General features: G+C 41.6%; 2 protein-coding genes across 2 annotated transcripts in view; one reads left to right on the forward strand and one right to left on the reverse strand.

Moving 5' to 3' along the window:
* Nucleotides 1-30,050: 30,050 nt before the first annotated feature.
* SLC28A1 (solute carrier family 28 member 1) lies at nucleotides 30,051-112,141 on the forward strand. Its single transcript, XM_073619179.1, has 18 exons — nucleotides 30,051-30,306; nucleotides 61,442-61,494; nucleotides 66,249-66,319; nucleotides 67,430-67,521; nucleotides 70,108-70,297; nucleotides 77,398-77,539; nucleotides 84,179-84,292; nucleotides 84,431-84,508; nucleotides 87,792-87,872; nucleotides 88,152-88,232; nucleotides 88,411-88,536; nucleotides 95,224-95,354; nucleotides 100,754-100,922; nucleotides 104,382-104,579; nucleotides 107,914-107,995; nucleotides 108,119-108,217; nucleotides 109,205-109,316; nucleotides 109,513-112,141. Exons 2-18 carry the CDS (start codon nucleotides 61,444-61,446, stop codon nucleotides 109,616-109,618), a joined length of 1,923 nt encoding a protein of 640 aa, XP_073475280.1. The 5' UTR covers nucleotides 30,051-30,306; nucleotides 61,442-61,443; the 3' UTR covers nucleotides 109,619-112,141.
* Nucleotides 112,142-138,938: 26,797 nt separating this feature from the next.
* Nucleotides 138,939-144,179, reverse strand: part of ALPK3 (alpha kinase 3) — a 162,102-nt gene continuing 156,861 nt past the window's right edge. The window contains exon 15 of the mRNA XM_073619180.1: nucleotides 138,939-142,053. Coding sequence (XP_073475281.1) covers nucleotides 141,711-142,053 — 343 coding nt within the window. The 3' untranslated portion in view covers nucleotides 138,939-141,710. The remainder of the gene's footprint in view (nucleotides 142,054-144,179) is intronic.

Genomic DNA, 144,179 nt, shown 5'->3' on the forward strand with positions numbered 1-144,179 from the left:
AAATCATACCTGGAGTCTATACTTTAATATTTCTGGGATGCATGGATGGGAGAAAGTTTGGGGAATGTAGAGTTGTTATTTTGAAGTGTTTTTGTGCACTTTATTTAACTTCAAGACAATGCAGTGTGATACTGTGAGAAAGAAGCCCACAAACGATATTAATAAACTGTTTTGCCAGTTTGTATGAGGTTTTGACCTTTTTTTTATTATTAAGAGGAAACTTTCCTCTAGCTTTTTAAATAAAAAAAGAGGGAGCCCCTCTAAGAGTAGCTGGTAAAATAAGTGATGAGGAAAGAAAGAAAACTTCTCAATTATTTGTGTGGCTGTTGCACACAAAGGGCTCAATTCACAACATGGTATCTACCACTTTAAAGGGATTGTAAAGTCAGAAGGTTTTTTATCTTAATGCATTCTATACATTAAGATAAAAAGCCTTATGTGTGCAGCAGTCCCCCTCAGCCCCCCTAATACTTACCTGAGGTCCCTCTAGATCCAGAGATGTCCATGAGTGTCTCAGCCATCCGAGATTCTCCCTCCTGATTGGCTGAGACACAGCAGCTGCGCCATTGGCTCCCGCTGCTGTCAATCAAAGTCAGCTAGCCAATTAGGAGAGAGAGGGGCAGGGCCGGGGCGGGGCTCTGTTTCTGAATGGACAACAGGAGCTGTGACTCAGCTCGGGTGCCCCCATAGCAAGCTGCTTGCTGTGGGGGCACTCAACAGGAGGGAGGGGCCAGGATCACAGAAGAGGCACCCGAGAGGCACCCGAGAAGAGAAGGATCCAGGATGATCTGTGCAAATCCACTGCAACAGAGCAGGTAAGTATAACATGTTTGGTATTTTTATAGGAAAGAAAACATGACTTTACAATCACTTTAAGATCAACAGTAAAATTGCTCATAGCGTTTTTTTAAAATGTTTTTGCAATTCACTAAAAAACACTACTAAACTTCCGCATGCGCTTTTTCTTGAAGTGATGCAGTATTTTAGTAGTGAAAACTTGCATTTTAATGCTGGCAGCCATTGGTGTCTTTAGCAACCAGAGAATGGCTGGTTGTTCAGGAGCTGGCATGCGCCGGTATCCTTGATAGACAATGAAAAGTTGGTTGTTAAGGAGCCGGCACAAGCTGGCATGTTTAATAGCCAGTGAATAGCTGCTTGTTAAGAAACTGGCACCCGCAGCATCCCTAACAATTATGAATCACCATTACGAATCTCCCACTGACAGCAGAATGTAAACAAAAGAAAATAAAAAAAAAAAAAAAAACATGTGCGGTCCCCTTCAAAATCCATACCGGACCCTTATCCGACCATGCAGCCCCTCCTCCAAAGCACCTTGTCCCTATGATGTTTTCACTATTGCATGCGATATTTAGGAAAAATGTGTTACGTGACTCAAATATTGCATGTGATATGCTTGCGTGAATAAAGTCAATATGTAGAACAGCATTCAGGGCAAGAGCAGTGTATACATTGGTGTCTGAGTGGTTTGTAAGCCCGGTATTCAGTGTGGCTCTTTTTACTGCACAGCATTCAAGGCAAAGGCGGTGTGAGCATTGGTGTCAGAGTTGGCTTTGAATCCAAGTATCCGATGCACAGCCCATGCTGTGTGTGTGACTGTTGCAGTACTTGGAAAGGCTAACTGCTGGCTCCAGTTCAGAATCCTCTTGGATGTAACTGCTAGTTACAGATATAAATGGCAGTCATAGGGCCAGATAGTAAAGTCCTAAAGGGCTGGTAATATACTTTATGTCAAAGTGTCGTGGAACAGTAACTCCGCTCCTTCATCAGGCATAAAATAAAAATTAAAACCATCATCAACTGTCACATCAGATTACAACAGTATGAATATATTCCACCAGAAATAGTTTGTAGTAGTATAACTAAAGGCAAAACTTTTTTTTTAGTTTTGGACAGAGTGCAAAGTAATAAGGACACATGTCAGGTTTTTATTGCTGTTTGTGCCCCCATTAGGGAGATCCACCCTTCCTATTTGTCCTATTTACTGTTATCATAGAAAGTGAAAAAAATCCAAAATTTTGGGTTGTCCCCAGATCAGTAATAGAGGGGATATCTTCCAATTGGGAAACTAGATCTGTTGACCCTGGTGACAACCAGAAATTCTCACTTTGGTGGGATTTCCACTCCATTCCTGCTTTGGTATGGGACAGGAAGTGAAGAAAAATTTCTTCAATGGGACACAGATGACAAAAGAAAATAGTTCTACTTAAACTCAAATCTTGCTGGAAATAAATTAAAAATGAAATCATTCATAAATAAATCCTAAATTAACAATCTATAAATATCAGCAGCCCTTACGGGGGTGTATATATATATATATATATATATATATATATATATATATATATATATATATATATATATATATATATATATATATATATATGGCATATACAGTGGGGCAAAAAAGTATTTAGTCAGCCACCAATTGTGCAAGTTCTCCCACTTAAAAAGATGAGAGAGGCCTGTAATTGTCATCATAAGTATACCTCAACTATGAGAGACAAAATGTGGAAACAAATCCAGACAATCACATTGTTTGATTTTTGAAATGATTTATTTGCAAATTATGGTGGAAAATAAGTATTTGGTCACCTACAAAACAAGCAAGATTTCTGGCTCTCACAGACCTGTATCTTCTTCTTTAAGAGGCTCCTCTGTCCTTCACTCATTACCTGTATTATTAATGGCACATGTTTGAACTTGTTATTAGTATAAAAGACACCTGTCCACAACTTCAAACAGTCATGCCCCGTACACACGATCGGACATTGATCGGACATTCCGACAACAAAATCCATTGATTTTTTCAGACGGATGTTGGCTCAAACTTGTTTTGCGTACACACGGTCGCACAAAGTTGTCGGAATTTCCGATTGCCAAGAACGCGGTGACGTACACCACGTACGACAAGACTAGAAAAGGGCAGTTCAGAACCAAGCGTGGCACCCTTTGGGCTCATTTTGCTAATCTCATGTTAGTAAAAGTTTGGTGAGAGACGATTCGCGCTTTTTCAGACTCGTGGTTTTCATCATTTTCTGCTGTTCAGTTTGTGCTTGTGGGTTTGTATCTGCTCTTCAGTGCGTGCAAGCAAGTGACGCGTGACTCTTGTCATTCTGTTCTTGTTCGTTCGTTACTGTTTTTCAGGTCGCTCTTCACAGACCTTGCTGTTCTTCAGTGCGTTCTGTTACTTAGTTCTGAGCAGCCGACCGTTTTCTAGCCATGTTGCGTATACGTACTCCTCGTACGGGGTTTGGTGTTGGGGTCCTGCCCTTGACACAAGTCCAGTCCATGAACAGGATGGGGAGGAGTTGATGGACCAAGAATTGGTTGCTTCAGCATGACCAGTTCTGTCATATGCCTTTGCTCCGTGAGATCTGTGAGAATAATCCTGATGATTTCAGGAACTTTCTGACGGACCCCGTATTTCACCGTTTGTTGTCTTTGCTGACCCCTTATATTAGCAGGCAGAATACCTGCATGAGGCAAGCCATCACTCCGGAGCAGAGGCTCGTCGCCACCCTGCGGTACTTGGCGACGGGGAGAAGCCTGCAGGACTTAAAGTTCTCGACAGGCATCTCCCCCCAGGCTCTGGGGATCATTATCCCAGAGACCTGTTCTGCCATCATTCAGGTCCTGCAGAAGGAGTATATGAAGGTAAGATTTTTATCCTTTAAACATTTTATTGTATTTAATGTTTGCTAATGTATTGTATTTCTTTCCTCATTCCCTAATTACCATGATTGTAATATGCTGTGAATGTCCCCTTTGTCCTCATGTATGCTGGATTTTTAGTTAATTTTTTTTTATCCTTCATACATATTTGCCTTCACTTACCTCCCCAGCATGCTCTCCTGGCCCTAAATTCACCTCATGTAGTCACTTAACAATGTATTTTATCAGCTCCATAGTAGCAGGGGCGGATCCGGGGGGGGGGGGGGGGGGCAACAGGGCAATTGCCCCCCCCCCCGAAATAATAGCACTGATATATGTCATTGTCTCACACTCATTAGCTTGTTCTGCGCTGCCGCCCGAGTCTCTCTCTCACACGAGCCGATCAGCGGCGCCGAGAGAGAGACTCGCTTCTAATGTGGTTACGGCAGTCACTCACTGACTGACAAGGATACCAGGAGGAGTTGGGTGGAACGAGTGACATCAGTCACAGTGAGTCACGTTGGACTTGAGTCTCTCAGTGCCGACCGACGTGACAGTGTGACAGGAGATGCTGGAGCCTCAAATAGGGCAGTTGCAGTTGAGACTGTGTTCCACTTCCGTTCTTCCCCATTTACGTACAGTAACTACTGCACAGTGCACTAACATGTCCAGCCAGTGGTGAGTGAACAATAATGCTGGTCGGCTGGGTGTGTGACTGAGCGAGGCGAGCAGGCAGGTGTTGTCAGGAAGCCGCTCCCCTTCTGAATATGTGAAGGGACGTTGTGTCGCGGCCATCTTGGTACTCCGGCACTCGTCCACAGTAAGCCTAGTGTTATAAGTCGGCAAGCGGACATCTTTATACACCCACCAGAGTCTTGCTTTTCACAGTTATTTCTAACAGTAAACTCAACTGATATTTCACTAAATAAGCTGAGTTTACTGTTAAAAATAACTGAAAAGCAAGACTCCGGTGGGTGTATAAAGATGTCCGCTTGCCGATTTCTAACTCTAGGCTTACTGCTGACAAGTGGGGGTGTACCAAGATGGCCGCAATGCAACATCACTTTGGTTGCATATTCTGATGAGTAGCGGCTTTCTGATATCATCTCTCATCCTGCATCACCATCACCACAGCTCAGCTTCTGACAGAACACCGCCATCACTGTGCAGGCGTGGGCAGCAAAGAGATAACATTATATCTGACTGCCCGCCCTGACTCTTGGACACAGCCACTGGCAAGTGACAATCCGCATCTTGTGGCAGGCGACATTGGCAAGTGACAATCCGCATCTTGTGGCAGGCGACATTGGCAAGTGACAATCCGCATCTTGTGGCAGGCGACATTGGCAAGTGACAAATCTCATCTGGTGGCAGGGGATGTGGCAAGTGACATGGCAAGTGACAATCCGCATTTGGTGGCAGCCGACAGTGGCAAGTGACACGCTGCATCTGGTGGCAGGCGACGGTAGCAAGTGATACACTCAGGGCTCCCACTGATTCTGCATTATGGTGAAAATAAATAATATAATGGTATCCCGTGCAGTGGAAATGGAGAAAAAGTAACTAAAGTAAACTTTAAATAAACTGTAACTGCTGCCCCCCAGAATGCAGTCACCACTGGCGGTGAGAGCAATTGAAACAAAAATAAAATACAAGTGTGGGTATGGCGCTGTCCCTATTTAACTATAAATGATCCGTGATGTCTTACCTCTATTAGGGTGAAAAAAGCTTATAATAGTGGTGAAGTAAACCAAACTGAACCACATTTGTGTATTTAGCTATAAATGATCTGTGGTGTCTTTGCTCTATTAGGGTGAAAAAAAACAACAATAGTGGTGAAGTAAACCAAACGGAGCCACATTAGTGTAGCTCATGCAATTAGTGCAATATGTGCTAGTAATCAGGTAGGGTGGAGGAGGGGAAGGTGGTGGAAGGGGGGAAGGGAATCAAAGGATATGTAGATGAACAGCATTAAATAAACAGCATTAATTATTCAGTAAAAGTGCGCATGTGCAAAAAATAACATAAAAGTCCTTTCATCACAATGTTCATTTTTTTAAATCCTTGGTGATAGTGTCCTTGATATCATTAGTGAAAGTGCTTTATATATCTTTGTGCTCTTAATGTGCGAACACTCACCAGCTATCTTCACCCCTACTGGGGTATCAGGCAGCCACAGTCTGTGCCACTGTGCGGCAATTCCTGGCAGTCTCAGGATCGTGGTGGCGTTTCACATAAAAAGAGAGGGGATGTCCATAGCATAAAATCGTTTTAAAAGCATTTATTTAAAGGTAGACAGAGCGGTACTCACAATTTACTAGTATACAAAATGCAAGAAAGAAATCTCAGGTTAACCATCAGCAGTCTTGTGTTGTTTTGGGAGACACAGATTAGGCCACGCCCTACGCGTTTCATCATGGGACATCTACGGGAGCGTGACCTATGCTGTACCTCCCACCCTTAAATAGTGTGCGGTCTCAATTTATCACCTGTGTAATTGGCATCCAGTTTTCCTATGTTTTTGCGGACCGGAGCCCTCTGGCGGCCATTTTGTCTGTGCTTATACAGACTGAAGACATTATGGTGAGTTGAACTATTTAATTTTATATTACAATGTAATAATAAAAATAATGCGCTTCAATCATCCTGACACCATATCAACCATGGCGCTGTGATGATTGAAGCGCCAACAGCAGCCATTGCCCCGACAAATTGCCCGCAAAATTTTCTGGCAGTGCCGCTCCCGAGATTAGGCTCTGGATCCACCGCTGTATAGTAGTGCTTTACCCCAAACACCCCCTAAAATGTTTTAAAATGTGATTTGTGCTTTAAATTCCGGTAGCTTGCCAGAGGCTTTTTTTGGGGGGTCCCCAAATCATTTTTAACCCTCCCTCCCCCCAACTGCTAAATCAGCTGATACCAATTCTCTATCTATCCTCAATCATCTATCTGCTGACTTTGCCAAACCCATACACACTATACCCATCTCTTTATTGGTCAGATTTATGGATGAATTCCCCAAAGCATGTAGTGCAAGGGCCTGCCTGTATACTTTCAAATGGTACTGTTTCAAGTTTCTGTATACTATTATTATCTTGATAGGTAATAGCAGAATGTCCAAATGTGCTCAAATGTGTACAATGTGTATTAATATCTTTGTATTATGACACTTCTTACCTGTCCAGTGGGCTGCCAATAGTGTAACTAAGGAGGGGCTGTTCAAAGTAATACCCATTATTTAGGCATTCATCTCTCAATGAAGTGGAGAGGGTTACCTGTCCAAGAGTCCCCCCCCCTATAATCTTAGAAATGGCCCATGAGAGGGGGGAGGATCTGATAGGTGTACCTTATACTTTGGTCTTTAAAAACTCCCTCAAATAAATGTTATCTTGATGTTGGCCAAGAATGTTTGTGTCTAATCTGCTTTCCCTGTTTATGTGCAAAATGACTACATTTTTTTTTGTTTGACTCCACAGTTTCCTTCCACGCCACAGGAATGGCAGACTGTGGCCTCCCACTTTGCCCAGCGGTGGGACTTTCCTAACTGCGGAGGGGCAATTGATGGGAAACACGTCCACATCGTCCCACCACCCAACTCGGGGTCGTACTGTTATAATTATAAGGGGTTCAATAGTATTGTGATGTTGGCGGTGGTGTCGGCTACTTATGAGTTCCTGTATGTGGACGTGGGGAAGAATGGTCGGATGTCCAATGGTGGAGTCATCGCCCAGACGGAGTTCTACAGGCGTCTCCAGAAGACAATGTGGAAGGACTCTCTTCGTTGCGGATGAAGCATTTGCGCTGGGGGACCATCTTATGCGGCCATTCCCAATGAGGACCCTCACCCCCGACCAGAGGGTTTTTAATTACCGGCTGGCCAGAGCCAGAAGAGTGGTAGAGAACACGTTTGGAATCATGGCCAGCCGGTTCCGCCTATTTCTTACACCCATACATATGGCGGAGTATAAACTGAATCATATAATCCTGGCGTGCTTTGTTCTACACAACTTTTTACGGCAACATTCTGCCAACTATGCTGGCTCAGTTGGGCCTGAGGCTGGACTTCAAAATGAAACAACCCTGACAGCGCTTGAAAGTGGCCATCCTGGCTTGCCCCCCCTGAGTGCCCGTGATGTCCGGCTAAGATACCTTGAATACTTTGCGGGTAGGGGGGCTATCAATATGCCAGACAATGTCTGAAAACTTTTTCAAATAAAAATAACTACTCAAATCTTTGGTGACATTTACTGCTTGTGTTTGTTTTAGCTGACCCTGACAGAAATGTGATGAGTCCTGAAAATGGTGTGATTGTGTAACCTTACAAAGCCCTGGTGGGTGTTATTTACTAAAGGCAAAGACACTTTGCACTACAAGTGCACTTGAAACTGCACTGAAACTGCACTTGTAGTGCAAAGTGGATTTGCCCTTAGGAAATAACACCCATTGTCACAGAAAACACCAATTAGAGCATGACAAAAGTGTTGTAGCTTTGAGACAATAATCCACACATTCTTGATTAACAATCTTTTTAATACCAGCACAATCACATGTGCATTTAGAAAAGGTTTTTAAAACAAACCAACATGTTTGTTGTATAACAATTTTTGGGGTCACATTAGAAAAAGTAGAAATGTCCATTTAAGATAAAACAGGCATGTTTAAAACCAACAAGAAAGACACAAACCTTGAACTTACAAAGTTCACTTTTGGTAGAACTTGAAGGCAATATCAGACATGAGTATTTACAAACTGTGTTTGATATTGCACTCAGATGGGGTGAAGTCACCCCAGGAAAAGCCAAATTTTGAAGATGCACACAAATTTATGAATGTCAACATGTGCTACCTGCCATCACGGGGGATCAAGGGACATGTTTTGGGGGTGCAACCCCTTCCTCACAGCTACTTTATTATTGAGGAAGGGGTTGACCCCCAAAATGCGTCCATTGATCTCCCGTGATGGCAGACATGTTGACACACTGTGTGCCTCTTCAAAATTTGTCTTTTCTCAAATTTGTCAAAAAATGTAAAAAATTTGTAGCACACAAAAAAACAAAGGGATTTGAAGGGGTTTTAAACTCTCCCTAAAACATCAATGATGTTCTTCATTTTTTGAAGAACATCATTGATGTTTTTCTTGATGTTTTCCAAGTCCTTATTACACCCCATGATCTCCCCGATCAGGATCTGTGCACTTTCCGAGGTGAAAGGATCTGGATCCACAACATCACGATCACCTAAAAAGATAGAAACCAAAAAACACCATGTATTATAAATATGCCTGAGCCTATGGTCGCAGACACTCACCTGTTGTGGTGCCAATTTCCACCACATCTTCCTCCTCCTGCTCTGCTTGTCTTGGGTGGATTTCCCCTTCTTCCAGAGGTGGGGGGTCTCTGGTCTCCTCGGATGAGGGGTATCCTCCAAGTCTTTTCTCCCCTATGTAAAAAAAAATAGGTCTACTTATATGAAATATGAAACATTGCTTGGAAGTGGGGTACAATTGTCTGTTTTGGCAGAGTTCCAAGATGTTGCATTTTTCTTGTCCTTTGTGAAGCTTCAATACTTACCTGTTTTGTACAAGCTTCACAGATGGAGTCACCCCTATAGTATACACTGGAGCATCTGTGTGGGTCCCCTAATAAAAAGGGTGTTCTTGTGTCCCACACTAGTGCTGTAGCGTCCAGATATGTAAACAGCTGCTGAGTGTCCTCTCCTTACACAGAATCTAGTTTGCATTTCATTCTAGTAACAAACCCATCTACACAACCAAATTAGTTTCACACAAGTAGGCCCTAAAAAATGTAGGCAAATGCATATGGCCAAAACAATGGTGTTTTATAGGCCGAAAGAAAAATGTTTGATACGAAAGAATAATGTGCCCATGAACATGAAAGTTGACATTTTAAACTGGATAACAGTTAAGAAAAGCACATGGAGCAGCACGAACGTAATAAACATAAAAAGTATAGGAACACAGCACAACTACTTACTTTTTTGCAGCACTCTCCGGATCTTTCTGTACTGCTCGTGCTCTCTTAAGTTTAGGTCCGAGCACCGCTTCCTGAGCTGATCTTTCGATCGACGTACTCCGAAATTTCAGTGCAGACTTTTGACCACTTTCACCATGATCTTGGCCTTTTGGACATTGGGGTTGGGGTAAGGTCCATACTTTCTATCATAGTCGGCCTTCTTCAGGATGTCGACCATCTCCACCATCTTCCCAAAGGACATATTTGATGCCTTAAATCGTCTTCTTCTGGATCGGGATGTTTCTGCCTCCGGGCTTTCCTCCTCCTTGTTGCTGTAATTAGCACACACCTGCTCTGACTCCGCCATTTGCTCTTCCCCACTGCGACGAACGAGAAGGGGCGGGGAATAGACTAGAAAGAACGTCAGGGGTGGGCGGAGTTTCATGCATGCGCAGTGTTTATAAAGCGTAACACGCGTGCGTAGTACGTACGATCTGTGAGCGGAGGAAGGAGTAACGGAGGCACCGATCGTGATTGCGAAGGTAAGATTTAACATTGGGCCTATACTGCTTCTAGATTGAGGCCTGTATTTGCACAAGTTTAGAAGACTTTAGGCTGACATTAGGGTTTGTCTTGTGTTGTGTCTCGCAGTGAAAATGGATATCTTGAAAGATAAGGACTTTATGCCAATCTTCATTGATATGTTCAGGGAGCTGCCCTGTCTATGGGAGATAAACCACCCTGAATATAAGAACCAAACAAAGAGGAAGGTAGTGCTGGATAATTTGTTGGAATTTGTGAAGACAGTGATCCCCACGGCAGACATCACCTATTTGAAGATCCTAATTGGTGGCCTGAGGAGCACTTATCTAAGGGAGCGCAAGAAGGTCCAGGATTCCCAGAAATCCACAGCTGCAGATGACATCTATGTCCCCAGGCTGTGGTACTATGACAGGCTGCATTTTCTGGCAGGTCAGACTGAACCCAGGTCATCACTCTCCACTTCCTTCCACACTTCCTTCCCCCCAGCTGAGGCTTCTGACGCCCAACCTGGGCCTTCCAGGCAGCAACATGTGGAGGAGCCGAGCTTGAGCCAGGTATAGCATTCCTCTAAATCTTCATGGTTGTCCAATCAATGATGTTAAATAGATGTTAGTTTGGAGTACTATTTTATGATTGTGATTGATGATGCAAAAACTAAAACCATGTCCCTTTTTCATACACAGGGAAGTCTCAGCCAGGAGGTGGCGGGGCCATGCAGGCTGCCTGATATCCAGGTCCCTCCCCTACACCTTCAAAGACAAAGTGACAGGAAGAGGAGTAACCTGGAGGAGGCTGCCATAGGCCTCTTTTGGAAGGCTACAGAGGCCCTGAGAATCCCCCACAGTGTGGAGGAGGACTTTGCTGGCATAACTGCCTGCAAAATGATGCAGATGGAGGAGGGCCAACGACTCCTGTGTGAGTCCTTAATTTTGGGAGCTCTCAATAAGGGGTTGAGGGGCCAAATAACATGTGCTACCCACATTTGTAACCTCACACATAGTCCTCCTCCTCCTCCAGGTCCTACTACTTCTCCTCCTCCTCCTCCAGGTCCTACTCCTCCTCCTGCCACATCTCCAACACCAGAGCCACAGCCGGGAAGAAAGCGTGGAAAGAAGACCAGAGAGTGATGACCCTGGGTCCAGTCTGGTCTGGCAAAAGATGCAGGCTCTTGTAGTACCACAGCCTAGGGACATAGATGTCATCCGCTGCTTTCCAGATCTCTGGGACTTCTGGACCAGACTGCACTCCCTTAGATATGGACTCCTCAGGCCACCAATTTTGCAGTAAAAGAATTGATGTCTGCCCTGGGGATCCAAGGCTTCGCCAATTTATGATGTTTATCCAACGTTGCTTCCCTCTTTGTTTGGTTCTGAGCCCTTAATAAAGGAATTTTGGTTTCAATATAATTTCAATATAGTTTCAAAATACTCGCCTATGTGTGTTTTCCTTCAAAAAGGACAGTTTGTTTGTGAGGATTCAGGTACAGTTCAAAAATTCAATGTGAAATTAACAAGGGACACCAACACCAAACAATCTCCTTGAGATTAAATAATACAAGATATCAATGGTGTTGTGGTAACTTGACACACAAAACACACACAAAAATATTATGGAGTAAAACTAAAAATAAAATAAAACAAAGATCAGCCTTGAAAAAAATACAAACCCAAAAAAAAAAAAAAAAACAGCCTTGGAAAAAAAAAAAAATAAATAAAATAAAACAACAAAAAAGAAATTTGGTCAGATGTGACAAATCAAAATATATTGAGGGAATCACAATAAATAATAAAGAAAGAAGTTTGTGAGAAGTCTGTGTGAATATCAGCAGCAAAACTACTTCATTCTTCTCTCATTATAAAGGAGAAGAGGTGCGCTGTATTAAACCATTTTTTACATTGCAGCGTGACGAAAGTGCTGTATCCATTCCGAACGCTAATTTTACCAGACCGAGCTGTTCCGTCTCGGAATTTCTTCTGAGCATGCGTGGCACTTTGTGCGTCGGAATTGTCCACACACGGTCGGAATTGACGCGATCGGATTTTGTTGTCGGAAAATTTTATAGCCTGCTCTCAAACTTTGTGTGTCAGGAAAATCGAATGGAAATTGTCCGATGGAGCCCACACACGGTCGGAATTTCTGACAACACGCTCCGATCTCACATTTTCCGACCGTGTGTACGGGGCATTACACTCCAAACTCCACTATGGTGAAGACCAAAGAGCTGTCGAAGGACACCAGAATCAAAATTGTAAACCTGCACCAGGCTGGGAAGTCTGAATCTGCAATAGGCAAGCAGCTTGGTGTGAAGAAATCAATTGTGGGAGCAATAATTAGAAAATGGAAGACATACAAGACCACTGATAATCTCCCTCGATCTGGGGCTCCATGCAAGATCTCACCCCGTGGGGTCAAAAAGATCACAAAAACGGTGAGCCAAAATCCCAGAACCACACGGGGGGGACCTAGTGAATGACCTGCAGAGAGCTGGGACCAACGTAACAAAGGTTACCATCAGTAACACACTACGCCGCCAGGGACTCAGATCCTGCAGTGCCAGACGTATCCCCCTGCTTAAGCCAGTACATGTCCATCTGAGGTTTGCTAGAGAGCATTTGGATGATCCAGAAGAGGATTGGGAGAATGTTATATGGTCAGATGAAACCAAAGTAGAACTGTTTGGTAGAAACACAACTCGTCATGTTTGGAGGAGAGAAAATGCTGAGTTGCAACCAAAGAACACCATACCTACTGTGAAGCATGGGGGTGGCAACATCATGCTTTGGGGCTGTTTCTCTGCAAAGGGAACATGACGACTGATCCGTGTACATGAAAGAATGAATGGGGCCATGTATCGTGAGATTTTGAATGCAAACCTCCTCCCATCAGCAAGGGCATTGAAGATGAAACGTGGCTGGGTCTTTCAGCATGACAATGATCCCAAACACACCACCCGGGCAACGAAGGAGTGGCTTCGTAAGAAGCATTGCAAGGTCCTGGAGTGGCCTAGCCAGTCTCCAGATCTCAACCCCATAGAAAACCTTTGGAGGGAGTTGAAAGTCCGTGTTGCCCAGTGACAGCCCCAAAACATCACTGCTCTAGAGGAGATCTGCATGGAGGAATGGGCCAACATACCAGCAATCAACTGCAGTGTGTGACAACCTTGTGAAGACTTACAGAAAACTTTGACCTCTGTCATTGCCAACTAAGGATATATAACAAAGTATTAAGATGAACTTTTGATACTGACCAAATACTTATTTACCACCATAGTTTGCAAATAAATAATTTCAAAAATTAGACAAAGTGATTGTCTGGATTTGTTTCCACATTTTGTCTCTCATAGTTGAGGTATACCTATGATGACAATTACAGGCCTCTCTCATCATTTTAAGTGGGAGAACTTGCACAATTGGTGGCTGACTAAATACGTTTTTGCCCCACTATATTATTATACAGGATGTATATAGCGCCAACAGTTTGCGCAGTGCTTCGCAACATGAGGGCAGACAGTACAGTTACAATACTGTTCAATACAGGAGGAATCAGAGGGCCTTTCTCATTAGAGTTTACAAGCTAAGAGGGAGGGTCAAGTGATATAAAAGGTAATAGCTGTGGTGATGATCTGATGTAGAAAATAAAAGTACATTTGTTAGGTGTGGTCCAGATAGGCTTCTCTGAAAGGATGGGGCTTTCAGGAATCGTCTAAAAGCAGGAGATAGAAGATAAACAGACAAACTGGGGTAGGGAGTTCCATAGGAGGGGTAAGGCTTGGGAAAAGTCCTGGAGGTGAGCATGGGAGGAGGTGACGAGAGAGCTAGAGAGCAGGAGGTCTTGGGGGGAGCAAAGAGAATGATTAGGTTGGTATTTAGAGACCAGGTTAGTGATGTAGCTGGGGGCAGAGTTGTGGATGGCCTTGTAAGTTGATGTTAGTATTTTGAATTTAATTTGTTGGGTGAATGGAATCCAATGGAGGAATTGACAGAGAGGAGTAGCAGACACTGAGCGGTTGGTAAGATGGATGAGCCTGGCAGTAGCATTCATAATGGAAAAAAGCAGGCTACTAAATAATGTTAGAGATAATATTATGAGCAGCCAGCACAATTTGTTGATCAGCAAAACATAAAAAATATAAAAGTCCACATGCGGTGCTAAATGAGAATAAATCCAAGAAGGGAGAGTTGATAAACCCGTCACCAGTTTTAATGTGTGTAAGAAAGCACGCCGCACCACGTGGAAATCCAATCTGCTTACCAGACAGCTGAAAAAAGCAGGCATGTAATAAACAGACCAAGGTTCTTGTTCTGTTCTTTAACTTTAAGTGGAATCCCAAACAGGATTGCGGCTAATCATCAGCCATTTTCATACAACAAAGACTTCTTTGAGCTCTCATATGGGATGTGTAACATTCACCCAGGCGGCAAGCGATACCCAATGAAAAGATAATGCAGCCAATAGTAAAGTAGTATAAATAATTGTATTCATAGTAACTTACAGTTCAGTACAGGAACAAGTGCATCATGATGTTCAAATGGCCGCGGCTCTCAGCGTGCTAGTATCAGCCTGCCTGTTTCATCCAACAGGATTTCTTCAGAGGCGTGGCTATTAGACACTAGCACGCCCTTTTTTCCAAATAACCAATGATGTCCGTCCCGGAAGAATGAACCCCCGGGATGACGCGTAAGCTGGAAGTAAGGTCAATGGAACGCAACACGCACCGCTCTTGTGCTCCACCGCCATAACGCCATTTTAACTAAATGGCTAATGATGCTCATCACGGAAGGACAAACTTCTGTGGTGACGCATCGGCCAGAAGTGATGTCAGTGGAGCACAATGCAAACCGCGCTTGCGTTCCACTGTCAAGCAATCTCATATAAATGACAACACTCCAAAGAGGCACAGACTGGGTATGATAAGTGACCGGACGGCGCTAAATGAGCATCATATTTATGAGCAAACATTTTAAAAAACTGAATAAAATACAGGCATTGAACAAACATAAAACAAACTTAATTATGTCTTTAAAGGTAGATAATATTAATATAGGAGGCTACCTAGGGAACAATCAGTAAAAACAATATTTAAAATAATGTTTAAACAAATACTAGTAAGAGGGCCATCTAGTGGCGGACCAGAGAAACTGCTAATGTAGATAAACCCAGATAGCTCTGATAAGGAACAGAGAAATATTACTATTGACTGGATCAGCAATTATTAATAAAACTGTTCACATCCCAGTCCATGTTTTACCCAAAGGGAGTATAACATTTGAGGTCATAGATCCAGCGAGTTTCCAACCAAGAGATCTCTCTCTTTATCAAACTTCCTCGCCAATGAGGTGTGAATCGATCTATGGCTATGAAAGTGGTTCCTACTGGATTTTTGTTATGACATTCCAAGTAGTGTCAGGAAACAGTGTGTTTGGGGAACCCTTTGCTGATATTTGCCAGATGTTCCTTAATCCTAACATCCATGGCTCACATAGTGCAGCTTACATATTGAAGGCCGCATGGACAAATCAATAAATAAACCCCGTTTTTAGACATACAGGTTATAAAAGTATTGATAGCATACACTTTAGCAGTGATGTGAGACTTGAATTGACAGATTTTTCTATCTTTGTTTTTGTTAACATAACAAACGGCACATTTTTGACAAGGAAAAAAGCCTTTAGAGTTTTGGAAAAAAGAAACCTTATTGGGGACATACTTGAAGCTTTAAAAGTGGTACTCCCCTAAAGATAACTTGTGGGCGTTCAGGTAAGACAGGGCCCAAAATGTTATCATTCTTGAGCACTGCCCAATGTTTGTTCATAATCTTTCTAATATTGTAATGTTGTTGCAAATATGTAATAATCATAGAGAAATTAGGCTTCTAGGGACCATCTGGTCATCTAAATATTTCTCTAAGAATGCCACGTCCAAGTTCCCATCAACCTCTGCTATTATAAGGTTTTTCAATCTCATGAATAGTTCTCCTATATCCAGATTCTATTGGTCCTCTGTATTATTAAAAACATCTTTAAGATCTATAGAGCATGAAGTTCTAAAATCAAAAACATCCATCCTATTGTATTACAATCAACAAGAAAGCATTGGATAAAAAATCAAATTAAAACAGTACAAAGCAGATCAGTATACATGCTACTAAATAATATTAGAGATAATATTATTAGCAGCCAGCACATGTTGTTTAGCAAATCATAAAAAATATAAAAGTCCACATGAGGCGCTAAATGAGAAGTAAATCCAAGAAGGGAGAGTTGATAAACCTGTCATCAGCTTCAACGTGTGTAAGAAAGCACGTCGCACCATGTGGAAATCCAATCTGCTTACCAGACAGCTGAAAAAAGCAGACATGTAATAAACAGACCAAGATCACAGCTCCATTATTCAGCTTTAAGTGGAATCCCAACCAGGATTGCAGCTAATCGTCAGCCATTTTCATACAGCAAAAACGTCTTTGAGCTCTCATATGGGACGTGTAACATTGCAGCCATTGTGCTATATGCTGGATGTTCAGTGTGCCCCTGTACCTTTAAGAAGGGGTGGCTCCCCTTCAGTCCACCTCCTCTCACCTATCCATCAGATTGCATGTGCCTCCACTGTGGGGACACTTAGTGTTAGGTACCACAGACACCAGGGTGCCTTGACGAGGTTCTGTGGCTTACGCATGCATTTGCAAATGTGTGCAGACTAAACCCCTACTTTTAATGCACACTGTTAGACAGGTTATTTGGTTGTCTGCAGGTTGGTGGTAAGTTGAGCTTGGTTTATCCCTTGGATTTATCCTTGGCCTTGTTTGTACCTGTTGTTAGTCTTCCAATGCTTCTTACTGCGATAGCCAGCTATAGATGGGAGCAAGTGGCGTCTTTTTTGTATCACTGATGTGTAACATTCACCCAGGCGGCCAGCGATACCCAATGAAAAGATAATGCAGCCAATGGTGAAGCCCGTAAAGTAGTATAAAAATTTTGATTTGTAGTAACTTACAGTTTAGTACAGGAACAAGTGCATCACGATGTTCAAATGGCCGCGGCTCTCAGCGTGCTAGTGTCAGCCATAATGGACTGAAGGGAGGATAGCCTATCTAAAGGTAATCTAATGAGAAGGGAGTTGCAGTAGTCGAGGTGAGAGATGACCAGGGAGTGAATTAGGAGCTTTGTGGTGTGTCATTGGTAAGGAAGGGGCATATCTTGGAGATGTTGTGGAGGTTGAGGCGGAAAGATTTGGACAGTGATTGGATGTGGGGCAAAAGGATAGTTCAGACTCCAGGATTACACCTAGAATCTTGGCATGCGGGGATGGGCTGATAGTTGTGCCATCAATCTTGACGGAGAGATCAGGGGAAGGGGCATGTGGGGGGAGTAAATATTAAGAGCTCAGTTTTGGATAGATTGAGTTTGAGGAAGTGGTGTGACATCCAGGCTGATATGTCTGTTAGTAAATTAGTGATATGTGAGGAGACTGAAGGAGTGAGCTGAGGGGTAGAGAAATAAATGTGGGTGTCGTCGGCATAGAGATGGTATCGGAAACAATGGGAGGCTATTAACTGGCCCAGGGAGGAGTTGTAGATCGAGAATAGAAGACGTGCAGAAACAGAACTTTGGGGGACCGCCAACAGAGAAGGGAAGAGGAGAGGAGGAAGTAGAATTGTGGCACTGAAGGTGCGGTTGGATAAGTAGGAAAAGAACCAGCGAAGAGTACAGTTACGGAGACCAAAGGAATACAGTTTTTTGAGGAGGAGGGGGTGGTCAACCGTATCAAAGGCAGCTGAAAGGTCCAGGAGCAGGAGTGCAGATATAACCAATAAGGCATTACAATAAATTAGTATATCTACGTTTGATTTGCTGCTAGCTTTGGTTTTTGCAAACTTAAAACAGAACTCCACTAATCTAACCCAACTATATCAAACTATCCCTAAGCAATACAGCTTCCTAGGTCAGTGTACTGCTTAATGAACAAAGGTTATGATGATTATTCATTGTACAAATGAGGAATATTAAAAATGTGAAATGTGAACATTACTATTAGAAACATACATTTGGTTGTGCAGTGTGGAAAATGTGTGTAACTTAAAAGATTGGATGTACAGAATTAGAAATCCTTTTGCAAGTAGAACAGAACACATGAATATATTTTAATAATGAATAGATTTTAATATTTTAATAGTGCATTTAGGTGTTTGTTGGAAGATTTGCTGTGATTAGGATTGTGATTAGGCATTTAAAAAAAATAATAACTCCTTTAATTCTTTATGGAAATCAACCTATGCTTCCTATACATACCTAACTTGGTTACTCTCCTCGTTTTAGGTGGAGTATTATACACATACAGTACATAGTACCTGGTAATACAGGGTACTGGTGCTGTAAATTGTACTGTATATAACAATGGCTCATATCCCCCACTTTTTCATTTTCAATAGATTTTTGTAGAAAATTTAAGGTACAAAACATAGCGTAAGAAAACTTTTTGTAATTGCCAAGAAAATGTTAGCCAGCCGGAACGTAGCTGTCGAGAATAAAAAAACATCCAACAGTATAAATAGCATATTCATAAACAAAACCTGCAGTCTGCAGGTTAGAGTAGGTATCCATATCCCCCACTTTTTCTTTTCAGCTACTCCCAGTGTCATTTTTTTCTAACATTGAGAGAAGACCTTGCCACGATTCAGTTTGCTGATATTGGATATAACATTAGTCTATTATTAGAATTAAGTGACCCCTTGATTTCCATCATGGCAGGACCAATACATCGATTGAGAGGATTTTTTAGCCAGCCACTGGTCTGGGTTTAGTCTAATCTATAATATTTTATATCCCCTCAACTGCTCTTGATACTATGCCCCTGTGCTTGCCCTCCGTTTTACCTTGAGTTTATAGGGTACAATACAGTGAGTAGTTCCATCTATGTTTACATCGTAAACAGGGGCGGCTCCAGAAAAAGTTTTAGGAATCCTCTTGAAAAATGAATCTCTGATGTAACAGGTCGAGGAAGTAATGTTACATGCCGTGCTGGATCTATAAGTGTGGTATCCTCTATCTTTGTTTATGCCTACTTGCATGCACATTGAAGCTATGTTGTTTTTTTACTTCTGTAAGCAGGATTCTTTTAGAATAAGGTTTTCCTAAGAATATACTACACTATAAGCTTTTGCCTTCTCTATATTACCCATGCTTTAAGATGCCAGAAATACTTTGCAACCAATAAACTCTTTGCTATTAAATATTTAATGAACAACAAAGCATATCGATTTTAGCGGTCGGGACTGTAAGGTACAACACCATATTAATAATACAATCAGGGCTGGACTTACTATTGGGCTTGACTGGGCTCAAGCCCATGGGCCCCAGCCAATAGGGGGCCCCGCCTGTTTTGAAAGCTGCTTAGAGCGGCCAAAAGCCGCTGAAAGCCACCGGGATACACAGGACATCCAGCTCTGTATCTCGGCGGCGCCATTTTTAAGCTGAAAGGCTGCAATGACAAGGCAGCAATGACACTGGAGCAAGGTTACACTGACAAGTCTGCAAATGACACTGGGGCAAGGCTACACTGACACTGACAAGGCTACAGACACTGACAAGGCTGTAATGACACTGACAAGGCTGCAGATGGACACTGATAAGGCTGCATTGATGGGAATTTAAATGTAAGTTTTTTTCCTTAAACTTCCCTCCTAAAAGTTTTTTTCCTTAAACTTCCTTCCTAAAAGTTTTTTTCCCTGAAAATTCCCTCCTAAACTTGGGGTGCGTGTTATACGCCGGTGCGTGTTATACGCCGATAAATACGGTAATTATCATTTTATCCATTTTTATTGCTTTTATTAATCATGGACCAAGGACGAATACCAGTACAGTATCCCCCACTTATACGCTTATATATTATCTACTTTTGTGAGTAGCCATTTGGCTGTTTTGTCCTGTCCAATTAAACAGAAGTTCTTTAATACTGCACTGAGTCTGGCACACCTTGTCCTTTTCTATTTCTGTTTTATAGAGCTGTGCATATGTATAGAAGGTAGGGCCCAAAAGTGACTCAAGCCCAGGGGCGCCCACCACCCTAGGTCCTGCCCTCAATACAATGCTCAGGACTAACTAACATACACAGCACAACACTTTGGTCTATGTAACAAACAAAATAGAATATGGAGTGATCGGTACTATCTAATGTACAACATATTGTGTCATATCTAATGCTATTGTCAGAACATTGTAACATACAAAATATCATATACGGTGCAATGATCAGGACTACGTAACATACAACAGTGTATAGCAGGCAGGACTATGTGATCAGTGTGCCCCCTTCATTGTGTACCATACAGCATAGTGTATAGAATGATTTGGTCAGGACTGTACAACATTATTTGCTCAGTGTGTCCCCTTACATTGATGGTCAGTGCTACCTCTTACAATGGTGGTCAATTCTCAATGTAACCACTTACGTTGGTGGTTAGTGCTTAGTGTGGCCCTTTACATTTGTGGTCAGTGCTCCCTCCTACATTGGTGGTCAGTGTGCCCTTTTGGGGCTTGTTCATATGGGTGGTCAGGGGGCAGTAAAAGTATGCGGTTGCAGACATGAAACAGCTTAGGGCTGTACATGTGCCATGGCTGTCATGTTTGCTTTGCAGCCGCTACAAAAATTACCGTAAATGCCATGTTACATTCAGTGGGTGGTACCCACAGTATGCTGCTGCATCACAAACATTACAATATGCTGCTCCACAAAACATCACAGTATTCTCCACCACAAACATTACAATATGCTGTTCCACTAAAAACATTACCTGTATACTGCTCCTCCACAAATATCACAGTAAGCTCCACCACAATTATCACAGTATGCTCCACCACAAATATCACAGTATGCTCCACCACAATTATCACAGTATGCTCCACCACAAACATTACAGTATGCTTACAATGTAACTTGGCAGTGACCAGGCAGGCTGATGTAGAGCATGGCTAAAGAAGATGTCTGTTTACTGCTTGAGCGAGCACATGTACACATAGGGGGGAGATTGGTGACAGGAGGCCACTCACATCATGAAGCCGGGTTTGTCTGCAGTCATAATGACAAGCAGGTGACCCAAAGCTTCAATTTGTGAACCGAGCTGCCCAGGGTGGCTGCTGATTGGGGTGCTATGGGGGTGCTTTTGCATTTTAGGGAGGTGCTAAAGCATACCCAATATTCTCTGATGCCACCCCTGACTGTAAAATTGGAGTTATTATGTATAACAAACATATTGTATTAGGGTTGTTTTTACTCAAACTGGATCGTGCAAAATCTGGTGCAGCTGTGCATGGCAGCCATTAAGCTTCTAACTTCAGCTTGTTCAATTAACCTTTGACAAAACAGCAGATTTGTTTCTATGCAGAGCTGCACCAGACTATTGCATCAGGCTATTGCAGTCTAAAACCTCATACACATGATCGGATTTTCCGCAGACAAAGCCTCAGACTTTTGTCCAAAGGGTGTTGGCCAAAAACTTGTCTTGCATACAAACGGCAAGCAATTGTCGGCCTACAAACACGAACGTAGTGACATACTAGACATACTACGAAATGATAAAGAGGAAGTTCAATTGTGATGCGCCACCCTTTGGGCTCCTTCTGCTAATTTCATGTTAGTAGGAGTTTGGTGAGTGTTGATTCGCGCTTTTCATTTCACGCTTTTCAGTTCACGCTTTTCAGTTTAGTTTCTGAACGTCTGAATGTCAACCAGCCATGTTGCAGAATCAGAGGAGATAACGTGTTATTTATTATTGGCCTTGGAGTTATTGCTTTGACCCAAGTCCAGTCCAGGAACAGGAGGAGGAGGATTCCAAAAATTGGTTGCTTTATTAATCGTGACCAATTATGTCATATGCCTTTGCTGCGGGAGCTCCAGGGGAAAAATCCGGATGATTTTCGGAATTATCTCCGGATGACGGACCCCTGCTTTCACCAACTCTTGGCATTGTTGACCCCTTATATTAAGAAGCAGGACACATGCATGAGGCTTTCATTTTATTTTTTGGTTGAATAATGATTTGATTTGGTATATTTTCTATATTTTTGGATGCACGGAATGCACTTTTTGGTTAAGTTCTGTTGGCAGATAGCATGTCTAATTTTATTTGTTTTCTTTTTTTAATGCACAATAAAAAAATTATGTAGAATAATACTTGGCTATGTGTTTTACTTCAAATGACAGTTTGAGACTAGGCAGTTACATTTAAAAAAATACAATGTAAAATTAATAAGGGACACCAACATAGTTGTATCTTTGATCTTTAAAACTACGGGATAATGGTGTTGTGGTAACCTGCCCAAAAAAAAAAAAAAAAGTACCAAGCATAATAATATTATTCTTGATGTCACTAGAAAAAAAAGCCTTTGAAAATACGTTTTGCAGAACTCCATCAGTATCACCAGCAAAGCAGCGGCATTATTATCACATTAAAGAAGAAGAGAATGTGCGCTGCATTTCTAGATTTAATAATTTGCCGCATCACGAATGTTAATTCTCCATTACGAGCGCTAGTTTACAAGACCGACCGCTTCCGGCTTGTCCTTGCTTCTGAGCATGCGTGTTTATACTTTGGACTTTTGTCTGACGCACTTGAGTACACACGATCGGAAAATCCGACAACAGACATTTGTCTGATGAAAATTTATAAGACTGCCATCCAACATTTGTCCGCGGAAAATCTGACAACAATTGTCCGATGGAGCGTACAAACGGTTGGATTTTCCGCCAACAGCCTGTCATCACACAATTCCCGATCGTGTGTACGAGGCTGTATAACCCGTACACACGGTCGGATTTTCCGATGGAAAATGTCTGATCGGAGCGTGTTGTCGGAAATTCCGACCGTGTGTGGGCTCCATCGGACATTTTCCATCGGATTTTCCGACACACAAAGTTGGAGAGCAGGAGATAAAATTTTCTGACAACAAAATCCGTTGTCGGAAATTCCGATCGTGTGTACACAAATCCGACGGACAAAGTGCCACGCATGCTCAGAGTAAATAAAGAGATGAAAGCTATTGGCCACTGCCCCGTTTATAGTCCCGACGTACGTGTTTTACGTCACCGCATTCAGAACGATCGGATTTTCCGACAACTTTGTGTGACCATGTGTATGCAAGACAAGTTTGAGCCAACATCCGTCTGAAAAAATCCTAGGATTTTGTTGTCGGAATGTCCGAACAAAGTCCGACCGTGTGTACGCCCTATTCGTGTAAAGTGTTTTTCATTACATGTATATGGGATTTTCCTTACATAGTTACATAGTAGGTGAGGTTGAAAAAAGACACAAGTTCATCAAGTCCAACCTATGTGTATGATTATACGTCAGTATTACAGTGTATATTCCTGTATGTCGCGGTCTCGTTACCACAAGAAAGCAATAATAACTGTATCACAACTCTTTTTATGTGTTATTTTTAAAAATTCTGTTTTTAATACAAAGTGTAATAAAACTGTATATATTTTAAAACAATTTAGCCTGTGATCCCTGGTCACTTTGAAAGTCCACTAAAATGCCTTCAGCCAGAAGTACCTGGAGCAGACGCCAATTCCCCCAGCTACACCCAGCCAGGTTATTCTGACTGGCAAAGCTCCAAAATCACCTGGTAGTATCAAAGCCTGTCCTTCTCGAGTTTTTATTGACTCATCACTATGATGGACTGCCTACTAGCCAATAGGAGTGTACACAGGGTAAGAAGGGATGGGTAAGCTTTAATTCAGAGCTATAGAGCCTCTACGAGCAAATGGAGTGAAATGCATTAAAGCATTTGTCATCCCAAAACTTCAAATTCCAGATATGTGCCTACTGTACCATGTTCTTGTATGAGAAAGTATCCTGTTCTCTCTGTATTGCTTCCTTTATGTGAAATCCCTGGTGTTCCTGCCAGTCCCTCTGCTTTCCTAATAAAAACTGACCACACTAAGCAGGAGAACACACCATGGTCAGTTCTCTAGCTACGCTGGGAACTCAGTGTGCTCTCCTCGAATGATCAGACTTGTCTTGACACGCCCCCGCTGCATTCACTGGGAAGCTCAGTGTACTGCTGCTTCTTCTCCCCCAGCTCTTATGCAGCTAAGAACAGAGGGGATGTGATAATTTATAAAAAAAATGGGGAAAGGGTATTTATAATGTATTTTTCTATCTATACAAAAATGTTTTGCCTTTCATTTCTATTTTAAATGGAATGGTTTGTTTTGCAAGGTGATCATTTACAATTACTTTAAGGTTTATGTGAACCAGGTGGAATAGCCTGTACAATAAAATTGAACAAGGCTTTTGAGCACCTTCCCTTCTTCGAGAGTCATGGCAAATATATTCCTTTCAGTTGATACATTGAAGTGCATTGTCTAGCCTACTACTACTAGTTCAGTCAATGGTTAAACAGATGTTACTTGAAACAAAAAAATAAGAGACTGATAATATGTTACTCTTTGTTTGTAATGACCTAACAACATAAGTCATTACATGAATTAATACTATTGGTTACAGCTAACATAAGTTTTTGTTTAACAGGGGTTGGGACACTAAGACGAATGCCCTGTACACGTGATCGGAATTTCTGTCGGAAAAACCTTGGATGGTTTTTCTGACGGAATTCCGCTCAAGCTTGCCTTGCATACACACAGTCACACAAAAGTTCTCTGAACTTTCGACCGTCAAGAATGCAGTGACGTACAACACTACGACAAGCCGAGAAAATGAAGTTCAATGCTTCCGAGCATGCGTCGAATTGTTTCCGAGCATGCGTAGGAATTTTGCGCGTCGGAATTGCTAAAGACGATTGGAATTTCCGATAGAAACTTTTTCCGTCTGAAAAAATAGAGAACCTGGTCTCAATCTTTTGCGGGCGGAAATTCCACCAGCAAAAGTTCGATGGAGCATACACACGGTCGGAATTTCCAACCAAAAGCTCACATCGGACTTTTGCTGGAGGAATTTCCGATCATGTGTACAGGGCATTAGACACCAAACACTAATGCCCTGTACACACAATCGGATTTTCAGACAACAAATGGATGTGAGCTTGTTGGCGGAAAGTCCAACCGTGTGTATGCTCCATCGAACATTTGCTGTCGGACTTTCCGCCAACAAATGTTTGCTAGCAGGTTCTCAAATTTTCCGCCAACAAAACTTTGTTGTCAGAAAGTCAGATCGTGTGTACACAAGTCCATCGCACAAAAGTTCATGCATGCTCGGAATCAAGCAGAAGGAGCCGCACTGGCTATTGGACTTCCTTTTTCTCGGCTCATCATACATCTTGTACGTCACCGCGTTCCCACGTTAGAATTGTTGGCCAACATTTGTGTGACCGTGTGTATGCATGACAAGTTTGAGCCAACATCCTTCGAACAAACATCCACGGTTTTGTTGGCAGAAAGTCCGATCGTGTGTACGGGGCATAAGACAAAAGTCATAACTATCAAATCTAACTGGAGTCAAGAGAATTTTAATCAGAGTACCAGTTATACTAATGTCAAGACACTAGTGGAAGTGCACATGCGCCAACGTGCAGGCAGGGGATTCCTGCCAGTAACCTGCACACACATCTACACATCTGCACACACCAGTGCACGTTTGTGCACTGATGCATGCCTGCACGTGCCCAGGAATGATCACTATTAATTGCTATATGATCTTAAGGTACCCGTGATACTTGTTCCCATGTTTCCTGGTTTTTCTTCTGTCTGACTACCCGTTGCTGACACAACTTGTCCCTGGATATCCCCTTGATTCTCTCCTGATCATGACCTCAGCTTGCTGCTTGACCCTGCTCCTGTCTGATCTCCCATGTTTGACGTGGCTTATCTCCAGACTTTATGTCACATACATAGTCAGGGCCTAGTTGACGAGAGGGCTGCCCTTACACCTCTCCTTCTGTTTCCCCCAGAGATGATGACAGGGTATAACAGGGCACAGAGGGCACGGGTGCCTGTAGGAGATTTGGTAGCAGATGCAGAGCCAAGCAAGCAAGCTGGCAGCAGGCAGATGCAGGATCTCAAATGCGTAGTCAGATGGGCAGAGGAGGGGAAAAACAATGTAGCAGGAGTACAGGGTCAGGAACCAGGAAAAGAGTCAAAGCCAGGCCAAGGTCAGTATCAAGCGAGTACAGAAATTACTGGAACGGTAGGAAGGAAGCAAGGTCAGGTCACAAGCCACGAGTCAGCAACAGAGGTTCAGGAACAAGCAGGGTCAACAAGCAGGATCAAGATATGGATGTACATAGGATCAGGTCGCAAGTAGTGGGGGCTGAGGACCATTCAGCAATGATCCTGAGTCCTGTAGGGCTTTAAATAGGCCACTAGTTCATCATGAATGCATGCTCATGCTCATGAGCACAAGCAGTACGCTAATGCTCATGTGCATGCGCACATGCTTGTGTAGATGCACTCAAGGTCCTAATCCTGTGCACAGTTCTTTGGACCATTCTATGTGCATGCACATTACTTTAAGCACAGTCATTCCTTTGAGCATGGGTTTGCGAGCATTTTTCCTGACATCCTACTTCCGACATCAGCTTCTTACCTGTGCATGACCCGGCTCTCCCTGGACCATTCCTCTGCTACCGACTACCTACCTGTGTGTAACCCTAGCCTGGCTCATGACCACCTCTCCTCTTCCAGTAGTCTAACCATGTAAATCCTTGGCTCAGCTTCCAGTCTATGTCTGCCTACCTACAAATACCAGGCCCTGACTTCCCTGCCTACCAGGTCTACCCTCTGGGTCCTATTCTGCACTTCCACACTACTAGTGCATGGGCTGCCTACCACAGTTGATCCTGGGATGTCCTTCTGCTGCATCAGTCACCATTTCAGCCATCTCTACAGACTATTGCCTGTCGTCTATGACCTCTGCATTTGCAAAAGCACATCCCCAGTATCCATGTAGACATGAAAACATGTTATTAGCTGTTGTTGCTACGTCGCATATCTCTTTAGGTTAATTTATCTAGGGGATGGTAGTTTTACTGAAAAATTTACTCTGCTTTCCTAGTGGCCTGTTAGGCCGCCCACAACATTCTCTGGCAAATGGAAAAGCACAGGCTACAAGAAGGAGCAGGCTATATGGTGGTATGTTTCCAATTTAAGCTGTACAGCATCCTGTGATTAGTTGCTCCAGGGATGTACTGCAAAAAAGCAGTACCCATGCAAGAACAGGGTGGTGCCTGCATTCCTGAAAAGCTGCAGGTATAACATGAAAGAAGGTGTTAGTGCCCCATTTAGACCACTTTTCTGGGTGATGCTAGTTTGTGGAGCACTGTACCCTGTATATCCTGGTGTGGTGGGGACCTGGGCAGGGAGCTGGCTTCTCCTGCATTACAGTATGTAGGTTTGTAGCCTAGAGAACAGTAGGCCTTCTGGGCAGTGGTGTATTTAGGTTTTGTGCTGCCCTAGGCCTGACTAAACTCACGCACCCCTAATTTAAATATGACCCACCCCTTCCTGTCAAGACCACACCCCTTTCCTGTTTAGGACCCACCCTGCCATCTGTAAACCACACCCCTTCCTCTTTAGGCTCCACCTTTTCCTCTTAGAGCGCCACCTCTCTGTACATTAGTGCAGCCCCATCAGTGCCCACCAGTGGAGCCTCACCATGGGCCACCAGTGCGGCTTCATCAGGGGCCACCATTGCAGCATATCAGTGCCCATCAGTGCGGCAGATCAGTGCTGCCTTATCAGTGCAGTTTAAGAGTGCCGCCTCATTAGTGGGCATCAGTGCCCATCAGTACAGTCCCATCAGTGCAGCCTATCAGTGCCCATATCAGTGCAGCCCCATCAGTGCGGCCTCATCAGGGGCCACCATTGCAGCATATCAGTGCCCATCAGTGCTGCCTTATCAGTGCAGCTTAAGAGTGCTGCCTCATTAGTGGGCATCAGTGCCTATCAGTGCCAAACAGTGCAGCCTATCATTGCCCATCAGGGCAGCCCTATCAGTGCAGGTTAAGAGTGCCACCTCATCAGGTTTAAATATCACAGCTTATTAGTGTGTGTATATTTTTTTATAGCACAGAGCACTTTGCAGTACATGCATTTTCACTGAGCCCATTTTCACACTAGTGCAATCAGTTGTATGGCTGAACTCGCATTAGATTCGGAGGAAAAAAAAAGCACAGGGACTTTTGTTCCCCGCACTGAAATTGGATCGCATGGGTGTTCTCATCTATGCGATCCGATTCCTGTGCGAGTTCACAGTTTTCACTGCGATCTGTGGGTGTCATTAACATTGTATTGACACCCGCAATGGTTCGCAGAGGGCAGTGTGAACTGCCTGAGGGAGAGATGCGATGTGGGAACTGGTTCCCGCATCGCACAGGTGTGAACCCAGGCTTAATGTGTACTGTTTAATGAGTTTGCATTGCTTTCACCATAAAGCACTTTGCACATGCACAAATCAATACAAACTCATTAAACAGTCCACATTTAGTGAAAATTCATGTACTGCAAAGTTTGCATTGATTTCAGCATGGAACACTGCAGTTCATGAACTTTCACTTAATGTGGACTGTTTAATGAGTTTGTAGCATGGATCGCTGTTTTGCGATATGATCTGTCAATGACAGATCATATTGCAATACAGTGATCCATGCTACAAATTTAACAGACTAACATGACATAAGTAGGGTATTCATTGTACTTGCTGTCCTGGCCACCACCTGGGGGTTCCCCTCGTCTTCCTTTCTCTGTCCCCTATCGTCACTAACAGGCCCCACCCCTGGCCGGGGAAAAGATGCAATGGCCGCGCGGAGGAGGGTAGGCGGAGCCTCCGATGGTGGAAAACCGTGTAGCCAGTCACCGGCCGCATTATGGGGGCGCCAGGCGCCCCCCCTTACGGTCATGTACGCTCCCATACCAACAACAAGTTCCAGCCGTCGTGGAAAATATAAGTGCAGGAGGCAGCTGTGAGAGCTTGGGAGGATGGGTAGGGGGGCTTTTTTTTGTGCCAGGGCGGCTTTGTTTCCGCCCCCGCAAAGTGCCGCCCTAGGCCTGGGCCTTGTCCGCCTAGGCCAAAACACAGTACTGCTTCTGGGCGAGACTCCATGTGAGGACCCATTACTTGGGGACTTATGAAAGAGCATATGGGAAGTTGGCTGGGCTTTAAGAGATTGAGTTGGTGGCACTAAAGTATTCTGCACTGTAAATGGGAAAAGTTAAACTTAAGAAGCTGGTGTGCCAGGTTCTTGACCATCTCGTTATTCAGTAAACCTTTGAAAAGCATCCAGTGTGGGCTTTCTTTATTCAAGCAGGTGGGCTTTGGGCCAGGAAAATATGAGTACTGTGTGAGAGGTGGGCCTCAGGCCTGGAGTATATGGGACATATTATGGCAGAGTTTCACCTAAAGACAGGTATGTGCTTACCCATCTTATGAAGATGCAGGGCGGGGTCCTTAGCCAGCTTGGCAGGAAGCAGCAGTGAATCCTGGCCACTTACAAACAGGCAAAACCAAGCTATAGTTACAGTATAATCTTGCTTTCGTTTTATGCTAAAATGCCATAACTACTGTTTGTAGCACCAACTGGGAATCAGTAAATACACCAGATCTCTGGAAAATTGTGACAGTACTTAGTAGCTGAAGGTAACAGCACAGTTGTGATTTGTATATGTTATTAAACATAACTTTATCTTTCATTTTATTGGTAGCAATTACTTTGAGTAAAAAAATAAGTTCAAGGATCACAAGGGGTGTGCATTTTTACAATACCAAGGAATTGAAAGATTAAGATAGTATTTCTGATAAAAATTTCTTGACTAACAAAATAATAATGTCCAATGTACACATGATGTTGGATCTTTGAAACAAAACATTGTAGTCATCAGAATTTATAGACATTTAAAAGATTGAAAGCTTCTAGAAGATATAAGTGTCATGAACAGGTAACAGCACAAGTGTAGGTGTGCTGATCACTGACTTAGAATAAGCTACTCTACTTTTAAGCAGTAAACCATTACATGTGGGATCACTAATCAGCTGACGTAGTTTTGGACTTTGCTGTTATTTGATCATTCTATACTGCTGATATTATTCTCCAAGAATCAGGATATGAGCAACTGAAAACTCCTCACAACTTCTCAAAACTTGGAGAACCAAAAGTGGATAAACAGCAATTCAAGTAAGGTCCTTATTTTATCATGAATAGATTACATACTAGCAAACTTTGTAATGACACTATACTCTTATGTTTAGTAGAATTTTTAGGAAGGGGAGGCTGTCATTGTTCTTTTCTTTCTAAAAAAATATTATTGACTGGATGTTATCCTAACCCACTAACTCTTATAGTTTCCGAATCGCTGACCTGAAACAAGTATACAGTTTAGTAAAGTCAGATAAGTATTTTGTCTGCATGCTTGCTGATCCAGTAATTTAAAATATTGAAGCAGGAGAGTTAGTATGGCAGCCAGGTAACAAGCAAGGTCAGCAAATTAACTTTGGCAGTTGAAAATACACTTTAAATTTTCCAGTTAGGGTCAAAAGGAATGCTACTTCTTCTGTAATTATATTTGTTTTTTAAATGTTGCTTTAGACTCAACAACAAGTTAAAGTACATCACAGTTTTTACTTTTTGTATTAAGATTGAGATCTGAATGTATTCTTATGTTAGAAGAAAATTGCATAACAAACTAAAAGCTATTTTACATATAGATGAGTTGGATACTTATGCTGCATTGATCTCTGATATGGACATAATCAAAATGATACTGTATATAAGGTGGCAAGAAATGTATAGGTTTCATATACAAATCTGGGACTGTAGCAAATATTCTCACATGCAAATTCAAAAAGTTCCAGCCAATCATATCAATCTAATGAGCAGGGGAAGGAGGGAGGCATCGGGGTACCTTTAACATAAGATTGCTCTCAAGTTATTCATTACAATATACTGTACAATATATCTCATTTTGGGTGCTTAAATAGATAAGAGTAGGTACCAAACTTTACCTTTTGGCATTATAGCTTCCCATTACAGCAAAGGTATACAACAATTCACATTCATGAGCTTGTGGCTTGATTGAGTACAGGGAAACTTTTTTAAGGTTTGTTCTCACTCTCACAAGGAATAGCTTCCACTATATCACTATGACAAAAATATTTCAATAAATATATCATGTGTGAGAGACTGTTCTAAAAGGAATGTAGGCAATTTACAGTTTTGTAGAACCAACATAAGCTATTAAAATGGTTAAATGAGTGACAGAATAAAAGTTTTTGGTTGTATTCCATGGGATTGCTGGACAGCTAAGTCACCTGTTTATTGAATATTGCTTCCTCCTGCCACTTTGATGTTGGATATCTTTTTTAATATTAATCTCCTTAAACAATTTAAAATATTTGCATGAATGTTATATATGAAAACTATTATCTGGGTTTAGTGGCCTTTTAAAGTCAAGAACTTTGCCATTGAAACAACCCTGTTTCTCTCATTAGCACTGTGGTTTAAATATTTATTTCCTGAAATTAATAGAACTTGCTTCGCTTTTCATTAATTAAACTCTAATTCTTACCTGCTCCTGGTTTGCTAAGTTTCACGTTTGGTTTGGTCACCTCTGTTTTAAAAATGTGGCTTGTCTACAAATGAATGTAACAGTATTACTAACTTAAGATATATATTAGTAAAATAAAAGCACAAGATGAACAAAAAGGAAATTTATATATTTATATCAAGCGCCTAATAGGCGCTTAATAAGTAGAGCAACTGATTTCTTTCAGAACAGCTGCAGTTATTCTAATGCCCCATACACGCAATCGGAAATTCCGACAACAAAATCCATGGATTTTTTCCGACGGATGTTGGCTCAAACTTGTCTTGCATACATCTTGTCGGAAATTCCGAACGTCAAGAACGCGGTGACGTACAACACGTACGACGAGCCGAGAAAAATGAAGTTCAATAGCCAGTGCGGCTCTTATGCTTGATTCCGAGCATGCGTGGAACTTTGTGCGTCGGAATTGTGTACACACCATTGGAATTTACGACAACGGATTTTGTTGTCCGAAAATTTGAGATCCAGATCTCAAATTTTGTGTGACGGAAATTCCGATGAAAAATGTCCAATGGAGCCTACACATGGTCGGAATTTCTGACAACAAGCTCTCATTAAACATTTTCAGTCAGAAAATCAGACCGTGTGTACATTAGAATGTTGTCATGCCTATACTTCATTCTCAGCACTCCGAGTCCTGCATGCTTTGTTTCTTCTTCTGGTAAAACACATTCTGCACTGCCTTCATCCCCTTCTGCTAGTCAACAAAAGAAGTGACTGAGGAAGATGGCATGATGTGGTCATTATTATTATTGTACAGGATTTATATAGCGCCAACAGTTTGCGCAACCATGACCAGCGATGTGCAAACTGTTGGCGCTTGTGCTACTGAAAAGGATGCCACTACCTATGCCCCAAAGCCAAGTAACCACTCCCTATGTTATGAAAGTACATTGCCTGCTGCATGAAATGACAGGCTGACTTGGCTAGATATGTTTGCTTTGTTGCATTATCAACTAACAGTGATGTGGAAACCACAGGGTCCTTATGACACCCTGAAGTGGAGAACTGATTACTGCTACAAATTTCGTGACCTACTTTTTGTATGTCCCTGAATTACATCAGTATTTGCTTACTGCACCACATGCATGCATACTGTGTACATCCAGGGTTAACATCGACAGAAGCCAAATATTCTACTAGCATATAAACTGTTACAGGAAGAGAGTGCATCGAAAGTAAACCCATGTAAAACATAAAAAGAGATTTTGCAATTGCTTTGTGTCTAAATAAAGTGCAATTGGCTCAAATAGGCAACTTACAATGCCATACAAAGGACTACTTTCATGAAGTCATGTTGTAAAATCTCTTTGCACAACTTGCCTAATGTGTGCCATTCTGTTAAAGCAATCTCATATAGCCTTTAAAATCAGAAATAAAATATCTTTTTTTTTCCTTTTACCTTTTTACATTATCCATTATTCATATTGGCCATATGTCATCTTTTCTAGTTTGCTCATCAGCATTAGTGGGAGGTGGGAGGGTCCATTGCCAGGAATCTTATGCAGTGGCAGCCCGTAATGCAGGGCAAAGGGGCACAACCCCCCTATCTATGTGTCCAGCCCCCCTAATCTACATGCGGGGCACTGGACGCATAGATTCCAATGGGTTTTTTTTTTTTTTTTTGAAGCACATGATTAGAGCCAGAGGCTATAATAGGCTTTAAAAAATGGTGGGCTTGGGGCACAGAGCACTGTGCCCCAAGCCCACCCAGTTGTGTGACAATAGCAAATGAATATTCGCTATTGTCACACTGATTCGCCTTCCGGCAATCAGGAGGCGGGTCCTGAGACTGTTTCCTGATTGGCCAAAAGGAGAAGTGATCCTATTGGCTTAGGAGAAGGAGGGAGGAGACGCATGGCCACCGTAATGCTAAGGACCGACCGACCCATCAGCCACGATTCAGAGGGGAATCCTGCTTCAGCAGCAGCTGTTGTCTCCATGGCTGGCCAGGAGCTGGAGAAAAGCAACGCATTCCTTCTCCCCGCTGACCTCATCAAGCTGGCATCCCTGGGCATAATCGCCTGTGTCAGCCTGCTTGGCAATTTCCTGTTCGCCTTCACCACCCTACGAGACCGGAGCCTGCACAGAGCCCCCTATTATCTCCGGCTGGTCCATCCGGGAGAAAGCAGCATGGGGGGGTTTATGGTTCATGGTGGTGGGCTGGAGCGACTGTGGTCAGGTCCGCCTGACCCCCCCAACCGATGGAGCACCAGCCGCCACTGATCTTATGTGTAATAGGATGATTATACAGCCATCTGTTTCTTGTTTTAAAAAATGATGCAGACAACAAATGAGAATGGAGAAATGGAAAGCACAGGCCAGGAATGGGAGGAGCCAGTCTAGTGTTCTAGTCTCTGTCCCTTATGCAAATATAGGAGCATAATGACAAACCAAGAGTCTTTTCACATGCTAGTGACACCTGTCCTGGCTCAGACTAAAGAAACATCTTGAGAGTTACTGTGTTGAATGCGGATTTCCTCCACCAGCTCTTTTACACACATTACACAACACACTTATTCTTTTCAGTCCAAAGGCATAAAGGGAAGCTGCTGTATACTTGGTGAGGCCTTGCATACCATGGGCCAGGCCAGGTCCTTAGAAGGGTTCTGTTCTGCTACAAGCCCTAATATAGGGACCCTGCTGCTCAGAGGGGCAAACCATACAGCCACCAATCCACCCTTCCTACAGAACCTCTGTCTTTTGGCCACCACTGCCTGCTTGCTCTTCCAAGCTGGCTGCTCCTCCTTTATTTTACTTCCTATTCTTCATCACCTAGAAGGTTAACATGAATGTTTACACTTTGTTCCCCATTCACTATAGGAGCATATTCTTACTCTCTTTGCAAGTAAAACAGACCAGACGATTCACTTAACAGTAACTTCTTTTACTGAAGACTTAGTTCACTTAGTTCAACATTATCAGTAAAATTCCAAGAATGGTGCAAGTTCAGGCAAACATAACATTTTCCAATTTCGATTGTTAAGTGCAGTGATTGGACTGTGCTCTGCTGTACATTAGAGTTGATCAAGTTAAGTCTGCTCCCAAAGATTTGATAATAAAGTATCAGTCCATAGTCCCATACCAGGGTTCCACTTTGAGGTAGTCCGAAACTTGGTATCATGATCATATCTTCTATGTATAGTCTCATTCCTAATATAGTTAATTCCAACCGAATTAACCTGCCTAACAGCATGTGTTTAAAAACAGGGGTTTAGTTGCACGCATTTGCAAATACATGCATAAGCTGCAGGCCACGGCAAGGCACCCTGTATCCTGCAGACCCTAACTCTAACTTTGAAGAGTCTCCACAGTGGGAGCACATGTATTTTAATGGATAGGTGAAGGGCAGATTCAAACGCATACTGTTAGGCAGGTTAATTTGGTTGGTCGCAGGCTGGTTGGTAAATTGAGCTTGGAAATTCTTTGGTTTTATTTTACATGCGTTTGCCCTTCCAGTGCTCCTTGCTGTGAAGACCAGTTATAGGTAGGGGCAGTGACCCTTTTTTTGTATTGTTGACATATTGGTCAGGCAACGCACTGACACCTTTGCTGCCACTGTGCAATGTGCTGGGTGTTCAGTGTGCTCCTGCACCTTTAAGGAGGGTTGGGCTCCCTCCAGTCATCTGCCCTTCACCTATCCATTAAAATACATGTGCTCCCACTGTGGAGACTCTTCAAAGTTAGAGTTAGGGTCTGCAGGATACAGGGTGCCTTGCCGTGGCCTGCAGCTTATGCACGTATTTGCAAATGTGTGCAACTAAACCCCTGTTTTTAAATGCATACTGTTAGGCAGGTTAATTTGGTTGGTAAGTTGAGCTTGGAAATTCTTTGGTTTTATTTTACATGTGTTTGCCCTTCCAGTGCTCCTTGCTGTGAAGACCAGTTATAGGTGGGGGCAGTGACCCTTTTTTTGTATAGTTCGCATTGCATTCTTTGCAAACATTCTTCAAGTGTGCTGCAAGTTCTGGTTAAGTTATGTTGTGTAATAGTCATCCCACCACAGGGGTCACTGTGACTGAATTTTCATGCTGTAGACTTGCAGAGCTCTTGCTGTAGACTCACCACGCAGCTTTGCTCCTGCTAGAGACTTGCCACAAACATTTGATCCAAATTGGAAAAGTGTCAACTAGAACTTCTGTTTCAAGTGCTCTGCAAGTGTACAACTTTCCAGTGAAAATGTGCAGCAAGTTAACAGACTTACGATTCACGACTGCCACAAATCCTTGCTATCTGGGATCAGGGCCAGACTGGCCTACCGGGATACCGGGAAATTTCCCGGTAGGCCGCCCGCCCTGGGGCCGATTTGACCTGTGGCCACAGGCTGCAGCTCTCCTGCCTCCTCCTCTTCTTTGTCACACTAAGCGGGAGCGCTGTGTGTCATGGAGCTGGGTCTGTGTGTTGTCGGCAGCGCTGTTACAAGGTCCCGCCCCCCTAAACCGGCTAGTGTGATAGTAGATTGAATCTGTGTTCCGTCTATCACACGAGCCGGTCTAGGGGGGATGGGACCCAGATCTCAATCCAATAGAAAATCTGTGGTCAGACTTAAAGATTGCTGTTCACAAGTGCAAACCATGCAACTTAAAGGAGCTGGAGCAGTGGTAAGATGTGGTAAGCGCATAGAGACTTATCCAAAGTGACTTGGAGCTGTGATAGCCTCAAAAGGTGGCTCTACAAAGTATTGACTTTAGGGGGGTGAATATTTATGCACATTGACTTTTTCTGTTATTTTGTGCTATTTGTTGTTTGCTTCACAATAAAAAATAGAAAAAAAAATCTTCAAAGTTGTGGGCATGTTCTGTAAATTAAATGATGCAAATCCTCAAACAATCTTGTTAATTCCAGGTTGTGAGGCAACAAAACACGAAAAATGCCAAGGGGGTGAATACTTTTGCAAGGCACTGTAATACACTCTTCAAATGTGCTTTAAAATGCATAGTTTTCCCTTTTATGAACAAGAAAATAATGACGTTATGATTTTGGGCTGGTATAATAATGCTATGGGGCTGGCATGACATTTTTTCCAGGGCTGGTTTATATTCCCAGTCTGGCCCTGTCTGGAATAATACTTGCTTATGTTCCTTATGATGCTACCAAGCATACCAAGTCAAGCTTCTTGAAATATATGTCATAAATATCTGTTTCCCACACTTTGTTTTGATTGCCCATGTTATTGTTTTTATTGCATGTGTATTGTATACAATTGCCCATTCAAGGCCCATTTGGGCCTGTGTATAGCCTTTTTTTGCCCATGTATTTGAAGTCAAAGCTGTTTAGAAGACCATGCAGATATATTTCAGTCCCCTGTAGGCCTGTTGCTAGCAAAACCCAATGTCATTATCTTTGTGTTTCACCATGGTGGACCACTCTCAAACCTTTAATGTTTTAAAATTGTATTTAGTGTAGCAAGGGCCCCAACCCCTAGAGGCCTAATGGTGACCTCCAGAGTCAGGGAGAGCTGACATCCTTCTTTGTAAAATGGGTTACCAGGCATTGTGGGTGTGATGCAAGAAGAAATGATGGGCGTCAGTCACTTTTGGATGCGAACAAGAGATTTATTGTCTCTTAACAGAACTGGGGGAGTGGGGGTTAGGGCCAGGACACCCTTGAGTAGATGCAATGGTAATTGACAGACTCCAAGGCTTCTATAGGTAGGCAGCTATACAGTGGAAGGCCTCCAGCCGGATGACACTTCTGTATAGGTAGGACCGCTGTCTCCTATGGCAACTAATCTTGTAACAGTCACTAACGATAGTTGTACATAACTCTTGGTAACAAAGAACAGTCCTTTACTTATCTCACAGTATCCCACTGTAGATTTTCACTCACTGAGCTCCCAGTCTCTCACTAGGCTTCCAGATCCCAGTCGTCACTGGATCCCCCTGAGCTCTTCTACAGCTATCCCGCTGTATACTCCTCAAGTGTCACCCCTGCTATCCTGCTGGGTCCCTGGGTTGGCACTGGCTGATGCTTTTCCACTTCTTCACCATCCCTGGCTGGTGAGAAGACTGCTCAGGTACCTGCTTCAGCTTACTCACAGTAGTCTCCGGTAACAAGGTGGATGGTCCCTTAATGGCGACAGCTTCCCCTCTACCTCCGACCACAACTGGTTCCCCAACCTTCACAACTCGATTGGACTCCAATCCTGCAGTCCCAACCCTACGCTGCTTCTCCTGCTCCTGGATAGGCCTCAGGTAGCCTAGCAGCCAGGTGTACCCGGGATCGGCCTCAGGCTTACAGCCTAGCAGCCCGGGGCAACATAACACACGTCCACCCAGACAGCCATCCAGGTGACACAGAACCACGATCACCTGACTCCACCCAAATAAATAGGCTCTCCCAGCAGGCCAAGGGGCTTAAAGAAACCCTTGCCCATTGGCTAAGACACCTCATCCATCCATGTCCTTGCTATGCCCTTGTCTTTATAATGTCACCAGCCACGTAGTGACAGAAGAGAAAAGTGCAGCAATTCCAGAATTAGGGTGAAATCAGTAGATCTCCTAACAATTAGCCAGGACAATTACTACCTGGCAAATTTAATTAGTTAGCAACCCTTCCTAAACACCAGGATGCTGCTTCAGCATGCCATTATTATTCCCAAGTTTGTCAGTGGTGTACTATATGCTCTACTTTTTGAATCTTGGATTGTCTTATATTCAACATGCAGAAAATGTCTATTCTTTTTGGTTGCAGCAGCAGCACCCTATTAAAGAAAGTCTTTACTGTTATTCATTTTACTTTTCCAATTGTTAGTATTAAAGTAATTTAAGGATTACTGCTGAAAACAATTATGATATACACCATAAAGAAGTGAGGGTGGGGGACTGTTAAAAATTAACCTGTCCCAGTTGTCAACTATACTAAACACGCCACTGATGCAGTTAAAATAATACTGTACCTCTATTAGGCAAGGTTGTTGTCTATATTTTCTATTTTCTCCCAAAATGCTCTGTAAACTGACAAATCGCATCACGTTTGTTCAGGTGCCATTTATTTTCAATGGCATCTAAACGCGGGTATGATTCTGCTGCGATTGTCGTACTGCAATCGTGGCAAAACACATCTCACAAAGCTTGTCCCTCAAAAAGGGGCAAGAGCTTCTGAACAAGTGTGGTGCGATTTGTCAGTTTTGCAGAACATTTTGGGATCGCAGGCAGAATCACAGCGATTCTGCCCGCAATCCCAAATGCCTAATTGTGAACAGGGCCTCACTTCTTCATACTACTGCACTTGTGTTTGTTGAATAGTCTCACTGGATGTTTAAAGAAACCTCTTTACAAGTATAGGAGACCGTTCCCCATCCGTAAAGAAGGGAATATGCCTACATGATGGCAGGCATAAAAGGCTCTGAGGAGCTTCTTAGGCCTTTTGCTGATAGCAGAATTCTTGGTGTGATGCTTGAGCTGTCAACTGTATCATCTTGGGTCTTGATGGACAAACATCTAACTTAGGTCAAGACTCTGTTGCAGGAATGTAGAATCAAAGTTTTTGAAGCTCTCGTTAAGATTTTTTTACGTGAAGGGACATTACTGTTCTGCAGCTGTTAGGTATAGTTTCACTGATGGTAGAATGAACCTGAGATTGTAGCTGGTCTTCTGTGAGCATCTCTGCAGCATCTATTAAAATTGATGGAGATTTAAATTATCTAGATACACAGTCCATGAACTGATGAACATGATTGGTGTTGTACAGGATCTCAGTATTAGTAGATTCCTAGTCACCTATTGAAGGTTCAGTCTTGCTGCTGTAAGTAGTAGTCTGAGATCTCACTAACTCTGCTGTGCACACACTGTTCAAAGGATAAGAGATACTGATTATTATTATTATTTTGCCCTTAGTTTCATCCCTTTGTGGCTCTACCCATAAGGATTCCACCTCCTCCTAGCTCCCTTAGTGATGTCATCTCTCACATTCACTTGTACATTATTCTTGATTTACAGGCATACCCCTCCCTCTTTTTTACCCTCTATATTCCTGTGATAAAGGGAATACCCTTGAATGGTTGCCAGCCAGCCAATCATGAGAGCTGTTGAACCAAGTCTCTAAAATTCCCACTAAATCTAAATTCTCCTTGGATGTGAGATTGGGGCCCTTGTCTGGTTCATGGATATGGACGGTCTCAGTTTAAGTCTTCTAACACAATATGGCAAATGAAGACCTAGCCATCCAGTGGCGTCTCCAGCTTTCAAATTTAGGGGGGGCACATGGGGGGACAGGGACAAAAGTAGGGGGGAAACTATAAAATGCATATATATATATATATCCTGGGGCCCTTTACTACGACCCCACAACGGGCCCTTTCACATGTTCTGCAGTGAGCTCCCTTCCTACTGTATTGGGGTCCCACAGGGTGGCAGAAAACAAGAGATATATGTCACCAGCATATCAAGAAAATATAAGGATCCAAAGCAGTGGGAGAACTATCAGGGTTGCAAAGGTTGTCTTGCCTCCGGGCCCTGGTGTTCTGCAGGGGAGGGGGGAGGAATCACCCGCAGGAGCTGACTGGGGACTCTCTCCCTCTTAGACATTGATTTTTTGTAAAAAAAAAAAAAAAAAATTTTTTTTTGGGGGGGGCACATGGTGGGGCACATGGTGGGGCACAGCATAATGTTGGGGGGGTCAGGGCCCCCTCTGGCCCCCCCCCCTAGGGTCGCCATTGTAGCCATCTGATCAGTAAATCACATTCTTGCAAATGTGAGATGTTAAGGTCCTGGACTACTGGCTTAAATGTGAATCCCCAGTTCTGTAGTACATCTGGATGATCGTCAAACTTCATAAGGCGTGAATTAATTGGTTCTCTGTGACTCATGTACTTAACAAGGTCTGGTGTATCAGTGGTTTCAGGCCTTGTCATGACAGGTAGTCCTTCACCATTGTTGGAGATGGCGGTATCTAATACCTGGTGTTTTGGTGTTGCAGGAGATTGGAGTAGCAGATAGTTTCAGTCTAGGTGAAGACTAAGGATCTGAAAATCTCATTGTGACCAGTCTTAGGAGGTGTTAAGGTGATTTAGTGAGCTGGATTCAAGATGAACGCTGATGGCATGAGTTACCATATATGACGTTAGTAACTTGGGAGGTAGTGAAGTGCCCAATGTGCTATCGCAGGTTTTCTCAGCTAGGGTTCCTCCAGAGGTTGCTCGGGGTCCCTTGAGCAATGTGAAATTTCTGCCTTTCAGTTAAGTTCCCACTGACACCATTGATCATTTTAGCTATCTGTAAGGGGGTCATTCTTCTGAATCATCACAAGTGTAAGGAGCGTAACTCCCACTGCCCATCACACTAATGTACCAGGAGTTGAGGGTATAGTAATTTTTAGCATGGCAAAAAAAAAAAAAATACATACATGAAAAATATGAATCTATATATATGACAGTGATCATACAGCACATCATAAATGATAAAGTGTTGCGTGCCTAATAATGCGTCACTCACTTACTGAGAAATTATGTATCAGCGTGTGAGCTGGAATAAACATATTTTAAAAATCAGTAGTTCCAAAACACATTTCCTGCTTCTAAACACAATAAAAAAATAAATAAATAATAAAGTGACAGATACTTATATCAAATTGATAAGTCCCAACAAATGTATATAATCTATATGTGTATACGACTATACACTATTAAATAACAGTCTGTGAGCGGTGATCCATGCACAAATTCAAAACAAAGGTGACTCTCCAGTGCTCCCCGCTTTCCTCCGCATCACCCACTTGTGTGCCTGCACTCACCAGAGCGCCTCACCCCTGCAGGGGTAACAGGCATAATAGCTGTATTCCAATGGCGGTGTCCCCTTTTGACAGGTTATCCCTCAGTTTGCTACAGCTGCATTCCACTTCTGGAAAGTATTTCTAGGAATCCCCAACAACGGGCGTCCACTAGGGATGAGCCGAACACCCCCTGGTTCGGTTCGCACCAGAACCTGCGAACGAACCAAAAGTTCGTGCAAATTTTAGAACCCCATTAAAGTCGATGGGACTCGAACGTTCCAAATCAAAAGTGCTAATTTTAAAGGCTAATATGCAAGTTTAAAAATTGCACAACAATTAAATGTGTCTGTGATTCTGCGCAAAACCTCTCCACTAATAAAAAGTGAACAATAGGTGATATCAATATGTGAATCAATAAAAGATAATACTCTATGTAAAATATAGCATACAAACATCTACAGTGACTTCAGTGGTGGTACATAAGGTGAAGTGACTGATGCATAAATATAAAGTGACTGAACAAAGTTCAAGTGCGTTGATAGAAGATCTGGTGACTTTCGTGGTGTTGGATCCCCACTCGGGGCTCCCAGAACTCTCACCTTGATGACACAATAAAAGTGCCTGTTAGAATCCGTCGGATGTTGTACTCTTTCCGCCCGGATCAATGCTGACGCTCCGGTATGCCTATGGGTAGGCAATCGGCGGTGTTCCCTCCAATGAATGGGCTCCTCTGCTGCCACTTCGAGCAATGTCTCCTCTCTACTTCCTCCCCAGGAGAGAGAGACATTGCTCGAAGTGGCAGCAGAGGAGCCCCAGGAGCCCCAGGAGGAAGTAGAGAGGAGACATTGCTCGAAGTGGCAGCAGAGGAGCCCATTCATTGGAGGGAACACCGCCGATTGCCTACCCATAGGCATACCGGAGCATCAGCATTGATCCGGGCGGAAAGAGTACAACATCCGACGGATTCTAACAGGCACTTTTATTGTGTCATCAAGGTGAGAGTTCTGGGAGCCCCGAGTGGGGATCCAACACCACGAAAGTCACCAGATCTTCTATCAATGCACTTGCACTTTGTTCAGTCACTTTATATTTATGCATCAGTCACTTCACCTTATGTACCACCACTGAAGTCACTGTAGATGTTTGTATGCTATATTTTACATAGAGTATTATCTTTTATTGATTCACATATTGATATCACCTATTGTTCACTTTTTATTAGTGGAGAGGTTTTGCGCAGAATCACAGATACATTTAATTGTTGTGCAATTTTTAGATTTTAGGTAGTGGAGTGGTGTTCACTATTTGATTTTGCAGCATTACACAGAATATTCCTTAATCACTTTAGTAGCGCAGAAGTCCATCGCAAGATACCCCACACTAATATGCAAGTTATTGTCCTAAAAAGAGTTTGGGGACCTGGGTCCTGCACCAGGGGACATGTATCAATGCAAAAAAAAGTTTTAAAAACAGTCATTTTTTTTTGGGAGCAGTGATTTTAATGATGCTTAAAGTGAAAAAATAAAAGTGAAATAGTCCTTTAAATATCGTATCTGGGGGGTGTCTATAGTATGCCTGTACAGTGGCGCATGTTTCCCGTGCTTAGAACAGTTCCTGCACAAAATGACATTTTTAAAGGAATAAAAGTAATTTAAAGGGGTTGTAAAGGTAATTTTTTTTTTTTTTTTAAATAACAAACATATCATACTTACCTTCACTGTGCAGCTCGTTCTGCACAGAGTGGCCCCGGACCTGGTCTTCTGGGGTCCCTCGGCGGCTGTTTCAGCTCCTCCCCGCAAGCATTTACCACCTTAATGCGAGCTCCCTCGTATGGTGGTGAGTGCTTGCGGGCGCGCTCCCGTGATACAGCCGGCGGCTATAGCCGGTCGCTGTATCACTCGGCCCCGCCCCCCGGCGCGCCGCGTCATCGGATGTGATTGACAGCAGCGCGAGCCAATGGCTGCGCTGCTTTCAATCCATCCACTGCAGCCAATCAGCGACCAGGCTGAGCTGCAATGAGGACGAGCAGCGAAGATTCGAGGCGTCAGGTAAGTAAAACGGGGGGGCTGGGGGCGGCGGTACTGTCAAAAGTTTTTTCACCTTAATGCATAGAATGCATTAAGGTGAAAAAATTTTTATCTTTACAACCCCTTTAAAACTGCTTGCAGCTTTAATGTAATGTCGGGTCCCGGCAATATGAATGAAAATCAGTGAGACAAACGGTATGGGTACCCCCCACCCCCAGTCCATTACCAGCCCCTTTGGGTCTTGTATGGATATTAAGGGGAACCCCGCACCCAGGCCCTATATACTCTGAACAGCAGTATACAGGCGGTGCAAACAAAACAGGGACTGTAGGTTTGTTGTTAAGTAGAATCTGTTTGTAATTATGAACTGGTACATTTTTAAATTGTAGCTCCAGCCAAAAAATCTATTTTTAAGCTTTTTGGAAAACATAGGGAAGGGTTATCACTCCTGTAACATTTGTTTTGCTGTCTGTGCACCTCTTCAGAAGATATCACCTCACTTTCTGTCCCAATGACAAATGTTTTTTGAAAATTTGGGGTTTTTAGTGAAACAAGGATTGGTGATAAAGCATCAGTGAAGAGGAGACCCGTTTTTCCCATATTAACTCTTACAGGAAAGAATTTCCCTTTCTAGGGGTAGATTTCATCTCACTTTCTGTTGTCTCCTTCCGTTTGCAAGTAGGAGTTGTTTGTAAGTTGGATGTTTGAAAGTAGGGGCATGCCCTATATACTCTGCAGAAATTGGGGCCTTAGGTGTTGGTGTTGCCACAACACTGTAAGCCCTCACAGTTACTCTTGGTGGACGCAGGAACGGGCTGTGCTGTGAAATATTAGATCAAGAATTGTAATTACATGCCATTGTCGAACAGTGGTAGAAAAATTGGGCCTTTGGTGTTGGTGGTGGTGCTGGTGCCACAACACTGTAAGTCCTGACAGTTACTCTTGGTGGGCACTGGAACGGGCCCTGCTGTGAAATATTATATCAAGAATTGTAATTACATGCACCTGTTGAGCAGGGGCAGAAAAATTGGGCCTTTGGTGGTGGTGGTGGTGGTGTTGCCACAACACTGTAAGCCCTCACAGTTACTCTTGGTGGGCGCAGGATTGGGCCCTGCTGTGAAATATTAGATCAAGAATTGTACATGTCCCTGTTGAACAGGGGCAGAAAAATTGGGCCTTAGGCACTGGTTCACTCAACACTGCAAACCCTCACAGATGCTATAGTTGGGGCGCAGGAATGAGCCCTGCTGCAAAGTATTGCATCAAAAATTGTAATTATATGCCCCTGTTAAACAGAGGCTGAAAAATTGGGCCTTGGGCACAGGTGCTGGTGCCACAACACTGCAACCCCTCACAGATACTATAGTTGGAGCGCAGGAATGAGCCCTGCTGCAAAGTATTGCATCAAAAATTGTAATTACACAGCCCTGTTAAACGGGGCAGAAAAATTGGGCCTTGGCCACTGGTGGCGGTGCCCAGAACCAAAAATGTTCTTACAAGCTGACTACTGCACAAAGCTGGGATGTTTATATATACTGATACTGCAGCTAGCGGAATCAACTGCCTGCCTGTAGTATTATTAGTATGAGAACACCAGCAATTGTCTTCAGGTAGCTTTAGGTGCACACTGTGCAGAGAACACAATACACTAACTGTAAATACTGCAGCTGCCTGCCTGTGGTACTAATAGGATCAGAAGAACACCACCAATTTTCTTCAGGTAGCTTTAGGTGCACACTGTGCAGAGGACGCACTACACTAACTGTAAATACTGCAGCTGCCTGCCTGTGGTACTAATAGGATCAGAAGAACACCACCAATTTTCTTCCTGTAGCTTCAGGTGCACACTGTGCAGAGGACACAGTGCATTAACTGTAAATACTGTAGCTGCCTGCCTTTGGTATTAATAGGATCAGAACAACAGCAATTGTCTTCAGGTAGCTTCAGGTGCACACTGTGCAGAGGACGCAGCACACTAACTGTAAATACTGCAGCTGTCTGCCTGTGGTACTAATAGGATCAGAAGAACACCGGCAATTGTCTTCAGGTAGCTTTAGGTGCACACTGTGCAGAGAACACAGTACCCTAACTGTAAATACTGTAGCTGCCTGCCTGTGGTATTAATAGGATCAAAACAACAGCAATTGTCTTCAGGTAGTTTTAGGTGCACACTGTGCAGAGGACACAGTACAGTAACTGTAAACACTGCAGCTGCCTGCCTGTGGTACTAATAGGATCAGAAGAACACCACCAATTTTCTTCAGGTAGCTTTAGGTGCACACTGTGCAGATGACACAGTACACTATTTGTAAATACTGCAGCTGCCTGCCTGTGGTACTAATAGGATCAGAAGAACACCACCAATTTTCTTCAGGTAGCTTTAGGTGCACACTGTGCAGAGGACACAGTACACTAACTGTAAATACTGCAGCTGCCTGCCTGTGGTATTAATAGGATCAGAACAGTAGCAAATATCTTCAGGTAGCTTTAGGTGCACACTGTGCAGAGGACGCACTACACTAACTGTAAATACTGCAGCTGCCTGCCGGTGGTACTAATAGGATCAGAAGAACACCACCAATTTTCTTCAGGTAGCTTTAGGTGCACACTGTGCAGAGGACACAGTACACTAACTGTAAATACTGCAGCTGCCTGCCTGTGGTATTAATAGGATCAGAACAACAGCAATTGTCTTCTTTTTTTTTTTTAATTTGATCATTTTTATTCATAATTATACACAATACACACATTACGCAGTATACAAAATTCCAAACAGTAATAAAACATCCTAATACCCAATGTGGTATATAAATCCATACTATAAAAAGTAAATTTCTGCTTTTCTCCCCTTTCTTCCCTTTTTTCTCCCCCCCCCCCATTGCATCATTATATACACCTTGTACCAAGCTCTCTCTTTATGAGAAAAAAATTTGGACGTACATACTACTACACTTATCTTGGGATCAACATCTTCCTTATCTTCTTCTTATTCTGTTCACTCTGTAGGGTGGGCCATCTTCACCAACCAAGGATTCCAGGTTTTTTTAAATTCCTTTAAGTTTCTTGCCCTTACAAACACTGTCCTTTCTTTCCCTATTGTTTCTGACACTGCTCTACGCCAATCAGCTACAGAAGGGGGTTTCTCAGCTTGCCATCTCTTGGTTATTCCCTTTCTTGCCTGATAGAGGCATCTCCGCACTGCTTTTATTTTATCCCTCCCATTACCCAGATTCCCCCCCACCCCTAGAATACATAATTTTGGATCTAGTTTAAGACTCAAATTAAAAATCTTATTTATGGCCTCAATCACTTCCGTCCATACCATATGTAGCAAATCTCCAGTAATTTGGCACCTAGGACCTGGCATCTGCTCTTCTCCCCCACTTAAACAATTTTTGGGGGGTATAATATGCCCTGTGAAGTAACATTAAATGTGAAAATTTCTGAGCAGGCGAGACTGAGACCTGGTGGCCCCACTTCAATACCTCCCTCCACTGGGCGTCCGACATTGGCCCCAGGTTTCTTTCCCACTCCCCTTTACACCTAAGTTTATCTGGCCCTTCCCTACTATTTTTAAAGATATGTTGGTAGAGTTCAGCTATTAATCTTCTTGATCCCTCAAAACTCTCTAACATCTGAGGGATGGATGATTGGCTCCAGCTTGGGCCTTGTTCCCCAAACTGGGCCTGCAATGCATGCCTAATTTGGATGTAGCTAAAATATGACTGCTTCGGGACACCAAATTCCTCTTTTAGGGAGGCAAAGGATTTCAACATATTGCCATTATATAATTGCTCTAATTTAGTTATCCCCCTTACCTCCCATGTTTTGATTTTTCCTATCATTGTCAATTCTTGGAGATATCTATTATCCCAAAGAGGCATACCTCCTGCTACTCCCTCCATACCCTTCAGACCTTTAAAACTATTCCAAAGTTTTAACATTAGTTTAACTGTGGGAGTACTATATACAAACGAGTTTGCCTCCAACACCTCCAGAGCCCGTCTGTGGGGTGCACCTGTAATCATTATACCTAGGTTATTATTACCCATAGGGCCACTACCTGTTCTCAGATGTTGCAACTGGGCCACCAGAAAGTAGCAACGTGGATGCGGGACCGCCATGCCCCCCTCACCCATTGCGAACTGTAGGGTCTGTAGACTTATCCTAGGATGCCCCCCTCCACACAAGCCCTCTAAACAACATATCTATTTTTTTGAACCATTTACCATATATCCAAACTGGTGAGTTGTGTAAGATATACAATTGTTGGGGCAACCACAGCATTTTGACCAAGTTGCACCTTCCGCCTACCGACAATGGGAGTCTTTTCCATATATCAACCGTTTTTTAAAATTTCACTAACAATGGAGCCATGTTATTATTTAAGAATTTGTCCAAATCCTTTGCTACCTGGATTCCTAGATATTTGGTTTTCTCCACTATTTTTAATGGGGTTTCTTCCAAAAAAGTACCTTGTTTAATGGGGTCTATTGGTAGCAGGACAGATTTCTCCCAATTTATGGTGAGGCCAGAGACCTCCCCAAAGTCTGAAAAGACACACATCACCTGTCTTAGTGACCCCTCCGTATTTCCCAGGAAAATAAAGACATCGTCCGCGTATAACGCAATCTTCTCCTCCCTAGTCCTTCTCCGAAACCCCTCCACCAGCCTGTTTTGCCTTACCACAGCGGCCACTGGTTCCATAACCAAGGCAAAGATCAGGGGTGATAAAGGACACCCCTGTCTTGTGCCTTTCTCCAAATGAAACTTACTAGAAAGCACATTGTTAGTTCTGACCCTTGCTATGGGATTACTGTATAGGATTTTCACCCATCTCCTAAATGAGAGGCCAAAGCCGTATACCTTCAAAACCTGCCAAATGAATCCCCATTCAAGACTATCTAAAGCCTTCCCCACATCCAACATCATGACCGCTCTAGTACCCATGTTTTCTATTGGAATCTGCAGATTCAAAAAGAGCCTCCTTATATTCTCGCTTGTTGACCTTTGGGGAATAAATCCTGTTTGATCCGGATGGACTAGACTATGGATTATTTTTTGAAGCCTAGTGGCCAGAATTTTTGCCAGGATTTTTGCGTCTGAACATAATAAAGAGATAGGTCTATACGATCCGGGTTCTAAGGGATTTTTCTCTTCTTTAGGTATCATTATAATTGTGGCCTCCGTCATTGATTCGGGTAACCTCCCTTCCTGATATGCCTACTCAAACACCCTGAGAAGTTCTGGTAATAATATAGGATTTGGTGCTACGTCCGGCAGACAAAGGAGGGGGTCTGGTGATATTAAGCAAAGTATATTATAATAATGAAATGGAGAACTTATTAAGCGATTACAACACATATGTTAAGCTTACGAAAGATCCCATGCTTGAGTTCAAGGAGGAATTACATTCATTGATAGTAAGAGGGAAGCATATTGGAGTGCTGAATGCCAAAGAAGCATCCTACCTAGATCCATCTGCATGCCGCACCCCAATAATATACTTTTTGCCAAAAATACACAAGAGTAGTACTAACCCACCTGGCCGACCAATAGTCAATGGCATTGACTCAGTCTCATCAAGACTGGGTCAATACATTGACTTCTTTCTCCAACCCATGGTTTCCAAAACCCGTTCCTTTTTGAAGGATACTAAACATATCATTCAGATTATCGAAGCCTTACCTGATTTATCATCTTGTTTTTTGATAACAGCGGATGTCAGCTCACTGTACACAATCATTAGCCATGAGGATGCCTTGAAGTCGGTGCAGTGGGCTTTCAGAACATCCGATCTCACAAGGAGGCATAAGAGTTTTATTCTTGATTGTTTAAATTTTTGTTTATCAAAAAATTACTTCTGGTACAACAGACAATTTTACCTCCAAACGAGAGGCGTGGCTATGGGGGCTCGTTTCGCTCCCAGTGTTGCCAATTTATTTATGGCACACTGGGAGGAAGATGCGATTTACAAAAACACGCCCCCAGAACTTGCCTGTTATCAGAGATACATTGATGATATCATTATGATTTGGACGGGAGACAGGAGCAAGCTGGATCTGTTTATGCAGAAACTGGATAGGAACACCAGGAACATAGTCCTGTCTTGGAACCTTAGTACCGAACGGATTGTATTCCTAGATTTAGACATCTCGAGGGAAGGGAATCAGTTTAGGCTGATGAATTATTTCAAGCCGACTGACCGTAATGCGTTCATCTCCTTGGGAAGCTGCCACCACCTCCAGTGGTTGTGCAATATTCCGAAGGGACAATTTGTGCGCATTAGGCGTAACTGCACACAGGAGAGTGATTACATCTCACAATCACAGGTACTTGCATCCCGCTTCATTCAAAAGGGGTATGACAGGTCCAGCATTGATAAGGATATAGAATTTGTTCGGGCGCTTGACAGAAACACGTTAGTGTCCAATTGCCCTAAAGTCCGACAGGATACAACAGGGAACATTAAAATGATCCTTGACTTCAATGTCCAGTACAAACAATTTGAAAGGGTCGTTCGCAAACATTGGCCTATTCTCAGACGAGACAGAGTGCTTGGTCCTGTCCTTCCTCAGTTTCCTCAGTTTGTATACAGAAAGGCCCCTTCTTTGCGTGACAAGTTGGCCCCTGAGGTGATCGATCCACCTGTTCCGTTTGAAAATAGGATTTTCAATGTACTGACAGGATTTTATGCCTGTGGTCAGTGTCCACCATGCAAACAGGCCAAAACTAATATTAAAAAACGTAAGGAGTTTATCGCCACAGCAACCAAGAAATCATATAAAATAAAAGACTTTATCACATGTTCTACCACAGGGGTAGTGTACATGATGGAGTGCGAATGTGGCCTCCAGTACATAGGTAGAACATCTAGACCTCTGCATATTAGAATAGGAGAACATGTGAATAACATCAAAAAAGGTTTGATAACTCATAATGTTTCCAAGCATTTTCGACTATTCCATGCTCGAAGCCCTGCTAAATTAAAGTTCTGGGGGGTTGAAAAAGTGACCCCTCATTGGAGGGGGGGGAATTTTATTCGACAATTGAGCCGCCGTGAGTCATTTTGGGTGTACGAGACCCAAGTGGGGGTACCCACGGGACTCAATGTCGAATTCGACCTGAATTGTTTCATCTCTGATAAATAATAAGTATGGGGTATTTTTTCGGATTGCTGTACCTAGCACATTGTGATAGAGAGCAATATTCGTATGGCGTATCATTTTTAGAATGTTAGTTGTGCATTTTTTCTATAGTACTGATACTCATATTTGTTATGTGGGTGTTGTGTATATTAAGACTGTAAATTGATATATACCAGACGTGCATATTTTTAATATGTTTATCCTTTTGGATTGTGAATTTGGATGTTAAGGGTGGGTATGTTGGGGTGGCTGTTGTGATGTCGTTCATATAGCATATGGGGATTTTTTCCATGTGCTGATTTTATAAGTACTAATCATTTTTATCATTATTCTTTTTAAATACCCTTCCCATTCTTTCCTCTAGCTGATGGCATGTAATGTGAACAGGAATTTCTGTTCCATTTATGGGCCCAGCATTGGATATATAAGTGGTAACATCGGGGTGTCACATTCAATTGATAATAAACAAGCTGAACAAAGGCTGCAGCCCTATTTTGCTGATCGCCATAGTGACAGCCTGGGGAGGAGGTCTTACTACTGGGGGCGGTGCTTTGTACTTGTTTATGTTCCAGCTTTGATAGTAGGATCACATGACCTGGCCGTCCCGACGTCGGTGACGTCACGACGGCCGTTCTATTACTATTGGGAGTGTCCTGCCTCCAGAGATCTTGTTTACGTTCCAGCCCCTATTAACTAACACGTGAGTAGGATCACATGACCGGCCGTCCTGGCGTCACTGACGTCACGGCGGCCGTCCTAATACTTATAGGAGTGTTCTGCTTACGGAGTGACGGCCTGAGAGGGAGGCTTGGAACACTGGGGGTGGAGCTCTATTTTTGAGTGTGTTCCAGCCTCAGCTGGTAATAAAGAACATAGGGTCACATGACCGGCCATCCCGGCGTCAATGACGTCACGACGGCCTTTAGAATTCAATCCTCTTGTTGATAGGTGTTTCCTGCTTCTTAATGTCACATGACCGGGCATCATGATACATAAGCCTGAGTTACCATAGTGACTTAGTAGGTTTGGTAGGAAGCAATCCCTTTGACCCCAGGATAGCCGGAGCCGATTGGACGGTTCCCCCGGGGGGGTGTTTCACCTTACAGGAAGTAGATAATTTGGGCTCTATATATATATAGATGTGATGTCTTTTATCTCCATTACCGCTGACGAAGTCCCGAGGAGGACGATATGCGTGCGGGAGTTTCTAGACATCTCCGCAGCCACCATCTAACCCATGTTATCCTTTGATGACATTTTATCTGTATCCCAGCACTAGGGCATAGTGCTGTGCTTGTGAGTACCTTAATTTTAATAAAGGATATTTGTTTTAGCCACGCAGTGTGCACTATGTACTTTCATTTCTATTACATGTGATATGACCTGCTATTTTGAGTGCCATCTCCAATACCGTGGGACCATCTTCCCAGACAAGTCTTCATCCCCTTCCACTAAGCGTGGTAAATGCTGTTTCGACCCATCTGTTAGTTCAGGGGTCCATTTGCTGAGGTGAGCGGTTTGGCTGGCCGGTGGTGGTATCACGGATGTGTAGCACTGCATGGAATATCTTGAGCACCTATATCACCACAGAGGAGAACCCTTTTTTCCTTATCTATAATTGATTCTACTTTAAAGGGACTGTTTTTGGACTTTTGGGTTTAGCGCTGCACTGCTTTGCTTTATCATGGTAATAATATCTCCCCATAGTTTTTATAAATCTCTGCCGGGAGACCATCAGGACCCGGAGATTTCTGATTGGCCAGTTCCTTTACGGCTGTTTTAACCTCTTCTAATGTAATTGGCGCCTCCAGTACCTCGATATCCAACTCTGTAAGGGAGGGCAACTCCATTTTCCTAAAGAATCTTTCCATTACCTCTCCTACCACTGGCCCCTGGGATTTATATAATTCTTCATAATATTTTTTGAACGTTTCATTAATTTTTTCAGGTTGGGATGTAATCTCACCTTCCCTGGTGCTAATGGCGGGAATTATTGGGGGGGGTGGCGTCTACTTTAACAATATGGGCTAATATCTTCCCTATTCTCTCCCCTTCTCCAAATATTATTTGTTTTTGAAATATCCTTTTACTTTCTGATTTCCTAAACATTACCTCTTTATATATTGACTGCTTATTTTCCCACCTTTGATAGCTTTCCGGGGATAGATTTTCCACAAGCTCCCTTTCTGCTACTCGGACCTCCTCCCTAGCATTCTCTTCCTCAATCATTGATGCTCTTTTTGTTCTTGAAATCTGCTGTATCAATATTCCCCTCAGATACGCTTTCAGAGCATCCCACATCATCCCTCTTGCTACGGAGTCCTCATTTAGGTCTATAAATTCCCTCAAGCTAGTTATGATCTCCTTCGGGTCCTCAAGAATCTCGAGCCATACCGGGTTCAGTTTCCAAATACCCTGTTGTTTATTTATCTCGATATCCATCATAGCTGTCACTGGTGAATGATCCGAGATTCCTCTAGGATGGTAGGTTATACCTCTAACTAATAAAGCGGCCATATCATTACCTAAAATAAAATCTATTCTTGAAAGTGAGGAGTGGGTACTAGAGTGGCACGAAAACTGTTGTACCTCGGGATTTCTCACTCTCCACAGGTCCATCAACCCAGCCTCTTCAAGAAACTGGCCCATTCGAATCCCACACAGACTTTGTCCCGCTTTTCCTGAGGGAAATCTATCTATTTCTTTATTTATTACAACATTAAAATCCCCTACTACAATGACGGGGATCCTTGGTTTGTCAACCACAAACTCCAACAAACCATACAAGACTTCTAATTTAAAGGGTGGAGGGTTATAGATGTTTGCTAATATACATTCCTGATTCCCTATCATACAGTGCAAAAAAACATATCGGCCCCCTTCATCTATCTTGCTTTGTCTGCAGGAAAACACAACCTCCCTCCTAATCAGCACCACCACACCCCTCGAATAAGAGGTGTGCACCGCATGGTACTGACCCTGAAATTTTTTATTCCTTATAAATGTTTTTGTCTCCCTGGTCAGGTGCGTTTCCTGCAGACAGGCAATATCTACTTTAAGTGCATCTAACAGATCAAATACCTGCGCTCTTTTATAGGGGGTACCCAACCCCCTAATGTTCCATGAACCAATCTTTATTCCCATTAGCTATTTAAGGGTAAGGTTATCACCGCGAAAAAAAAAACAAAAAAACAACCAATAACCAAGTATAGGAATATTGTCCATATTCAGTGAATTGTGCCCATATTTTACCCCACCCAAGCAGAAAGAGGAAAAAAAACAAAAAAAACAAAAAACATAATTTCATATCAAATCTACCTCGGTGCTTAATCGTAGTATCAATTATCTCATTACAAATATTATACCCGACTTTATCCGTGTCCTTCGTGCCTTATATAATACAAAGTGTCATACCTTATCTTTAATGTGTTACTTGATACCCTATATTGCATCTTAGTTTTCCTGTGCTCTTTCCCCATTTCACAAGCTTTACGTAAGAGATTTACTTTATCCTTATAGTTTAAAAATTTTACTAGAAACGGTCTTGGGGGGGTTTCCCGATGGGGGGGGGCCTAAACGGAACTCTATGCGCCCTTTCTATTGAAAACTGCTGAGTAAATGTCTCGCCCCCAAATACCCCCATCATCCAGTTCTCCAGAAATACAATTGGGTCCGGGCCTTCACTCCCCTCAGGGACTCCCACCACTCTCACATTGTCCCTGCGAAGTCTATTTTCCATTTCATCGAATTTTCCTACAAGCTTATCAATTTTTTCCCTCCAAATCTTTGCTTCTTGTTTCATAGGGAGCAGATCATCCTCTATTAGACTTATTCTCTTTTCCGCTTCGGTCACCCTTTCAGTTGTCATCTTAAGATCCTGACGTACTAGGGTCAGCTTCTCTTTAATGTCCTTCATTTGTTCTCCCAGTGCCCCCAAAGAGTGGTTGCATGCACTTATTGCCAAAAAGATATCTTTTAAGGAGGGCTCTCCTTCCACCGTGGAAGATTGGGGCTGCCGAGGCCTCTGTTTCCTTGCTAACGGCTCCTGAACTTTTCGTGGAAGGGTTCTTTGTACTAAAGGTACCTGTAGGCTGACCCGCATGTCCCTGACTCTTCCTGTCTGTTGCTGACTTGATCTGAGCTTGCTGCCCTCCCTTATTTGGGGTATGTTCTGCTGCAAGGACCAATTTCTCTAATTTGGCGGAAGCTGCCACCACCGCTTCTGTTGCCCCTGCCACAGTAAGATGAGGACCTTTTTCCTTCTCCTTGTCCTTAGCTGACCGCAAGGATTGAGTTCCCATATTTTCCTGATTGGGGTGCTCATCTCCCTTTCTTCTCCCTGTCATATTGATTTACACAGAGTGAAATTCCTCTTTAAACCACTTATACACTTGCACAGCCGCAGTTAAGATCTTTTTAATTGCTTATTTCCACCAGCCCGGCCGTTGCTAAATATCAAGCATGCTCAAAGTTGCACATCAACAGTCCTGGTCTGACATCTCACCCCCTCAGCAACAGAGATACGGTTCGCAGTCTTTAATAAGTCATGCAGTTCTTCTTGTATCCCATATCGGGCCTCCCCCCCAGAACTCTCAGTCCCCCTCCTATATTTGCAGTCTACTTGGGTTCCCTTAATATGCCCCCCCACAGTTCTTGCTGTTAACCCAGCAGTAAAAAGACAGGACAGTCCAAAAAACACCAGGGGGGGTCAGCACATTGCCTCCCTTCCACACTACAGGGGAGAATTTAATCCCACCGTCAAAGATCAAGCCTAGGGGGAGACTTCAGAGGATTTCTTCAAGGTTCCCCGTCAATGCTCATCAATGCTCAGAGTATATGCACACAATATAGCCATATGAAGACCTCCGACCTGTTTCTCTACCCCAGCCAGCACTCCACAGCACAGCTTAGGTCAGGATACATTCGCTGTGTACCTGTTACTTGTTTGCACGGCTGTCTCACCAAAGCTCCGTCCTTCTCGCTCATGCTGGTGGCTAATCCGAGCTCTCACTCACCGTCTCATCTCTCACGGTACTTGTGCTGCCACCGTCAGGCTCCGAGTCACACACCGTCACGAGCGGCGTCCCGAGCGGCGTCCTGAGCGGCGTCGTGCCCGCCGCTCCAGAAACCTCAGCAGACAAGGGTTCGGGATCCCAAAGAGTACACCCGGGATCAGGACAGTCCAGCAGGGGGATCAGTAGTCCGGGGCTATCTTGTAGGTACGAGGTGGGTAGGTTAACCACAAGGCTTCGTGGGCTTCATGGAGCGGGACAGGCACTCGCACTCACTCCGCTCCTCTCACCTCCATCCGCTTCCGGCCACGCCTCCTCGAGCGCAATTGTCTTCAGGTAGCTTTAGGTGCACATTGTGCAGAGGAGGCACTACACTAACTGCAAATACTGCAGCTGCCTGCCTGTGGTACTAATAGGATCAGAAGAACGCCACCAATTTTCTTCATGTAGTCTGCCTGCCTGTGGTATTAATAGGATCAGAACAACAGAAATTGTATTCAGGTAGCTTCAGGTGCACACTATGCAGAGGACGCAGCACACTAACTGTAAATACTGCAGCTGCCTGCCTGTGGTACTAATAGGATCAGAAGAACACCATCAATTTTCTTCAGGTAGCATTAGGTGCACACTGTGCAGGGGACACAGTACACTAACTGTAAATACTGTAGCTGTCTGCCTGTGGTACTAATAGGATCAGAAGAACACCAGCAATTTTCTTCAGGTAGCTTTAGGTGCACACTGTGCAGAGAACACAGTACCCTAACTGTAAATACTGCAGCTGCCTGCCTGTGGTATTAATAGGATCAGAACAACAGCAATTGACTTCAGGTAGTTTTAGGTGCACACTGTGCAGAGAGCACAGTGCACTAACTGTAAACACTGCAGCTGCCTGCCTGTGGTACTAATAGGATCAGAAGAACACCACCAATTTTCTTCAGGTAGCTTTAGGTGCGCACAGTGCAGTGGACACAGTACACTAACTGTAAATACTGCAGCTGCCTGCCTGTGGTACTAATAGGATCAGAAGAACACCACCAATTTTCTTCAGGTAGCTTTAAGTGCACACTGTGCAGAGGACACAGTACACTAACTGTAAATACTGCAGCTGCCTGCCTGTGGTATTAATAGGATCAGAACAACAGCAATTGTCTTCAGGTAGGTTTAGGTGCACACTGTGCAGAGGACGCACTACACTAACTGTAAATACTGCAGCTGCTTGCCTGTTGTACTAATAGGATCAGAACAACAGCAATTGTCTTCAGGTAGCTTTAGGTGCACACTGTGCAGAGGACGCACTACACTAACTGTAAATACTGCAGCTGCCTGCCTGTGGTATTAATAGGATCAGAACAACAGCAATTGTCTTCAGGTAGCTTTAGGTGCACACAGTGCAGAGGACGCACTACACTAACTGTAAATACTGCAGCTGCCTGCCTGTGGTATAATAGGATCAGAAGAACACCACCAATTTTTTTCAGGTAGCTTTAGGTGCACACTGTGCAGAGGACGCACTACACTAACTGTAAATACTGCAGCTGCCTGCCTGTAGTATTAATAGGATCAGAACAACAGCAATTGTCTTCAGGTAGCTTTAGGTGCACACTGTGCAGAGGACGTACTACACTAACTGTAAATACTGCAGCTGCTTGCCTGTGGTACTAATAGGATCAGAACAACAGTAATTGTCTTCAGGTAGCTTTAGGTGCACGCTGTGCAGAGGACACAGTAACAGTAATTGTCTTCAGGTAGCTTTAGGTGCACACTGTGCAGAGGACGCACTACACTAACTGTAAATACTGCAGCTGCCTGCCTGTGGTATTAATAGGATCAGAACAACAGCAATTGTCTTCAGGTAGCTTTAGGTGCACACTGTGCAGAGGACGCACTACACTAACTGTAAATACTGCAGCTGCCTGCCTGTGGTAATAATAGGATCAGAACAACAGCAATTTTCTTCAGGTAGCTTTAGGTGCACACTGTGCAGAGGACGCACTACACTAACTGTAAATACTGCAGCTGCCTGCCTGTGGTACTAATAGGATCAGAAGAACACCACCAATTTTCTTCAGGTAGCTTTAGGTGCACACTGTGCAGAGGACGCACTACACTAACTGTAAATACTGCAGCTGCCTGCCTGTAGTATTAATAGGATCAGAACAACAGCAATTGTCTTCAGGTAGCTTTAGGTGCACACTGTGCAGAGGACGCACTACACTAACTGTAAATACTGCAGCTGCTTGCCTGTGGTACTAATAGGATCAGAACAACAGTAATTGTCTTCAGGTAGCTTTAGGTGCACGCTGTGCAGAGGACACAGTACACTAACTGTAAATACTGCAGCTGCCTGCCTGTGATATTAATAGGATCAGAACAGTAGCAATTGTCTTCAGGTAGCTTTAGGTGCACACTGTGCAGAGGACGCACTACGCTAACTGTAAATACTGCAGCTGCCTGCCTGTGGTACTAATAGGATCAGAATAACAGCAATTGTCTTCAGGTAGCTTTAGGTGCACACTGTGCAGAGGACGCACTACACTAACTGTAAATACTGCAGCTGCCTGCCTGTGGTACTAATAGGATCAGAAGAACACCACCAATTTTCGTCAGATAGATTTAGGTGCACACTGTGCAGAGGACGCACTACACTAACTGTAAATACTGCAGCTGCCTGCCTGTGGTATTAATAGGATCAGAACAACAGTAATTGTCTTCAGGTAGCTTTAGGTGCACACTGAACAGAGTACACACTACACTAACTGTAAATATTGTAGCTGCCTGCCTGTGGTACTAATAGGATCAGAAGAACACCAGTAATTTTCTTCAGGTAGCTGTAAATACTGTAAAAACACCTGCCTGCCTGTCAGTAGGAATAGAATAACAGGAACGGATGTAGCTAAACTGAATACAGTGTGTATATATATATATATATATATATATATATATATAAAACACCTAGGATGCATATATACACGAAAGCCTGCCTACTCTATCTAACTTAAATCAAATGACACTGTCTCTCTGTTTATCTCTCTGCCGCCGCAACACACTACACAAGGCCGCCACGCAGGCAGCTTTATATAGTGTGGGGCATGTACTAAACCCCCTGAGCCATAATTGGCCAAAGCCACCCTAGCTTTGGCCAATTACGGCTCTCTGTACAGACGGAACTGTGATTGGCCAAGCATGCGGGTTATAGTGCATGCTTGGCCAATCATCAGCCGCAGTGAATTATGGGCCGTGACGCGCCACTCGAATTTGGCACGAACGGCCCATAACGTTCGCAATTCGACGAACGGTCGAACATGCGATGTTTGATCCGAACATGGGTTCGACTCGAACTCGAAGCTCATCCCTAGCGTCCACATAGGTATAGGAAAGATGAGCCTCATAGCATAAATCTGTAGAACCAAATAGTTTTATTTATAAAAACTCTTCATATATAATCTTAAAAAATTTTAAAAAAGGGGAGCTCCAATGTTATTAACCACGCAACACTTTATCATTTGTGATGTGCTATATTATCACCGTCATATATATAGATTCATATTTTTCATGTATCTATTTTTTCTCTACACCTATATATATATATTTTTTTTTTTCTTTAATTTCTGTTTTATACATATTTATTTGAAGCACTATTCACTTTAAATGGAGAGTTCAAGTAGTATAATGGATTCACATATAATTACTTATTTGAACAGCGCCATTTTCCCTGAAGTAGATTTTTTGTTATTTTAGGACCCCACTTAGGTGGTGTTCCCTATTAGGGAGGCTGCAGTTCTCTCTTCCTAAGCTCGGATATCTGGTGTTTTTTTAATTTTTAGCATGGGTTCCCTGAGACCCGAATGTTATTTTTAAGGGTTCCTCAGAGTTGAGAAAGGCTGTCCTAGGGTGTCCTGTATAGCATACTGCTGCAGCTTACCCTGCTGTTGAATGTACTGGCTGGTGTACAGGATTTGAAGTGTTCTGTGCAATTGTGTTCAGTTGTGTTGTGATATTGTTCTGGCTTAGGTTAAATTGCCAGGTCTGTCTTGTAGGGTCATCAGAGGCTCTCAAAATGGGGCAATTATCTTCTTATTCTTTAGCAGCTTGTTCCTAGGCTCTGAGATTGACTAAAGCTGCTTCTCCTTCCACCTGTAGTGATTGGAGCAGCTGTGAGATCCCTTGCCCCCCCCCCCCACCGCTGGAGCTTTTTTCTGTGACAGGAGCAGGCTTGTACTTCTGTGCCCACCAGCTTGTAAAGTCCCCGATCAGGGCAGTCCAGAGCCGGGACTGGAAGAGCGAGGACCTGTTGCGTGGGGTGTCTATATTCACTCACACCGGAGTGCTAAGAGACTGAACCACCATGATCCTCTTGTGCTGGGACCTGAAGATTTGCAGACCCATCACTGAGGCATTTGTGCCAACACTAGGTACCAAAAGAAGTGAGACGCTGAGAATTCTCCTGCGGTGCTGGAACCCAGGGCTAGAAAGACCTGCTGCTGTGTAAGTGCCTACACCAGAGCTGAGTGACTGAGCTGCGGAACCTGAATTCCGAAGACTGTAAATTGGCAAGTGATCTGGATCAGATTTCTGTGTACCAGGAGAGGTGAGCTGACCATCCGTGTTTATCCCAACATTGACACAGTTAGGGCAATAGAGACTGCTCCATGTTCAGCAACCCACTAGCTATCTACTGTAAACTTATAAAGGGACAGCTACACGTGCATCACCTAGAGAAGGGCCCCAAAGCAAGCCGGCCAACACTGACATTTAGGCGCCAGTACTTTAGAGGCACCTTCTGGGGTATTACTTTTGTCAGGAATGCATATGCCTACATGCTATTGGGGCTGTATGCATGGTGTGCACAAAAGGACCTTTATTTTCTTGATGCTAATACTTTAACTCTGTTTGCACTCATTATACTTTGGTTTAACTTTGCTTACATTACGTAGGTGTGTCAGTGGGGCCTGAGCAAAACAGAGAACTTATCACCAGTGGCTCCTGCAGGGGGCTCTTGCAAGAGCTACACAATTAAGTTGCTTCTGGCTATGCACAAGCTTGGGCAGTTTGTGCTTTTATGGCTTCTTGCTTAATAAAGCAGTTAACTTCCATTTCTGTTTCAGCATGGGTCGTTATCAGTGAGGATTCCTGTACTCAGAATGTTAGATAATCGCTGTGCATTGGACCTTAGTGATCTGGAAGATCTTTTAAATTGCTTGCTGGAAGCAGAATAGCAGGGTGTAGTTTTATGCTATTTTGATATCTTGTCATCTGTCCATGACTTGGCCGCCAGGAAGTAACAAGTCTTTGTTGGCTAAAAGCAATAAAGTTATTTAGTTCTTGAATATACTCCTCTGTTTTACAAGAGAATAGTACTTGTCAGATGGTCTCTTATAGCTTTCATAATCACTTTTTAGCTATGAAAATGCACTGTTTATTTGCTCTACATTATTGCATTTTTGCACATAGGGTGAGTTCAGGGCCCGCCACCTGCATGCACCCACATGTCATATTGGGACACAGGGCTGTGTCTGTGCAACTGCGTGTCCCGATATAAAACAATGGGACACCGGCATAGGGATGCATGCAACAACTGTGCATCCCTGTGTCGGGAAAGAACGGCCTTGCACAGGGGAAACAGAGCTAAGCCCCCCTGTGTGAATGGGGTGTAATAGTAAAGTCTTGTAGGTAGCATATTTTTCTTTTTGTTTAATTGTTTTTCATTGTTACACTGTTATTGTTTGTTTTGTAAAATCCACAAAGAAATTTTTAATGTAACCAATATGAATGTTGCAGCCATTAAATCATACTTTTTATTCTGAACAGAGATGGAAATGTCAGAAAGTCAAGGGATTCAAAACAATGCTTTTAATGCAGAGGTAAGGAAATGTGCATTATATTTGTAGGCTTATATTAATGTTTTGCAAAACACTGAAATTCATTTAGATAGTCTTACAACTAATTTTCTTCAAAGGATATAAAGTATGGTAAAAAGAAAGCTTCCTAGGAGGAATATATAATTAATAAAGATACACCTGTACAATGTACCTTTCTTCTAGTCAGGTTAAAATTTAAAATGGTTTTAGGCAACTGTTTCTGTACTAGTTAATCACATGTTACACAAATGTTTCTATCCACATGGCTGCGTAACCCACGAGTAAAATACATTTTATCACTGTATGTATTTAAATGGTTATTATTATTTTTTTGTAAATGACTTTTTATTGAGATTTATAGTATATACATACAACATTAAGCCACATAGCGCGGAAACCAACTGGTCACATTGAGGAGGCAGATATATAGTCCGCTGATTTGGTGACGCCCCCGTTAACCAGATAAGATGATTTAACAATAATTCAGATTCCTTAGTGCTAAGTGCAGTTGCCCATAGGAGTCCATCTTATACCATAGGAACCTATAAGGATCCATCTTGTACTGACCTGATTTGAGTCAAGTGAATTCTGATTAATTGCTGCAATTAAAGTTCCAGTGCATATTAGATATATATAGATATATATCAGTCGCTGCAAGTTCACCCCAATTCTGGAATTTACAAGATTTGATGCGGTATAGTCACACTCATTCAGTTTTCCACCTTATTCACTGTTAACCTGTTTGCCAGATACCTCACATTAATGGAGCTGATGATGACATATAACCAATTTCTTTTTTTTCTATATGGTTATTCTAGCATGACAATTATACTGTAGAACCTGATTGTTAACTAAAAAAATGGCCAATGTATTTAGCCCTTCCTTTACTTCCTAAACTTTGAAAATATCTGAACAGTGCCTGCTTTTGATTGGATGCAGGCTCTTTTCCACTGACAATTTTCCACCTGGCTCCTTCAGTTTTTCAATTGAGGGATGTTGAGCGGGAGGGAACCCACAGGGCCTGATCAACCGGCCAAAATGTTCTCTGTGTATGGCCAGCTTTAGACAGCTAGTAGTAGTTAGTCACATTCAACCGGATCAGTTCTGTAATGCTGAAGATGTTTCACAGCTTTTTTTAAATGAAAGTGATTGCAAAGTTAATTATTTTTTTTTTAAATAACAAACATGTCTATACTTACCTGCTCTGTGCAATGGAATGGCACCCACGAACCTCCTCTTTTTGGGTCCCCCGAAGGTGTTCCTGGCCCCTCCCCTCAGTCCAGTGCCCCCATGGGAAGCCACTACCTATGGGGGCACTCGTGCGTGCTCACACCTGAGTTCTTCTGTTGCGTCCATTGACCCAGACAGCGGGACTCGGCCTCATTCCCCGTTTGCTCGTCATTGGCTTTGATTGACAGCACTGGGAGCCAATGGCTCCCAGTACCCCAGCAAAGCCAAAGGAAGGAGACCCAGAAGTGAGGGGAGAGAAGAGCTACAGACGTGCACAGTACTGGATCAAATGAGGCTCAGGTAAGTAAAAGAGGGGGAAAGTCAGGGAGGATGCTGACACCTAAACATGTTTTACTTTAATGCAAGGAATGCATTAAGGTAAAAATTGCTTAGACTTCACAACCACATTAAATATAACTTACTACAAGATATACCATGGCTGGATTAATGAGAACCTCTACAGACTTTCTTAGGAGGTTGTTGATGGATCAAATGGATCAAATGGAGAAGACTTTGCCCGTATTCATGTTCCAGTGACAACTAAAAATTTTGGATTTTCTCTCACTTTCAGCCCCATTGACAATGGTCATCCAAACAGACAGAGAGGGTGAAGCTCCCCTGCAAAAGACACACACAGCAGTAAAAAACCTAACTTTTACCTACACTATCCAAATGAGACATTGGGTGTTCGAGTAAAAAATAGAGAACGGGTGTATTTGGAAGTTAAAGGGAACCATTTAAAGTTCATGGGTATTATGCAACATTTTACTCCTCACATATAATGCTCCAAACCATGGCCAGAAAGAGAACAGAATAGCCACCTGTGTATTTTATTACATCACACTGTTTGCCTAGATTGTTGCATATCTGCATCTTTTAAAGCAGACTGGTCTCATTTGACCCATATGCTCCTACTTTACAGCCCAGCTAGTTTTTTTTTTAGAACTTCTTTGTGCAGTTGCTACAATAATATTCATTAACGAAGGGGTTTATGTATGAAAGGCAAATCCACTTTGCACTGCAAGTGCACTTGGAAGTAAAGTCGCTGTAGATCCGAGGGGGACATGCAAGGAAAATAAAAAACAGCATTTTAGCTTGTAATGATTGGATGATGAAATCAGCAGAGCTTCCCCTTATTTCAGATCTACCCCTTAGATTTAGAGCGACTGCACTTCCAAGTGCACTTGCAGTGCAAAGTGAATTTGCCTTTTCGTAAATAACCCCCAAAGTGCTTTAATCTTTTCTTGGAAATGGCTTCAGTTAACTTTGCAAAGTATCACAACAGATTTAGCTGTAGACGAATCAGATTTTCACTAAAAACACAAACAATTAAATCAATTGGTTTTCAGACTAGTTCATTTGGGTATGTATTTGTACTGTATGTATTTCTATTTGTACTGTTTTTGAGTGTTTTTTGAGTGAAGTTATTAACTAAAGGCAATACCTTTTTTCTAGTTTTGGATGGAGTGGAGAGGGATTAGAACAGATGTCAGTTTTTATTGCTGTCTGTTTCCCCGTTAACAACGTGACCTCCAGAAGATCTACCCTCCTCAAAACCAGGCCATTTTTTTGCGATAGGGCACTGCATTACTTTAACTGACAATTGTGCGGTCATGCCACACTGTATCCAAAAAAAATTGATGTCCTTTTTCCCCCACAAATAGCACTTTCTTTTTGTGGTATTTGATTACCTCATTTTTAATTTTTTGCCCTATAAACAAAAAAAAAATGCCAACAATTACTTTCTGCTATAAAACAAATGCAATAAAAAAAATTAAAAAATCTAATTTATTCATCAATTTAGGCTAATATGTATTCTGTTACATATTTTTGGTAAAAAAGATCCCAATAAGCATATATTGATTGGTTTATACATTTTTTACTAGCAATGGCGCTGATCAGCGAATTATTGCGAGCCTGTGATTTGGCGGCAGACATTCTGACACTGACACTTTTTTAGGACCAGTGACACTAATACAGTGATCAATGCTAAAAATATGCACTGTCACTGTACTAATGACACTGGCTGGGATGGGGTTAAACACCAGGGGTGATCAAAGGGTTAACTATGTTCCTAGCCAGTGTTTTAGTATACTGTGGGAGGTGCTTTTACTAAGGAGAGAGATGGAATTTGTTTCCTGCTTCGCAGGGAACAAATTCCATCCCTTCCCTTTTGTCAGAATGGCATTTTGCTTTGTTTACATAGACAGACCGTGTCTTTCCTCACGATCGCCAGGTGTCGGTGGACATTGAGTCCATGGTACCCGCAGACATAATAATAGTATAATCACAGTGGGAGCGAGCCCTACCTGAAAGTGTTAAATCTTGTATATATACGTGATCCGGTGCACAGGTGCTGCCCTGTATCAGTAAAACTGCTATAGGGCGGTTCTGTACCGGTTAAGGAGATTCACCCTTTCTATTTGTCCAGTTTACCATTATCATTGAAAGTAAAAGTAAAAGAAAACCCCAAAATTTTGGGTTGTCCCCAGAACATTAATAGACGGCAAATCTTCCAATGGGGACACTGGTTCTAGTGACCCGGGGGGCCCCAAGGGATTCCCTTAATTTGCAGGGATTTCTTCTTACTTCCTGTTTGGCTATGGGACAGGAAGTGAAGAAAATTCTCCCCAATGGGATACAGATGGTGAAAAAAAAAATCTCACAGGGGTTATAACCCACCCCACTCTAGCCAGAAAAGAAAAAAAAAGTTTTGCCTACAGTTCTACTTTAAATAACAAATGCTAATTGTATTTTCATGGATCAAGCTCAAAAAATGTATCTGATATTTATGATGAGTTAAGAATTAAAAGTGCAATAGGTAAACAGACATTTTAAGCCTTTGTATTGTATTTGTTTTATGACTTTCTATGAGTTGCTAAGACTAGACCATTTGGTTATATCTATAGGTGTTAAATAATTGGTCAATATTTTCTCTTCTGTAATGAAACCAGATATTTCAATAACCAGTGTATGGTAATTGTACATTTAAAAAGCAAGACTATCAAAACTAGAAAATGGTATAATAATTTAGGCCCTGTTCACACCTGGGCATAGCAGAAATACAGACAGAAATGAACGCTTCTGCTTATGTTTCAGCAAGTGCACGAAAAACGTGCAAAAATGTGTGACGCAAAACGTGCTTGGCACAGTGCCAAAATTTGGTACATGAGCTTCTTTAGTGAGTTTTTGGAGGGGATGGAGGCCTACTCAAATGAATGGTGCAACTCCAAAAAAACACTAAAAAAATAAGGTGCCAAAAACACATGGTAGGGCAGCTCAAGTGTGAACGGAGCCTTAGTAACTATAGGTGAACCAGTAAGAAAAACGTCTACTTTGTAAACTTAAATGTAAAGTGTGGATCTGATTCTTCTTTTTACAAAATTTTCTATGAGCTGACCAAAGACTGCTTCATTTAGGTATACGTTATATACCGCTATATCATTGGTGAAATATGTTCTTTGTCAGCTGTGAAGTCATTCATTAATGTCTTCTCTAAATAATGCAAGTTGATTGTATTTTTTAAGGAGCAAGAATATTCAAAACCAACAGATCTTTATGATGACATAAGTATCAACAAATCAAGAAATTTTGTAAGGTGAGCAATTTTGTCAAAATTACTCCTGAGACCTTTATATAGATTTATAACATTTGTGGATGACAAAGCAGCACAGGCATCCCAAATCTCCATTGACCCTTTGAGAAATCTAGAGGGTGAACCTTGGCTGTCACATTCAGCCCTATGACCAAGCATGTTGATAAAGATTGTGGCACAGAACTATAACCAACTGATCTCAAATTTAGGATCTCACAGATAAATTATCTATTGTTTAGGACTTTACCAGGAAAGAATTTATAAAAGCTGTTTATACATTTTGAAAAGGCAAGCTATGGGGTTGTCAAACTCCCCCTTTTCTTCATTACTTTGGGTATCTTTGTCCCAGAACAATTATGCAGCCACTGAAGTGGAAACTCCTGGCCTGCATGCTTTTTCTGGGTCATTCATTAACCACTTCAAGACCGCAATACGTATATATAGGTTGCGGCTTTGAAGTGGTTTACCTGGGTTATGGCTGACACTATCAGCCATAACACCCAGTTCTTTTTTTTTTTCAGCCGGCGTCTGGCTTTCTCATGAAAGCTTTCTGAGTGGCTCGCCGGTGTTTTTCTAGCTTACCGTGTTTGCCGGTGTGCCTGAGAAACGCTCCGAAGGTGCGGCCGGCTTGTCCCAGAGGCAATCAAAGACTAGATTATCTTTGATGGCCTTGGAAGACTGGAGTGGTGTCATGATGGCACTTCCGGTCCAGGGTGGAAATAAACAGGTTTTTTTTAAAACAAAAGATCACATTTTTTTTTTTAATTCTTTGGTTTTAAAGATAAAGGAGAGATTTGGGGTCTTTTTGACCCCAGATTTCTCCATAAAGAGGACTTGTATTTCTATTACAAGGGATGTTTACATACGCTGTCAGCTCTGGTCGGAGCTGCTATACTAATGATCCAACATTAGTACAGCGATCTGGTGGTCCATGTGCATGAGGCCCTATGTGTTCCAAATCTGTATGAAAACCTCCTGAAGGAATAGCTGGTAAATACTGCGAATTCAATGTTTTTTTTTCATCTAAGTTTTTTTTATAGTAGATTATTTGTTTTCCTTAATTAACAGTAACTGCTTCTAAAATCTAACATTTTTATTTTTATCCTTTTGCAGCAAAATAGCTGAGCCATATGACAGAGCTGCGGAATATGCCAAGAAGCATTCCCGTATTATAAAATACATTGTTATTGCAATCCTCTGTGCAGGTAACCATTGCCTACAAAAATCTCTTGAATGTCTTTCTTTTTGGATAATCAAGCTATAGTTTACTGTATGGCCATTCCTCTTTAACCACTTCAGCCACCTTCATGACCAGGTCATTTTTTACGATACAACACTGCGTTACTTTAACTGACAATTGCATGCTGTACCCAAATAAAATTTGTCAGTATGTCTGAACCATCCTAGGACAGCCTGCTTCACTTCCTCATCAGTGCTGAAATGCTGACCTCCGAGGAACTCTTTTAGGGGTCCAAACACATGAAAATCACTTGTCTGGACTGTAAGGGGGATGTGGCAATACCTCCCAGCCAAGTTGCTTTACTGTGCACCGGTGGCGGTGCGTCCATAAAGGTCGCAGGAGCGCTGCCCCCTCTCTCCTGGCACCGCTCTATCACCATAGATAGATCCATGCATTGCATGGATCTATTTATGTCTCCGCTGACGCCCCCTATTCAGGTGCCTGGCCCCTTTTCGGGCCCCGGGCACCTGAATTACAGTGGCGGGGGTGTTTTTTTTGGAAGCACCTGATTAGAGCCATAGGCTCTAAAAGGCGCCCAAAAAGGTGAACAGCGGGCGCAATGCTGTGCGTTCGCTGTTCACTGTTCGTTTGATGGGCACAGTGGCTGCGCTTGATGGGCACAGTGGCTGCGCTTGATGGGCACAGTGGCTGTGTTTGATGGCACAGTGGCTGCGTTTGATGGGCACAGTGGCGGCAATTGATGGGCACAGTAGCTGCGTTTGATGGCACAGTGGCTGCAATTGATGTTTTTTTTTTTCAGTTTGTTTGTGCCCCCCCAAAAAATTTTGAGCACCAGCCGCCACTGCTGTGCATGTAGTACAGTGAGCAGTATCGGCTTGACCTGGAGAAACAGGACACCTTTAGAGATCAAACAAGGCCGTTTTTTTCCACAAACACATATGCACATCACTCCGAGCGTGACAGGGTAGAAAACCAAAATAAATAATGCATTGTTTGTCCCAGAAAACACTTGCCATAACTTTACCTGCAGACACAATTTTTCATAATTTTTTTGGATGATGGTGCATCCGCATGCTTCCACTGCTTTGATGCTCGTCTTGATTCTGTTACCCAGCGTGTGCTAACTTTTCAAAAATGCAAATGTTCATGAATGATTGTGTTCACTGTTCCCACAGAAAGATTCCTATCAGTAATGCGACACACTTACCATTTACTACTGCATGTAGTAACGCCATGCTAGCATCCCTTTTTATTCCTGTAAAATTAAAAGTCCTGGTATGACTTGAACGCTCCTTGTACTGTATATTGCTGGGATCCAAAAAATGTTTCTCTCTGAGGATTCATTGAACTTGTTGCTGTGGAGATTCGTTTTACAATAATAATTATTTCCTTCCTGCCCTTCCTCCCTCCTCCAGGCCCTTTAACTGGGTCTTAATGCTAGTAGGTGGGCAGACTTCCCACTCATTTGATCACTGTGATCGGCTGTCACAGTGGTCACATGATCAGGAGCCCATTCTGGTGGCTCCCAATCGGTTTCCAAAGCGAGAAAAATCCTTTCTTGTATTAAGAGAGGTATGGACTCCAGAGAGAGAGAGATCATTTTGCCCCTATACAAATCATTAGTAGGACCTCGTCTGGAATATGCAGTTCAGTTTTGGGCACCAGTTCTCAAAAAAAGATATTAGGGAACAGGAAGGGCAACCAACCTGATAAGAGGCATAGAGGAGCTCAACTATGAGGAAGGATTAGAGGAACTGAATTTATTCTCTCTTGAGAAAAGGAGATTAAGGGGGGATATGATCAACATGTATAAATGCATAAGGGGTCCATATAGTGAACTTGGTGTTGAGTTATTCACGTTAAGGTCTTCACAGAGGACAAGGGGGCACTCTTTAAGTCTAGAGGAAAAGAGATTTCACCTTCAAATATGGAAAGGTTTCTTTACAGTTAGAGCTGTGAAAATGTGGAATAGAATCCCTCCAGAGGTGGTTCTGGCTCAGTATATTGCTTTAAAAAAGGCCTGGATTATTTCCTAGGTGTAAATAATATAACTGGGTACTAACATTTATAGGTAAAGCTGATCCAGGGAATATCAGATTGCCTCTCAGGGGATAAGGAAGAAATTTTTTCCCCTGCTGTAACAAATTGGATCATGCTTTGCTGGAGTTTTTCGCCTTCCTCTGGATCAACTGTGGGTACAGGTTTGTTTATATGGGACTGTATGGGTTTTTTTTTTTTTTTGGTTGAACTAGATGGACTTGTGTCTTTTTTCAACCTGACTATGTAACTATGTAATCACAGAGACCAGTAGCTCTCAGCACACAAACCTCAGCCAGCATGGACACTATGGATCTTAAGACCTACCCTCCTTGCTGCCATACATATGAATTATGTGGTCACAAGAGGTTAATATATATATTGGGAGTGCTGGTCTCTTTTTCTGTAAGCAATGTTTGAAAAAGTAGCGCAGTTCATATATAAACCTTTCTTAAATCAACCCTATAAAATGCATTGTGCATCATTTTTGTATTCTTTAATGTATGTTCTTATTGCTTGTTTCTTTTCTCATTCACTCTTCTTTGTTTACCAGGTTATGCTGCCTATTTCATTGCAGCTTGTGTGCTGAACTTTAATCGTGCCCTGGCACTGGTGGTTATAACATGCGTTGTACTTTTCTTTCTCGCGTATGATCTTGTGGTGAAGTTTTATGGGAAGACAATAAAAAATTTTCTAAAACCAGTTGGAAGATTCTTAAGCAAATTCAAAAAATGGATTAAGTGGTAAGTTGCAAAGAGGGGAAGAATCCTGCCTAGAAACCTAGGAGTAAGAACAGTTTGGAGTTAAAACTTCCATTTGTTACACTTGCAGATTAAACTTCTTCTTATACAGTTCACAAATACCAACAAAGAGCTTGTATATATTGATGTCCAGTTGCAGCTCATCCAACTACTCCTGGGTTATCAGATAACAAATATAGTAGGGAAAATATTTATTATTAGAAGCTGTATGGTACTTGTATGGACAAAAGTCTAAAAAACTTTCTCTTCTTACAACAAACAAAAAAATACACACAATATTGTTCCAATTTAAAGGCACTAAAAACGCTCTGCATTTGATGGATAATTACATAGTGACATCAAAAAGCTGATACTCATGGTCTATCACAAAGAATATCGTCTTGACATGTTTCGTGGTAATATACGCTGCCTCAGGAGTACTTTAGAAAGCAATCTTATCTATAAAGAGACAATAACAGTCATAATACTGAATGAAGAACAGTACAATGTAAATAGTTGATATGCTTGGACATGAAGATCAGGGTGAAGGTTGTGCAGAGACTTACCCCACAACCAGGGGTAAAAACAGCATGTAGAACGCTAAGAGACACGTATGTGCCATATGGGAGCACTTAAAACAGAGGGCACATGAATCCTGTGTGTGGGGTATATAATATCATACAGGAGATGCAAAAAAACCCAGAGACCAAAACTACAGTTTTACTCATAGAAAAAGGTCCTGGATGGTGGCTCTTATTTCCTTGTTTACAACATATCCAAAAAGGTATTGCAGACAGGTCTAAAACAAGCAACTGCCAAATGTATGCATGTAAAAGCCAAGACTAAAGAATAGAGAGGGCTAGACTCATATAGTGTTAGATGGAGCCATGATGGGAAATAGGCAGCTCACCTTATTTACAAGTCAGTGTAGTTAAACAATCTACCACAAGATGTCACTTGTACCAGGAATACAGTATAATCCAAAACTGATTACAAACAGTGCAAATAACCCCACTAGGTTTGGGAGCCAGTGACACTGAGCGGTTGGTAAAATGGATAAGTCTGGCAGCAGCATTAATGATAGACTGGAGAAGGGATTGCCTATGGAGAGGTAGGCCAATGAGAAGGGAGTTGCAATAATCAAGGCAAGAGATAACAAGGGAATGAATGAGTAGCTCGGTGGTTTCATTTATTAAAAAGGGGCGAATTTTAGAGATGTTACAGAGGTGACGTCTACACACTCCTGACAGCAATTGGATTTGGGGCTGAAAGGACAGGTCAGAGTCTATGATTACACCTAGTACCCTGGCATGAGTGGAGGGACTGGTTGCATTATTGATTTTGATGGAAAAGTCATGGAGGGTGGCACAGGCAGGGAAGAATATCACCAGCTTGGTTTTAGAGAGATTTCGCTTAAGGAAGTGGTGCAACATCCATGCTGATATGTCAGTTAGTAAGTTAGTAATGAGAGAGGAAACTGAAGGAGTGAGGGGAGGAGCAGAAAGATAGATTTGAGTGTCGTTAGCGTATAGATGGTATTGGAAGCCGTGGGCGGTTATCAAGTGACCAAGGGAGGAGGTGTAGATAGAGAAGAGATCCAAGAACAGAGCCTTGGGGGACCCCTACAGAAAAGGGCAATGAAGAGGAGGAGACAGAGTTGTAGATAACACTGAAGGAGCGCTGTGATAGGTAGGAGGAGAACCAGGATAGAGCAGAATCTTGGAGGCAAAGGGAAAGGAGTTAATTGAGAAGGAGTGGGTAGTCAACAGTATCAAAGGCCGCAGAGCTCATATTACATAATATCCGAATCTAACACATATAAAAACATCTCTAATAAACATTATTTAATTTAAAACATCATTCAATATGCAATTTACAGAATCTCACATGTACTGAAAATATGATAAAAAGACATCTTACAAGTACATGCAAGATACATTACACTGTATTTGAATGTGGTCTCCCTTGCCCAACCATGCTTAGCCTCCAAAATCAGATGATACCTAAATTTAATTCCTAAACCTATCTATGTTTCTGCACTAAACAATTCAATTCTATATCTACATTCATCCCACATGGTTTCAATATATTTAATTTATGATTCAAGAACATGTCTTTTCTTGTCCTTTCTTGAGACTTCCCTTTCTATTTCTTCACATTTGTACTTTTTTCTACATATTTTCTTCCCCTAAAGCCCCATACACATGATCAGAAAATCCGCCAGCAAAAGTCAGATGTGAGCTTTTGGTCAGAAATTCCGACCGTGTGTACAGGGCATTAGGCTCAGTGTTATGACAAGTTTTGTAATGCTGAACACTATGGGGATGATTTACTAAAACTGGAGAATGCAACATTTGGTTCAGCTCTGCATAGAAACCAACCATTTTCCATTTGTCAACGCTTAATCAAACAGCTAATCACTAGGAGTTTCCTATGCCAGTGATGCATGCTGGGTGTGAGGATTCACTAGTGTGAGGATTCACAGCAAGTCTGCATTATGAATATTTATATCTTTCCCAGCTAATCACTAATAGTTTCCTGTGCCAGCGATGCATGCTGGATATGGAGTAAATGTTTGGTTTGTGCTGATACAAGCTGATACAAGCTCTCTTTCCCTCCCAGGCTCAGGCCTGGGGAGGGTGCATGCTATAAAGTTGCTATTTTAGGCCTGTCTACCTGAAGAGGCTTATAGGAAATGGATCTTTGTTTCCCCTCCTGGGGAAGCTTGCATGTGATGCTGCTTCTGAAGAGTGTGTAGGCCAGGAGAGGAAACTCAGGCAGTGCTGGATTTAGACCTTTGGGGGCCCGGGTACTTCAAGTTCAGGGGTCCCTCAAAAACAACAAATAAAAATAATATGACAAAAAGTGAACTGAAATGAATGATAAATAATTTAATATGTTAGATTCTGAAGACACTTTTTCTCAGTTTTATTGACTGTAAGAATACACATTACACAGATAATTGGAGCTGGCAAGTCAAACATCACAGTTATACATCATACTACAATATTTACAAAAAGTCTTTCTTCCTACACTTAGCATCTGCAAAATCTTTAACTAACTCATCAAACTGTATCATCTTTAAGGACAATGTTCACATAAGCCAGTGGGCAAAGATCACTTAGCCTTTCATGGGTCATCGGGGTTCTCAGGTAATTCTTCATCAGTGCTAATTTGCTAAACGACCTTTCTCATGAACAACTAGTGACCATCATGCTCCAATATATTCGAAGAGCTACATTAACACTTGGAAGGTACCAGCAAGGCCTTCAACATGTAATAAAACTGCCTGTTGAGATGGAGTGAGACATGACCGGAGCTCGGCAAAGTCTGCAAAATGGAAAATTTTGGAAAACAAACACACTACTCCCTTTATAAAGGAAGTCTGGGGCCCCCACTGGCAGGAGGGCCCAGGGCAATTGCCCCCTTTGACACCTTATAGGTAATGCTGGTCGATTCTTCTAGAAACATGTACCACTGGTGGATTCTCCTGAATATACTAGTGATGATTATTAAAAGGAAGTGAAAGGCTCCTTTCTACATCAAAGTATACTTAGTGGCAGAGTTCTACTTTAACCAAGAGCACTTGTGCATATTACCCTTTTCTCTCTTGACTGTAAGTAATTAGGCTTTTTTTTTTAATCTAATGTGACTGGTACCCAATTATTTACAAACCCACAATCGCAGCCAGGATTCCCCCTGAGAATTTAACAATTATGTATGATGAAGTTTTTATGTGAACATGGACTAGGCATTGAAAGGGTAATATGGATTGGGCAAAGTAAGGATTCATTTTTCTGTTTCAATATATTTATTAGTTTTTAGTCTGAATACAAATATGTACACACGTACATGGGAGCATAGGTTCATCCATTTAGATTCAAGTAGAGTCCCTGCTGAACTGTACAAATTTTGATCCATTCTATGGGTAGCTTAACACTATTCAGGTTTTATTTTTGTTTAAAATGTTGTGACTATGTATCAAGTTCCTTCCAATATACTAGAGAAGAGGTGAAGATTCTGGGGCAAATTGAAGCTGTAATTCTGTTTATCTGTGCTGGTATGGAGCTCGAGAGTGACCAAAGCTCATCAAAAAGTGCCCTTCACCCCACCTCATGGGGGTCCTCTCACCTGCTCCACTGGACTCCACTATACTATAAGAGAACAAATGCGCTTTCTGAAAGGCGCCTTTGTGGTTTTCACATTTTTTAAATAAAACTTGATAAGCAATCTACACTATTGGGCTTTCTTCTTGCTTCCTCTATGTACCTGTAACACTGAGAAGCTGATGATCAAAGCTGATAAGCAAGTGGAGCAGTGTCCTTATAATAATAAAAAGCTCATTTGATCTCCTCCTTTGTGTAAAAAAATTATAAAAAGTTAATATGGGTACAGTGTTGCATGACCATGCAATTGTCATTCAAAGTGTGATAGAGCTAAAAACTGAAAATTGGCCTGGTCAGGAAGGGGGGTAAAAGTGTCCAGTATTGAAACAGTTAAAGAAACAGTGTAAAAATAAAATAATAATACGATAAAAAAAAAAAATTAAAGCCCCCCTGTCCCTCTTTGCTCGTGCGCAAAAGCAAAAGCACATGTTGGTCCCGCATGCATACGTACACGCCAATCACACATGTAAGGTATTGTCAAACGTCAGAAGGTGAGCAATAATCCTAGCACCAGAACTCCTCTGTAACTCTAAATTGGCAACCTGTAAAGGCTTTTAAAGCATCGCCTATGGAGATTTTGAAACCGTAAACCGTAGTTTGACACCATTCCACGAGCTTGCTCAATTTTTTAAAGCATGACATGTTAGGTATCTATCTACTCGGAGTAACACCTTCTTTTATATTTTACAAAAAAAGTGGGTATTATATTTTGTTTGTTTGCATTAGAATTAATTGATGTGTATTTTTCCAAAAAAATTGCATTCAAAAAGCTTCTGCACAAATACCATGTGAAAACCATGCAAAGCCCACTATTTTATTCTCTAGGGCCTCTGTTTAGAAAAAATGTAATGTTTGGGGGTTCTAAGTAATTTTCTAGCAAAAAAAAAGTAAGTGTCAGGAATTCCAATTCATCCCAAAGGTATTCTATCGGGTTGAGGTCAGGCCAGTCAAGTTCCTCTACCCCAAACTCGCTCATCAATGTCTTTATGGGGTCAAACCCAACCCCTTAAAAACAACCCCACACCATAATCCCCCCTCCACCAAATGATTTGGTCCAGTACACAAAGCAAGGTCCATAAAGACATGGATGAGCGAGTTTGGGGTGGAGGAACTTGACTGGCCTACACAGAGTCCTGACCTGATAGAACACCTTTGGGATTAATTAGAGTGGGGACTGCAAGCCAGGCCTTCTCGCCCAGCATCAGGGCCTGACCTCATAAATGTACTTCTGGAAGAATGGTCAAACATTCCCCATAGACACACTCCTAAACCTTGTGGACAGCCTTCCCAGAAGAGTTGAAGCTGTTATAGCTCCAAAGGGTGGGCCAACTCAATATTGAACCCTACGGACTAAGACTGGGATACCATTAAAGTTCATGTACATCTAAAGGCAGGCGTCCTAATACTTTTGGTATTATAGTGTATTCCTATGATAACAATGGAAAAAATAGTTATGTTCTGGCAGTAGGATTCCAAGTGCCAGCGTGTACAGTACAAACTATCATTTAAATTATACACTCACTGGCCTTTTTATTAGGTACACCTTGCTAGTACTGGGTTGGACCCCCTTTTGCCTTCAGAAATGCCTTATTTCTTCATGGCAGGGATTCAACAAGGCGTTGGAAACATTCTTCAGAGATTTTGGTCCATATTGACACGATAGCATCACCCAGTTCCTGCAGATTTGTCCGCTGCACATCCATGATGTGAATCTCCTGTTCCACCACATCCCAAAGGTGCTCTATTGGATTGAGATCTGGTGACTGTGGAGTACAGAGAACTCATTGTCATGTTCAAGAAACCAGTGGTGAGATGATTTGAGCTTTGTGACATGGTGCATTATCCTGCTGGAAGTAGCCATCAGAAGATGGGTACATTGTAGTCATAAAGGGATGGACATGGTCAGCAACAATACTCAGGTAGGCCGTGGTGTTTAAATGATGCTTAATTGGTACTAAGGGGCCCAAAGTGTGCCATGAAAATATCCTCCACACCATAAAACACCAGTCAGAACCATTTTTACAAGGCAGGATGGATCCATGCTTTCATGCTGTTTACACCAAATTCTGACTCGACCATCTGAATGTTGCATCTGAAATCTAGACTCCTCAGACCAGGCAATGTTTTTCCAATCTTCTATTGTCCATCTTTGGTGAGCTTGTGAGAATTGCAGCCTCAGTTTACTATTCTTAGCAGACAGAAGTGGCACCCGATGTGGTATTCTGCTGCTGTAGACCATCTGCTTCAAGGTTCGATGTGTTGTGTGTTCAGAGATGATATTCTGCACACTTTGGTTGTAACTAGTGTTTTTTTTTTTAGTTGCTGTTGCCTTTCTATTATCTCAAACCAGTCTGCCCTTTCTACTCCGACAGCACCAAGGCATTTTTTGTTCACACAACTGCCGCTCACTGGATATTTTCTCTTTTTGGACCATTCTCTGTAAACCCTAGAGATAGTTGTGTGTGAAAATCCCAGTAGATCAGCAGTTTTGGAAATAAACAGTCCAGCCTGTCTGGTACCAACAACCATGCCACGTTTAAAGTCACTTAAATCCCCTTTCTTCCCCATTCTAATGCTCGGTTTGAACTTCAGCAAGTCATCTTCACCACATCTAGATGCCTAAATGAATGCAATGAGTTGCTGCCATGTGATTGGGTGATTAGCAGTTTGTGTTACCAAGCAATTGAACAGGTCTACCTAATAAAGTGGCCAGTAAGTGTATATCTTCTTAGAAAAATTAGAGATGTACACATCTTACTTAATCATAAATAATGCCTACTTTCTGTATTTTAAATAAAAATGATGAATTACCCTCTCCTTGTTTTTCCATTACTGACTGTAATTTAGAATCTTTAGAGAAATAAATATAAACATATATGCATGTCCAGAACTTTTCATTTACTTGGTGTGACTTATAATGTGAGTTTATATTTTTAGGGCATTTGCTGCATTGGTTCTAATCGGTCTCATTCTTTGGTTGGCATTGGACACAGCTAAAAAGCCGACACATCTTATATCATTTGGCGGTGTCTGCATGTTTGTTTGTTTTCTATTCCTTATGTCTAAACACCACCGTGCCGTAAGTGGATCTATATTTAAACTTAATAATAAAGCAATAGAGACCAAATCACTTTATTTATTTATTTTTTTAATTCTTTTTATTGTCTAAGACCAAATCACTATGATATGCTCTCATGTTATAGAACATTATGTGAAATGTGAATATAGTTATATCTGTGAAATTATTAATTTTTTTCAAAAGTACATATGTAGCATTTACTGTAGTTGTAAATGTGTTATTAAACATGTAAATAATACTACAGAAATAAGGTATAGGTAATGTCTGTCCATTCCTGGCATACTCAGAGCTATAGGATTCTCATATTGATTGGGCTTTTTATTGGAGCACCAATTGGGTTCACAAATTGCTTCTCCAAATATTTTCTAGTGAATACTTCATGGTTCAGGCAAGCAATGTGATCAACAAGCCTGGTGACAGTGTTTCTGAATATCCATCTCCATCCTCCTGACTTTGTTTTCTTTAACCACTTCCGCCCCGGAAAAATTTGCCCCCTTCATGACCAGAGCGTTCTTTGCAATTCGGCACTGCGTCTCTTTAACTGACAATTGTGCGGTCCTGCGAAGCTGCACCCAAACAAAATTGATGTCCTTTTTTTCCCCACAAATAGAGCTTTCTTTTGGTGGTATTTGATTATCTCTGCGGTTTTTATTTTTTGCGCTATAAACAAAAAAATAGCAACAATTTTGAAAAAAACACAATATTTTGTACTTTTTGCTATAATAAATATCCCCATTTTTTTAAAAAAAAAGCTATTTTTTTTCTCAGTTTATGATATGTATTCTTCTACATATTTTTGGTAAAAAAAATCTCAATAAGTGCATATTGATTGGTTTGCGCAAAAGTTATAACGTCTACAAAATAGGGGATATATTTATAGCATTTTTATTATTTTTTTTTTACTAGTAATGGCGGCGATCTGCGATTTTTATCGGGACTGTGACTTTATGGTGGACACATCGGACACTTTTGACACATTTTTGGGACCATTGGCATTTATACAGCGATCAGTGCTATAAAAATTCACTGATTACTGTAAAAATGTCACTGGGAGGGAAGGGGTTAACACTAGGGGGACGGTGAAGGGGTTAACTGTGTTCCCTTTGTGTGTTTCTAACTGTAGGGCGAGGGGACTGACTAAGAGGAAATGACAGATTGTGGTTCCCAGCTATTAGGAACTCACGATCTGTCACTCCTTATAGAACAGAACAGAGATTTGTGTGTTTACATGCACACATCCCTGTTCTGCCTCTCGTGCCCGCGATCGCTCGGGGCCGGCGGTCATCGCGACAGTCGGCTACGAGCATCGGCACCCCCACAGTGCAGCATGCAGCGGGCGTGCGACTGCTATCCCGATCCCGCGAGCCGACGTATAGCTACGACGGCTCACGGGATCGTGCCAACCTGCCGCAGTATAACGATGGCGGCTGGTCGGCAAGCGGTTAAAGTATTAAAGTAAACCATTAGAGCAGAAAGATGAGACATTTCTCTCCTGTATTGCATTAATGACTAGACATATGCACACTGAAATATTTCATTTTGGAATTTCGGTTTATTCCGAAAAATAAATTTATTTAGTTACTCCCGAAATTCGTTTTTATTTATTTTGTTTCATTAAAAAATGCATTCGTACGAAAATATGTTTTTAGCTGCTTCATCGAATGTTCGTGTCTCTATAATGTTGAATCTTTTCTTTCTATGTCAAATAATCTTGGACTAATAGTTAGGTTAGGCACATTCGACTGCAAATCGCTATTGTCACCGTCATGTCGAATCTTCTATCTATCTATATGGAACTGTTGTCGCAACGATACGAAAATATAATGTATACGAAAAATAAAGCTTTTCTTTATTTCGGATCTTTCGGATTTCGGACTCTAAACACTAAACACTAAATACCCTGAAATTCGGACAAAATTAATTCGGATGATAACAAATGCACATGTCTAATAATGACACAACAGAGGAGAAAGGTTACAGTGCCACCTGAGAGTAATGTCTTATTTTGCCTTATCAGATTAGAGTCCTGGATGTTATAGTAACAGTATATACATTCATATACATTGCATACAGTATATGCACAGAACTCTGCAGGATAGACAATGGCTCCCTGGCTGCCATTAGATATCGGGATTAAATCCTTGGACCCATTGTCAGACCCTACGCTGGTGCAGTGGGTCCTGGGTTCCTCCTGGTGCACGTCAATGCCTGGCATCATGTGGCATCATGTGGCGGGAGTATGCAGCCAGTTCCTGGAGGATGAAGGAATCGATACCATTGAATTGCCCCCATGTTCGTCTGACCTAAATCCAATAGAACACCTCTGGGACATTATGTTTCGGTCCATCTGACGCCTCCAGGTTGCACCTCAGTCTGTTCAGGAGCTCAGTGATGCCCTGGTCCAGATCTGGTAGGAAATACCCCAAGACACCATTCATCGTCTCATTAGGAGCATGCCCTGATGTTGTCAGACATGCATACAAGCATGTGGGGGGCCATACAACTACTGAGTACCATTTTGAGTTCCTGCAATGAAATTTCAGCAAAATGGACTAGCCTGCTGTGTCATTTTTTCCCTTTGATTTTCGGGGTGTCTTTTAATTCAGCCCTCTCTGTAGGTTGATAATTTTCATTTCCATCAAAAGATGTGCCATCCTTTAATGCCTAACACATTATCCAGTCCATTTCAGTATAGATATCCAACATGATATTTTTCCCCATTGAGATCTGATGTGTCTTCAAAGTGTTACTTTCATTTTTTTGAGCAGAGTATATACAATCAAATGTATATACATTGTCTTTGTATTTATCTAAATATTTCCTTTGCATATATGTTTTAATGATATGTTTCTCTGACATCAGCAGGTTGGGGTCTAGGATCCTTTTTACAGGGACTCCTGTTAAAGTGTTACTAAACCCACAACAGTAAAATCAGTCTATGTATGCTTGTTATACTCGCTGTGGAACGTAAGGGGTTAATCCTCTGAATTGTGTAAAAAGGCTGTTTGATCCCGTCTTCTCTGATCTTTCCCGTCTTCCACTGCACATGCTTAGTTTGGTGTGTATTGCTAGAGAGTTTTTTTTTTTACTTGGGAGGGTGCATGTGATCAGCACAGGACCAATCAACACTGTCCAGACAGAGGGTCAGGGGTCCTGCAGCCTCATAGGACAGTCAGAGGAGAATGAAAACTCTTCCTACAAGCTTTAACCAGACACTGATTGAAGTCACAAGATTGCTATATACTGCCGATGATAAAAGTTATTTAGCCGTATATATTTACTAAAGTAATTGCATTTCCATGTTCTGTGTACTGTGGGAGACCCGATATAGTGAATGCAGTGTCCTGGGTTTAGTAACACTTTAACCACTATAATACTGGGCACTTATACCCCCTTCCTGTCCAGACCAATTTTAAGCTTTTAGTGCTCTCGCACTTTGAATGCCAATTACTCAGTCATGAAACACTGTACCCAAACAAAATTGTTATCATTTTTTTTACACACATAGAGATTTTATTTTGGTGGTATTTAATCACCACTGGGTTTTTTATTTTTTGCAACATAAGTGAAAGAAGAGCAAAAATTTTTGAAAAAAACACACATTTTTTTAGTTTCTATGATAAAATTTTGCAAATAAGTAATTTTTGTTCATAAATTTGGGCCAAAATTTATACTGCTCTATATCTTTCGTAAAAATAACCCAAATTAGTGGATATTATTCAGTCTGTATGAAAGTTATAGAGTCTACAAGCTATGGTGGCAAGCATTGAGAATTGATAACACCTGATGCACTGACAGCGTATCTCATTTTTTGAGGCTCTGAAATGTCAGAACAGTACAAATACCGCCCCCCATGACCCCTTTTTGAAAAGTAGACAGTCCAAGGTATTTAGTAAGAGGCATGGTGCGTTTTTTGAAGTTGTCATTTTTTTCCGCAATTCGTGGGAAAATTAAGAAATTATTATTATTTTATTTTTTTACACAAAATTGTTATGATAACAAGTTATTTCTCACACACAGCATATGCATGCTTCCAATTACACCCCAAAATACATTTCTGCTACTTCTCCCGAGTATGGTGATACCACATGTGTGAGACTTTTTCACAGCCTGGCCACATAGGGAGGTCTAACATGCAGGGAGCACCGTCAGTTGTTCTAGGAGCATAAATTACACATAAAATTTTATAATGACCTATTACACTTTTGAAGGTCCTGAAGCACCAGGACAATGGAATTACCCACAAAATTACCCAATTTTGGAAAGCAAACCCCCCAACATATATTCTATGTGGCATTATGAGTCTTTTGAACGTGTCACAAGTTTTTGAAAATTGTGGAAAGAAAATGGCACATATGTACATAGCAACAATTACACCCCACATACAGAGGCCCAACATGCAGGGAGCACCATCAGGCGTTCTAGAAGCATAAATAACACATCTAATCTAATTCCTTCCTATCATACTTTTGAAGGTCCTGGGGCACCAGGACTGTGGAATTATCCAAAAAATGACCCAATTTTGGAAAGAAAACACCGCAAGGTATATTCTATGAGGCATGGGCTGCAGATAGGTACTCGGGTACTCTGATGGGCTGGAGACAGGTACTCGGGTAATCTGATGGGCTGCAGATAGGTACTTGGGTACTCTAATGGACTGGAGACAGGTACTTGGGTACTTTGATGCGCTGCAGGTACTGCAGGTACAGTGACAGGTACTCTTTATTGCTGGAGGCAATCAGTGAGATTTGGTGTACACTGTGGGGCGTTAGCGAGCTGTTACCGCAATCTCCTCCTCCACACTGATCATGTGTGAGGAGGAAAACCCGGTAACTGCTCGTTACCGCGTCATTCCATGACCGGCCGTAATAGGACACAGCCAGTCATGTGGTAAAGAGCCAATTTCATTGGCTCTTTACCTTGATCGGGGATGGGCTATGTCAGGATGACACGCCTCGTCCCCGATCGCCGCTCTGCGTGCCCTTAGGGGCACTCACGAGCACTGTGCACAAAGACAGTGAATGTGACAGGCTGTGATTGGACACAGCTGGTCACGTGGTAAAGAGCCATTTTGTTGGAGCTTTACACTGATCGGGGATGGGCTGTGTCCCGAGGGACACGCCTCATCCCCGATTGCCGCAATGTGGCCCCCCAGGAGCCCGCAAGAGCGGCGAGAACCAGAGGACATCATATGACACCTGCCCAGAGGGAGGATATGTTCCTGCTGGCGTCATTTTACTATGGCCCTGTAAGGAAATGGTTACGAAAAGAGGATTCAATCAGAGACAGGATGTTTAAAAAAAGGCAGACTATGGAGTTGATTTACTAAAACTGGAGAGTGCAAAATCTGGTGCAGCTCTACATGGAAACCAATCAGCTTCAGTTTTTTTTTTTGTCAAAGCTTAATTGAACAAGCTGAAATTAGAAGCTGATTGGCTATCATGCACAGTTGCACCGTATTTTACACTATCCAGTTTTAGTAAATCAACCCTTATGACTCGTTAGCAAACTTATAATTCTCAGTGAATGAAGTGCCATTTGCTGTATATAGTAAATGTGTGCGTGTGTGTGTATATATATATACGGTATATTGCGGAAGGGTGAGCCCGTGCCACTGTGTTTTATATGTGAGTTTACACCAGGTTTTCCAGCTGTGTGCTGGGTTTATGTTAGTGACAGAGTTAAAGGACAGTTCCCCACCCACCCAAGAAAGTCAGTGTGTGAAGGGAGCCGTGAGAGGTGCTGGTATGCACCATACTGTCCAGGTCAGGACAGATTAAGGTCTGAGCTGGAGAGAGAGTACAGGAGGGATAGAGCAGCTAGGGAGCTGCGAAAGTAAAAACGCAGAGCTGAACTACAGCATCTGTGTACGAACACTGGGACGTGTTTGATGGTCAGGAGGACCATGTGGTACTGCTCGGAGCAGTAGAGCTACCACAAGAGAGCCAGGAATATGAATGTTATGTTTGTTGCATTAATGGTGAGAATCCCCTGTGTGGGAATATATACAGTACTTTTCTGTATTTTTACAGAATTTTCTGATGTTTATTTAAATAAAAACGGGCAGGAAAGCCCTGGGAATATATCGAGAGTGAGTAAACTCACTGTTTTGGCACTACCATTGAGCTAAGAAACCCCAACATGTCAATATATATATATATATATATATATAAACAATATATAACAATGTTCTCAAAGCAGATCTCCAGGCTTCTTAAAAAAAATAAAAAGTCAGCAGCTGCCAAAGGTGCCAAATGTGGCAGGGGGTGGGGGGGGCAAATAAGCTAACCTTCCCCTTTTGCATGGAGCTCCGCTTTAAATAGAGAATTAATAAATATGTTTTTTTTATTATATTTTTGGATCTTTGAAGGAGCAGAGTTTACATAACATGCTTATGATTTCAGTCAAATATTGGTTGATCTGTACAAAATGTTAACCTGACCTAATTATCTTTCATGTCTTAGTTTATCCTATTGCTTGATCTTAGCAGATCCTTATTTGAAAGATTAAAAGAAAAACTACTAACTAGATAATTTACAGTACTAGTACATCAGGAAGGTTTACTATCAAAGGAAAACTGTGTCCAAAAATTGTGTTCTGTCTGCTGCAACGTATTCCAAAGTTTTCTGTGTTTCCTAGGTGTCTTGGCGAGCGGTATCCTGGGGATTGGGACTTGAATTTGTTTTGGGTATCTTTATCATTCGCACTGATCCAGGGTACCAAGCCTTCAAGTTTCTTGGTGAACAAATTCAGGTAATATTGTTTTTATTACAGTATAGTCCTCAGTCATATTTCAATTCTCTTTTTGATGAATGCATATTTTCTTTAACTAGTTCATTTCTTGAACTAGCTGATAAGTAGTGGCTCTAACATACAATTTGTCTTTTGCAGATTTTTCTGAATTATACAACAGCTGGGTCAGGATTCGTTTTTGGAACAACACTGATAAATGAAGTTTTCGCTTTTCAGGTTTGTAATGACAAAATAAGAGCCCAATTCTAGGTGTTAGTGAATAGTTTGGCATGCAGGCTCGATCCCAATACACAATAAAAAAACTTTTCACGCTGTTACATAAACTTGTTTGGATCATTTGTGCATACGTGGGTATGCATGTGTAATCAGGACGGTAAGAACATGGAGAAAATATAGGGAAAGCAATGATAATTAGTTGAAATTACCCTGAACAGCCACTTACTATTTCTTTCAAGAGTAGATATGAGGATGAAAATAGGTTGAATTGGGCAATTATCATACCATGTCTATGGCCACATTTAGATTCATACATCTGAACACAATGACATCATATGCTTTGCAGAGGGTATTTTGATTTAAAGAAAAATTCCACCTTTTGCAAAAAAAATATTAAATACACCAATGTGAATGTATTTATTTATTTTGCATTTGAACCTGCAAGCATTGCACCCAGAAACAGTAGATCATGGGTGCAAAGCTCTGGCTCCTGCAGACTCTCCCTCCAGCTTAGATCACTACCATATTATGAAACTTCTGTTATGAGGCTAGATGAAGTATTAATAGACTACAAGTGCTGTGACGTCAGCGACCTCGTTCTCTTTTGAGATCTACTCCCTCTGGGGCAGTGGCAGACGGGTCCTTGTAATTTTTTCATTCATAACTCTCTGTGAATTATCAATGCGGCTGTTGGGCAGATTGACCATTTGAGTGTGGGGGCTGTGACCATGACCATTCATGTTGCACCCCAAATGTAGGTGTAACATGAAACTTGGTCCACAAGGTGGAGTTAGCTTTTAAAGTAGAAGTTCATCCTAAAACGAACTAACTCTAAATCTACTGGCAGCCACATTCTAAGACTAATCTATCTAACCCAGTAAAGCAAAAATCGTTATACATACCTTTCCTGCAGCTAATCCAGTCCAATCTCCAGTGGAGGATGCTGTGCGGAAGAGACAGCCGGCAATGGCTGTGAAATACCTGGGAAGTGACGTCACCCATAGACTTATTATGGAGCTTCAATTGTCGGCTGCCTCTCTTGCACCCGCTTCCACAGAGAAGCTGTCCGATCAATATTCCTATTGCACACATTCCTGGTAGAAATGGCTCATAAAATGGTGGGTGCTGCAGCGATTACCAGTTGGGTCCTGGAAACATCAAACAAGCGTACATATTTGCCAGCACACCATGGATCAGCAGTTTTTCATCCAAAAAGTTTTAATGAAAAAAGATCACATCACAAAGGAAGGTGCAACGTTTCAGAGCCACGCAGGATCCCTTCGTCAGGCATGTGAGGACGTCATCACATGCCGGACGAAGGGGTCCTGCGCAGCTCTGAAACATTGCACCTTCCTTTGTGAAGTGATCTTTTTTCATTAAAACTTTTTGGACGAAAAACTGCTGATCCATGGTGTGCTGGCGAATATGTATGCTTCCACAGAGAAGCTGACAGCTCAGCGTTGGACTGAATTGGCTGCAGAAAAGGTATGTATAGCGATTTTTGCTTTACAGGGCTAGATAGATTAGTCTTATGCCGCGTACACTCAACAGGACTTTTCGGCATCAAAGGTTCAACGGAACAAATCCGTCAGACATTCCGATCATGCGTGGGCTTCATCTGACCTTTTCTGTCGAAAAATCTGACGGACCTTAGAAATAGAGCATGTTTCAAATCTTTCCGATGGACTCGATCCCTATTGAAAAAAAGGTTCGTCTGTATGCTAGTCCGACGGACCGAAAACGATGCAAGGGCAGCTATTGGCTCCTGGCTATTGAACTTCCTTTTCTAGTCCGGTCGTACGTCATCACGTTCGAAATGATTGGACTTTGGTGGGATCATGTGTAGGCAAGTCCGTTTCATCGGGACTCCGTCGAAAAGTCCTTTGGGGTTCAGTCCGACGAGACGTCCGCTCGTGTGTACACGGCATTAGAATTTATCTGCCAGTAGATTTAGAGTTAGTTAGTTTTAGGCTGAACTTCTACTTTAACCACTTCCCACCTGGCCACTGCACATAAATGGCTGGGTGGGCTATCTCTCCTTCTGAGTGGACGTTCAGGAACGTCCCTCAGAAGGAGCGGGATCGCACACGTGCCCACGCAGCGGCGCAATCCCGATGCGCTCGTGTCACCCGGACACAGCGCATCTCCAATCGGCAGGAGGGCTCTGTGATTGGCCCTCCTAATCACATGACGGCCGTGTCGAATCACAGCCGTCATGTGATGTAAACACAGAGCCGGTTGCTAGGCAATCGGCTTTCCTCACACGGAAGTTGTCAGTGAGGAGAGCGGATCACTGCAGCCGGCTGGTGATCAGTGAGTATGAGCTGTTTTTTACAGCTTTTTACTCACTGATCACCAGTCTAGTGACCCCACACATGTAAAAACACCAAACAAGTAAACACACAATGTCCCCAAAACACGTCCCCAAAACACATGTCCCCACATAGTAAAAACACATGTCCCCCACATATGTCTCAGTAAAATCACATGTCCCAATGATTTTCTGCACACATTTATGTCACCTGCGCACATCTGTACATGATCATTTGCGCACATGTGTCTGTGATCACACGAACCAATTATTATACACTTAACGGGATTTTTTTTACCAAAAACATGTAGCAGAATACGTTTTGGCTTAAATTTATGACAAATTTGATTTTATTGGATTTGTTTTAAAATAGAAAGAAGAAAATGTTGTTTTTTTTTCCAAATTTCCGCTCTTTTTTCACTTATATTGCAAAAAACAAAAACAGGGTCGTGAATAAATACCGCCAAAAGAAAGCTCTATGATAAAAATTTAATTTGGGTACAGCGTAGCATGACCGCGCAATTGTCATTGAAAGTGTGAGAGCGCTTAAAGCTGAAAATTGGTCTGGGAAGGAGGGGGGGGGGAAGTGCCCAGTATTGAGGTGGTTAAGAAAGACAGAGGGGTTGATTTACTAAAACTGGAGAGTGCAAAATCTGGTGCAGCTTTGCATAGAAACCAGGTTTTTTTTTTTTTTGTTTTTTTTTTTTTTTGTCAAAAGCTATTATACACATTTTTGATTACTGGAAAAAGGAAAGTCTGTCTGCATGTCAGACTACACACAGACCACAGAGTTATATGCACTAAGAAGAGAACAATACTGCACAGAGTGGAATTGTGTACCATTTGTAATACACATGCCATGCCACAAAATGAATTAAAATATTCTAATGATGTCCTACCAAGGCTATAACAACCTCATTGTTTGCTATACATTTATTTATACTGAATAACACTGTGGTTTCTCATTTGCAGGCCCTTCCTATTGTGGTCTTTTTCAGCTGTGTCATGTCCATCCTCTACTATATTGGCATAATGCAGTATGCCATTCTTAAGGTATGTCGTTTGAAAATAACTAAATGCTTTGGAGCAAGTGAATGGGTTTATTTTAAGCATAATTTGGAGCATTTTGAGTATCTAATTGTCCAACAATATTTACTAGCCTGTCGAGATCTCTTCTTCCCAGACTTCAATAGTAATTGTTAGCATTAGAACTGCATACAGTATCATTTCATATGCAACAAACCTTATGAATGGCATTCGCCTAATATTTAGTGTCTGGTCAAGTCACTGAGGTTTTTTTCAGTTTAAAGTAACGGTCATCTATGTTTACAGATTTCTTGGCTCATGCAAGTTACAATGGGAACAACAGCCACAGAAACGCTGAGTGTAGCTGGCAACATCTTTGTTGGGCAGGTAAAGTAAAAGCAGTGTGTTCTGGTCTGATATGTAAATGGTTGAATGAGCTCACACTAACTAATGTTTATATTCTTTGTTTTATTTCCTTGTGTCTCTCTGGTAAGCATTTGCTGAGCAAATGCATTAAATAAGGGTTGTACCTTTCATTATTGTCATTATCCCTTTGCAATTTTAGACTGAGGCACCATTGCTGATCCGTCCCTATTTGCCAGAAATGACCAAGTCTGAAATCCATGCTGTAATGACTGGTGGCTTCGGAACCATTGCTGGAAGTGTAATGGGTGCATATATTTCCTTTGGGGTAAGATACTTTTCCACTTTTTTATTTTCATATATAAGTTACTTAAAGTATAACTAAAGACAAAACTTTCTTTTAGTTTTGGATAGAGTGGAGAGGGATTAGAACACCTGCCAGGTTTTTATTTCTGTCAGTGCTCCTGTTAGGGAGATTCCCCCTCTCTATTTCTCCTGTTTACCATTATCATTGAAAGTGAAGGTGAAAGAAAATCCTACATTTTGGGTTGTCCTATGAACAAGAATAGGGTGGAAATATTCCAATTGGGACATTAGCTCTGGTGACTCTGGTAACAATCAGGGGTTCCCTCACTTTGGAGACATTTCCCCACACTTCCTGTTTTGGCTATGGAACAGGAAGTAAAGGGAAATCTCTCCAAAAGGATAAAGGGGAAACAAATCTGACAGAGGTTATAACCTTCTCTTACTTTAATTATATTTACTCCGTACCTAGATGATGCCCTGAAAGGGCAAGGTGACTATGTTATTGCATGCTTCCCTTTCTTAAATGCAAAAAGTGTGGAGTTTAAAAGATACCCATTGATGGCTAACTAAAGTTATTAAAGATTCAAGCTTTGGGGATGCCATGTATTCCATCAGACTTTATACAATTTACAAAAATGCAATACAATATAAATATTTAACAAAAATAACAATTATTTCTTTACACACTTGGGTAGAAATGGTTATTTTATAGGGTTAGACTGTAGAGGAAGAGATCAGAGGTTAGGAGTGTTATTGGGGTAAATGATTCAGAGATAGGTCCAGACACAATTCTCACCTCAAACAAGAGTCCCTTTGAAATGTTTGTATACCAGAGAAGTAATAAAATACAACCATTAATGAAATACATCTATTTTTCTTGACATACTTGAATAGTAATGGGTATTGTAAATAGTTTGGATATAGCTACAGTATATACCAACAATGCTAAATACGGTACCACATTCCAATATCACACCATGTCATATATCCATTTGTTGTGGGATTTCTAAGGTGTTCTAGGCACAAAAGAGTCACATTAATTAGTTGTTACAATATCACACATAATAGTTGGTGAAAGATAACATTTTCCAGTAAACACATTTACCCTCTCCTCTATACAGCTTTTGTATTCTATTCTATTTGATCACAAATAGCAGGGTGTTAAATCCTTTGATGCAATTCACAGAATAAATCTGCTTCTTCAGAAACAACAGGAGATTTCTATAATTAGGTATAATCCAAAAATATGAATGTACAGTAATATATCTTCAATATAACATTTTTGGTAATCCACTTACATATGAAGCCAATCCCCAGCTAATTACATTGCTTGGGGGACTGCAGGGAGTTAAACAGATTATGTAAGTGGTGGAAATATCCGGGCATTGAGGGCTAGCTAGTCTATGAATAACAGAGCATATGATTGGACTTCCATGGGATCAAAATGCAAATAAAGAAAGGAGAGACATAGCTTGGTCTTTTGTATTACCTAGCCTATTAAAACAATTACTGCCTGATCTGAGATGTTGCTTACATATACCAAGGGGGATTATATACTTTAAGGTTTATTGGGATATTTATTATTCTTCCCTGTTGTTCATCTTTGAGGGAATATACAAATACAGGCAGTCCCTAGGTTACAAAAAAAAATAGGTTCTGTAGGTTCATTCTGAAGTTGTATGTAAATTGGAAAGAGTACATTTTTTTATATGTAACTCCAAAGAAAAAAATAATTTTTACATTTTTTGGATAGCATAGGAAAGAGTTAACACCCCTATGACTTTTGTTTTGCTGTCTGTGCCCCTATTCAGAAGATTTCACCTCACTTTCTGTCCCTGTGACAATTGGATTTTGAAAAATTTGGGTTGTTGTGGAAACAAGGATTGGTGATAAAGCTTCAGTGAAGACACATTTTTCCATGATAACTCTAATGGGGCGTACACACGGTCGGACTTTTCGTCTACAAAAGTCTGACAGCCTGTCCGACAGACTTCTGGCGGACTTTCGGCGGACTTGCGGCAGACTTTCTAACGAACGGACTTGCCTACACACGACCACACAAAAGTCCGACGGATTCGTACGTGATGACGTACACCGGACTAAAATAAGGAAGTTGATAGCCAGTAGCCAATAGCTGCCCTAGCGTGGGTTTTTGTCCGTCGGACTAGCACACAGACGAGCGGATTTCGGGGTCGGGGTAGTTACGACGTAAAGATTTGAAGCATGTTTCAAATCTAAAGTCCGTCGGATTTGAGGCTGAAAAAGTCCGCTGAAAGTCCGGAGAAGCCCACACACGATCGGATTACCAGCCAGCTTTAGTCCGTCGGCGTCCGTTGGACTTTTGTAGACGAAAAGTCCGACCGTGTGTACGCCCCATTACGGGAGTACATTACCCTTCCTAGGGGTAGATTCCCTCTGACTTCCTGTTGTTTCCCCCTGTTTGTAAGGCTCCATGCACACTGAAGCTCATAAACGGCCATTTTTGGGAGTTTCGGTGTTTTTTTTTAACAGCCCATTAACTTCCCTCTATGTTATCCTATGTGTCCATGCACACACGCGTTCGGGAGCTGTTTTTCTGACCACAAAAAAAGCTTTAAAATGTTAAACATGCATAAACTCTGATAAACGTCAATAAACGCTCAAAAATGTCGCACACCAGCGTTTTTTAACGTTTTTAATCCATTGAAAAAAAAAAAAAAAAAGCTAAAAAATGCTAACGTAGAAAAACACTAAAAAACACTAATAAACGCTATTGCAAAAACGTTGAAAGACTGCAAAGCTACTGCCTTATTTATAACATTATTTTAATGTCCAGTGTGCATGGAGCCTTAGTATGAATCGTTTGTAAGTCGGATGTTTGTAACTTGGGGACTGCCTGTATATACCTATGGACACTTGTACAGACCTTATACAAAATGATTTACTATAATGCATACCTCAATAAAGAAGGTCCAGAGGAGCAATCCCTATTCTGGGTTGATGCCTAATCAACTCTCATGCTGTTATGTCTCTGACTTTTTTATAATATGTATGTCCAGTCTACCTCTTATAGCTCTCAGTAAGTACAGGGGTCTATCATCAAGCAACGTCTATCAGCTGTTTGACACTTCCACGAGGAACAATGATTCTGTAAGATATCAATGTAAGATATGTTATTGTAAATTATTATATTGTATTGTACCTATTTACAGGGGGGATCCCCTGTATTTTCTGAAGGAGCAAATGCATTCTATGAAATGCATCAAAGGAATTATCACCCTCCTCTTATTTTTGATTATCACTGTATTCTGGAAGCACACATTTCCTTTGACAGAATATAATAGCTATGTAGAGGGGAGAACAAGGGTAGTGTGTATGCAGGGAAATGTTATTCACTTACTATTGTGTATGATTTTCTAACAATTAAATGATGGAAATACTACTGCTTTTATATAATTCTATTATTAAATATTATATCTATAGCAATCAGAACTTAAGAGTGTTATTGGGATTATTGACTAGGTGATAAGAAGTCAAAATTTTGAGGATCAAAGGTATATAGACATTTTAAAGGACTCTCATCCTCACTTAAGCAGCATATGCTGTGAGGTCATACTTCTGATCTGTGGCGGCTGGTGATATATTTTTTGGGGGGGCAAACAATGCACTCCCAACCCCCCTCCGTGGCTCGGTCAGTCACACAGCTGTCAGGTCAGGCTCAGTACAGTACTCACTTCAGGGACTGTCACTCCTCTCTGCCCATACTTGCCTCTGATCAGCAGCTCCTCCTCCGTACAGCTCCGTGGCCAAAAAACTCTCCAGCAGCCCCGGAGCCCGCCGCCATACCATCCCCACCCCCCTCCTTCCTCCTCCCTCCTCCCTTCTCCTCCTAGGCCAATGGGCTCTCTTCTCTTTTCAGTCTCAGGACCGGTCTCTTCTCCTTTCAGTCTCAGGAGAATCAGTGTGTCAATAGTGAATATTCATTCTCTATTATCACACAACTGGGTGGGCTCAGGGCGCAGTGCTCTGCCCCCCAAGCCCACCCTTTTTTGAAGCCTATTAGAGCCTCTGGCTCTAATTACGTGCTTCAAGAAAAAAAAAAAACATTGGAATCCATACATCTGGCGCCCTGCATGTAGATAAGGAGGCCAGACACATAAATAGGGGAGGCGGCGTACGTGCACCCTTAATGGACGGGCCGCCACAGCTTCTGATATTGCCCTCTATTCCTTCTTTGCAGCTCAGAGCCTTCAGAAACCACTTTACAAATAATAACTTTCTCAAAGGCATAGGTACTGAACACCCCATGTGGCTATATCTAGACCCGTTAATAAGATCATTGTGTTATGAGGAAGTAAAGGGCAATTTGTGAAGACTCCAGATTGCACTAGAGGATCAGATGGTTAAACAAAATGTAAAACCTGAAAGCATATAGTCTCTGCTCACTAATAAGGTTTACACAATTCTTTATGCATGCATGCTTGCTTTAAAATGAACATGTCATAAAACTAGACCATTCAAACGGAGCATATGATTAAAAAAAGCATAAAAAGATGTTACCCTTTGGAAAACTTTTTATAAAAAGGATCAGTAGATTCAGAGGTATAGACAACTGAAGTCATATGCAAAGTTCAGATGTTATAGGTGGACTCAGTGAGCAATAGGGGGAGCTTGGAAGGTGGGTAGAGAGGTAGAGCCAAGCCTGATTTGTACAGTGAATTTCAAAATTTACATATAAATTTAGCTGCCCATATCTCTGGATCTATTGAGAATTTTGACTTGTGTGTCCCTGCTTAAAGCGGAGCTCTACCCAAAAGGGACAGCTCTGCTTTTTTGCCTCCTCCCACTTACGGCTGAGCTTGCAGCAGCAAACTCAGCCAGAAGTTCGGCCCCCCTCCTTCTTCCCGTGCCGCCGGGCCAATCACAAGGCGTAATGCCCTTCGCGCATGCCCCATAGGGAACCGACTGTGAAGCCGCAAGGCTTCACTGCCGCTTTCCCTTAGCCGAGATGGCGGCTGCAGCACCCAAGAGCCGATTGAAAAATCTGCTCGGGTGAAGACATCGCTGGATTCGTGGACAGGTAAGTGTCCTAATACTTTTCTATAAATTTTTTCTGAAGAAGCTTTTTTTCTGAAGGAGCCTTGAGCTCCACTTGAACAGTAGTGTTTAGGAACACATTTACTATAGTTTACATGTGCTGGTACCCGCCATAAAAAGCCGGACATCTTCTTTGCCCTTTATGACCATTTACCCAGAAATTCATCGCTGCCTTCATTTTGTGTTATGTAATTTATCAATTATATTTAATAAATAATGATATTTGAAGCGCTTCACAATGTGCATGAAAATGAATATATAAGAATAAATATAAATAGTCAAATAAATCCAGCGGTGAGTAAAAATTCCTATAAAATCCAGCAATCAAAATAGTGTAAAATTATTAAAAATTAGTGACACCAAATGTGTAAAAAATTCACATAAAAAATCCACATAAAAATAAATATATAGGGATGTATTCAGAAGGTTCAATTATACAGGTGTAGAATCCTGATTGGTATAGAGCTTTTGATCACTAGCAAAGCTGTTTAAAAACACTTGCTTAATTAAGGTGCTCATTGATAGTACCAATGTGTTTTTTGCTTCTATTCACAACCAATGTGGGAATCATAAACAGGCAGATAAGAGAAAAAAAACAATCATTGTGCAATAGTTAGGATACCAAGGTACACAGGCAAACTTCAATCCACTCACGTGTGCCTTATAATGATAAGGCATATGCAGGTTTTACTATAGCAGTCAGCCGCCTTAAACAGGAGCAGATTCAGTGCAGTACACTGTGTGAAACTGCTGATCTGCACAGAGCTTCCTTGGCTCGGAGGAGCCAAGGAAGCTCTGTGCAGATCAGCAGTTTCACACAGTGTACTGCACTGAATCTGCTCCTGTCTAAGGCGGCTGACTGCTATAGTAAAACCTGCATATGCCTTATCATTATAAGGCACACGTGAGTGGATTGAAGTTTGCCTGTGTACCTTGGTATCCTAACTATTGCACAATGATTGTTTTTTTTTCTCTTATCTGCCTGTTTATGATTCCCACATTGGTTGTGAATAGAAGCAAAAAACACATTGGTACTATCAATGAGCACCTTAATTAAGCAAGTGTTTTTAAACAGCTTTGCTAGTGATCAAAAGCTCTATACCAATCAGGATTCTACACCTGTATAATTGAACCTTCTGAATACATCCCTATATATTTATTTTTATGTGGATTTTTTATGTGAATTTTTTACACATTTGGTGTCACTAATTTTTAATAATTTTACACTATTTTGATTGCTGGATTTTATAGGAATTTTTACTCACCGCTGGATTTATTTGACTATTTATATTTATTCTTATATATTCATTTTCATGCACATTGTGAAGCGCTTCAAATATCATTATTTATTCTTTTTAAGTGACTCTGAAAACACTCTCTTTTGATAGCAGCCTCACTTGGTTTCATGTGTAATTATCAGCTATTTAGCATCACAGCGCTTTGTGTTTTATATATATTTTATCAATTATATTTATTATTTTCATATCACCTTGTACAACGTTTATTACTGTCCAGAACAACACTTGTTAATAAGCATAAAAAATGTACTGACTAGCTGGGACACAAGAAACAACAACCACTGATGATGGAATATGGTGATGGACCCTGAACAAATTGATTACTACCATTTCAGATTGACCCATCCTCACTAATTGCTGCATCTGTCATGGCTGCCCCTTGTGCTCTTGCTCTCTCCAAATTGGTTTATCCTGAAACAGAAGAATCCAAGTTTAAAGATGAGGAAGGTGTCAAGATAGAAAAAGGGTAAATTTTACTCGTTTAATTCATATTCCTAAAAACATTTGTATGATTCACAAATATCAACATGTCTTTAAGCTACATCATCACCATGATAATTGTTACAATTTAAGATTCAAACGAAATTGACAGGTGCCGCTCAAGGCTCCACCGGGTCCCCTTATGTAGCAACTGCTTGGAATGCAGACAAGAACAGATGGAAAAGGGAAAAGCCCTGGAAGCCACACATCTCTGCAAAATTTTATAGGAAATTGTATACAGCCCAGGCTCCAACCAGGCCACGTCCCCAATGCATTTCACTATCCCACTGGAGCTTAGTCATGGGAATAAGGATCCCATGCATGGGTGGAAATAAATGCATCACTGGCTGCCATTTATTTAAGAAAAATAGGTATCAGGTAAATATTAGCCTTACATTGGGATGACAAAGCATTAAAAAGGTGATGTGCAAATGCAGAAAGAAAATATATAATGTTCAAAAAACACCAAAGCATACAGAGGTTAAATATGGGCACTAAAAAACCAGTGATGGCAAACAATGAAAAAATAATGAAAATTGATATGTGTCCAAAAGGGAATAAGCAATAAGAAAGAAGGGGAAAGAAAAATGCTCCCAAAAGCAAAGGACATGGAGTCTAAAAAACTCCTTTAAAAACTTGCATTATTTTTTTTACTAAACTTATAAACAACTCCTAAACTGGGATAAATGGACTCCTTACAAGAGTGCACTCTAATACAATAATATACAGTGTCTCACAAAAGTGAGCACACCCCTCACATTTTTGTATATATTTTGTTATATCTTTTCATGTGACAACACTGAAGAAATAATGAAGATATTTGCAAGTACACCATGGAATGACGTAGATAGCGTCCAAACGTGTAATTTATTGCATGATCACAACACAAGGGGAGTGCAATGTTTCGGAGTCACGCAGGACCCCTTCGTCAGGCATGTCATATGGCATCACATGCCTGACGAAGGGGTCCTGCGTGACTCCGAAATGTTGCACTCTCCTTATGTTGTGATCATGCAATAAATTACACGTTTGGATGCTATCTAAGTCATTCTATGGTGTGCTCGCAAATATCTTCATTGTGACTTGAACCAGTATCCAGCTGGTTGTTGCTGCAGCACCCATACTCGTGAGCTCATCCAGGAATGTGTGCAATGGGAATATGAAGTATAACACTGAAGAAATGACACTTTGCTACAATGTAAAGTAGTGAGTGTACAGCTTGTATAACAGTGTAAATTTGCTGTCCCCTCAAAATAACTCAACACACAGCCAATAATGTCTAAACCGCTGGCAACAAAAGTGAGTACACCCCTAAGTGAAAATGTCCAAATTGGGCCCAAAGTGTCAATATTTTGTGTGGCCACCATTATTTTTCAGCACTGCCTTAACCCTCTTGGGCATGGAGTTCACCAGAGCTTCACAGGTTGCCATTGGAGTCCTCTTCTACTCCTCCATGATGACACCACAGAGCTGGTGGATGTTAGAGACCTTGCGCTCCTCCATTTTCTATTTGAGGATGCCCCACAGATGCTCAGTAGGGTTTAGGTCTGGAGACATACTTGGCCAGGCCAGTGGGGAGTCCATCACCTTTACCCTCAGCTTCTTTAGCAAGGCAGTGGTCGTCCTGGAGGTGTGTTTGGGGTCGTTATCATGTTGGAATACTGCCCTGCGGCCCAGTCTCTGAAAGGAGGGGATCATGCTCTGCTTCAGTATGTTACAGTACATGTTGGCATTCATGGTTCCCTCAGTGAACTGTAGCTCCCCCGTGCCGGCAGTACTCATGCAGCCCAAGACCATGACACTCCCACCACCATACTTGACTGTAGAAAAACACTTGTCTTAGTTCTCCTCACCTGGTTGCTGCCACATATGTTTGACACTATCTGAACCAAATAAGTTTATCTTGGTCTCGTCAGACCACAGGACATTCCAGTAATCCATGTCCTTAGTCTGCTTGTCTTCAGCAAACTGTTTGCGGCCTTTCTAGTGCATCATCTTTAGAAGAGGCTTCCTTCTTGGACGACAGCGTATGGTCTGAGCACTGACAGGCTGACACCCCCATCCCTTTAACCTCTGCAGCAATGCTGGCAGCACTCATACGTCTATTTCCCAAAGACAACCTCTGGATATGAAGCTGAGCATGTGCACTTAACCTCTTTGGTCGACCATGGCAAGGCCTGTTCGAGTGGAACCTGTCCTGTTAAACGGCTGTATGGTCTTGGCCACTGTGCTGCAGCTCAGTTTCAGGCTCTTGCCAATCTTCTTATAGCCTATGCCATCTTTATGTAGAGTAACAATTCTTTTTTTTCAGATCCTCAGAGAGTTCTTTGCCACGAGGTGCCATGTTGAACTTCCAGTGACCAGTATGAGAGAGTGAGAGTGATAACACCAAATTTAACACACCTGTTCCCCATTCACACCTGAGACCTTGTAACACTAATGAGTCACATGACACCGGGGAGAGAAAATGGCTAATTGGGCTCTATTTGGACATTTTCACTTAGGGGTGTACTCACTTTTGTTGCCAGCTGTTTAGACATTAATGGCTGTGTGTTGAGTTATTTTGAGGGGAGAGCAAACTTACACTGTTATTCAAGCTGTACACTCATTACTCTACATTGTCGCAAAGTGTCATTACTTCAGTGTTGTCACACGAAAAGATATAAAAAAATATTTAAAATAATGTGAGGGGCGTACTCACTTTTGTGAGATACTGTATATGAATAATGATATTATATTTACTTCATGTATTATTCATATCTATTGTTGTATTAGAGTGTACTCTTGTAGGGAGTCCATTTAACCCAGTTTAGGTGTTGTTTTTAAGTTCAATAATAAAATCAGTGCACGTTTTTAAAGGACTATTATGGACTCCATATCCTGAGCTTTTGGGAGGGTTTTAATATCACTTTTTTTTTTTTTTTAATCATTTTTGTATGAGCTGCTTTTTTTTGCTGTTTTTTTTTTTTTTCTTGTTATACTCTTCTTGATACATATTCATTTTTATTATTTTTTTCATTGTTCACCATCACTTTTTTTAGTGCCCATATTTATCCTCTGTATGATTTTTGGACATTATATATTTTCTTTTTGCATTTGCACATCAGCTTTTTCATGCTGTGTCATCCCAATGTAAGGCTAATTTTCACCTGATACCTATTTTTCTTAATTAAACGACAGCTGATGATGCATTTATTTCCCCCTATGCATGGGATCCTTATTCCCATGACTAAGCTCCATGTGAGGAGTGAAATGGATTGGGGGGCGTGGCCTGGTTGGAGCCCAGGCTGAGGCTGACATATACTTTCCTATGGAGTTTTGCAGAGATGTGCAACTTCCAGGACTTTTCCCTTTTCCATTAAGTGTTACATTTTGTTGCAAAATTTTTATAGTAAAGTAACAAACATTATGTAAGAATGAAGACGGTAAAATCTGTGAGATATCTATTTAGAAAATACAGGCCTATAAGAAGAAAAAAATATCACAACAGAAGTAGATCATGAATCTTCATTACATTATATGCGTCCATTAGGAAATTACTGCTACTACTATTTTCTGTTGTAGTGCCTACAAAATGTTCATTCCTTAGTGCTTTACAACAGAAAATGCAATAAGAACTCATACTCATAATGTGAACATAGTGGAAGACAAATGGAATCATGTGTTGTTCACACTAGATGCGATTTCATGCAGTTTGATGTTTTTTTTAGAACACAGGAAAACTCCATGTTGCTTTAAAATTCTATTCATGTCAATGGAGTTCATTCTCACCACTGAGGTGTTGTAGGGCATTTAGAAAATATCCTGCTTACTGCAGTTTAGGTGTGCTCCCTTTAGGAATAATGTTTAGGGGGAAGCAAGCCTATATTTTTTTTATATATTATAAGGTAACACATCCCAAAATAGTCAAGACATAGATCAACCCTACCTACAGAAGCTACAGGACTTTGGAGGCACTATACATCACATCTTTATAAATAAAACCATATATATATTTATTTATAATGGTAAACAGCAATAAATTCAATAATATATATAAAAAGAAATCTGGTGTCTGAAATTACCCTAGGCACCACATCCCCAAGTGAAACAAATTAGTGAAGAGGTAAGAAATGGGGTTTTAAAGATGCCACACAGGAAATGTAGTGTAAAAAATCGATTTTTACTGTAATCATGAAAAAATTTTAAAAATATTTTCCATAAAATATATATAGAATGCTACTCATCACATAAATATGCAAAATGTACAGGATTTCTCCCAAATACCCCAATTCTGGGTAATTTAGTGTAGATATTCAGATGCATATCGCATTCCCATTGTGTTTTTTGAAATAGGTATCGGGATACAAATTCTCAACGCGTTTCTTGGGTCTGCTCTAACTTCTCATGACAAAATGGAAGATATATATCTTAAGAACAGCAAGAATTTTACAAATACATTTACGAATGTGCATATTAAAAGCAAAACAATGTCCCTAGTGGTAGACATGTCAACCATCCAGAGGAGGTGCCTGGTCAAAGAGCCGGGGAGGGGGAAGAAGTCACAGGAAACCTTATGTTATAGTCCCACTTTTTGACAGACAGGATGGCTCCTTAGGCATTCACATGGACAGGACACTATAGCAGTGTGCTTTCTGCAGTTTGGGTTTATAAATAGGTTGTCTGAAGACAGATTGCCCAGTTCAGCTTGGAAGACAACATGTGAGAGAACCAAAGCAAGGGAGCTGAGAAAGGCGTGAGCAGAACATCAAAGAAACTGTAGCCATCAGAGGTCTAGACTTGAACTGTGCACCATCATTTGGGATGATTTACTAAAATAATAGAGGGTGTTCACCTATCAAAGTAAATGTTCACTTTGCAAAGTGAATGTAGGTAAATAAGGTGATGCTGTGTTTGAATACCCAAGCACGTTTTCAGGAAATTAACAGATTTTTGAAAGCCAATAATTGGGTATTCAAAATGAACACAGCTTCACCTCAATCATCAAACTCACACTTTAAACTAGGTATTTTGAAATCCATGTTCATCACAAGATACAACAAAACTGAATAATTTAGAAAAAGAGTGAATGAAGACCTCCAAAATCACATCTCAGTTCATCTTAAAATGCATAAAAACCTGAATTAAATCACACACGATATTGCTTGCCTTGCAGTTACATCTGGTGTGAATGAGTCCTAAAGGATGTACCTATTACATTTTTAAATCTAATAGAAAGTCTGTTATCATTTGTGTATATAATGCCTATACATTTTCTATATACTCTGAAAGAAATAAAGTCAGCACAAATATAAATAATAAAAAGCATAGTAAAAGCAGAAAGTTCAAGACATGCTTATTAAATCTTAATCTTTCTCTTAAATTCTGATTTCACTCTGCCTAAAGGGAAGAAAGAACCATACTAGAAGCTGCCAGCAATGGGGCCTCTACCTCTGTGGGGTTGGTTGCCAATATTGCTGCCAATCTGATTGCATTTATGGCCTTGCTTGAATTTATCAACTCTGCTTTCTCCTGGATTGGAGGGATGGTGAACTATCCTAAACTTACTCTACAGGTAAGCCAACACTAACAATGGTATCTCTTTTAGACTGTCTGACACAATTCACTTGCAGTAAGGTATGCATCTGTTTTTAGTGTCTATAATTTAGACGTTGTATCCAAATGAAATTTATGTACTTTTTTTTCCCACAAATAGAGCTTTCTTTTGGTGGTATTTGATCACTTCTGCGTTTTTTATTTTTTGCACTATAAACAAAAAAAGAGTGACAATTTAAAAAAATATATATATATATATTTTTTACTTTTTGCTATAATAAATATCCTAAAAAAAGTAAAAAAAAAAATTCTTCCTCAGTTTAGGCCAATATGTATTCTTCTACATATTTTTGGTAAAAAAAATCCGTATATCAGCGTATATTGATTGGCTTGCGCAAAAGTTATCACGTCTACAAAATAGGGACTAGATTTATGGCATTTTCTTTTTACTAGTAATGGCAGTGATCTGCGATTTTTAGCGGGACTGCAACATTGCGGCCGACAGATCGAACACTTTTGATACTTTTTTGGGACCAGTGACATTTATACAGCGATCAGTGCTTTAAAAATGTTAAAAGTGTTGGTAGGGGGCGCTAATGAGAACAATCAGGTGAATAGATTCAACTCATAGAATAAGGAAATAGTTCCTAATTGGCTATATAATAGTGAATAACTGCAAATACACCAGCCTAACTAAATACAAAATATAACGTAGTGATTAACATACAAAAAAGAGTGAGCCTGCTGGCAATTAATCCCCAATTATTGTAACAAACAATTGTGCACACACAGATACTGTGTGATCTGGAATTAAACGACAATGTGTAGAAACAATATGGAAAATCAAATGTCCTTATTGATCCAAAGAAACAAAATTGTCACACATGTGTGTGAATGTTCAATGTGGTAAACACTGTTGGGAAATCTTCCAGTCCTGGAGATAAAGGCACCACCTTCACCGGCTACAGTATCACCCAAAGTGCACAGTATATGGATGTCAGCTTACCAGAGGATGTTGACCTTTTTAATGAAAATAAGGTCAAATGGGCTTTAGCAAGATAATGCTTGCTGTAATGTTGGAGATTGTGGACTTGATCAGCCCCTCACACCGTTTGGAGTATTAGGTGGGATATGTGAAAAAGATGTAGGAAACCAAAATAGTGTAATCCCGTTTAATACAAAGATTTGAAAAACAATACAAAGTGCCAAGTGGCTGCTTACATTGTTAGTGCCCTAGCCCAGCACTGAGGCTGGATTGCGTAGCAAAGGAGTGGATGTGTGTCCCGCAGTGAAGATGGTTAGCTGGCGTGCGTTCCACCTACAACGGCGAACAACCAGAGGGACCGGACATGATGTAATCGCGTGACCAAGTACCGCCTAGAAGTACGTTTCGTTTACAAGTCTTCAGGAAGTGTCCTATGTGTCCATGCACACATAGGCTTTTTGGCACCTTTTCAGGCTGAAAAAAACCCCAGAACTACTGCGTTTAAAAATGAGTTTTTCAACTGTAAAAACGCTCTAATGCTGAAAAACGCAGTGAAACGTGGCTATCCGGCATTTATGAGGGTTTTTGAGCTTCAAGCTGGGAGTATAGTTTTGCTAAAAATTCAAACACGGCAAAACACATAGTTACATAGTTACATAGTTACATAGTAGGTGAGGTTGAAAAAAGACACAAGTCCATCAAGTCCAACCTATGTGTGTGATTATGTGTCAGTATTACATTACATATCCCTGTATATTGCATTCATTCAGGTGATTATCTAATAGTTTCTTGAAGCTATAATACACTAATGCAAAAATGCTGCAAAACATGGCAAAAATCACTTTTTTAACACGGCATTCTATAACTAACGCTACTAACGTTTTTTATAGCCTCCAGTGTGCATGAGACAAAAACATAATTTCTGTTTTTGTTTTTATTTATAAATGTACCTGGGGTAGCCATATTTCCTCATTATATTTTGTTGTAACCCAGAAGTGCAGTACAGTGATTAAAATATAGTGCTACACTTGTTGCAAGCAGTGACGGTGCGTCCATAAGGGCTCACGGGCGCCTCCCCCTCTCTCCAGCCACCCCTCTATCACCAGTAGATAGATTCATCCATTGCATGAATCTATCCATGGTTGCCGCTGCCACCCCCTATTCAGTAAATTACAGTGGCAGGGGGTGTTTTTGAAGCACCTGATTAGAGCCATAGGTTCTAATAGGCGTCAAAAAGGTAAACAGGGAGCGCCATGCTTGGCCCCGTGCTTACCCAGCTGTGTTAGAAAAGACTGAACCACTTCTCCACCAATTAGGTGCTCGGGTCTGTTACCCATCACCTGATTGGCTGAAACGACAGGCACTCTGATTGGACGCCTCTCAGGCGTCCATTCATAGGAGAGGATGGGAGGAGAGGACAGGAGAAGACGTCAAGGACATGGAGGGGCATGGAGGACACCGCCCGCTGCTGTCACCCTCTGCCCCCCCGAGACAGGGTAAGTGCCGGGCAGACGGTGGGCGGGGTCCCAGTGGCAGCATTCGATGGGCACCTCACCAACTTCTTGGTCCCTCTGAACTACATACTTCCCTCCCAAGTCCATACATCTGCATTAGTATTCAGTTAATGCTTTTGTGCAATTTGTGCATCCTACCAAAGCACACTTATGCGTCATTTAGTGTCAGCTTGTGTCCTGATTTGGCTAGTGGATGATATTCTTTCTTGTTTTCCTGCACAACCTGTGTTGTAGACTTTGCTTGACCTTGCTAGAGTACATGTTTGTACTTCTTTATTCATTGACCCCTGGCAATACTCCATGACTATGGTTCTCTCTCATCTTCTGGCATATTGTCGGCTGGTTGCTGCTAGCTTATTGAACCTTGTGGTTCAGTATCTTTGACCAGCATTATGTCCAGTCTGGAATGTTAAACCACCAACTGGTGATGGCCTGCCCTTGGTGGATTACAACCACCCAGCCTAGACTCTAAAATCTGCTGCCTAAATGTATCCAAAAAGTTGAAGAGCAGTAATGGAAATAGAGTCTCAGCTTGTGTACATACCAAACAGCTTTACTTTAGGATATTATATCCAAGGAAGTGAATGGGCACCTGAATGATGCACAAAACACACATATTCTACAATCATAATACATGATTTACAACTAAACTAAAGCCACATCTAGACCCCAATTTTGCCATAGTAGTGATAAATGTTGTGCCAGACTTGACATAAATGTTTTATGCTTTATGTACCAGGATGTCAGATCTCATCCTTAGATGAATTATAAGCTTTGAGGGCAGTATCTGTGAGCCCATCTAATTGAATGTGTTTGCCCTAAAGAGTCTGCAATGGTGTTCTTATTACTAATCAAACTTAGAATAATAACTCACAATAAGCACTTAAATATAAGATAGCATCCCTATATGTTTTTGTTGCCACAAATGAAACATTGCTTTACTTCTGAGGTTTACTTAACAAACATGTATCTTTCCCAGCTGATTCTATCCTACATATTCATGCCTGTGGCCTTCATGATGGGGGTACGGTGGGATGAGGCTGGACCAGTTGGTGAGATGCTGGGAACAAAGATCATTCTGAATGAATTTGTGGCATATAGACGACTGGCTGATTATAAAGCTAAACGGCTTGAAGGTGCTGATGAATGGTTAGGCGACTCCAGGCAGTGGATAACGGTAAGTACAGCAACTGTGGTGAAACTGAATAATTTTAATATATGTAATATGTAAATCTGCTAAATAAATAAAAATAGACAAAAAATAATCTTCATAAATAGAGAAAAGTGAAAATGTGTGAAAAGGTTGTTAAAAATTCAGACTCCATGCTTTTATAAATAGGTTTGGTAGTGACTGCTTTATACCAGAAAGCAGATATCCGCTCTCTATTATACACCGCAGTAAGGCTTCATTCACACAGACGAACAGGCACAGACTGCAAAAAGAGATGCTAATTTTGGAAGCTTGCGTCTAATTCTTGGAGCATCCTGGAACCTAAGTGTTCAGGTGATCACTTCTGTGGGAGTTTTGGTGGCAGTCTTTGGGGATGTCAGCATTTCCTATTATTATTATAATTATTATACAGGATTTATAAAGCGCCAACAGTTTGTGCAGCATTTTACAACATGATGGCAAACAGAACAGTTACAATATAAGCTTACAATCTAAAAGGAATGGTCAAGTGATACATAAGGTAATAACTGTGGGGAATGAGCTCATGGAGAAAGTGAAAATACAGTTGTAAGGCGGAGGTGGGATAGGCTTCTCTGAAGAGAGGTATCACCTAAAAGTGGACAGAGTAGAAATAGCCGGACATATTTGGGTAGGGAGTTCCATAGGATGGGAGAGGCTCAGGAAAAGTCCTGGAGGCAAGCATGCGAGGAGGTGACAAGGGAGCTAGAGAGCAGGAGGCCTTGGGTAAAGTTAAGAAAAACAATTTCGTTGGTATTTTGAGACTATGTTAGTGATTTAGCTGGGGGCCAAATTGTGGATTGCTTTTTTTAATTTATTATTTAGTTATTGTTGGTATTTTAGGTTTAATTCGTTGGGTGAGTGGCAGCCAGTGGAGGCATAGAGGGGTAGCAGACGGTGGACAGCTGGTAAGGTGGACATGTCTGGCAAGGTGTTAAAATTAGGATACTATGAAAACTACACCGTGTTTTTTAACCCCTTGCCACCACCTGCTAGCAGTCCTTAATGCTGGGAACGGAGAAAGGCTTTCTGATCATGTGACTGCTGTATTTGGCTGAGAAAAGAGAAAATGTTTTCTCTGCTGAAAAGTAGGTCAGTGGTCAGATCTGAACCTAGTAGCTCTCCCCCACTTTGTGTCTCTATGCCCCATGTTGGCATGGTGTCCACCGTAGCATCTGCAGTGGCAAGGCAGTTTAGGACTGTCCAGAAGAGGGATTATTTTGACGCAGTTGGTCAGCTTAAATATGTATTGCAATATATATGAACTAAATATCCCTGTTTTTCATTGCATAGTTTTCTGCGAAGGGTGTATGGCAGTGTGCAGAGGGTCTATCCAGATTTTGCTGTAATTGGCTGCCCCAGTGTTCACGTGAATAAAAACTACTAATCATAAACAATGACCGAGAGCTGTCCATGAAAGCTTGGTCGCTGTGCTGGAAGTGCACAGTGAGCATGCATTTAGCACAGAAGAGATTCCCCATGGACGCATATGTGCAGCAGCTCAGCGTTAAGGCCCAACTGATTTCCACTGAAGCTATGCCTATGACTGTCAGGAACTGGATAATACATTGGGGCCCCTGAACAGCATGGTGTATTTTAGTGAGAATGTGAATTTAGCCTTTAAATGTGGGGGATTATAAGAATTTTGTTATTTACAGTGGGGAAAATAATTATTTGATCCCCTGCAGATTTTGTAAGTTTGCCCACTTACAAAGAAGTGGAGGGTCTATAATTTTTATCATAGATGTATTTTAAATGATAGAGACAGAATATCAACCAAAAATCCGGAAAAAAACACATGACACATGATGTTCTAAATTGAGTTGCAGTTCAGTGTGTAAACTAAGTATTTGATCCCCAAGCAAAACATGACTTAATACTTGCTGGAGAAACCCTTGTTGGCAAGCACAGAGGTAAGACGTTTCTTGTAGTCGGTTACCAGGTTTGCACACATCTCAGGAGGGATTTTGGTCCACTCTTCTTTACAGATCTTCTCTAAATCCTTAAGGTATCTTGGCTGTCGCTTGGCAACTCGAAGTTTCAGCCCCCTCCATAAATTTTCTATAGGATTAGGGTCTGGAGACTGGCTAGGCCACTCCATGGCCTTAATGTGCTTCTTCTTGAGCCACTCCCTTGTTGCCTTGGTGGTATGTTCTGGCTGAGGGAAGAAGGTTCTCATTCAATATTTTGCAACACATGGCCCTGTCCATTGGCCCCTCAATGCAGCAAAGTTGGCCTTTACTATTAGCAGATGGTGTTCATAATCAGCATTCTTCTTCCTCCAAACACGGCGAGTCGAGTTAATGCCAAAGAGCTCACTTTTAGTCCGACCAAGTCTCACTTTCTCCCAAAGTCTCACTTTTTCCCAGTCCTTCCCTGAATCATTTAAATGTTCATTGGCAAACTTCAGATGGGCCTGTACATATGCCTTCTGCTACAGGATTTAAATCCATGGCAGTGTATTGTTTTACCAATGGTTTGTTTGGTGCCTGTGGTCCAAACTGCCTTGAGATCATTCACAAGCTCCTCCTGTGTAGTTATGGGGTGATCCTTCATATTTCTCATGATCATCCTTACCCCATGAGGCAAAATCTTGCATGGAGCTAATTTGTGTACCACAAGAGCACATACTGTAGCCAGTCTGTGGGAGCCAGAATCATTTTTGGTTGGTAGGGGATCAAATACTTATTTTACTCCTGAACTGCAACTTAATTTATAACATTTATATCTTGTGTATTTTCTGGATTTTTGGTTGATATTCTGTCTCTATCATTTAAAATACACCTATGATAAAAAATATAGACCCTTCAATTCTTTGTCCGTCGGCAAACTTACAAAATCTGCAGGGACTCAAATAATTATTTTCCCCACTGTAACATTATAGTAACATTTTATCCCAGATAAGGGGGCCCTAAACATTTTCTATATTGAGCTGAAAAGCTATTTACAATGTAAGGAAATACATAATTTATCAGCTGGAAGACAGCTGAGGATGCAAAGACAAAGTGAGAGTCTCATAAAGTCCAAAAAACCCAGTCTGATATGTCTGCTCTAAATGATTTGAGCCCCATCACACATAGTTGTGGCATCACTATGACTTTGCAATCTACATATTTGTCCTGAGTAAATGACTAAAAAAGTACTGATTCAAAAGACAGTCAGGCAACTAGCATCTTCACAAAGAAGTCATCCGTGACAGCCTCCATATTTCTCTCACTACAGGTTAATAAAAGAGTTGTTTTTTCAAATTGTATTTATTAACAATGGCATAAACTTGTCTTTTTGCCAGGAACATGTCCTAAAACTATTTTTTTTTTTACAGGAGAGAGCGGAGGTCATCACTACCTTTGCCTTATGTGGATTTGCCAATATTAGCTCCATTGGCATCATGTTAGGAGGATTATGTAAGGTTACATTCTTGTAAAAGTCATGCTGAATCAATATCCCAAAGATGTATTTTTTGATTTGCAAAACAGTAGTACCTTAGCATGCCATCAAAATTATTATATATTTTTTGCAACACACAGCTACCATGGCACCTCAACGGAAAAGCGATCTATCCAAGGTTGTGGTGAGGGCTCTGATGACTGGAGCTTGTGTCTCATTTGTCAATGCTTGTATTGCAGGTAGGTTAAGTCTGTCTTCTGATGATGGTGGAAGGTTTTGTGTATTATATAGGAACAATTTGAAGGGGAGACTGCTTTTTTTTCCACTGGATGGAGTGGGAAAGATATAAACTTTCTGTTTTTATTCCTGTGACCCCACTCAGGAGATTTTCCCTCACATCCTGTCATTGGGACACTATACAAGAAAAAGGGGGTGTGGGTGTCACAGAAGTAGTAAGGCACACACAACAATTTAAAAAAATGTGTAAAATCCCAACCTTAGTAAAAATTTGTTTTCTTTTTTCTATCAATTCCTGCCCTGACAGGAAGTATGCGTAAATCTCAATAAGGAAGCCAGTAGAAAAACTGTCAGAGGCTCTAAGCCACTTTATTAAAAAACGACAATTAAATAGTTTTGTGAGGCTGGGCTAATGAACATTTACAGAGATTCACACATGTGGTGTAATATACTGCTTTGTAAGAGCTGGGAAGTTGAAAATATAGATAATAATTTACCTCTTTGCATTTATTACAAGAACTTCATGTCAGAGTTGGGAATTTCCATCAATAATACCAGAATACATTATTTGTCTTTGGGTACTTTATGTTTCATCTTCTATAGCTGGTAAATGGCCAAGCATTAACACTGATTAGACCTGGGGAAAATGAAGCTAGCTGGCCAGGAACTACAGATCTGTTAGGTACCCCTGCCACCTAGAACACATTTCCAGCATATAGGGCATGTTTTGCCAAGGCCCCATTTCGCTAGAAAAGAAGTCAAGTGGTTATTGGCTGGCTAATGTTCTCCTGTTAAAATAATTTTTTCAATTATTGACGGTATTGCATTTAGTAAGTTACGTAGTTACTTTATTAGACACAGATATTATTCCTGAAGCAACTAGACCTTTTTTCTTTTGAGCACCTGACCCTGAAGCATTCACAAAATTACCTTCACCCTTAATTTAACGTTTGCCCAATAGTGAAAAATAACAATCCCATTTTTTTCAGGAATTTTACACACTGAAAGAAATGTAAATTGTGTGGAATTCTTTGGCACTCCTGAGGCTTTTCAAAATAAAACGTATAACCTCTATTTCTGCTGTCAAGATATTTATGCAGGGTAAGTGTGCCTACTATCTAAAATGGATGTTACAGTGATGAATACATTCTTATCGGGGTAAATGTACTGCTGGAGAACAGTTTTTAAAATTCTATTTTAATTTATTCATAGCATATGAAAATCAATATGAACTAACATTTCTTTTTTTTTGTTGAACTTTGCAATGTTGATTTCTTTCTTTCTTTTCTTAATACAGGTCATATGAAAACAGAACACTATCGTTTACAGATGAATGGGCAAATTTAGACATTGTAAGACAATGTTGTAGGTTTTACAACAATACAATGTGCAATGGTTTATAAACAGATTCAGCGTTTTACACTGAATTACGGACTTTTTTTTTATTGATGGACAAACATTCTTCACAGTTCATGATTGCAAATGACCAACTTTGATGACTGATGTCTGTGAAAGCCGATGAAGATTAATTCTACCAGTCCCTCAAAAAGCATGCACTGCAAACAGTACTTCACCTAGTTATGTATAAAACAACATTCCATTTCTGTGTATTTATGTTCTATGTAAATGTATACATTTTAGACTTCTTGGATGTATTAGGGGCACCCCCCCCCCCCAAAAAAAAAGAACTGGCCTAAAGAAATAAAGCGGCAAATAGTGGATGTGGTCAAAATGCTATAACATAGTTAAATAACACCTAAGCCTGCTCCCCCTATACTCAGCATATATTTGCCACATTCTTCTTGTCTACAAAATATGCTTTTAATCACCACTGGATTTTTTAGTTTTTGCTAAACAAACAAAATAGACTGAAAATTTTGAAAAACAAAAACAAAACGTTTTTCATATTTTGTTATAAGATTTTGCAAACAGGTAATTTTTCTCCTTCACTGATGTGCGCCGATGAGGGGCACTAATAGACTGATAGCCAAACTGGATGCAAACAGAATCTGGAGCAGCTGTGCATGGCAACCAACCAGCTTCTATCATCAGCTTGTTCAGTTAGGTTTTGAAAATGAATGCTATGAGCTGATAGGTTACTAAGCACAGCTGCCTCATAATTCTGCCAGTTTTGATAAATACCCATTAGTGTCTATAGAGCAGGGGTCAGGGGTACATAACAGACAGGTCACTTCACAGAGTACAGCCAAAATCACCCTCTTACAAGTTACAACTCTTCCCAGTACAAATCACCCCCCCCCCACGCCCATTTTCCCCACAGTACAAATCTCTCCTAACATCCGTAAATACCCCTCCAATCCCACCCCCTCCACTACAGATTGACCCCCAAAACACAGAACCCGCTCCCAGCACAGACTGGCCTCTCCAGCACAAACCCCTCAGTACAGACTCCCCCTTCCCCCAAAATATAGACAGCCCCCCACCAAACCCCCAATACAAACCTTGCCCCAGCGCAAACCCTTCAGCACAGGCACCCTAGCATAGACCCCCCAGTACAGATGGACCTCCCTGTTTTCAGCACAAACAATTCAGTACAGCCCCACCAGCACAATCTTCCTAGTACAGCCCCCCCAAGCACAAATCTCTCATTGAAGACCCCCCTCCCCAGCACAGACTAACCTCCACAGCACAGACCCCTTGGTACAGATTAATCCCCCCAGCACAGGTTGACCCTCCAGTACAGACCCCCCCTACCACACACACACACACACACTCTCCAGTACAGACCCCTCAGTACAGAAATGCACCCCCCCAGTACAGACCACTCAGTACAGACTGCCCCCCACTAACATTTGTACATATTCCCTCCAGTAAATAAACCCCTCATTACAGTCACCCTCTCCCTCTTCTGTATTAACCCCTTAGTGCAGAAACCCCTGCCCCCTCTCCAGGACAGACACCCCCTATGCTCCCCAGAGCACAGACAGTACAGAACCCTCAGAACCACTCTCCTCCTCCCTAAATGCACTCAAATGATCATATACAGCAAGAGCTCACAGTGAGGTGAAGTCTGGATGAAGGAAGGAAAAAGATGGGTAGAGAGGGGAGAAGACTTGTCTTCACTCTGAGCTCCTTGCTTTAATTAAGCAGCAGATGGGGACTCACAGGTGGTGCTGTAGCTGTGTGACATTTTTCTTTTGTATTGCACAGTACTGTGACCAAAAAAAGCCAAGCAGAAGGCAAACGATGGGTAACCAATATTGATTGTGGGCTTTCTGCAGCTGCATTACTGGTTAACTTCATACCTGGGATCCAGGGGTGGACAAGGTCTACAAGGAACCCTTGTGCGGAAATTATGTTTGCCTTCCCCTACTAAAATATCATGATCATCATTTTCAGTGATATGGGCCAATGACAGCTCAAGACTAAGGTCTTATGCATTTTCCTGCACCAGGGAGCCACAGGTGCCAATACAAGTAAACCACTGTATGTGACCATACTTGTGTAAATACCGCTACACAAGTAAAGATTGTTTATTGTATAAACATCACTTCTGTATCTGTGCTTACCCACGCATTTGCGTATTTCCCCAAATGTGCCACTTTCGTGTTTGGGGATATATGTCATAAACGCACAGCCATGTACAGCAATACCACATGCATTATATCACTGAATGGTGAGATAAAATAATGATCTTTGAGAAAATGCTATTTTCATGTAAAAAATCAACAATATGATATTTAGGTTTGTGAACTGTACTTTTTTAAATAAGATAATGATAAAAAAAATACAAAATTAAATAAATATAAAGATATAGACTACAGTAGCACATTATATCAACCTACAAATATATATATTGCAAGAACCTATTATATTATCCAAAAAAAAACATATTGTGCTGCAAAAGCAATTTATAATAAAGTATATCTAATCCCAAGAACAACAATTTAATATATTGAAGCTTTCCAGTCCGTAGATGTGAAGGCTACATTTTTTTTGTCAAGCTTAGTGCATTCTCTTCAAGTATGAAAGTACCCGTTGATCCTGGCAGAAATCCAGTATACATGTAACTTTTTGTGTATTGAAGTGAAATCTCAAATAATGATAACAGACTTCCTAGTTCATTTCTGTGAACTACAATACACCTCCAACTATGTCATAGGGAGAGGGGGATGTGTTCTGTAGTCCTAACACCCTTCCAGTGCAAATTATGCCATCAATGCTCCTCCATAAGTACAGTACAGTGAGTGAACAATGTCACCCTTGGACAGGAAGCATATCACTGGTAGTATCAACAGGTTCAAATAACAGGAAAGGCTGAAAAAGTATACCAATTTAGGTACCTCATTTGGGGTTGTCACGTTGCAATATAGAGTATTACATGCTTGTTTTTAGGTTCAGATATGTTTTAACTAACAGCATTTTTCAACTATTGCCATTCATTTCCAATGGGAGCCTACATTATGTTTCGCCAGCACCAGCCCCTGTAATGTGAGGTACATTTAAATTTCGTCACCATCACACCCGTACCTTATATAATGGCTTCTCAGCACACTGGCTTTCAGCATAGAATAGAATAGAATAGAATGTAACAAGAGGTAATTACATAGACTAACTAAGTAAAAAGGTCATGCAACAAGATGCCTTGCCACCAATGTGACAGAGACATTAACACTGTCCCCAAATCAACAAGGGCATTTACACTGCCCACCAGTGCCCCAATATAATGGTGTTCAGTGTAAATGCAATCATTACATTGGTAGCTATTGTAAAATTTACATTGGCAGTCAGCATAAATTCTCCCTTTATATTGGTGAACAGCGTAAATTCCATCACAATGAAGGACAGTACACATTCTCTAAATACATTGGCAGTCAGTGTAAATTCCCACATTACATTGGTGATGGGTGAAAATGTATCTGTTACACATGTGTTCTGTGTAAATTCCCCCATGACATTGGTAGTCAATGTGGATTCCCTTGTTACATTGGCAGTCAATATAAATTCATTATTCACATTGGAGGCCACACTGCCATACCCATTTACATTGGCATTGCGTTCAGTATAAATTCCCCCTTTATGATGGTGGACAATGCAAATGACCTTGTTTTATTGGTAGTTGGTGTAAAACCATTTTTCTATGGTTTAAACAACTCAGCCCCATCTAATCAAAGTATTTAATTAAATGTACAACATTTTCCATACATTCAATAGACTGTCTAATATAGCAAAATATTTGTGTAGGTTGAAAAATTTTAATTTTCTTGTAGTTACACTCCACAAAATCAGTTCATATTTTTTGTTGGATTACGATACAAGAAGTCCAATATGTGTTGCAAAATGTTCCACTATAACATGTTCATTTTAAGTAGCACAGGCTATGACTGAGCTTTGCAATGCACTTGGTCACTTATGATGTAAGCCTGTTCCTATAAATACCGAATTCACAACAACATATACCAGAAGAAAGTCTACAACTCTTTCAATCAGCTTGCACATGATTGTTTATCTGTGACAATCAATCACCTTAACTCCAGCACCAACCAAGCAAATCATGCTGAGCGATCTCCCATGACTCTAGCTACACAGATCCATCGCAGGCAGTAAACAGGCTCATTTTCTGTGCCAGCCAATGTACAAAATAAAAAAAAGTTTAGAGAGCTCAGTAGCTCAAGCTGAGATTGAAACACGCAATAGGGTGTTTTTATGAAAAACTTTGAATAGCAATTCGCCCAGTAAAAGTGCATGTACATTTCTTCTGTGCGATGAGGCAAAAAACAACAACAAAAAAATTGTATTCGGCTATTTCCTGTGCTATCAAATGTTTTTTTTAATTGATTTTTAATGGAAATCACCATATGTGGCCACCATATGGCACAAAGGACCATATGAATTTTCTACTGTTGTAGCCGAAAGTGATTAACCCTTTTCCTGTCATTTTTCTCATTTGTGGCACATTTGTAACACATTGATATCAATGCGATGCCACTAAGAAAACTGTTAACATAAAGAGAAACCTCACCCCAGTAATGTTTGACTCCCAACCCCTCCCCCCAGCTTTTCCCCAAGGCCATCTTTAAACATTCTGCACATACGCAGATGTGCCAGAGGTCTCTGCAGGGGATTCCTGTGCATGTGCACAGATGGTGCTGGGTTCTGGTATCTGGGACCCTACAGAGGCTTACAGCATCTGTGTGCATGCACAGGGAATCTTCTGCACGTGTACAGACAAGCCACAGATCTCTGCCAGGTCACAAATACCTGCCAAAGGCCACTGTCATGTCTGTGCAAGCAAGTGGATCTCACGACATGCATACACCCTCATGTAAAACACTGCCTCTTGAGACTGGATGTGGCAATCCCACAAGGCAGTGGGACATCCCAATATAATTCCCGCTTGGAGAAGCAATCTAGAAGTGCTGAGGTGCAGTAAAAAAGGTAAGATACTTTCCAAAAACATTTTTCATTGCTGTGAGAGGAAGGGGGAGGAACCAGAAAAGGAAAAGTCCTTATAATTGCGAAGGTCTTCTCTAAGCTGGTTAGACAGAATTTAAAACTTATGGAGATAAAAACAGAGCGAAAAGAACCGGAGTGCCTGAAATGTAAATTATGTAATTAATAGAAAACAACCATATAATTAGATCTATAAAATTTTAGGTAGTGACACAATTTTTCCTATTTTTGTCTCTAAAGTGTGGACCTTAAGCTTTATTTCACAAGGGCTTAACGGAAATATTGTATGATCACTTTAGGAATTACAACCATGTTTATATATGGTGGGTTTGGTTTCTTGTTAAAAATTTAGGTCATAACACCCCCAGTGGGATTATTATATATATATATATATAGTTCTACATTTTAATCCATAGTCCCCCCATTTTCAGGGTCTCAATAGTACTTGGACAAACTAACATAATTATAAATATAGTTATTTTTTCTGACTTTGTTGAAATCTCTTCCAATTAGTGTCTGCCTGAAGTCTAAAGTGCATGTACAGACACAGATGCTGGGTTTCCTCCCGATGATGCTTTGCCAAGCCTACATTGCAGCTATATTCAGTTGCTGCTTGCTTTTTGATCTTTTTGTTTTGGTTTTGTCTTCAAAAAAGAAAATGCAATCGGGTTGAGGTCTGGTAAATGACTTGGCCATTATACAATATTCCACCTCTTTGTCAAAAAGCTCTCAAGCTATTTCTGCAGTGTTTTGGGACATTGTTCATCTGTACTCTGAAGCTCTGTCCTATAATTTTAGCAGCATTTGGCTGAATCTGAGCAGACAGTGTAGCCAAATACACTTCAGAATTCTCCCTGCTAGTTTCTGACAGCAGTCATATGATCAGTAATCACTAGTGACCCAGCTCTTTACACAGCCATACCACTATCTCCAACTTTTTACACATGATGTGGTATGCTTCAGATCATCAGCAATTCCTTCCCAACTCTATACTCTTCTTTTCCCCTCATCCTGGTACATGTCAATTGTAGTGTTACCTGTTCAAAGAACATTGTTTCAGAACTTGGCAGGCTTTTACGATATTTGCTTGCAAGGTCTAATCTGGTCTTTTTACTATTGAGGCTTTGGGGTGGTTTGTACTTCCTGGTATTTACTTTCATAAACTATCCTCTTGATTGTAGACTTGATATGCCTACCTCCTGGAGAGTGTTCTTGGCTTGGCTAGATGCTGTGAAAGGATTTTTATTAACCGGGGAATGAATCCTCTATCACAGTTGTCTTCTATAACCTTTGGTGTTGCTGCAATCACCAGTGTTTTAGGTCTTTTTAGGAATGTACCAAATTGTTTGATGGTTTTTTTTTTCAGCCTAATAATGGTCTGATTTTCTTACAATGAGGGCCCTTCGGAACCCATATTAGGAGTTCTAAGCAACAGCTCCCAAATACAAATTCTACCTCTTAGCTGCCCACACCTGACCATGAAAAATATTGTCAGTCATTTGTGCAATTACGGAGTATTGCTGGGAGTGGGAAAGGTTATATGAGCTGTCCTAAAACCTTTATTTGCCAGTGTCCTGAAGGTGAAAACATATAACCCATGGTCAAGACCTAAAATAATTGCTGGCATTACAAGAAAAAACGAAATCCAAATTCCCTTTTTACTTGTCTAAAGACATGATAACGAAATGCTTCACTCAGGAGCCTTCTCTCTTCCTTTGTTCACATCCGGCAAGGTCCTTCTTCGGGTATCCATGTCATTGCCTGATGTGGACACTTCATATTGGCTGCCTATTGGTGGAGTCCTCTTGGGATCCAGTTTTTTTTTTTTTTTCAGAAATTGCCTCATCCCCTTTATGGAGTGAACAAGAAATATGCATAAATGCCATTTCTATATGTTTTCATCTACGGCATAAAATAAAGAAATAACGTTTGTGTGGAAAATGTGATGTGAGACCTAAAATGGATATACTGTATATCTTAATGAACTTTAGACCATCACTGGACCATGTAGACCCTGGATAGAAAAAGAGAGACCTTGGGGTTTTATTTTCTATAGTTTGACAAATGATTCTAAAGTGATACTGTGCAGCGATCGGTGCAGCGCAGCGATCGGTGGTGCGGTGTGTCAGTCTTACACACCGCAACTCCAATATAGGTAAAGAGCATCTGATGGAGGCTCTTTACCACATCATCAGCTGTGTCCAATTATTATTATTATTATTATTATTATACAGGTTTTAAAGAGTGCCAACAGTTTGCGCAACGCTTTACAACATGAGCTGATCACTGTGTAAACAGGAAAAGCTGTGTATCGGCCTTTCCTCTATCGCTTTTTCTCTATCGCGGCTGCTCTCCTGACAGGGGGGTCTGCGCTGATTGATTATCAGTGCAGGATCTCTGAGGATGCCCACCCAGGACCACCAGGGATGCCACCAAGACCACCAGGGATGCCCACCATGGATGACCACCAGGTATGCCTCCCATGACCATCAGGGATGCCACTCAGTGCCCATAAATGATGCCAATCAGTGCCCATAAATGATGGTGCCTATCAGTGCCCATCAGTGCCACCCATAAGTACCCATCAGCACAGCCTTTCAGTCCACATCAGTGTCACCTATGAGTGCCCATCATTGCCACCTATGAGTACCCATCAGTGCCGCCTATCAATGCTCATCAGTGCTACATATCAGTGCCACCTATCAGTGCCCATCAGTGCCGCCTATCAGTGCTGCATTTTAGTGGCCATCAACAGTGCCCATCAGTGCCACCACATCAGTGCCTGTGAGTGCCACCTTATCAGTGCCCGTCAGTGCAGCCACATTAGTGCCCATTAGTAAAGGAGAAAACTTACTTATTTATAAAATTTTATAACAGAAACAAAGAAAAAAATGTTTTTTCAAAATTTTCGGTCTTCTTTTATATGTTTAGCAAAAAATATAAATCCAAGTAGTGATCAATTACCACCAAAAGAAAGCTCTATTTGTGGGAACAAAATTATAACAATTTTGTTTGGGTACAGTGTTGTATGACCGTGCAATTGTCATTTAAAATGCGACAGCACTGAAAGCTGAAAATTGGCTTGGGCTGGAAGGGGAGAAAGTGCCCCTATATTGAAATGGTTAAAGTATAATTAAGGCATTTTTTTTCAGTTTTGGACAGAGCGGAGAGGGTTTAAAAACCCTGTCAGTTTCTATTGCTATCTGTGCCCCTGTTAAGGAGATTCACTCTCTCTATTTGTCCTGTTTACCATTATCATTGTTCCCAGAAAAGTAATAGAGGGGAAATCTTCCACTGGAGACATTAGTTCTGGTGATCTGGGGGTCCCAATGACTTCCCTTAATTTGCAGGAATTTTCTCTCAATTCCTGTTTGGCTATGGGATAGGAAGTGAAGGTAAATTTCCACAAAAGGACACAGATGGTGAAAAAAAATCTGACAGGGGTTATAACCCTCCCTTGCTCTATCCACAATGAAAAAAAGATTTTGTCCATAGTTCTACTTTAATTTTAAAACCGAGTCTCAAAAACATTTGCATATGTAAGCGATGAAACAGAATTGATTTACACAAACACAGTGACTTGTGAATGTTTTTGTTCCTTTTCAACATTTGTCATTTTGTAAAATAAAACCAAACCTTTCTCTTTCATTTTCTTTTCTCTATATAAATAAAATAGGTGCAGCGCTAAAACAAAAATCAAAAAAATAAATAAAATTGTCCAGGGATGTAAAAAGTAACACTAAGGTAATGTCCTTGAGATTATAAAGAGCACAGAAAGTGTCCAAATATTGAACATGAAACCACCAGGCAAACGTGATATTCACAGCAACGATGTGTGATTGATAGAAGGACCCTTCACCATAAAGCGGATGGCCTCTCACCTGGTAACCAGGACCCTTCAAAAAAGAGTCAAACAAGCATTCCCATAAGGGTCAACATAGGTAAGGTCCAATGGTAAGAGACTCCTCCAGACAGCCACGTAGCAGGGGATCAGCGTGTTTCATATAAACAAAAAGGGGACATACATAGTGCTCTCCGTATATCATACTTTATTAAGAATATAAAAAAACACACTTACATAACAGGCACTTCACAAGTGCCAGGACGCTGACAATGAGTAAAACAGCAAAGCGAGTGCGAGCGGTGGAGCATGCGCAGTAGCCGCGGATGACGTCACGACGTCACGTTCTGGACGCGTTGCGTCCCAATGGGCGGGGACTTCCTCAGCTGATGTCGTGACTACGTGGGCACCCGCGCTATAAGGAGGTAAGTTGTTATGGTAACACTAAACAACAAAGGATGACGTATATCAAATGGGGACCGACTCCGGAAGTGTCCCCTTACACATCATTCGGAGTAAACGGAATCCCATCAATTAATAGCTCATATCTGCACATACTCAATTAAAATAAGATTTAAATATATGATCTGGTAATAAAGCACTAAGATACACACTGCAAAGTGAAATCTTAACAGAACAGACAAAAACACCCAGATCGCATAAAAAAATTTAATTTAAAAAAAATCAATTTCTAAAATAAAATGAAATAACTGTCCGTCATCCGCGACCACCGACTGCTCCAAAAAAACATATAAAAAATGCGATAGGATAATAATCATTAATAAAAATATATATAAAAATATATACAAATATATATATATGAATTCCTACCGATCAGAAATAAAACAATTAGTGTCGAACTCTACATTTAACCTATCGGGGCACATTACTCCTGTTTCATAAATCCAATGGGATTCCCTCTTACTTAATTGTCGGATGAAATTTCCCCCTCTCCAGTGCCTTGTAACCCTTTCAATGCCCCAGAATTTCAGACACTTAGGGTTTTGTTGGTGAAAGGTCTTGAAATGTCTGGACACATTGTGGGTCTTAAGACCTTTCTTAATATTGTTAACATGTTCAGCCAATCTAACATGTAAGGGTCTTGAGGTTCTACCAACATACTGGAGCCCACAACTGCACTCCAGCATGTAGACAACCCCAATAGTGTCACATGTGATTAGCTGTTTGATCTCGTACTCTTTATTAGTGGCTGAAGCTAAACATTTTTTTTGTTTTTTAATATTTCCCTTGGAGAGTCTGCAGGGGACACATCTACCACAAGCATAGAAACCTCCCAAGAAAGAAAAGAGCCTGTTTGAGGCGGGTACTGGAGGGTTGAGAACACTCGGCGCTAAACGATCCCTAAGTGTAGGGGCTTTTTTGTAAATAAACTGAGGTCTATCGGGCAATACAGGGCCTAAGACTCTGTCTTGCTTCAAAATAGCCCAATGTTTTTGAATAATTTTCTCAAATTTCCGGTATTGTATGTTGTAATCTAATACCATTTTAAAATTATGACTATCACTAGTAGGAACCTTAGAAGAATTAGCAATGAGTTCGTTTCTCTCCAGTGACATGACTTTAGACACCTCATCATCTAATATAGCCCGATTATATCCCTTCTGTTCAAACCTAGAGGTAAGGATTTTGGATTGACTAACAAAATCCTCAACAGTGGTGCAATTACGACGCAATCTAATATATTGACCCCTGGGGATGTTACACAACCAAGAGTTGTGATGGCAACTCCCCAGGGAGATATAAGAGTTGCGGTCAGTGGGCTTGAAATAATTAGTGAGGATAAACTGATCATGTACAACACTAATGGATAAATCCAAAAAAACTACCTTTTCAGAACTGATAGTCCATGTAAGAGATATGTTTTTGGAGTTGTTGTTTAATGATTCAATGAAGTCATCCAACCTAGATCTTTCACCATTCCAGATTAAGATGAGATCATCAATGAATCTCTTGTAACACAGCAACTCAGGGGGGCGATGGAGAAAAACCGCTTCATCCTCCCAGTGGGCCATGAAGATATTGGCCACACTGGGAGCAAAGCGGGCCCCCATAGCTACACCCCTGGTCTGCAAATAAAATTCTCTATTATACCAAAAATAATTCCTCTTGAGGCAGAAATCCAAGCAACTCAAGAGGAATTCCTGATGTCCACCAGATAAGGTAGAAGAAGCCAAAGCCCATTCTACTGAGGACATGGCATCCTCGTGGCCAATAATGGTGTACAGGGAACCTACGTCCGCTGTCACCAGAAATGTAGGAGAAGAGCTTTTTAAGGTTTCAAGAATCTGAATAATGTGCTTTGTGTCCTTCAAAAATGCTGGGGTTTGCATAACTAGGGGCTGCAAAAAAAAGTCGATATATTGTCCCAATCTAGCAGATACAGAATCGATCCCATTAACAATGGGTCGTCCCGGAGGGTTAACGGTATCTTTATGAATTTTTGGTAGAAAATATATGACAGGTGTTCGACAAAACAAAGGATCTAAATATAAAGCCTCTTTCTTGTTAAGGATCCTACGATCTTTACCATCCTCAACAATGCTATGCAACTCATCCTTAAAGGACAACATAGGGTCTTTATTTAAGACATGATAAGTTTCACGATCTGATAAAAGACGGCACATTTCATTTTGGTAATATTCCTTGCTAAGAATAACCAACCCCCCACCTTTATCCGCCGGGCGGATCACTATGTCCCTTCGTTCAGTTAAGGACTTAATGCCCCGTTTGATAAACAATGGGTCAGAAACTCTTTTAATATGTAACTTCTCCAAGTCTTTAGAGACCATATTCTTGAAAACATCTAAATGTTTGTTATCTGAAATATGAGGGTTAAATGTAGATCTATTACATAAGGTAGAGTAATTCTGTCCAGAAGGTCTGGACCCCTGAGTGGGATGGGATAAAAAGTATTTTTTCATATTCAAAGTTCTTATATATTTTTGAATACTAACATAGGCATTGAATTTATTGAGATTTTTTATTGGTGCAAATTTTAAACCACGATCAAGGACTCTAATTTCATCGTCATTGAGATCAATATGACTGAGATTATAGATCCCTATACCTGATGCGGCTTGGGCTTTTTGTACTCGCTTCCCCCCTCTGCTTCCTCTCTTTGTTTTCGCTTTCGGGGAGGATCGGGGTTTGGGGGTATGAGTGGTACCCGGTGTCTCCAAGGTTCCTCTTGGACAGCCTGATAATGCGAGGGGGGGTATCTCTGTGCCCCCCCTTGCCCTAAAAAATCATCATTGTTTTGATATTGATTATATTCAGTCAATGGTGCATACCTGTTCTGTGTGGTAATGGGTCTATCATATACAGGGTAGGGGTTATCTCTAACCTGACAGTCCCTTCTACCATTTTGAGATGGATAATCATCTCGGTAAGGAGGGGGGTCATAATGAGAAGAACCCCTCGAATTCTGTGACTGTTGGGTATATGGCCTGGAGCTTCCTCCTCTCCCTTTTCCCCTCATGTTTCTCCCCCTTTTATTATTAACTTTTCTGAACCCATTCTGATTAGGGTGGGACTGGGGCTCAGTAGAGTAAGGAAGGTCATATTCATAAACAGGGTTTGATCTAGGAGTATTAAAGGGAGCGGATTCCGTACTCGATTGAGTGGTCTGAGTATTCGGAGCAATTTCCTCTGTAGTGGGAGTATTTTGCCATTTAAAAATCACCCCTCCATTGAAGTCATCAAAATCCCTAATAAATTTTTTTTTCTTTTTCTTATTCTGTGTCTCTAGGTCCCATTTTGCAAGTTTATTCTTGAGTTCACCTGATAGTCTCAGAAATTCTTCGCTATCTTTTAAGGCCTCTATATTCTGAGTAATCTCCCTAATTTGGGAATCAAGAACTGTCATTCTTTTCCTCTTACGTATTAAGAGAAATTCCAATAGCTCAAAGCCTCTTTTGACAAAAAAATCGCTCCATTCTGACATGGACTGTACATCCGTAAGTCCATCGTTAGGGGGTAAATCCCACCTTAACCGTCTCGGGATCAGTCTGGCAGCCAGATATTGTTCAAAAGAGGTGATATCCCACCATTTTTTGATCTTTTTTTCATATATATAACCTAATTTCCTAAATGATTGAGGGAGGTCATTGCGGGACTCAAACGTGGGGTTCCTAGAGAACACTTCATTAATCTTAATATCCCTTTGTTCAAAATAACTAAAAACATCCATACTGCAGCTAGATAAATGAACGTTGTAAAAAGACTATGTAAAATTATATATCAGCGCATGTATGTAAAAACCATAAAGCAGCTGAACACCAGGGTCAAACGATCAAATCCCTCCAAACAAATAAATAAAATAGGTGCAGCGCTAAAACAAAAATAAAAAAAATAAAAAAATAAATAAAATTGTCCAGGGATGTAAAAAGTAACACTAAGGTAATGTCCTTGAGATTATAAAGAGCACAGAAAGTGTCCAAATATTGAACATGAAACCACCAGGAAAACGTGATATTCACAGCAACGATGTGTGATTGATAGAAGGACCCTTCACCATAAAGCGGATGGCCTCTCACCTGGTAACCAGGACCCTTCAAAAAAGAGTCAAACAAGCATTCCCATAAGGGTCAACATAGGTAAGGTCCAATGGTAAGAGACTCCTCCAGACAGCCACGTAGCAGGGGATCAGCGTGTTTCATATAAACAAAAAGGGGACATACATAGTGCTCTCCGTATATCATACTTTATTAAGAATATAAAAAAACACACTTACATAACAGGCACTTCACAAGTGCCAGGACGCTGACAATGAGTAAAACAGCAAAGCGAGTGCGAGCGGTGGAGCATGCGCAGTAGCCGCGGATGACGTCACGACATCACGTTCTGGACGCGTTGCGTCCCAATGGGCGGGGACTTCCTCAGCAGATGTCGTGACTACGTGGGCACCCGCGCTATAAGGAGGTAAGTTGTTATGGTAACACCAAACAACAAAGGATGACGTATATCAAATGGGGACCGACTCCGGAAGTGTCCCCTTACACATCATTCGGAGTAAACAGAATCCCATCAATTAATAGCTCATATCTGCACATACTCAATTAAAATAAGATTTAAATATATGATCTGGTAATAAAGCACTAAGATACACACTGCAAAGTGAAATCTTAACAGAACAGACAAAAACACCCAGATCGCATAAAAAAATTTAATTTTAAAAAAATCAATTTCTAAAATAAAATGAAATAACTGTCCGTCATCCGCGACCACCGACTGCTCCAAAAAAACATATAACATATGGACACTTTCTGTGCTCTTTATAATCTCAAGGACATTACCTTAGTGTTACTTTTTACATCCCTGGACAATTTTATTTATTTTTTTTATTTTTGTTTTAGCGCTGCACCTATTTTATTTATTTGTTTGGAGGGATTTGATCGTTTGACCCTGGTGTTCAGCTGCTTTATGGTTTTTACATACATGCGCTAATATATAATTTTACATAGTCTTTTCTCTATATGACCCATATAGTTTTACAAATCTTGTTTTCATTTTCGGTTGGATTATGATGCAGCACAAATATATTAATGCAGCCTTGCACTTATGTCAACTAAAGTATTGAATATACAGTATGTCTATAATCACAAGAATGTTCTACACTGTAGTGAAAATGTTGTTTAGTTTTACTTGTTTTTATCTCAGCATTGATTGTTCAACATGCTGTGGTGTATCATTGAGTCACCAGGGGGCGACACCCAACTAACAGAACAGATGCTACTACAGCAGTTTAAAGCAGCACATAGATGAGCCTTTTTTGTTTGTTCAACCAGTGGGTTGAATGAAAAAAAAGTGACTTGATTCCCCCATACAAATCGAGGTGGATGAGTGGATCCCCTCTGCTGATCCTCTGCATTATGAACGCAGAGAGACTTCCCCACCATCAGAATACACTAATCAGCACTTCTGTACAACCACCTTGCCCATACATGGACCTAAGTTCGACCGGTGTTTCGATCCATGTATGACTGGCTTAAGAGCACACAAGAGACAGTGACAAAGTCATCAGGATGATGGTCAGATCAGGCACAGACAAAACTATTCTAAACACAGTCCAGGTTCCAGGAATGTTGACAGAGTACAGACTAAGGCCAGCCATACACGGTTCGACTCCCAGCTGGTTAAGCAGTAACCGGTCAAGTTTCAAACACGTTATTGGCGGGCTGAATGTACCAAGTTGATTGATTGGGTACAACCAGCCTGCTGGATTCTCTGCGATTATTGGTAGTGGCTGCTATAGCCACTACAGGAAGTCCCCGAGTTACGAACACAATAGGGACTGTAGGTTTGTTCGTAGGTCGAAGTTGTTCGTAAGTCGCAACACTGCATTTGTAAGTGTAACTTCCGGTCGGAACACTGCATTCGTAAGTGTAAACGTCCACCTGTGCATGGATGTGGGATGTTTCGGGAGCTTGTTAGGTTATCTGGGGCTCTTCTGGCCATGCAGTTCATGTAGTACTGCAGTATGGGATGTGTCCGGAGGTATCCAGGACCAGAGTGGAGCACAAGTGGCCGGCATTTGAGGCCGTTCGTAAGTAGGAGTCGTTCGTAACTCGGGTGTTCATAACTCGGGGACTGCCTGTAGTGATAATCACTGTCTTCTCCGCATCAACACTGTCTTTGTCGGTGGTGACATCATCTCTGAGTGTCTCCTTGCATTGCTGAGTACCATCAAGCCTTCTGAAAGCGCTGGGAGCCTCCAACGTGGCCGGATCAAATGCAGCTTCAGCAAGCCACAGACACCTAGCACCATCCTGGAACAGAGCGGATGCTCCACTATATGATGCTGGTTTTTATCGCTCGCTTGTGAGTGTTATTCATACCTTTCTACATTTGAAACTGTTATACTGCTACACTCAGAAGGCACTGCTTTTTGTCTCATTTATGTTTCAGAGTCTCTTCTAGCTTTTTCCAGCCGGCAGCCTCTAAAGCCCTGTACACACGATGGGACTTTCCGACGGGAAATGTTGGATGTCAGGCTGTTGGCGGAAAATCTGACCGTGTGTATGCTCCACCGGACAATTGTTGTCGGACTTTCCGCCAACAAATGTTGGCTAGCATGTTTTCAAATTTTCCACCAACAAATGTGTGTTGTCGGATTTTCCAATCGTGTGTACACAAGTCCGTCGGACAAAAGTCCAAAGTACAAACACGCATGCTCGGAAGCAGAAGTGGTTGGTCTTGTAAACTAGCGTTTGTAATGGAGAATTAACATTTGAGACGTGGCAAATTATGAAATCTCCGAATGCACAATTCTCTTCTTCTTTAATGGGATAATAATGAAGCTGCTTTGCTGGTGATACTGATGGAGTTATTGCAAACGAATTTCAAAGGCTTTATTTTCTAGTGATATCAAGAATAATATTATGTTTTTTTTGTTTTTTTTTTATTTGTGCAAGTTACCACAACACCATTATCCCACAGTTTATAAGATCAAAGATACAACAATGTTGGTGTCCCTTGTCAATTTTACATTTTTAAAATGTAACTGCCTACTCCCAAACTGTCATTTGAAGTAAAACACATAGCAAAGTATTATTCTCCACAATTTTTTTATTGTGCATTAAAAAAAAAAAAAAAGTGCATTCTATGCATCTAGTGTCAAAGCAATAACTCCAAGGCCAATAATAAATAAAACGTTTTCTCCTCTGATTCCAAAACATGTCTAGTTGACGAACGGCCGTTCAGAAACGAACTGAAAAGCACGAAATGAAAAGCGCAAACTGAAAAGCGCTAAATAAAAAACATGAAAAGAAAAGCGCGAATCAACACTCACCAAACTTCTACTAACATGAAATTCGCAGAAGGAGCCCAAAGGGTGGCGCTAAAGAGCTAAAATACCACGTAGTACGTCACTACATTTGTAATTGTTGGCCAACAATTGTGTGACCGTGTGTATGCAAGACAAGTTTGAGCCAACACGGTTTTGTTGGAGGAAAGTCCAATTGTGTGTACGATGCATAAGGATAGCTTTTTTGTCATCCTCACATGGACTCATTAGAACGGACTTGATTACACTGCCCTATTGTGTGACTTAAGACCCATACACACTATCAGATTTTCTGCTGATTTTTTCCTTCAGGTTTGCCAAAACCATATAATATGAGGTCAAACCTTAGGAGTTTCAATGAGTATGCAATCAGGAAGGCCCTTGCACTACACGTTTTTTTTTAATCTGAAGACAAAAATCAGTAGAAAATCTGATAGTGTGCATGGGGCTTTAGTCACAATCCTTTTAAAACATCATTTTATAGCCTTATCCTGAGTGCGCCATATCATCACAATTGTTTTTAGGACCTCTAACACCCAGACTCTCATTTAAGAAAGAATGGTCACTTGAACAAAAGCAATATACAGTATACAGTATACAAAGAGGAAAAATGTTTCTTGATAGCCACTTACCACCTCTAGGATCCAAAAGTTTAAATATATGATCAGGTATAGTTATGGGACAGAAAGGTTCCTCCACAGTAGTGGTTCTCAACCCTGTCCTCAAGTACCGCCAACAGGCCATGTTTTGGGAATTTCTCTAAGATAAAATAACTGTCCAAAATACCAAGCCATTGACTCTGATTTTTTTTGTATAAACATTGTTTATTGAATTCAGTCACAGCTTAACAAACATGGCAAGATTTGTGCTTAATAGTGACAAACATTTTCTCTGTTCAACAATAATAACAGAAGGGGAAGCATGTGGAAACAAGATATATTATGGCGTTATGAAGGTTATGCATACATTTAGAATTCAAGGCCTTAAAGCTCTTGTCATCTAGCTGTGGTTGACATAGGGTCTCAGCTACCATCGATGCAGCGGCCAGCTGGGCTCACTGCCTTTCTGTTTAAACCCCACGCGTCACCCACGCTGTGTCGGTTCCTTCCACTGGGGGGGAAGTGGTCTAGGGCAGCCCGGGAACACCCCTGCCCAGGTTCCACACTGGAGGAGGGGGGCAACCATGGCCTCCTACTAACCTCCTCCAGCACTTCACCCAGCCTCAGGATGCGCCCAGGCCCCCCGGTGTCCCCCGTGGGGGCACAGCTCTATCTTCGTTCACCATGTGATGGATATGTTGGTCAATAACCTTAGCCATTTCAAGTTATCTTAATTATCATATCTTATCTTAACACCTGAACCTTCTAGTGGCAACAGCTATTGAGATGAGAATAGAAGAGAAGAGAGAAAGAGGGTGGGGGCAGAGAGTGGTCATAGAAAAAGGGGTAGAGGAGATGGGGGTAGTGGGGTGGGGGGAAAAAGACAGGATCTCACCTGGAATTTATGAGGATCTCACATGGCCCGCTCCGGACAGTCAGACCCCAGGCAGCCGCCCCTTCCTGTAAAAAGTGAATGTGCAATGCACGCAGTCTGTGCTCTGGTCTAGGGGAGTATACTGGTGATTATCACCTAGGTTGGTCTCATTGGCCTAATGTTGGGTCCGCTAGCTTTAATAAGGACATATCCAGGCGGAAGGCACATGGGTGAGATCAGAAAAGTGTTCCGTCCATAGTGACCATATGGTGGTATGTTTGTCTTTAGTACCTTTACTTGTTGCAACCCATTCCTCTGCTTCTCTTATCTCATTTACCTTGCGTATCCACTCCTCTTTGCTCGGTACCTGGACCTTCTTCCAGTAAATGGGAAGTAGCCATTTGGCAACATTTAGCAAGTGGGGCAGCGTGCTCTTCTTGTAGCAGATGACTGGCAAGGGAGGGATATGCAAAAGGAAATGGTCTGGGGAGAGGGGAACATCTAACCCAAGAACTTCTTTGATGTGGTCTCTAACATTTTTCCAGTAGGCTTCTATCCGAGGGCACTTCCACCACAGGTGCAACAGGGTTCCTCGGCCTCCGCATCCCCACCAGCACACATCAGAGCTGGCTGGGTATATCTGTGCTAGATCTGAGGGAACCCTATACCAGCATGTTAATAGCTTAAAGTTTGTCTCCTGTATCTTGAGTCTACTGAGCTGGAGTGGGTAAGTTGGTAAAGGTGTGTTAGCTGAGATCCAGAGAATTCCTTTCCTAGGTCTCTCTCCCAGGCACGTATACATATGGGTTTGGAGGCCGAGGACCCCAGCAGCAGGTAAAGTTCTGAAATCATGTGTGGGATCGGTTCCTCCGCTACGAAAAGTCTCTCAAAAGGTGTAAGCAATGTAATATCTCTTATAGAGCTACTGTGTACTTCAAAAAAGTGGTGTACCTGTATATTTCCAGAAGTTCAACTGAGGTCTCCCAGGCCTGTCCTCCAGAGATTCAAAGGGTATCATTTTTCCACCGCAATTTACCACAGCTTATCTTCCACCCAGGCTCCAAAGAAGCCCGCATGTTCCCCTGGTGGGAACCAGAGGAATTCTCCCAGCGGCGTCAGCGGGGACACAGGGTAGACCAAGCTCAGTGCTCCATTGATTCGATCCCACATTTTAAGCGTGGAATTTGTCAGCGGGGACCTTAATCGACAACCCCCTGTGTTCCCGCGAAAGCCACGGGGCATATGACAGGTTCCTCCCTGCCATGTATTTCTCCATGGTCACCCATAATTTAGACCAATCATGGAAGCGCCAATTCAGAATCCTCTGGAGGGCAATGGCCTGGTAGTATCTTTGCAAATCTGGGACACTCAAACCCCCGTAGAACTTAAGGCACTGTAGAACCTTCACAGCTATTTGTGATTTCCGTGAGTTCCATATGAAAGTAGTAAGCATGTTGGACATTTGTGCAAAACAAGGTCTTGGGCAGGGGTATAGGGAGCATTTGCATATAGAACAATATCCTAGGGAGGACGTTCATTTTTATTATGTTCACCCTTCTCAACCATGTGAAGGCGGTTTTCGTCCAGTGGAGTAAGTCCTGTCGGACTGCAGTTAGTAATCTGGGGTAGTTTGTTGTGTATAACATGTCAAAACTATCTGTTAGTTGTATACGTAGGTAGCGTAGGGAGGTTTTAGTCCATGTGAAAGGGAATGCGTCTTTTATGCTATCTGTCATAGATGTAAATAGATATATGGGCAGGATTTCAGATTTATTATAGTTGATCTTAAAATTTGAGAGCGTCCCGAAATATCGAAGTTTCTGCATCAGGACCGGCAACAAGATCAGGGGGTTTGATGAGTGGAACAGTACGTCGTCCGCGCAAGCCAAAAGTTTATGTTCCACAGTGCCTACTGTCAGGCCCTTGATATCGGTATTCGCTCTCACTCTGCGCAGTAGCGGTTAGAGAGCCACTGCGAAGAGGAGGGGCGAGAGGGGGAACCCCTGTCTCGTGCCATTCCTGATCGAGAACCTAGATGAAAAAATGCCATTGACTTTAACCTATGCACTAGGCTCTGAATAGAGGGCTAGTATCCAGGCTAACATGTTTGAGCCTAACCCTATTGTGGACAGGACTTCTAGCAGGTAGGACCAGTCAATGTGGTCGAATGCCTTCTTGGCATCAGTGGAAAGTATTGGGTGGGGGGGTCCTCTCTATTCTTGGCCCAGTGTATGAGTTTGATTGCTCGTATTGAGTTGTCTCTAGCCTCGCGTCCTGTGATGAAACCCGTTTGGCCTGAGTGTATTACGTGGGGTATGAGGTGCTTCAGTCGGTTTGCCAGGATTTTTGCCAGTATCTTTACGTCAGTGTTCAAGAGGGCTATGGGATGGTAACTCTGTGGGGCTGTGCGGTCTTTACCCTCTTTCGGTATAACCCAGGGGCGTCCAAACTTTTTTCAAAGAGGGCCAGATTTGATGAAGTAAACATGCTTGAGGGCCGACCATTTTGCCTGACATTCTTTAAACCATTAAAATTTGGTCTAAGTGTGTCCGTCCGAGCACTGAGCACTTGTGGCTGTGTGTGGTGAAGACATGAGCTTGGGTGTGTTATTTGGATATACCGTATTTATCAGCTTATAACACGCACCTTAACTTTTAAAAAGGAAGTTTCAGGAAGAAATCTTAAATTTTAACCACTTGCCGCCCGTCATATAGCAAAATGACGGCGGCAAAGTGGTTTCAATATCCTGACTGGACGTCATATGACGTGATCAGGATATTGAACCGCTGCGCTCCCCTGGGGGCGTGCATCGCAGTGATCTAGGTAAAGAGTCTCTGACGGAGACTCTTTACCACGTGATCAGTTGTGTCCAAGCACGGCTGATCACGATGTAAATAGGAAGAGCCGGTGATCGGCTGCTCTCCTGACAGGGGGGGTCTGTGCTGAAATTGTTTATCAGCACAGCCCCCCTCGGATCCCGCCCAGGACCACCAGGGAATCTGCCCAGGACCACCAGGATGGCCACCACACTGGACCACCAGGTATGCCCCCTAGACCCCCAAGGAAATACCAATATCTGCCCAGGCAGCTGCCAATCTGTGCCCAGGTAGCTGCCAATCAGTGCCCACTCCAATGCCTACCACTGCCAGTGCCACCAGGGATGCCTATCAGTGCCACGTATCAGTGCCCATCAGTGCCACGTATCAGTGCCCAGCAGTGCCGCCTATCAGTGCCCAGCAGTGCCCAGCAGTGCCGCCTATCAGTGCCACCCTATCAGTGCCCAGCAGTGCCGCCTTTCAGTGCCCATCAGTGTCGCCCATCAGTGCCCATCAGTGCCACCCAGGGCCACCCATGAGTGCTCATCAGTGCCGCCTATCAATGCCCATCAGTGCTGCATATCAGTGCCACCCATCAGTGCCGCCTACCAGTGCCCATCGTCAGTGCCCATCAGTGCCCGCTCATTGGGGCCATCTCATTGGTGCCGCCGTATCAGTGCCTGTCAGTGCCGCCTTATCAGTGCCCATCAGTGAAAGAGAAAACTTATTTACAAATTTTTTTAACAGAAACAAAAGCAAAACTTTTATTTTTTTCAAAATTTTCAGTCTTTTTTTATTTTTTTAGCAATAAATAAAAACCGCAGAGGTGATCAAATACCACCAAAAGAAATCTCTATTTGTGGGAACAAAATGTTAAAAATTTAGTTTGGGTACAGTGTAGTATGACCCCGCAATTGTCATTCAAACTGCGACAGCGCTGAAAGCTGAAAATTGGTCTGGGCAGGAAGGTGTATAAGTGCCCTGTATTGAAGTGGTTAAATAAAGAACTGTGAAGCAAAATAATGGTCGGTGCCCATCAATGCAGCCTAATCAGTGCCCACCTGCAGCCTCACAAGTGCCATGAATGCAGCACCCATCGTATTGCCATGAATGCAGCACCCACTGTATTGCCATGAATGCAGCACCCACTTCATTGCCATGAATGCAGCACCCACTCCATTGCCATGAATGCAGCACCCACCGTATTGCCATGAATGCAGCACCCACCGTATTGCCATAAATGCAGCACCCACCGTATTGCCATGAATTCAGCACCCACTCCATTGCCATGAATTCAGCACCCACTCCATTGCCATGAATGCAGCACCCACTGTATTGCCATGAATGCAGTACCCACCGTATTGCCATGAATGCAGCACCCACCATATTGCCATAAATGCAGCACCCACTCCATTGCCATGAATGCAGCACCCACCGTATTGCCAATAATGCAGCAACCACCATATTGCCAATAATGCAGCACCCTCCGTATTGCCATTAATGCAGCACCCACCATATTGCCATGAATGCAGCACCCACCATATTGCCATGAATGCAGCACCCACTCCATTGCCATGAATGCAGCACCCACTCCATTGCCATGAATGCAGCACCCACTCCATTGCTATGAATGCAGCGCCCACTCCATTGCCATTAATGCGGCACCTACTCCATTGTCATTAATGCAGCACCAACTCCATTGCCATTAATGCAGCACCCACTCCACTGCCATTAAAGCAGCACCCACTCCATTGTCATTAATGCAGCACCCACTCCATTGTCATTAATGCAGCACCCACTCCATTGTCATTAATGCAGCACCCACTCCATTGTCATTAATGCAGCACCCACTTCATTGTCATTAATGCAGCACCCACTTCATTGTCATTAATGCAGCACCCACATTGACATGAATGCAGACTCACCATTGCCGTCAGTGCAGCCTGATTCATGTCTATCTGTAGCCTTGGAGGAGACAGGGAGGGGGCGGAACGAGCGCCAACAGACATACTCGAGAAACTCCTGTTTTCTCGGATGTCTCTTTAATTGAAAGTCCCGCCTCCTGTGATGGACAGAACAGTTGACCAATGGCAGCGCAGGAGACGGGACTTCCTTTTACACAGGACGTCGTGTAAACGGGAAATACTCCTGTATATACGGCGCTCGTCCCGTCCCCTCCAAGGCAGCCAGCATTTATCTTTTGTGGCCATCGGCGCTTGGGGATTCGTTGGGGGCCAAAAAAGATATATATGTCAAAATCACCAGGCGGGCCGCCCGAAACCGGAACTTTGGACATGCCTAGTATAACCGATATGTGTGCTAGGAGGGCCTCAGGGGGGCAACCTCTCGCTAGGGAGTTAAAATATCTGCACATATGTTCTAAGTATAAAATTGATGCGCTTTAAATAAATAGTGCACAATATGCTGCTGCGACTAAGCTTAAATCCAGGAATAAAAAATGCATACATGTGAATAAAATAGATAAATAATTATGGTGCTAATACATGTGTTAAAATTGCCAAAATAAATCTTCAAATTGGTGATGTGACGGTGAATATAAATAAAATAATAATGACACTCTGAGTACAATGTCCAGGCAGAGATAAATAGTGGGGGAAAGTAAAAATAATTAAACAGTTCCTTCCCTTAATCCAGATTGATTGACTCACTGGGTTAGATCGTTTCTATCAGGATATTTAGTTTTTCTTGCATCCCACTTTAGCCATAATACTGCTGGTGATTCGGCTCTCAGGATAAAGGTTTTATGCAAAGCAAGCAAAGAAAAAATAGATCATTGTGCAGTGAACTTACTAGATAGTACACAAGCAAAACAGGGACAAGAGATACACTCACAAACTCCCGGTCTATTAGAAGCATTCAAATATGCAGATTGCAGTCAGCCGCTGTGGACGAGGTTTCCCATAGAGAAACAGCTGCTGTTAACTTTCAGGTGTATTGCAGCACTGAACGTCCTAAGCTTCTCCCACATATGGCTCGCGAGTGTCGGGTAGAATTTTGCGTAGTACCCTTTAGTAAACCCGTCAGGGCCTGGGCTTTTCCCATTGGGCAGTGATTTGACGGTGGATTTGATCTCTGCAGTAGTGATAGGGGTTTCTAAGTCAGCTTGTTGGTCCTCAGTCAGGGGGGCAGTCCATTAACGGATAGGTAGTCATGGATTTTCGTTAATCTGGTTATTCTGGCATCCGGGGTTATGTTGACGTCTAAGTTGTAAAGGTTGGCGTAATAGTCTCTGAACCCTGCTGCTATCTTGGAGGACTGAAATGTAATTTCCCCCATGGAGGAGCAGAGTTTATTTATTTGCATTTGACTTGTTTTTGTTTTAACTTTCTCGCCAACATGCGGCCGCACTTGTTACTATGTTCACAGTACTTATGTGATAAATACCTCAGCTGTCTCCGCGCCTGACTTTCTAGTAAACGCGAGAATAGTTCCCTAAGTTCTGTTAGTTCCTGTAGGGCCTTCGGGGTCTCCCCCAGTTTTGTGTTTGAGTTCCGCTTGCTGAAGTGCGGAAAAGACTCTGTGGTAGTCTGCCTGTCGTTCCCTTTTCAGTTTGGTGCATAGGGCAATAAGCTCTCCTCGTATCACTGCTTTGTGACATTCCCAGATCGTGCCCTCGCTTAAGCCTTCGGTGGCATTTTCCCGAAAATAGTTTTTCAATGCATCTGAGATCTTTGTCTCCACCGCAGGGTCGTTCAACAGATTTTCGTTGAGACGCCAAGTCCAGGCTCTATGGGAGCCCACTGGTTGGGGCGAGGCTGACGGTAACAGGTGCATGGACTGAAATAGTAATGTGTCCGATGGACGAACTCGGTAGGAGCTCCAAAGTGGGGCGGTCTACATAAAGCATGTCTATGCATGTGTATACATTGTGTACCGTAGAGAAGTAACTGTAGTCTCTGTCCGAGGGGTGGAGGACCCTCCAGCTATCGACTAAACCTGCGGTTTGAAGGGACCTACGGAAGTGCCTAAGGAAGGCATGTGAGTGTGAAGGTTGGCTTTGTGAGATGTCCAAGGATGGGTCGGGGCTCGCATTGAAGTCGCCCCCCAAAATCAGAGACCCCTCCCTGAACCCCTCCAGACGCTCCATAGTTGTGTCAAGGAAGATCAGTTGATTCGAGTTAGGGGCGTAGATATTGGCGAAGGTGTATTTTGCACCCGCAATGGTCCCTTTCAGAAAAACCTATCTTCCCAGGGGGTCAATCAAGTCACACGTGTGTTGGAAGGGGCAGTTTTTATGGACGGCCACTGCAGTACCTCTGGACTTGCTAACCGGGGAGGTGCTGATGTACCACTGGCTATATAAGTGAGTGGGCAATTTAGGTATGGATTGATGGGTGAAGTGTGTCTCCTGCAGGCAGACTACCTGTGCTTTCAGCTTTTTCAGTTCCATTCAAGCGGTCTTGTCTACACACGGTCAAACTAAAGTCCGACCAAAGTCCGACCGTCCAGAACGCGGTGACGTACAGCACGTACGACGGGACTAGAAAAAAGGATGTTCAATAGCCAGTAGTATATTGCTTCCGTCTCGTTCTTGCTTCAGAGCATGGGTCGTTTTTGGTCCGTCGGAACAGCATACAGAGGAGCGGTTTTCCCAATAGGAATTGGTTCCGTCGGAAATATTTAGAACATGTTCTATTTCTAGGTCCGTCAGAATTTTCGGAAAAAAAAGTCAGATGAGGCACACACACGATCGGAATATACGATGAAAAGCTTCCGTCTGACTTTTTCTGTCGGACATTCCGTTCGTGTGTATGCGGCTTTAGATGAATATATTCGTTGAGACAATGGGATTGATTTACAATTTACTATTTACTAAAGGCAAAAAACTGTTCACTTTTAAGGAAATTCAGAGCTTAGCGAATGAGGTAACGTCCTGCTGACACCCATTATCCAACCACGGATTTCCTTGAACATGATTGGGTATTCTTTCACTCACTCATTCACTAAGCTCTGGGAATAATTCCCTTGCAAAGTGAACAGCCTATTTACCTTTACTAAAATCAACTCCAATGTACTCATGAAGAATACATTGTCTCACCTATGACATTCACGTATTTTTCACACTTGCAACAATTTTTACACAATGAGAATCTGGTTGCTATAGGGCATTACTGATAGCTGACACATTGAGGTAGATTTACTGAAGAGAAATAGGCTGACCACTTTTCAAAGGAAATTTCCCCTAGCTTAGTGAATGTGGTAAAAATTAATTTGCAAAAAGTACCCAATTACATGCAAAGAAAGTGAAAAAAAACGTTATTTTTACCATGATTTGATGACACTAGTAGAACTTCACCTCATTCGCGGTAAAAATACAGTTTTTGCACTCTCTTTGCATGTAAATGGGCATTATTTGCAAATTCATTTTTACTACTAAGGGAAAATTACCTTGCAACATGAACAAGCTATTTGCATTCAGTAAATCAACCCCACTGCGATTAATGAATCTCTTTTGCTAGTATTACCATTTTTTGGATCATCTAAAAACCACAGCAGTTTTTTCAAACTTGATAAATCTGTTCTTTCCTATTATGGTCCAAATGTTCACAGACAAACATTTTTTATCAACATCTGTCTACTAGTTTTTTGAAGATCTGTCAAAGTTAAAGCTCAAGTTCACTGAAAAAAATAAAGAATAAGCATAAGAGACATTACTTACCTTCAGTGTGATGTGTCCTTTGTGCAGTTGTGTCTTCATTTAAAAGAAATCTTCGTGCTCCAATTACCCCATCCCACTGCCGTAAGCTTCTAGTAGGGCAAGGGTCAATAGAACTAAAGGAGTTGTCACGGGCACTCATCAAGACTGCCCAACTATGCCCGGCCTTTCCGCCCAGCCCCACCATTCAGAGAAGCCACACTACAGCTTCTCTGAGTAGAGGATGGGTTGATGATTGAAAAGTCCTCCCCTCCTTTCAAAGATCTTGCTTCATTCACAGAAGCTGTTGTATGTCTTCTATGAATGGAAGAGCTGGGTGGAAAGGGCAGGCATTGTAGGGCATCATTGGTGATTATTATTATTCTGCAGGATTTATACAGCGCCAACAGTTTTCGTAGCCTTTGACAGCTCCTATAGTTCTATTAACCCCCGTCACACCAGAAGATTACAGTGGCGGGGAGTTGGGAGTCACTGGAGGAGAAAGATTTCTGCTAAACAAGGACCCAACAGCACAAGGGACACATCCCGCTGTAGGTCAGTAGTATACCTTAAGCTTATTCTTTATTTTTCTATGTAAACATAGGCTTCAAAACTGAACTCCAGACAAGCAGATAAATGCACAAATAAAATACAGGTATGGAATATGCTTGATCTGGCAAAGGATATTTCTGTCTATCCGTGTTCTGTGGTTTATACACACATTACAGCCCTGTTTGGTGGCTAGAAGCCTGATTTTTTGTTCTCTACTGATATTCAGTAACACTTACAGGTACTCTCCCCACCCCATCCTGTGACTGGACAGTGAAAGGAGAAGCAGCGGAACAATGAGCTATTCTCTCTGTCATTTTGCTCTCCTCTCCTATCAGCATGTTCCATGCACTTCAGCACAATCGATTGATTCCTTGTGTTGCTTCTCCCTCCACCAGCCTGAGGCTTATACCAAGTCAAATTAGGTACCTATACTACTCTCATTAAAATAAATGTAAGGATGTATTAGTAGATGCAAAACTGCATTCATTTTTGTATTTTATACATACATGGAGTTCAGCATTAAATCTGAAATAATACTTACCAGTAATGGCTAGTAATGGTCATGTGGCAAATCTGCACATTGAGGACAGCAGATTTCAACCTAACATAAGAAAACACAAATATCTAATGATTATGGTAATTGGAGAAGTGTGAGGAGGACCCTGTGGCTCTATACTGCTATTTATACTGGTGTTTTTATAGACTAAAACTGTATTCTTTTACTGCAGTTAAGTTTATTTCACATAGTGACTTTATCTGCAAAAAAAATACAAAGCATATAGCAATAATTGCAATATAATGGTAAAATGTGAATGGAGCAGGACATATACAGTTACAGCCATTATCCCTTGATAAACAGACTCACATGATGACTCACATGGTCTTAGTACTGTATGGGGCTATGTATTTATAAGATGCAATTCAATCAACGTGATGGTTGTCATACAACCTATTCACTGTATCACATTCAAACATAAGTTGCAGGAAAGAAAATTGCTGGATTACCCCATGAACACAGTCAGTGTTGATAGGGATTTCCCTCCCACAGAGACATTGTGTTCTCCCGGCGGTGTTCTCCCATGGAGATATGTACTGAGACTTAAAGTAGAACTATAGGCAGAAGCTTTTTTTTTTAAATTTGGATGGAGGGAGGCTTAAAACCCCTGTTAGATATTTTTTGCCATCTCTGTCCAACTGTAGAGATTTCCCTTCACTTCTGTCCCATAGCCAAAACAGGAAGTGAGAGGTAAATGCAAATTAAGGTATTTCTTTGGGGATCCCCAGGTGCCCACTGGAAGATTTCCCCTCTATTACTTTTCTGGGGACAACCTACAATTTGGGATTTTCTTTAACTTTCACTTTCAATAATAATGGTAAACAGGACAAATAGAGAAGGTGAATCCCTTTAACGGGGGCACAGAGAGCAATAAAAACAGACTAATCCCTCTCCATTCTATGTATACTAAAAAGAAAAGTTTTGCCTTTAGTTATACTTTAATGCTATCTGGAAACACCATAGATTTAGTAGCTCTTTTGTTCCTATGGGTTTATTCTAAGGCAACCTTTTTCAACCAGTGTGCCCAGACACCCTAGGGGTGCCTCCAGGTTTCTTCAGCGGTGCCTTGGCAAAATGCAAAAAAAATGTATTCAAACGAGTGGGTGGATCAAGCCATCCTTTTAGTTACACATTGTGCAACATTGCAACCTTCTAACCACCGGCGGCGTAACAACCAATGACATCACCTGCACAGCATTCTTGTTTGCCCCTCCCCTGCCCCTGTCCATCAGCACTGGGGTCACATTAGCTGAGTGAGGGAGTGAGGAACTGAAGTGAGAATAGAAACATTAGAATACTAGTCCGTACCAGTGTGCAAAGGTGGACTTGCTTTGGAAGAATAAATCACCACTAACGCTGGATATCTTTACATGTTTTGGATGTGGCTGCATTATGTTAAACTATTAGTTTCGTTTTTTACCTTTTATTAGAATGGCCTCAAAATTGTGCAAAATTTTAAAGGATGCCTTGAGGGAAGAAAGGTTGAGAAACACTGCTCTAAGGTGTGCCTGGGCATATTTGAGTGATCTAGGGGAACTAATGGAGTATTTCTCATTAATACATAAAATCTATATACAGGAAAATGTTTTAATGATCAATAACAATTCTCAGTTGTCAGTCATTGCTACATTTTAATGAAGTGCTTCAAGGATCCCAGTACAGCAAAATGTGCGAATAGGAACATTCAATGTATCACATGTCACATCTATTAAACAGGGCAAAAATATCCACAATGATGAAAAGCACATACCAAACGAGGCAAAGTGACTGTGTGTGGCACACTGCCAGGCAGTTCTGAAGCAACCGATCATAGTGCAAAGTGATACAGCCCTGCTTACACATATGTACAGAAGTTTGGTCACAGGTTAAGTGCATGACCACCATCTGCAAAACTTGAACCTCACAATACACCGATAAGGGATTTAAAATGCTTGGATTATATGTTTGCATATCTATATTCTCAGAGTGGTTACATGATAACAGTACATTTAGGTAAACAGTATAATTAGGCTCCCAATACACACTGTCTATCTCAGCCAGCCCAATCTTTACCAGATTTGGCCATATGTGGTGTGGCTAAATCTTCGTAATCAGGAAGTTTAGCACCTCTGCCAAACTGTTTGTAAGGGAGGCTTTGGAAAATGTTGTGTAGTGACCACATACACATTCAGATGTGGCCATGATCCATTCATTTTCTATCTTACTTGTTAGGAGTCAATTTTGATGTCTGCACCCTATACACAGATTAGTGATCAGCAAGTAAAGCTAAAACAGTTTCTGGTCAAATATGCAGCTTATGCCTTGGTAGCTAAACTCTAGGGTGCAGTCTACTTAATCTTTAGTGCTGAAACTGAAAGTACTATAGTCACTTTGCCTCCAGAGCACCATGCATTTTTTTGCTGCAAATGGGCTTGCGACCTGTCTCACAAATGCTTATATTTATGGGCAGAAACCAGTAAATGAGCAGTCCACAATAAAATGAAATCAACAAATAGAACATCTAGGACAGACTATAGAATTTGTTAATGCCAGCGTGTAAGCCCATACTACAACAGCCACTGTGGCAGGCATCTGTTAGTTTGTCACAATAATGTTTATGAATCTCCAAAATGAACCTGGATGCAGTGATCTAGGTTAGCTGTGCTGAATCTTGTAATTGTATGATCATCTGAAAGCCTTATCTTATATTTGAACTGAAGGCAGTATTTTATTGCAGCAGGTCTACATCTTGTGACTTAATAGTGGAACTGTCTTGGGAAAATAAAAAGTGAGCAATAAAAAAGTCAACTTAACCATTGAGTGCATGAAAAGTATATATTTTGACTTGGCTGTGATTTGCATTCAGCTTTAAGTTTATGGGAGGCACGGAGAGATTTTAAACTCAGTATTTATGCAGAGGATGAGCTGAACATCAAATCAAGCTTTTTTCTAGTAACGATAATGTAAGTGTAATATTTGTTATCATTGGATAGTCTAGAGCCTTGCCATATGTGGTTTTAAGTGTAACAGCACTAAAAGTTTTTCTATATGATGCACAGAAGGGATCTACAAGAGTAGTATAGTACTGGGTTTTCTTTCTGTTGACTATGTGCATACTTATAGATGCAACTTAGAGTCTTTACAGATGTGTAAAGACTGATTATTCAAAGGCAACTATTACAGCTGAGTAGGAACAATGATAGCAGGGACAGCAACTGCCACTAGTTCCATGTTACTAGAGGATCCATTTCTGACCTTGATTATTTGTCTCTTTCTTCATTAATATATCAATGGAAGCATTAAGTAGAAGATATTTTAATGCCAATAAGGTTATTTTCTAACGATGAAAAAGACATTCATGTGTATGGTCAGTATTAGCAAAATTGAAGAGCTTCTTGCAGACCCTGGTTTGTGTTTTGCCTCTGAACCAAGATGAGTTGAGGCATGGCCTTGTACAGCCGAATACAGTACTATTACAACTTGTCCCTGGAACATTGTTGTGAGTCTTCTGTGAATTATACCATATTGTGTTCTTGAGATCTTTGGCTAATAAGTCCTTTAGTGATTCAGAACACCAGTAAACTGCAGACGAACAAACTAAATCACCCTGAGTAATAGCAAAATACTTGCATGTTAGTGCATAAATCAACATGTTTGCTTCAGAGAATGATTAACAGCATTACATGTGTCTTCTGAAGCTTGGTACACACAAGTACTGAGACCCATTGTTTATAATCAGATTCCTGATTTAATAGGATTTGCTGATGTGAATAGAAGTCTTCCTTTGAACGTTAAATAATTTTCTATTTGTGTTACTTTGAGTGAGGCACTGGATCAGCACTTTGCTGTTTATGGCCAATAAACATCACAAAGTATTACTATTTAAGAAAAGCATGTCCTGTAAATGCTCTCATACAAACCAAAGCTGGTGAAACTGTGTATTTGAAGTGAAAAGAAGATATTGTAAATGTTTGTGCTTTTTTCTGATGTGTATCCTGCAGACCAAATTGAGTAACGGAGGTGCAGTTATCATCTCACATACTAAGATACCCCATTGGAATTGAACTTTTCATTTTTCCATATATCCCAACATATGTCTTTGAGATTGATTCAATAGTTCTGAAATACAGCTTTCCTTGTATTTGCAGCATCATAAATTGACACATCTTCCATACATAATACATCCAGTCCATAGAACATACACCTCTCATGCTCATCCTCTGCTTATAACAAATCCTCTGCAGGTCAGACTGTCAACAGCCTTTTTGCTTTAGTGTGAAATACAGAAGAAAAGTATATCACTTCAAATAATGTCCTTTGTGTCTTCTTAGTTGGTTAAATTAAATAGTCCATTTGTAGTCATGTCCTTATATAGAGAGTAAAAAAAAAATATAGCTGTAGCTGTTATTGTAGTTTTGCTTCATTTGCTTTATTTTTTGCACCTGATTGTGAATCCCCAGTTTCCATGGCTTTTCTTGTAGATTTAGGGCTGACCCCACCTTTTTTATTATTTTGTGGGGCTGTTAAAGTCTTCTTTTGTATCTGGGGACTTGACTGAGAAGACCCAGAGCCAGATTTCCTTGGCATCTGAGGACTTCTTGAGCCCTTTGGTTTGGCTGGAGGCTGGAGACTTTCCATTGTTTTGAGTGACTTTAGGCTAAGCATTTCACAATAGCTATTGCATTGGTGAATTGATGGAAATTCTTCAATGATCTCTGGATAACAGCTCTCTTTTAGTCCTTGATATCTAGAAATACAAACAGTTCAGTGAAGAAATGAGCATAGCTAGGTCCTCTTTGTGTAGACCAAAACCACCACCACCAAAGTACACTAAACACTGCTATTAAGTTGTAACTGGGACATTTTACAATGATTAACAACTGACAAATTAAAGCTGACCTTGAGATAAGCAGATAAACCCACATTTGTTGTAACTGTTTTACCTGAGAAAGGATGTGTAATGATGATCACGTCCTGATGTTTATATAATCCTGCCTAATGTACAGTAGGTATAAATGCTAGGTGCATTTGGAAGTAAATTCAAATCTGCTTGTTTTGGCTTTAATGGGTAACTCCACTTTTGTGGGGAAAAAAAGTAGCAAATAAAGAAAAAATAATATAGCGTATACAATTGCAAAACAAGTCATATTGTAATTGAATGTTATTAAAATTACCTTTCCTTTTCAATCTGCAGCTCTGTAATTTCCTAAAAATGCAACGTAATATGGCTACCTCTAGGTATTCTGTACACAGAATGTGTGCAGAACACACCCCAGAAACATAATTTCCTGCTTGTGTGTTTGGCTCACCAATTTTCCCAGATGTTTGCCCTAAGATACAAGTCAGATTTCAGACATCCCCTGCAACAAAAATGTAATTTTTGATCAGATACTTCCAATAGGAAATTACGTCTAAAGGGATGCAGGCCCAGGAGCTTTCCTCATTAGTGCTCTGCAGGTGCACAACTGATTGGTAATTATGAAACCACTCCCATTAGACTAACTTTCCCACATGGGCACAGACAAACACACAGGGATTTCTTTAGAATGGCAAAAGGTAGGAATCTGCAACAAAGTTTGTTTAAATCCTTGTAATGTACATAGATCACCCAGAGGGGAGTGTTTTTTTTTCTCAAAAAAAGTGGAGTTACGCTTTAAAGAATGGCTTAGTATTCTAAAGTATTAATCTATTATATTTTTAGTGCTTATTTATTGAGTTTTTCAAAAAATGTAGTAACATGAAAAGAGATGAGAAGAACAAAACCTGTGACAGCAGCTTTAGCAATTAGATATTGCAAAACATGAAGGGCATATCGATGCTCTAGAATCTAGACTATTTTAACTACTTAAAAAACACAGCTGTCTTTGATGCGTGGATGTCAGATATGCTAAACATTATAGATACAAGAACACCACATATTGTATTATTATCCTTCTCTTTTTGCCTTCACTCTAGTTACTCTAAGAGTAGGAGATACCTTAAAGTGGATATAAACCTGATTCATAAAATTTGAGCTGGGCACATACTGTATATCTGCAGTGTTTTCTTATCTCTCTCCAAAGCCCTAAGTCCCATGGCTTTCTCCTGCTCCATCCTTCTGTTATCAGCCTGATAAGTTCTGCCAAGTTCTCTGACATGTGATAAAACCAGCCTGAAATTTGTGGCAGGGCGGGTGCTATAACTAGATTAGCAGACAGCTGGTCAATTCACAGCACAACTCTGCAAGTCTCTGCCTATGAGGAGAGGGGGTGTGTGCTTTTCCTCCAATCAGCTGTCTCACAGTGTAAGGCAAGACTCCCCTCCCCCTGCTGGATCAGGAAGGGAAAATTCTAACAGGACGTGCATTTTCTAATCAGTATATAAAGCTAAAGACAGAAGATATACATGTAAAACGTATGTAGAGAGATCTGTTTAATCTCTGTGTATCATCTGAGGCTGTTCACTTCACTGGGTATATGTGAGGGTTTACATCCACTTTAAATAACATTTTGGGCATACATTAAGGCAAGATGGTTTAAAGCAGGAGTCTCAAAAAAGGAGTCCCTCCAGCTGTTGCAAAACTACAAGTCCCATAAGACATTGCAAGGCTGACAGTTACAAGCATGACTCCCACAGACAAAGGCATGATGGGACTTGTAGTTTCACAACAGTTTGAAACCCCTGGTTTAAAGGGTGGACACTTTTTGGTCTCTGGTAGGAAAAGGGTAATGTCAATATTTGCAAAAAATTGTACATTTGTACTGACCTGGGTTTCCCCATTTAAAAAATGGTTCTTTGCATTACCTATTTAAATCTTTTTCAGTGCCCATCACACTGATGCTATAGCTACATAATTTCAAAGTAATGGATGAAATAGTTTCATAACCTTCATTT

The sequence above is a fragment of the Aquarana catesbeiana genome, linkage group LG03 (genome assembly GCF_042186555.1).
Source record: "Aquarana catesbeiana isolate 2022-GZ linkage group LG03, ASM4218655v1, whole genome shotgun sequence".
Lineage (NCBI taxonomy): Eukaryota > Metazoa > Chordata > Amphibia > Anura > Ranidae > Aquarana > Aquarana catesbeiana.

What these genes read in the sequence shown, in the direction of transcription:
- SLC28A1 (XM_073619179.1), top strand. Translation starts at nt 61,444, where the DNA reads ATGGAAATGTCAGAAAGTCAAGGGATTCAAAACAATGCTTTTAATGCA. An exon ending in AAATCAAGAAATTTTGTAAG is followed by an intron (nt 66,320 to 67,429) that starts GTGAGCAATTTT and finishes ATCCTTTTGCAG; the next exon opens with CAAAATAGCTGAGCCATATG. An exon ending in TGCAGTATGCCATTCTTAAG is followed by an intron (nt 87,873 to 88,151) that starts GTATGTCGTTTG and finishes CTATGTTTACAG; the next exon opens with ATTTCTTGGCTCATGCAAGT.